Below are 129277 nucleotides of genomic sequence, written 5' to 3'. Positions count from 1 at the left end.
TCCTTGTCCCTACGTCTACATCCCCAGCATCGACCCCATCAAGAAATTTGAACGAAATACAGGTTTCTCAATGGCTCGCAACCAGCCAAAGAAATACCGTCACTTTATATCCGCAAAACCATCTGGTTCTGCATCTGCGTCCAACTCGGTGGGCAGTTAATTCTTTCATAGGTGATCACAGTTACTTATCCTCAACGAAACAATTGTAGAGGCCGTCTCAAGCTCTGGCGCGTAACGCAGCTTCGATCGCTGGAACGTCAGGCCGTATCACTGGTTTCTTTCATGAGGTGTTTGCAAAAACGAGGCGCATCTTCCGTCGGTCGAACCAAGGTCACGTCACAGCAAGGACCGTCGACACAGAGGTCTGTGGGGGTGCTCAGGGGCAACAAGAACCCATACAGGGGTCTCCAACTGAGGATGTGCGTAGTCTAGGTTATCTCGTGATAGTGGTGCATCCAAAGCCTGAGCAACAAATACCTCCAGCCTCTCAAGACCTTTCACTCTGTCGTTGCTACAATTGTCAAGGTATATGCTTTTTCCTCTCGTCATTCAGAAATTCTGATGTGAGCACGCAGGTTCATCCCTATGCCCAGATTGCGCTTGGCATCTTAACTGCTGCTGCTCAGGCATGTTCACCCCTCGTTGCATAAGCTTCTCACCTCAGACAGCCCTACATAGTCGCTTACCAATCAATCTAACCTGGACCATGACTTGTCCGACCTCATCGGTGCAGTCAGAACAGTCTACGTATTTCTCCTAGAAGACAACAGCATCCAGAATATCGAGAGTATGAGGGAAGTTTTAAGGAGGATTGCGCAGGTGACAAGTGATGCAGCCTGGTTTATGAAGAATTACTCGGAGACAAAAAAGCTATGTATGTTGATTGCATCTTCTGTTGAAGGTCTGATTCAAATTGTTCCTAGGGAAGCAACAGAGCAAGAATACAGTGTTTGAGACGCGGGTTAGGACTGATGGCTACACCAAGCTACTGAATAGCCTGGTTCAACAGTATCGGGACCGTGTGTTTCGGGATGTTCACACCAACATATATCATGTACTTGAAGACCTGAACCCGGTGCGCGGGGAACTGGACCTTGTACGCGGAGATCTGGGAGAGCTGAGTTTGGAAGGCATGGCTTACGCGGGAGGCGCAAGTGTCAATAAGACGAAGACGTGCTTAGATGGCACCAGAGCTGAGATCCTCTCAGAGATCATCAGCTGGATCTACAATACTGATGAAAATGTTCCACGCATTCTCTGGCTCTACGGGCAGGCTGGCAGAGGGAAGTCTGCTATTGCGCATACTATCGCTCTGTGGCTCAAGGATACCAGATGGTATGGGTCGTGCTTTTGCTTTGCTCGGGATAGCCAGGTCGAGCGTCGCGAGGAAAAAATATTTACCACCATTGCACGTGATCTGGCAGACCGCGACCCTGCATTCCGGCGAGCTCTGGCTGATGTGCTTGCGAAGGACGATTCGCTCAAGACTACTTCCGATGTCACGCTACAGTGGAAGAAGCTCATTTTGGAGCCGTTGTCGACAATGTCGAGTACTATGATTGGGACTGTGATTGTGGTGGTTGATGCACTGGACGAGAGTGGTCTGGAGGAATCACGGAGGCACATCCTATCGGTACTCGCGTCACAGGCGGGTGTCCTTCCTCGTAACTTCCGTATCTTCATAACATCCCGCCCATTGCCTGACATTGAACGTGTGTTGAGCGCCGCTCCGCATGTGAAGGCAATCTCCTTGGACGATGTTTCAACAGAGTGGACAGAACGTGATATCCGCCTGTATGTTTCCAATCAACTCCATCACCTTCGGGAAATCGGAGACACTGAAGTTCAGAGGATTGCCCGCAAGGCAGACTGCCTATTTGAATGGGCTCGTCTGGCCTGCGATTTCATCAAACCTAACAGAGCTGGAGCAACCGTGAAGGAACGGTATGATGACGTGATTTCATTGCAGGCGGAAGAGGGAGGAACACTTTTGGATGCAACTTATTTGGCAATCCTGGAAATTGCTATACCCCAATCCAGGGGAGCCCTTGAACAATACTACTCCGTCATGAATCAAGTTGTGATGACGCTTGAACCTCTTCCTATAGCAGCCTTGAATTACATGCGCAAATGCTTCCCAGACAGGCAGGATCACTATGATGTGACACTCGTCCTAGAGTTCATGTCCCCAGTACTGGCTGGCATTGTTGACCACTCCTCTCCTGTCCGACCCCTCCATGCATCTTTTTATGACTTCCTAGCTGATCACGAACGGAGTGGAGTCTACTTCATTGGCACCTCCTGTTCCTACGACCTAGCTATTGCCGCTTTGCGAATCCTTCGTTATGGACTTCAGTTCAACATCTGTGGACTGGAAAGCTCCTACTTGGGCAATGTGGAGGTAGCTGATTTACCAGAGAGAATCAGCAAGAACATTCCACCCCATCTATCCTACTCCTGTCGATTCTGGTCACAACATCTACAGAAAACCACATTTGACTTGGCTCTTGCACACTTGGTGAAGGCACTGGTGAAGAGTGAAAGAATTTTATTTTGGCTTGAGATGATGAGCCTTCTGGGTGCAGTGGGGAATGCTGCTGCTGCTCTTGACTCTGTTGCAAAGTGGTTTTTGGTGAGTGTGTCACAGTTATTTGCATTTGATGTTATCTAACTTGATATTAAAGGACCAAGACAACTGCAAGGATATATTAGGATTGGTAAAAGATGGGATCAGGTTCCTTCACAGCTTTAGTGGTGCAATCTCACACAGTGCACCACATTTGTACATCTCTGCATTGCCATTCATTCCAGTGGAGACAATGCTATCAATGATACTTATGCCTAATTTTTCTTCCCTGCCTGGAATTGTAGGAGGTCAAGAACTCTGGCCAGCCACTCAACTACTTGGCTTAGAGGGACACACAGATGCAGTCATTTCAGTTGCATTCTCCCCTGATGGCAGGAGGATTGTATCAGGCTCTATGGATGAGACTGTGAGAGTCTGGGATGCTGAAAGGGGTGCACAGATTGGTAGCCATCTTGAAGGGCACACAGATGCAGTCATTTCTGTTGCATTCTCTCCTGATGGCAAGAGAATTGTGTCAGGCTCAAGGGATGAAACTGTGAGGGTCTGGGATTCTGAAAGGGGTGTGCAGATAGGCAGCCATATTGAGGGGCATACAGATGCAGTGTATTCAGTTGCATTCTCCCCTAATGGTAAGAGAATTGTTTCAGGGTCTTTGGACAAGACTGTGCGGATCTGGGATGCTGGAAGAGGTGTCCAAATTGGCAGCCAACTTGAAGGCCATACAGATGCAGTCTGGTCAGCTGTATTCTCCCCTGATGGCAAGAGGATTGTGTCAGGTTCAAGGGACAAGACTGTGAGGGTGTGGGATGCTGAGAGAGGGCTACAGATTGGTAGTCAACTTGAAGGGCATACAAATGAAGTTGTTTCAGTATCATTATCCCCTGATGGGAGGAGGATTGCATCAGGCTCTGTGGACAAGACTGTGAGGATCTGGGATGCTGAAAGAGGTGTGCAGATTGGCAGTCATCTTGGGGGGCATACAGATACAGTCCTCTCTGTTGCATTTTCTCCTGATGGCATGAGGATTGTGTCAGGTTCAGGAGACAAAACTGTGAAGGTCTGGGATGCTGAAAGAGGTGTGCAGATTGGCAGCCATCTTGAGGGGCATTCATGGGCAGTCTTTTCAGTGGCATTCTCCCCTGATGGCAAGAGGATTGTGTCAGGTTCAAGGGACAAGACTGTGAGGGTCTGGGATGCTGACAGAACTATGCGGCTTGGTAATCATCTTGGGAGGCATGCAGGTGAAATCAGGTCTGTTGCATTCTCCCCTGATGGCAGGAGGATTGTATCAGGCTCTTTAGACAAGAATGTCAAGGTCTGGGATGCTGAAAGAGGTGTGCAGATTGGTAGCCATCTTGAGGGGCACCAGAGTGGAGTCTATTCTGTTGCATTCTCTCCTGATTGTAAGAGAATTGTGTCAGGCTCAGGGGACATGACTGTGAGGGTCTGGGATGCTGAGAGAGGTGTGCAGATTGGCCATGAACTTAAGGGGCATACAGATGGTGTTATTTCAGTTGCATTCTCCCCTGATGGAAAGAGAATTGTGTCTGGCTCAAGGGATGAGACTGTGAGGGTCTGGGATGTGGAAAGAGGGGTGCAGTTTGGCAGCCATTTTGAGGGGCATACAGATGTAGTCTGGTCAGTTGCATTCTCCCCTGATGGCAAGAGAATTGTGTCAGGTTCATGGGACAAGACTGTGAGGGTCTGGGATGCTGAAAGAGGTGTGCAGATTGGCAACCATATGGAGGGGCATACAGGTGAAATCCTTTCTGTTGCATTCTCCCCTGATGGCAAGAGAATTGTGTCAGGCTCATTAGACAAGACTGTGAGGGTCTGGGATGCAGAAAAGGGTGTGCAGATTGGAAGCCACCTTGGCAAGCATACAGATGCAGTCTGGTCAGTTGCATTCTCCCCTAATGGTGAGAGGGTTGTCTCAGGCTCAAGGGACCAGGCTGTGAGGGTCTGGGATGCTGAGAGAGGTGGTCAGATCAGCTGTCTTAAGGGGCATATAGATGCAGTCTGGTCAGTTGCATTCTCCCCTGATGGCAAGCACATTGTGTCAGGTTCAAGGGACAAGACAGTGAGGGTCTGGAATGCTAAGGGCTATGAGGATATGATCCACACCCATGACAGGTTGCAGTTATCCACATCCAATATGAGCAATGGTAAGCAAAATGTTCTCATAATGTATTCTGGTTTATTAATAATAATTTCAGTCATTAGATCATGTCACATTTGCTTTTCATCTGTCTCTTCTCATGCACTTTCTGATAGTGAGCAACTTCTTGGTGGATTTTCTCAGGGAGATGAGGAGCTGTCAGCTGAACCAGTCAAGCTTTACCCTGATGGCTGGATCAAAGGCCCAAAGGGTGAACTACTCTTGTGGATACCTGTAACATTAAGGCATCCATTGTACTCAATGTGGACCACAGCAGTCATCCCCAGAGGTTGTTCTATAGAGTTATACTTGAGCCAAATGGTTCATGGGCATAACTGGCATAAGTGTTACAGGCCAATTACTTAGTCTGGACATTTCTCATACAGTATGTAGAAAAGGTCAAGAATACTCAGGGGGTCAATTCACTTTTGATCAAGTTCATTCCCTGACCTTTGGGGGATGTGGAGACAGTCCACCTCACAATAGAATGCAATATTTTATGTGTTTGGTGCAGCCCTGAGTCACTGGTAACTGGTGTTGCAGTCAAAATTGTTGGAGTTTGACCACCATTCCTTAGTTATGTTCCAGCAAGCACAGTATTACATAAGCCAAAATGCATACACTTGGCAGCTTATTTTCTCTTTGTACCTCAGCTTCAACTAATTTTAAGTCTAGGAGTAATTTTATTCTCTCAGACTGGCACTTTGCAACTCATCAACCTTAAAAAGAAGTGAAGTGGCCCCAATGCACTTTAAAACATCTCACAATTCTTCATGACAGAACATGCTGAGAAATTTTCAAGGAAAAGATTCCATGATATTATGGATGATTCCACAGACAAGATCTGAAAATAATGTTTCATTTTTTTTGCCTGCTCAACCAGCATACATGGATAGGTGGTAATTCTCATCATAGTAGAAATAAATGGACATTACCATCAGCTAATGTTTATAGGTAGGCCATGCAAAGAAAATAAAACATTGGTTTTGGATTTTTTGTGTAAAAACATCCAAAATCATATTGTATCTCTTCCTTCAATTGTTTCAATATGTTCTGTCATGCAAAGGTTGTGTGCTCATGGGAAGTATGTCAAAATTTAGGATACATTCATTTACATTGTTCTTGACTGTTGAATTGCAACTCTTGTGTTTTCTTTTTTGTACATCATAAGATAACACTGCAAGCATTTCACAATTTTTCATGACAGAACATGTTGAAAAAAATTGAAAGAAGAGATACAATGTTATTTTGGATGTTTTCAAACAAAAAATCCAAAATTAAATAATTTTTTTTGCATTTCCCACCTATAAACATTAATTGATGGTAATGACCATTAGCTTCTAGTCTCATGACAATTACTGTCAATTTATGTTTGTTGGTGGAGAAAGCAAAGAAAATGAAATATTATTTTTGGATTTTGTCTCTGAAAACATCCATTACAACATGGTATCTCTTCCTTCAATTTTTTTCAACATGTTTGGTCATGAAAAATTTTGAAATGCTTGCAGTGTAGAAAGATGAAATATGAAATGCATGTCACAACCACACAAATGGTCTGTAACATTGATACCACTATTTCCCATGAACCATCTGGCTGAGGTCAAGCTCAATATAACTACATCTTTGGATAACAACATTGGTCCACATTGAATAAAATGGCCTCCAGAAAGTTGGATGTGTCCAAAGTAATGATCTCCCCTTTGGACCTCTGATCCAGCCATCAGTGCAAAAGTTGACTGGTTCACACTTGACATGCACATTTTCCTACAGGGGGCCATCAATGAGCTGCTGAGTGTCATGCAGTGCATGTGTAGACATTGATGAAAAGCAAATTAGGCATACTGTGATGAATTGAATTGGCAGAGTGGAGTCAAGTCACATTACAATCAAATTACAACTGGATGTCACTTACCATTGATGAGATGGGATAGGTCAGTTATGCCCTCTGGATTGCAGGCAGCCCATTTTGACAACCCATTCTCAAAGCCATGAGCCCCCCAAACCATCACAGTCTGGTCTCTTGAGCCTGAGACAGTCCTCTTTCCATCAACAGAGAATCCAACTGAATAGACTGTTTCATTATGCCCCTCAAGAGGACTGCTGATCTGAACATCTCTCTGGACATCCCAGACCCTGATTAGGTTGTCCCCTGAGCCTGACATGATCCTCTTGCCATCAGAAGAGTATCTAACTGAAGTGACCCAAGTAGTGTGCACCAGAAGAGGGCTGACCACCTGGACACCCTTCTCAACATCTCAGACCCTCACTGTTTTGTCATCTGAACCTGACATAATCCTCATTCCATCAGAAGAAAATGCCACTGAGCTGACCCCACTGCTATACCCCTCAAGAGGGCTGCCAATCTGAACACCTCTCTCAGCATCCCAGACCCTCACTTCATTATTGTTTGAGCCTGAGGCAATCCTCTTTCCATCAGAGGAGAATCCTACTGACTTGACCATATTAGTGTGCCCCTCAAATGGGCAACCATTCTGGATGCTTCTATCAAGGGCCCAGACTCTCACAGTTTGGTCAGGTGAACCTGACATAATCCTTTCACCATCAGAGGAAAATCCAACTGAGCTGACCCCATCAATATGCCCCTCCAGAGGGTCATCAATCTGGACACACCTCTCAGGATCCCAGGCCCTCACAGTCTTGTCATCTGAGCCCAACACAATTGTCATTTCACCAGGGAGAGAATTTAACTGAGTTGACTGGACCAGTATGCCCCTTGGGAGGGCTGCCAATCTGAATACCTCTGGGCATCCCAGACCCTCACTATGTTGTCCCCTGAGTCTGACACAACCCTCTTGTCACCAGGGGAGAATGCAACAGATCTGATATCATGAGTGTGCCCCTCAAGAGAGCTGCCAATCTGGACACCTCTCTCAGCATCTTAGACCCTCACTGTGTTGTCACTTGAGCCTGAGACAATCCTCTTGCCATCAAAGGAGAATCCAACTGACCAAACCCAAAGAGTATGCCCCTGCATTGCAAGCTGAGCAGTTGGCCATTCTTTAAGCCCACCAACAGAAATTTTAGCAAAGCAAGACAGTATTGACAGAAGCATTCTTGAAAGAATTGTATCTGAAGGAGTAAAGGGAAGTGCAGAAATGTAAAGGTGTGGTGTGCTGTGTGAAATTATGCCACCAAAATTCTGCACAAATGTAATCATGTCCTATGCCAATGCCAAAGTATCCTCAAAATCACATTGATCCTGGCTTGCCACATTAGACAAAAATAAGTATTAACGCAACTCACCCACCTGCAGCTATGTTAGAGTGGATTCAAGAGCACTTGTGGCATGTTAAAGTCTACTAAGAAGGGTCAAAATCTCCAGCCAGAGGAGAATCTTTTCAGTTGTGACAATGGACCTCACCAATGTTGCAAGTGCTAAGTCAAACACCATCTTCTGCAGATAATATGCCCAGTATTTGCATGAGCAGGATAGATTGAGTGAGATCTTGCTATAGATTCTCTCCTGCAAATCAGTGACCTCAGAGTTGGGCAAGTAGGAACTTTTCAATCCACAGGTGTTAAATTTTAGCTCATTGCAAAGAGTGTGCAACGAAGCATAGGCAAGGCTATTGTGCATGGTGGATACAGCCCACTCTGTGAGTGATCAGTGAGGAAGTAGTAGAATGATGCATGTAGTAACCAGACCATGGATAGATGGTCTGCTATGCCACCCCAAAATGATGGGTCTCAAGCAATTGTCATCAGAATTTTCTCTTTGCAGTGTTTGGCCTGCCAGTCATGAGCAAAACAGAAGCAGGATCTGAGTCTTCCTACATCCCTGATCCACCCCACAACTGTATGAGCAATTTCCAATTTCCCCCTTCCAGCCTGCCTGTGGAGCCACAAAATCTGAGATGCACTAACATCAGGATCCATAATTCAGTCAATGATATCCTGCATAGTCTCTTTCCTTGTGCCCTTGAGACATTTCTTCATCATCTTCAATCACATGCCAAGTGCACAAGCCATGCCTTCAAGATTCAGGTCTTCAAACATGCAGTGCATGTTAACCTGGAAGTCCTGAACCATGCAGTCACAGTACTTTGCATCAAGTTGATTATGATCTTGATGTGACCATCAATGATGATCCATGTTTCAGAAAAAAAAGGTTTTTCATGTTCTTTTCCTTTGGAAGGCATCATCCCATTATCTCAGAATTGAGAAGGGATATGACATACAAAGAGACAAGACTCTGAGGGTGTGTGATGCTGAAAAAGGGCTTCAGATTGGTAGTCAACTTGAAGGGCATACAAATCAAGTCATTTCAGTATCAGTATCCTCTGATGGGAGGAGGATTGTATCAGGCTCTTTGAACAAGATGGTGAGGATCTGGGATGCTGAAAGAGGTGTGCAGATTGGCAGCCATCTTGGAGGGCATACAGATGCAGTCCTTTCTGTTGCATTTTCTCCTGATGGCAAGAGAATTGTGTCAGGCTCAGGAGACAAAATTATGAAGATCTGGGATGTTGAAAGAGGTGTGCAGATTAGTGGCCAGCTTGAAGGACATTCATGGGCAGTCTTTTCAGTGGCATTCTCCCCTGATGGCAAAAGGATTGTGTCAGGTTCAAGGGACAAGACTGTGAGGGTGTGGGATGTTGACAAAACTATCCAGTTTGGAAATCATCTTGGGGGGTATGCAGATGAAATCAGGTCAGTTGCATTCTCCCCTGATGGCAGGAGGATTGTATCAGGCTCTTTAGACAAGAATGTCAAGGTCTGGGATGCTGAAAGAGGTGTGCAGATTGGTAGCCATCTTGAGGGACACCAAAGTGGAGTCTATTCAGTTGCATTCTCCCCTGATTGCAAGAGCATTGTGTCAGGCTCAGGAGACATGACTGTGAGGATGTGGGATGTTGAGAGAGAGGTGTGCAGATTGGCCACAAACTCAAGGGGCATACAGATGGTGTTATTTCAGTTGCATTCTCCCCTGATGGAAAGAGAATTGTGTCTGGCTCAAGGGATGAGACAGTGAGGCTCTGGGATGTGGAAAGAGATGTACAGGTTGGTAGCCACTTTGAGGGGCATACAGATGTAGTCTGGTCAGTTGCATTCTCCCCTGATGGCAAGAGAATTGTGTCAGGTTCATGGGACAAGACTGTGAGGGTCTGGGATGCTGAAAGAGGTGTGCAGATTGGCAACTATATGAAGGGGCATACAGGTGAAATCCTCTCTGTTGCATTCTCCCCTGATGGCAAGAGAATTGTGTCAGGCCCATTGGACAAGACTGTGAGGGTCTGGGATGATAAGAAAAGATACATCCATTAAACTCAAGAGGGCTTCTGATCTGAACACCTCTCTCAGCATCCCAGATCCTCACAGTCTTGTCACATGACCATGAGACAATCCTCTTGCCATCTAAGGGGAATCCAACTGAGGTAACTCAATTGGTATGCCCCTCCAGAGGGCTGCCAATCTGGATACCTCTCTCAGCATCCCAGACCTGCACAGTCTTGTCCCAAGAGCCTGACATGATCCTCTTGCCATCAGAGGAGAACCCAGCTGAGGTAACTTGATCAGTATACCCCTTAAGAGCACTTCCAATCTGAACACCTCTCTCAACATCCCAGACCCACACAGTCCCATCCACATCCCCTGACACAATCTTCTTGCCATTAGCAGAGAACCCTACTGAGGTGACTTACCAGTATGCCCCTGCAATGCAAGCTGAGCAACTGGCCATTCATCACAACCTCCTATGGATACTCTAGCCAAGGTGAGAATTTTGACTTAAGCTTCCTTGACAACACTGTATTTGAAGGTGTAAAGGGAAGTGCAGAAATGTAAAGGTGTGGTGTGCTGTGTGAGAGGACACACCCTAAATGTTGCAGAAATTCAACTCCATCCTCTGCTAATGCCAGGGTATCATCAACACCATCTTATCCCTTGGATGTCATATCAGACTACATTATGTATGACTATCATTCACTCACCTGTAGCCATGCTATAGTGGAGGTAAGAGCACCTTTACCATGTCCAAGACCACTGAGAAGGCTCAGAGCCTCAAGCCAGGAGAGTATCTTTTCACTCCCAATAATGGCTTTGACAAATTGTCCAAGTGATAAGTCAAACCCAGTGCTCTGCAGAAGGTAGGCCCAGTATTGACATGAGTAGGACAGATTGAGTGAGATCTTGATGTGGATTCTCTCCTGCAAATCAGTGATCCCAGAGTTGAGCAAGTAGGAACTTTCCAATCCACAGATGTCGAATTTCAGCACATTGCAAAGAGTGTGCAATGAGGCATAGGCAAGGCTATTGTGCATGGTGGATACACCAAGGAAATAAACCCCACTCTGCGAGTGACCAGTGAGGAAGTTGTAGAATGATGCATGCAGTGGCCAGACCACGGGTAGACGGTCTGCTATGCCACCCAGCATCGGATCCATGAATTCGAGAATGACGATGTCGAAATGATCCTCCCCAGAGGGGAAATGTGCGTGCATTTCGTTCGGTACGTCTAACTGCTGAGTTTCAAATGTCAACATGACCTGCTGCATCACGGAGCAGAATCGCACAAGCATGATCTCCTCCTGCGGTGCAGTGTCCTCCAGGATTGTTGTGTACATGACGTCCAATAGTGTGCTCCCACCTCCGGAACTAGGGGACACAATCTCCTTGTAACGCTCCATGACCTTCCGACCAGGCCTATTCAGCTGAATGAACCTGCAGGATAGACATCCCACTCAAATAGACCATCCGACTTTTGAGCAATGCTCTGGACTTCCGTGGTTCCAATCTGCGGAAGCCAGCACAGCTCTGTGGAAACATAGTTGGATGTCACGTTCCGCCAATTTCGAAGGGACGTCGTCCAAGGAGCTCACCTTCACATGCACGGCAGTACTCAGGGCACGTTTGATATCCGACAGTGATGCGCTGTCTTGAAGTGTCTGAGCCGCTTTCGTCCAAGGCATCGATCACCGCGACCACATTCCCAATTACCACCCCATCAACCTTGGACAACGGCTCCAAAATGAGCTTCTGCCACTGCTGCACAACGTCCGGTGTGATCTTGAGCGAGTGGTCCTGTGACACGGCGTCTGCCAACGCTCGCCGAAACGACGGGTCTCGAGCAATTGTCGTCAGAATTTTCTCTTCGCAGTGTTCGGCCTGCCGGTCGCGAGCAAAATAGAAGCAGGATCCGAGTCTTCCTACATCCCTGATCCACCCCGCAACTGTATGAGCAATTGCCGATTTTCCTCTTCCGGTCTGCCTGTGGAGCCACAAAATCTGAGATGCACTGACGTCAGGATCCTTAATCCAGTCAATGATCTCCTGCAAAGTCTCTTTCCTCGTGCCTTCGAGACATTTCTTCGTCGTGTTCAACCCTGCGCCACGTGCGCAAGCCATGCCTTCGAGATTCAGGTCTTCAAATATGCGGCATGTGTTAACCTGGAAGTCCCGAACCTCGCGGTCGCGATACTGTTGCATCAATTTGATTATGATCTCGACGTGGCCATCGACGACGATTCGCGTTTCGGAGAAAATGTTCTCTCCTGTTCTTTTCCCTAGGAAGACATCGTCCCACGATCTCAGAATCGAGAAGGGGATGTGACATACAAAAGCTTTTCGTTGCGGAATAGTCTTTGATGAACAGCGCAGAGTCGCTCATTGCTCGTGCGAGCTTCGCGAGATTATCTCGTGTGTTGTCGATATTCTTTAATATATTATCTTCCTCCGTAAGAAATTCGTAGATGCTTCGCACGGTGACAAAGAGGTCAGACACTGCCTCGTCAAGACTCGATTGGTTGATGAGCACCTACGGGTGACTGTGAGATGAATGATGCCAATAGTAATCAGAAACATACTTGAGCAGCAGAAGTTAAGATTCCTAGCGCAATCTGGGCGTACGGGTGGACGTGGCGCGTGCGTAAGATCACTCTATGGATGCAAAAACTCCAGTACTTACATGAGCAAGTGGTCACGACTTGATTGAAGACTTTGAAAGGTTTGAGACACCTATCGCTGCAGTCTTCACTCTCGATGAACAAACCATCCGTCCATGGCCAATAGGCAAGATGGGATTCAAGCCGTCGAATCCTATGACCTGTAGCTTCGGCAACTTTGCCAGCCGATCCCAGTGTGGATTCTGGTTCTCCTTTGTCGGCTACCTGTTTGGCCTGTGCAACAGAATCGTTCAGACATCATAGCATGTCGAGGTCACGCACGCCTCCTGGGTTGGAGCTTGTTGGGTAAACATGGAAGACCACATACCTCTTGAGCTGAAGTCGCAATAGGTCCGACCCTTTGTTCGAATCCCGCGCTGCTCCATCAGCAGCTGTAGCTGTACTAGTTCCTGTTGCGGCGTTGGTCAACGCAGCTTTCTTCAACCGGCACAAGAAGCGCCTCGTTGTGGCGAGCATTCTTTGAGAAGGCGGGCCCGCTGTTTCAGTTGTGGAGGGTAAATTACTTGCTCGAGCCTGAGATTGCCCAGGTGACCACATAGTTTTTTGGCAGATCGATCGATACGTGTGTATGTTTCAAGAGAGGGATGACTACATACGAAGGCAGCCCCAGGCGTGGAGTTGTACGAGGGCTTCAGAAGTCCCAAGAGACGACGTTTCTTTAACTGCATTTTGGCCATTGAAAAAATGAGTACTGCGTTCGAAGTTCGCGGATTTGTTTCGAGGTTGAGGGCGGGAGGTGTTGACATTAGGCGCCATATCCACGTCGCAGCTTGGACACGGTCGACTGCTGCATGATTTAGTGTGCGTCGCGCCTGCTGTCTGTGCAATGCACAGTGCACAGGGAACGAGTAAAGAATCAAGATGAACCCATTGTTTCCCTCGACTTCCGATGGACCATGCCCTCGCTTTCCCGCGAACGTGTTCTTGTCAAGTGCGACCGTAAACAGGCAGCCCATTCGCTAATTTCGTACCTGTCACTCATTTGGTCATACCCCCGATAAAGAGAGGAGAAGTACAAAAGATAATCGTATTTTCCACGACGCGGAGCAGTCACTGGTCTGTTCTCATCTTTTGTTATGAGGGTCCACGGTCCGAAATCCGAATGCCCATAAACAGTCTGATTATTTGCTTCATGTAGGTATTAGTACTATGCTGTTACATGCTTGCTCTGTCACGACCTTATGTTTTGGGTGGGGCCGATGGGATGTTGCGATTTACAGTGCTGGCCATCCACTGTGAGTGTGTACTTCGAGGCGTCAGCAGAGCACAGAAGTAGTGGAACCTAACCAAGTCAGAGACAAATACACTATGCGTCAGCTGTTATTCATCGCAGCTGTTCCGAGGTATGCATGACATGTTTTGGTGTCTCATGAGATGTTTCCAGCACCGAGTAACGTGTAAGTGGACAACGTGCAATTACATGAGTTGAGATCAGCAGAAACATGGAAAGTAGTTCAGATTCTATTCAGTGTTTTGAATGGAAGCGAATCTATCCAATACACGAACGAATACAAAAGGAAGGATGGGTAGATAGGCTGCATAGAGATGGAAGAGCACGACGGATATGGATACGATAAAACGGAGAGAAAGGGGGAAACACGGGTTGCAATACAAATTATCCTTGCAAATAAGCGCGAGATTAAAGGCAAGCATATGAGGTTAGCTTGACGGGTGGGTGGTACAGGTATCCATCCGTTGTGTCGAGACAATGGCAACTTACACAAGTACATGCTGGTCGCCGTTATTTTGGTTGTAACATGTGCCTGAGGGTATGAATGTGGTCCTCCTCGTTGACAAGATCTTTGCGACCAGCTTCCCATGGGTAACAGTGATGTCGTGTCCGGCGCCATCGACGGTGTGGAGATATGCATGTGGAACGAGTGCGAGGATCTTGCAGGTGTATTTGTATGGAACGGTTTTGTCAGCTGTACCCTGTGCGAAAGGATCGCAAGTTTTCACATGACGAGAGAAGGGTTACGTACATGAATGAGAACAACTTGTATAGATGAATTGGAAAGCGCTGCAAATGAGCTTTCAAGTCCTCGCACTGGGCCATCACGTAGGCTAGATGCAACGGCGGCATTGTAGTATGGAAGATGAGCGGACTGCAACCTGACAATCTTGGCATGGCACAAGTCAGGGGCTGACGTGGGCAAATGGATGCATACACACATACCTCTTGGATGGGATCAATGTTTGTCTGCGATAAGCTGGACGAGTTGGCAAGACGACGCATGTAATACTGTTGATTTATCAGCATCAGCAGTCATGATACGCCGGGCACTGGCTTACCTGAAAAGGTGGGAGAGATGAGAAGATCTGTGTGAGCGGTGATGACATGATTTTAGCCGTTCTAGAAATATCGTTCGACTGTTGTAATCCATCAGATATGACGTTTGGGAAAAAGAGGACGTGAGTGACCTCGATGATGCCCGCCGAAGCTATCAGAGAAACCTTCCCGTTCACCAACTGAGGGAATTGAGTGGCAAATGCAGCTGCGATGCCGCCTCCCTGGACAAGTCCATGAGTCGTATTGGCACGTATGTGGAATGAAGGTTACCATCGAGAGTCCGACTATGTGGGCGTTGTCCCAGTGGACATGTTGCATTAACAGAGCGAGCTGGGTCGTGTATAGGGATACGTCGTAGGTGACTTGTGGCGCGTCGGAGTATCCTCTTCCGTATAAATCTGAGGGGAGTTGAGAACGTACTCGACGAGAATTTCTAGCACTTACCATAGAGAAGAACACGATAGCCGTGTGATGCCAGGACAGGAGCGACAGTTCTTCCATATGATAGCTGGAATGGAGAGTCCGTGTATGAGGACCACCTTATCGCCATCTTCTGGACCCATCAACCAATATCGCACCTGCACCATGCCAAGTGTCAGTGTGTGAGATCACCGCAGTGAATGGGGCGTAGTACCCTTGCCATGAGGAAGGGTGGCATAATCCCCGCCCGGATAGAAGTCCTCCGAGTAGACAGCCCAGGCCTGTGGCACGGTCGACAGCGATGCATGCACTGCGGGCGGGGTGGGTGGATATGGAAAGCTAATCAGCAGATATGCCACACACGCAGACAACACCCCCGCCGTGAGCAGAGACACCGACAGCCGACGCATGCCAGGGTGACGAGAATACAAACGGGGACCACGTGACTCCCATTGACAAGTCCATATCACGTGACCAAAGTCACGCGTTGGCGTTGTTTGCTTTGGGGGCTGACGGCGACTGTTTTTGGGTTTTTGATTTCCTGGGACAGAGGGTCATCGACAACGACGAGGACAGCGACGAGCAACTCGGTGGAACCGGTGAGATGAGCCGGGCCGACTCTCCGCCGGGGTTGGACGACATCCTCGCGTCGCCGGCGCCACACTCGCTGCCAGAGAACACACATATGAGGGCACCCACCCACGCCGACTCGGCGTCCCCACAGCCCATCCACGACTCTGACAGATCTAACATCCGGACCACGGTCACAGATATGCTACATGACGACCAACACTCGCAGCTGACACCCAGAGAGAAACAGCTGACAGACATGGTGCGTTCATGCCGCCCTCCGTCATGCAATATCACATCATTTCACCTCAACATACCTCTCGCAGGTCCTCCGATTAACAGACACGCCCATCCCAGACACAGACCAGCTCACTCGACAAGCAGATACGATCGTCTCACTCACATTCCACCGGGACCTGCTACTCCATCAGGCAGAGGAACAGAGACTCAGGTGGGCAGCGGAGCGTGACGGATGGACCAGGATGGCAGAGGCACTCATAGCCCGACAATCCAAACATCGCACTACTAACCCAGACAGAGAAGACGTAAGTCACCCTACATCCCAGTTGGGATGCCCGCTGGTGCGTGCCATCTCGATTCTCACGTTTGGTACAGGACATCGAACATCTCAATACTTCACTCGAATCGGAAAACAAAACCCTACGTCAGAAGGTAAACCAAATACCTCCCATCCGAAAAATGACCCCTGACCCCACACCAGCTCACCGAAACACAATCTCGACTACAACTTCTCGAAGCTGAACTGACCCGTCTACGCCCCCTACTCCTCATGCAACCGCTCCAATCCAGTATCATCGTCCCCCCTTCTTCCTTGACGGCCACACCGCAACGACCCAAACACCCACAGCGGAAACGGAGAAAAGACCAGCTACAGAGTATCCCTGAAGATGAGACGGCATTAGACATAAGCGACGACGACACCGTAACCGCAACGGCCCCTCCATCCGGCGGATTAGACACCGTCACCACGCCAACACCTTCCCTCCCCTCCCAATCCACCCCGACCCCTAAATCCAAGTCGCGTAGACAAGACTCCTCGACAAGCATATTCCTCCAACAACAACTAACAAAACGTCGATCTTCTCTCAAATCAGCGTCCCGCGGTCTCAGCGCAGATGCCCGCGTCGAACATCTCCTCCTTGCAGCGCGCAAAGTAGGCAAGGAACGCGCGACGGCTTTATCAGGTATGTTGCAACAGTTGGAAGAACGCGAGAAGGAAAGAGAACAGGAGAAAAGACGGGAAGAGTTTATCGCCTCCACAGCGGCTGGTGTGACACCCAAAACGCCGAAACGAGGTTCTGCCGCCACCGCCAGCGCAGGAGGTGGTGGCGGTGTAACCGCTAACACGGGCACAGGTGTTGCGTTCCCAGGGTACCCGCTGCCCACTGAAGGAGGATATATATATGTCAGTACTCCATCCTTTAGACCTCCAACCACCCAAATGCATAGCACAACGACGGCCCCGTCTGCGACTCCCGCAGGTTCATCAAAGGGATCAGGAGGGACAGCCGCTCACCCAATCCCAGTATTCGTCCCTGCGTATCCACATCCCATCTTTCAAACTCCCACCTCCTCATCTACGGCAAGGACGAGGGTAGCCGGCACCTCTGCTGCGTCCGGTACGTCGGGTCCATCTGGTGCGTCTGGTGCATCGTCGAAGCAGCAGCAGCAGCAGCAACGCGATACGAGAATTCAAAACCCCCACACCCCTCTTGATTCGTTGTTGAGCGCTGCGAGGTCGATGATGCAGGGCGGTGACACCAGTGCCGGAGGTGGAGGTGGTAGAGGAGATGGAGAACACGATACTTCTACCGACGATCAGCCCTTCCAAATGGCTGGCTCGCGCAGATCAGCACTTGTACTCCACGACGACGACATGGTCGTACCTGACAGTCCTGTCCCGAAACGGAGAAAATTGACGTCGAGGGAAGATATGGGTAGCCTTATCCCAGCTAGCAATGCAACGACCGCGGGTGCCAGTAATGCTGCAACAGGAAGGGTGAGATCGGCACTGGACGTTCTTGCTGATCAAGCTGCCGCTTTTAGCCCGCAGGAGGTGGGCTCTCGGACGACAACCACCACGGGAACGGGCACATACACTTCCAACCCGAGGAAGGGGAAAGGAAAGGAGAGGGAGACTAAGGATAAGACGGCCCGTGTGTCGGGTTTCTCGAATTCGAGGAAGAAAAAGGGTAAAGAGCGGGAGAAAGTGAGAGGCGACGAATCGGAGTCGGAGGAGCACACGGGAAGCGAATCCACCAGCTCAGAGAAAGACAGCGGAGGGACGAGAAGTGGCAAGGCAAAGAGTCGAAAACGGGGCAGTGAGACGGAGAAACCGCCCCCGACTCGATCTCGGACGCCCGAGTCGGTGAGGGAGGAAACTCCCGGGCCGCGTGGTGGCATGAAGGATAATGGGTCGATAGGAGATGTCTCAGCGGAGGTATCAAAGGGAGCATCGCAAGACGGGTCGAGGGCCATAACGGATGGATCGAGGACGGATGTACCTGGGGATCCTGGGGGTGGAGAAGACGCGACGACACCCAAACCTAAACCTAACCCTTCTCCACTGGTTCGAGGTGAACAGGCAGAAGTATATTCTGCTACAACTTCAACGAACCGTACTTCGCCGGCAGCACCCATTCCGAGACCCGTACCATCACCAATCGCATTGACCTCGCAAACCCTGTCACAGACGCAGTCACACATGCTATCATCTATTCCGCTCCCTTCCCTACATACGCATATACCTCCTTCATCCGCTGCAACACCTTCGACGTCGGCATCGAGTCGCGAGAGTTCACCGCTGGACATGTACACAAGACAACGTGAGAGTCAGCGATCGGAGAGCTGGGACCGCATCCGTCGGTGACTGGGCTGGTGCCACCAGTCTCGGTGCTGGGTGGTACTTCAAGTGGATCTTTGATACACACAGAGGGTGGCGATACATCGACCCAGAGTCAACCTGCAACCGATCCTTCCACTCAGCCTGCGAGCGGTGCCCGTGCTTTGAGCCAGACAAGGGATGGTACACCATCGACTCAAACAACGACAACCGGTACACCGATCCAAACAGCACGTAACAAGACAGTCGCTCGTGTAGCCAACCAAGACACTACCGCTGCCACCTCCAAACGACAGCGCAGTCCATACATGAAATGGAGCAAGGAAGAGGACGAATTGTTAACGCAGGCTGTTGCCAAGTACGGACAGAAATGGGATCTGGTGCAGAAAGCGTTACCGTCGAGAGGGTATCATCAAGTAAGGCAGAGATGGTTGCGTAAGTTGGGTGAGTTGTTTTTTTCTTCTTCTTCCTCCCCTCTCATCGGTTTCCTAAAATATATTATGACAGGTGTATTTGACTCCAAACCAGACCTCTCATCTTTCCAGACGGGTTCATTGACCTCCCCGTTAACGTCTTCTATGGCATCCTGGTCCTGGCGTCGGAAATGGACCGACGACAGGCCCATCGGAGCCTCCTCCCAATCCCAAATTGGGCCTTGCACCGCTGAGCAGCGAGCTAATGTTTTCGTCATCGTCTTTGCCAACGAGAGGTGGTGGTGGTGGTGGTGCAGCCGGGTCTAGGGTACCATGAGGTGAGGTACGCCCGTCCGCTTTACCCGTTGGCATCCCACATGCATATGGGGCTCCGCTTCGTCATTCGTTCCTCCCCCCACATGCCGCACGGTAACGTCTAGAATGGGTTGTCCTCCTTTTTTTACACACCTTATCCCGAGTGGTGGGATTTTATCTGAGAATTGTTGCTGCGCTGCTGCTGTATTTTTTTTTTTTCTTTGTTAGATCTCGAAGTTAATTGAAAGGGGATGTATGTATGTGCCGCATATGTCATGTATGAGAATCGTTGAATCATTACTAGATACGCGTGTATTTTATATATATATATACATATACATATATGTTAGTTGGAAATGGGTGCTCTCGTGTTGGCGTGTACTTAGATACTTGCTCGACGCCGGAATTTGGCGGTCGGTGCATGTTCAGCGGAGTGACAGTGGTCATAGGTAGTCGCTGTGGAAGCAAGGTATGTTGATCAGCGACTTAGTTGTGCTCACTAATTGTCACTGATTTCTCGTCATATGCGCATCCACGTACTATATACTTAATCCTCTCTCATTCGAGAACGCACCTGGCCATTCAGTCTAGGGCACTCCCAAGTCTTTCCGGACTCGTAGGTCGCTGACACCACGCATTGGGGAGAGATGTCCCGAAACTGGGATAAACTTGTCGGTAGAACTATGACAGGTCAGTCAGGACAGAGAGAAATATTCTTGAATATTAGACGGCGAGTCCTGGTATTTGTGCTTCGGCGGCTGGATATGATATAAGTATCTCTGAGAACGCAGTGTCACGTTTCGATCAAAGAAATCAGTTTCACGATTACAAGCAAGTCCAGGTCCAGTTGTGTACAGTATCGACCGTACACGGTCACTCGCGGTATCATCGAGTCTAGGGCTATCCGCCTACCTCTCAAGCCTTCGTACAATGACAATCTCGGCAATTTGCCAGGGCTGCAAAAAAGATCATCAACTTCGTTCAGTTTCTCGAGATGCAAACCGGTAAAAAAACATCACTGACCCCCTCTATGATGACCAGAACCTATGCGTTGTTTGAGCTCCTGTAAATCTTCCTGTAAGTCCTCAACGTCCGCAGCACCATTATTTATGGCGCCCTCGGTGATCTGAAAAATGTGCAATGAGTAAACAATAAGCCGGACTAGTGTTTTGTATTTGCACAGCCACGCTTCGGCACGAGAATAATAGTAGTCGGCGGAGCACCGCGCTAGTACTCACATGTTCCGCTGCACCAAGCACTGGTGCAAGCTTCGCCTCAATTGCCTCTCCCTTGTTCGACAACAATTTTTCGGCCATCTCTTTGATGCCCTGTAAAATCATTGACGTCAGGAAAACGTCCAGGGACTTCAACTTGATCACGCCATCATGGAGCGTCGCGGCTTACTTCGACAGCTTTCTCCTCTGACTCAGCGACGTGTTGTTGCTCAAGTTGCCGACGGACGTCTTTTTCCGAGTCCTTTCTCAGCTTCTCCTCTTCCAAAGCGATCTGAACACTTGAAAGTCAGGACCACCGAGTACATAGTTGAAAACTGAGCTCGTGACCGTACCTCTTCTGCTGTTTCTCTTTGAGCCCCATTATTTGCTCCGTTTTCAAGCACAAGACCGTCCTGCGTGTGAGCCATATATAGCGGATGATGTGGGAAGGGTGGTGTTGGTGAAAGGTGAGTGCTTGAGTATGTACGTACCGAATGCGCAGGGACCCACAAGGCCTTTTATTGTCCACTAACCCCGCCCTTATTCATCAATGCATAGCTCCGGTAAGGAACAAACTACTAGGCGGTGTACACACGGGCATAGCCCGCGGATAGACAAGCTCGGCGCTTGTTATGGGCCTTCTTCACGTGCTCTCCAGGTGCCGACGCGTATAATACAATAAAAGGTTCGTGGGGAAATGCATCTTCAAGGTCGGACCTGATGTCGTCCAGTGTTGACACTGACAAGTACTCAGGGGAACGAAAGGAGTGACGTTGCCATTACTTGCAGGGATATATATGTGTCATCACAAGTCATCACTCAGAACACATACTGCGGTTCGAGAAATCGACCAGCAGCTGCCATTGAGTCACCAGGCGCGAAAGAAATATGAGGAGTGATTCTTTCAGAGGAAGATCGTGACTGATAAATGCAGCAAAAGGAAGTGACTTATGTAGGAGTGTTATGAGAACGGCGTGATACGCCACAGAGGTTAGTTTCAGCGATGCATGTACTCACGTCTTGGCAGGCAACTATACAACTCACCTTTGGCGCTGATTATTACCTGAAATAGTCCATGTTTGACGAGCACGGACGAACGGACGAACGCTCTACACCCTGTCCACCAGTAGCTTTTTAAACCCACAGACGACCATCCGCAAGGTCAATACTTAGGTGACCCCAATGATCTCACGACACCTACCATCTTCCAATGGGGCGGCTTTGGTGGTGACAAGAATTGGTTCGGGGGGAGAGCGATCAGAGCTGCTTGGTTGATGCCTCGGAAATTGTCCTCGTGTGCTATCTTGATCCCCAGAGGAGGACGTGCCACTAACCGATGGACAGGAGGAGGTCCTGACAATCAAACGTACAAGTGGAAAATTCGCAGCTACAGAAACCCCTGAGTGCGTCTGAGCTTTGTAGCATCGGAGCGATCGTACGACGAACGACAGTAGCCGAAACAATTATTAGGAAGCCGTCGTATCCCCCATACCTCGAGATTTCCGAGTCATTTCATTACATGCTGGACCACATCGTCGTAACTTTCATTTAGGCGGAAAAGCTCGATCGATCGATGTAGGTGCAAGTAATGATTTCGCCTTCGGGCCTGTGTGAATGTACATAGTGTGAGACGATTTCGTACATGTGAGCACGCAGAAGCAGTAAAAGTTTTTGTAGACTTCATTTGCTCGGGTGCATCAGCGGGCACATCCCCGCTTTCCTTCGAGGCCCATCGGAAGTAAAGTACATAGGTGCCTTGCTATTGTTAACTGTATGATTGAAAATATACCAAGTCGCCTACGTATGCGTTCCGCGGGGATAGGGATGCTATCCACGAAGGCATGATACGTACATATAGTGATATTGCAGGCAGAGTGGATTTCAATGGAATTCCACAATATGTAGCGATGATGTCAGTTACGCTAGAGTTGTAGTCCCAGTACTAATGTGCGAGAAGCTAGGAAACTTGGCTGATTCTATCATTCGGTAGTCAGTCGCATCGACGCACAAAGGCAGTTCCCCCGATTATCATAATTAGAAGCGGAGCGCTGAGTCGGTCCTTGGGTGGCCCTCTCATCGTTATCGCCAACCCGGACAGTCGTTGGGGTTTTCCCGTGATTCAATGTTGACGTCGTTGCTATCAGTATGTACGAGAGACACCTCGCTTCGCTTCGCTCTAGCGGTAGAGATGTATATGTAGCGCTAGAAGCTAAGAGCTAAGAATAGTCTGTGAATTGTCTGTACAAATTCGTTTAGTCTTAAGTAGCTATGCTATCAAAGCAGGAACTCTTCCCACGTGATGTTAGTGGTCACTTTAACTCCAGGATGGAGCAGGATTCGGGGGTGTTCAGATGCAGTCGAACTGCCCGAGGTAGGTATCTCGGCCGCTTCGCTGAGAAAAAATGTATTAAAAAAAAGAGCAGTGATAGAAACAAACGCACCCAATTGCGGGTGACAACTTCTCCGGGGGGACAATTCCAGTGGTTTCTCCGCTATTTCCGTTCAGACTAACAACATTAAGAAATGATGAAGCGTACTCTTGAGATAACGTTGACATGAACTTGCGCTTCTTCGATCCTGAAGCTGCAGTCATGTTTGTACCATTATTCCGGCCGCCAACATAGAGGGTGATATTCTTCAACCCCACGGTGATCCTACCCCCAGCTGCCGCGCCACTGAAGTGGCCTGAATAAAGGACCATCGAGTTCTGGTTGGGAATGGGCATCCTTCTCCACCGAGGATGAGAACTATCAATTGTACAACTAAACAACAGACTAATCTCAGAAGTTGTCAAGTCATAATACGTGAAAAGACTCACACAACTGTGGATGTCATATTGGCATCCCGAACATAATCAGATGACCCACTAAAAAAGCCTTCGAGACACCATCTGGGAGAGTTACCGCGCGAGAGGATACAGTTCCCAGACCAAAAACATATGGCCAAGGGCTATCCGGAACCCTCGACTCATACTCCTCACTGGATGGATCACCCGGGACGGAGACCACATTCGATGCTTCCAGTAAGATGGCGTCCTTTGGAATTGATGGAGGAATATATGCCCTTGCAAGTACAAACGCAATAGTATCATCCGCAAGTGGGGTGTCGTTGGATGGACTGTAAATGCGAAGCTAAGCAGGGAAGATCGCCCCCGAAGGACACTGTATCGCAGTGTCGTACAAACAATGATAAGTCTTCGACGATCCATCCGGTTTCGTAGTCTGGACACGCTGACCGCCGGATAACGTAAAGAAACCAAAGACTATGGTCGCTGACATCGCTGCCAATGAAACAAAACCCAGAACGGCTGTTATAAGTAACATGAGACGGATAGTGACGACTTACCCACACAGGTACCCCAACCCCAACGACTCGGGAAAATCCCAACAGACATCCCTGCGCAAGAAGCTAATATACGAGTAACATGGCGGAATAGTAAAACCCACATGTCTCGTATCTACCGTTGTGACAAACCTTTTCCGATCTATTGGTCCGAGAAAAGTTGGTCTCTTCCCCAAAAGAATGGTGTATGGTGTGCGCGGGCCAAGGAATCCGTATATATACAGTCTACGTGTTCGCACTGAGCGCATCCATGCGGCTCACCTTCAGCACTGATTATTATCTGAATACGTCCATGGCTGACGAGCGTGGACGAACGCGTTATATCGTGTCCACCTGTGGCTTTTTGAATCGGAAGACGACCGTCCACAAGGCCGGCGTTTCCGGCCGTTCCAGTCATCCCATAATACTTGCCATCATCAAACGGGGCTTCTTCCGTAGTGACAAGATTTGGTTCAGGGGGAGAGAGTTTCGAGCAGATCAGTTGATGACGACCAGGCGCGCGTTATCTTCGTGTGTTGTCTTGATCGCTTCCAGGGAGCATGGACGTTTCTTAACCAATAGACAGGAGTCGATTTTTTGTGGGTCCCGACAATCGAACATACAAGTGGAAGGTATACCGCACAAATTGCTGGGTGCGTCCGAGTTCGTAGTATTGCAGAAAATAGTGTGATGAATGAGACTACGACGTAGCTCAAACGAGATAACATGCGTGGCCGACTCGCCAAATATCATAAACGCAATCTGGGAATTAGAAAGCCGTCGCATCCCCCGTACCTCGAGATTTCTGAGTCGCTTCGTCACATGCTGGACCACGTCGTCGTGACCTTCATTTATGCCGAAATGCTGAGCGAATCCGAGTAGGCTTTGGTCATGCGTTGAAGACTGGTATGGCGCTTAGTGTTGATGAAACCTCTTGAATCGTCCTAGAAGGCGCCGTGGACGCTGAAGATACTATATGAGTACGACAGGATAGTAGCGGACCAGGTGGGTCGCAGGGACGATCGGCTTGTATGATAGCTTCGCTTTGGATGAAATGCTACTGCGACTACTGTGGCTGAAGAGTCAAGAGTTAAGATACGCAACCAAGTTAATGAACGGCTCGGGCGGGCGGTCGAATCAAGCAGGCGCACATTGTCAAGCACCCCATTACATATGAACTTAAAGCTACGCAAACGCGAACGTAGCATATATAATAATGGACGATGTAGATGTCCAATGAGGTTACAAAATAGTACTGCCAAGAGTACAGTCGTAAGTGCAAGGATGTGGCTCATGACAAGATGTTAGTATCTAGATAGCCATAAGATCAGTCCAAGTACTAAATGAGGGGATAAGGATGGGGTCTTGAGAACAGATGGAGGGTGACAAGTATACTACATACTGTTGTAAAATCCATGGGTGATGCAAAAGAAGAGCGAATAAAGAAGCGAAGCGTCCCACGGCGCGGCAGCAAGATGTCCCAATGTACGTGTTCGCAGTTCGGGGGTAATCATTCACCGCTCGGGCAGTGAGATTAGTTCTGAACTTGACTTATCGGGAGAGTCCGGCTCCGAGGAAGCGATAATGGTACCATCAGGGTCGAGGCTGGGATCCGGATCCACTTGCAAGCGCGATGAGTTGTACTCGATACTCTCCTGGTCCCCATCATTCGGAGGCCGTGGAGACGGAGGAACAAGAAGCTCTAACAGATCATATGCCATTGAATTTTCGGGATGACGATCTCTAGACGAACTTCCCCGGTAACCAGAATGAGAGGTCACCGAATCGGCGAAGAACGTATAGAAGTAGCGTGACGAAGATCTCGCTGGAACACCGTGCCAGTACCTTGGACCCTCGGGGCACAGGGGAGGCGCGGATGCATTATTTGAAGAAAAAAATCCTGACGAAGCGGCTTCACATGGTTTATGTCGTGTGCCAAGCGGATTCCCGCTGGAGAAGATCATATCAGCCCTGAACACATCAATAACGGAATGGTGAATGATTTACCATATCGCACAACCGACCGGTTCCCTGACGCACCCGCAGGGACTGCGTGTTAGCTTGACAATCGAGGGGCGCTCAAGATAGCAAGGATCTATGGGTATGACTGCGGAAGTAGCTTCGTGTTTGCCCATCCATACGCTGGTGCGCTCGTGCTGCCAAGCGCGAAGATGAACGACGGCTCCGCAACCGTTCGTGAGACGAGCGTCTCGCCGCCGAGGCGCTCGTATAGCGGGAGAAGAAGGTAAAGGGGAGGGTGGTTCATAAGGGCCACGTCCCACTGTCAACTCCAGCGTCGGATCTTCTCCACCGCAGTATAGGACGTGGTCAGAGGAATCTGGGCCTGAAGTAAGCCTAATTTCCGCAGAGAGCGATACGGTATTGTCTGCTTGCTCCCACGCCTGAGTGTAATCATCATCGCCATCGTCGTCATCTCGGGGGTCCATCCAAGATGGAGAGGCCGGTGTTATGATAGTTGGAGGCGTTGTACGACCGCTTTCGTGACGCTGAGAGTGTATGGCATTATGGTCGAGTCTCATTGCGCCCCTCCTTCTCAGACGAGATGCTTCGCCGGTACGTAGCAAGTCTGAAAGAACTATAGAGTCATCGACATCTGTCAGCTGAACAGAATCCAATGGTTCTGGCTGTGGAGATGATGGTGGGTCTGGTCTGTAGAGAAGAGGCATCGTGTGATGGTGAGTGTCGCAGTGCAAAGAATGACCCGGCGTCCTTGCAAAGGGATGTCATACTGCTGATTACGTCAGCCCACCGACGAATAAGGATAACCACGCCCTAAAACCAGGCTTTGCAGAGGATGTTCTCCAGTCTCCTCACCAAGAGTCCTCCAGAGGTGTCCGGCATGCAAGTGGTCATAGTACGAACACAGTATTCGCTTGTGACATGGAGGCAGGCGCACATCAAACGCTTAAGCTTGAAATCGTTTAGACCCGAGTATCCTTGGTGACATCATCGCCCCAAAGTCGTGTTTATGTAACCAGTCAGCTGAACAGCTGGTCAACCTCAGCCAGCCCTATCGTGAGAGGCCTTCTGGTATAGTGCACCACTCGATGAACTTCTCGACCCACAGTCAGTACATGTTCAACCTGCAGTGCACAGCCTGACAGGCGCTCTGAGAATGGTCTTGCTAAACTTGGCAGCAACGTGCGAGATGCCAGGCTCCATCGTTATGGCATAGCGAACGTGTCCGAGCACTGCTCGGCCAGCATCTCTTCCAGCAACCACATCCTTCTCATTGCAATAATGCACGTCAAGGACAGTCGGCTACCCGATTTCCTCCCTTTGATCGATGAATCCGTCCTGGATAGGACGAATTATGACAGCTACAGAGTTAGACGGCGCTTTCTGCAGTGTGCCTCTCTTGTAGTGCTGGGGGTCATCTTATCGGTCAGTTACTTCCAGTACGGGCGCTGGCATTCCTGTCGTAGCCCGCATCTTGTCTTCAAAGATGTCGCTCCGATGCCTCCGGAAGCTTTTCAGCGCACCTGGGCTGCTTACTCACCCTATTATCCCGCCGCACGTTACACGTCTCCTCCAGACAATTGTGTTATCACACAGGTGCGCTCTCCGTCTCTGTGACCACTCAGAGTGCTTCAACGTATAATCATCCTTTACAAAAGGTCAATCTGGTGTGTCGCTATCATTGTTATCCCTACACGGCATCGTACCCATAACCGTCATCCAGCTCCAAAGACATGGTGCCAGATACCCCACCGGAGGCCAGACGACTAGAATTCAAGCACCCCTCGAGAAACTACGTGCGGTCCGTACTTACGCGAACGCGTCCTTTGACTTTCTGCGCTACTTCGAATGGGATCTTGGCGTAAGCGACGTGATATCCTTGGGGACTCAACAGTACGACTATTTCGCTGGGCCCGCTGTTGTCGTTTATCCCTCTGAGTGATCAACCCGTTGCAGGATGTTCGAGTCCGGTATAGAACACTACACCAGATACCGACACCTATTTTCGAGTGAGCATTTACCATTTGTAAGGGCTTCGGACAGCGACCGCGTTGTCAAGTCTGCCGTGGTGTGGGCCGATGGTACGTATTTTCTCTCAATTGTTTTCCTAACTCTCACGCGATCCGCAAGGTATTTCTTATGCCAGTGATGACGTATACCATCCGGAAACTTCCGTGATCCTTCCCGAGGTAGATGGCGTAAGTGATCTCTCGTGCAAAAACAACTGTCATCCTCCGAACCTTAGTTTTCATGCATTCCAGGCGAACAACACACTGGATGATTCCATGTGCCCCAACGCAAGCAGCCTAAAAGAAGTGCCAGACGCGTGGCGCGACACCTTTGCCCCTCTCATTGCGGCCCGTTTCAACGAGGCGGCTCCAGGTGCAGACTTTGATGCCGAGGATGTCGTCGAACTCATGCCCCTCTGCGCGTTCGAGACACTTTTCCATAGGACAACTAGCCCATTCTGCGACCTCTTCACTTTCGAGGAATTCAAAGCACATGAATATTATACCGATTTGTCAAGATATTACAAGACGGGGTGCGTATCTTGACTTTTCCCATCTTCATTCCATGACTTATCGCTTACTATTTTACCTAAAAAAAGGCCCGGGAACCCTCTCGGCCCCATCCAAGGCGTTGGCTACGTCAATGAACTCCTCGCACGTCTAACCTCCAAACCCGTCGAGGACCACACCCAGACTAATTCTACACTGGACTCTTCACCTGACACATTCCCTCTGAACAAGACGTTTTATGCAGATTTTTCGCACGACAATCAGATGGTTGCAATTTACAGTGCATTGGGCTTGTTCCAAGACGGGAATGGGAGAGCACCGAGTGCGGAAGAAATGAATCCGAGGAGAAGCTGGAGGATTTCAAACATGACACCATTCTCAGCTAGGATGATTGTCGAGAAGTTGATGTGTGACGGCAGAGGCGTTGAGAAGAGGGAGTATGTCAGGATCCTCGTCAATGATGCGGTGCAACCGTTGACGTTTTGTGAGGCTGGAGAGGATGGGGTATGTGCTCTCGAAGATTTTGTGGAAAGTCAGGCGTACGCAAGAGGAAATGGAAACGGGGACTGGGAGAAATGCTTTGAATCCGATTAACGCACGATAATTCTACCGGTAGACGGCTCGCGGAACGATCAAGTACAGAAGTTACTGTCATGTTCTCAGAATATTCACGCAATCAACATCCACAGTGCTCTCTGTAATTTCGGCGGATATGTAATGGCGCTCGATTGTAGCGACAATCGTTAATGCCGATGATTCACAGGATGTTCGAGCCACGTATGGATATCGTACAAAGGCCCCGCATGACCTTCAACTTCTCCCTCTGACCCAACGAAGGCACGACGATAATGGTTCCCGGTCCATTTCTGGTAGATAGTCGATACCTGTTTCTGGGTATGGTTCATTAGTTACTACCATGGACTGGGATTTCTCGGGACGAACTGAATCGAGTGCCACATCGCTCCACGGACGATCTGTATGCTTGTTAGCATTGCGAAGCGATGTGAGGTTATGCTTACAGTGAGGTAAACACACAACCGTCCCAGCGTGGATTTTCTCCATCTTCACCCTGATTTACGCATTTTGGACCTGGCAAAATTCAGTGAAGGAAATTCATCTACAACTGACGACACGGAAGTATGTTGCGGTCATCAGACGCAAAAGTGGAAATTAGAGCCGAAATCTTTGCTTGATCAATATTGACATAAAGGTGCGCCTGGTGTTACTCAACGTTTTGAACGAAAGATACGACAAATGGTCATTGTGCCCCAATGCTTACGGAGCTTTCGGGGGGTATGGCCAAGTAACTAACTACCACTGGTGTACGTGGCTTTTACAGGATCCGTGCTCGGCAGTGCTAAATGGTGCTGAGAACAGTTTTGGTGATCAAGGCCAGTGCCTCATTTCCCTTTTTGCACGACCGTGCTCGGTGTCCATAGGCATGAACTGCATGCCAATGGATGAGGTTCTACGAATGTGGCTTGCGCGCCCTTCCCTAGACCTTCGCGTTCCGATGACGATAACTTGATGCCTGGCATTGGACACCCCGCCGTTCCGATAGAAACAATAGGTTCCGAGCGATCTGACAATTTTTGCAACTAGTTCCATCCATCTGCGTCGGGCATGCACCTCAGCGAACCTCTCATTCATTCCAATGTTATCTGGTTCACCACCTCAGGCAGTTGAAGGTCCCTCGATGGACTTCCAGAGACTTATCCTAGGTTATACCATTTGTCTAGATGAGCTCTTCGACGAACGTACCGGCCGCTTGCTTTGGCGCCCAACTCTATGAAGAAAAGTCTACGAAGTTGTCGTTACGAACGCCAAACAGACTGACCTCACGCTGTGCCTCTCTAACTCGCTCGATAAGAAAGCAAGTCTCCTTGACATTCAGGCGAGCTTCTTCCTCGATGCCCGTGGCGGTATCGTCAAGGTTGAAGGATCTACATCCTACCTAAACGATGCCAAGAGAAACAGTCAAGCGCGGCCATGGATCCTGGCGCTCAAGGTGCGGACGAAGGAATGTCGATTATTACTTTCCGAGAAGGGGATGGTTACAAGCGTCCTCGACATGGTAAAAAGGTAAGTACATTTCTGAGAAGCGTGCAACGCATTTCGTGCCCTCTATCGTCTATGGAGGTTACGAATGAAGAGAGCTATTGAAGGGAAACTCGGACTCGAACCCGATCAGCTCAAGGGGGCAGTTTCCCTCAGTGTCAAAGCTGATGTGAAGATCAAAGCAGAGTTTGAGGGTATGAACTCTAAGTTTGACTTAGTCGTAAGTGATCATCCCGTCAAATCCGCAGATGTGCTCGATATCATTCCTTAGATGAACGAGCTTCTCTTTGGCGATCCAGGCAACGGTGCGCCTAAAGGTGTACCCTCCAGGCTATTCCGAAAACCATCCTTGACAATGCTCAGGTCGCCGTCTCTGTGTACCGGACAAGACAGACACTCGTCAACGAGGCTCTCGTAGTCTTTGCGGAGCTCGAAGACGTTCGCAATCGGTTCCATGTGTTCGTCGACAGGACGAGAGTGTAGAGAGCCTTCCTGGATTTTCGAACACTGTCCGTGACGTTCGTAGTGTACTGGCAGGCCAAGCCGTGAATGGGAAAGTGCCTCCCTCAAACTTGTTCACTTTCGCATGATGTCTCTAGGGCTCCTCGCCATCAGACAACTATTCATTTGTTCCTCATGACTTCATTTCAGCAAGTCCGGTGCCGATCTCGCTGTTCTTCGCTTTCTGGCCTTACTTGGGAAATATAAGGACGGGGACTCAGACTCGCTTCGCCTCCTCTACGTGCAAGACCCTTCTGAGCCTGCAACAAAATTGTCAGCGGGTACAGCATTTTCCCAGCTAACGAAGCGTTGATGACAAAGGTATATTGTCGTGGAAACTCATTTCTCCCAAAAACCTACTCTAGTGCTTTCAACGGTTTTTCAAGTCGTACGCATCAACTTGCCTTCAACTGATAGCTAGCTAACGTTTCACTTATGCGGCCGCATCTCTGTCATTTAGTCAATCACCGTGACGTGCGGAAGTCTCCTACCAGTCGTGTCTCGAATGCATCTCCAGTACCACGATACATTACCACGAGTGACTGTTGCGTATAACGTCGAGTCAGTGCTTCACCCTTCTCGAAAAGCTGAGCGCAACTGGAGGATCTTACAAAGTGGGGGTGTACCATTGGCCATGTACTACATAGACAACATGGAGATCTTTTCCAGACGACTACGTGGCGCTCGCGATTGATTTCTTGCCTACGAATGAATCCTTTGAACCTTGCAGCAACCAATCCAGACATCAACCCAACTAGCCGTTGCCTGATGCCCCGATAGCAGGTTGTGTGTAAACCAGGACAGCGATACGGAGAGTAGTGCCTGATAGTATGCACTTGTCTGACGTGGGTTCGTGCAATGTTAGAGAAGGAAACAGAGCCGACAATGCTAATAACTGGCTCTCGGACGCCGAAATTCTACACCTGGGCCTCCTGCAAGGGTTGATCCACAGGCGATAGGTACGCCGGCTACCGGACATCACACCTCTGAGTGCTTATCTCTCACGTAACCGTTCTAAAAACCCAAAACATGACCACACCCACATGTGGCATGCACGAGTTCGGAGAGTGCCCCAACATAACTTTGCCTCCTTGAACCAGCGACATGGGAAGAAGCGAGTTTGAAAGTAGTCGCGACGTAGAGCGCATTGAGCACATTAGAACCTGCATACAATTCCCGTACCGCAGAGACAAAGAACAGACCTGCACAAACCAGATTTCTCCATATATTTCGGCATTGACTTAAGTGTAATCAGCAGGCGCTTTGGTTATCAGAGACCATTGTGAATTCCTGGCCCACGTTACCTCCAGCCAATTCAATTACTGATTTTTGAACTGTATCTTGACATGGGATCGAGTTAGAGGGAGATGTGTGATGACCCGAAGTTGCGACAACCGCGAATTACTGTAATAATAAGTAATGTACGTTTATTCCGAGAAATTCGCAGTGGCGGTGAGGTTATTCAATCCCGTCGCCTTATCTCGTATCCAGTCTACGTCACACCTGCCACACCTGCCACACCTGCCACACTGCCTTACCGCTGGTGGTTGGCGCTCGGGCCAGCTCTCTGTCAATCATCGGATCCTTTGGTTAGATGCTATCCGCAGCTAGCAAATTCTGATGGAAATTCCCAAGCTAGACTGGTCGTTCAAGAGGAATCGGCATTCTAACATCTATAGGTCTTCTTTCTGCTCCCTCAGACGGTGCTTCGAGTCGCCAGCTTAAGGATTAGCGGCTTCTGTTTGTTGCCATTTTTTCTCTCGATAGCGTGAATGCGATGCCTGCATCAGTACCTGAGTCATACCATCACCACCGTCATATAGCGCAGTGATTCTGTGATGGGGAGTGTGGTAAGCTTTTCTTCAGTACGTGAACTGTCAACAGTTAAAGACTAGATCAATGTTATGTTGCCATTTCTCAGCCTCAGCTTCAAATTACCACCCTTTGGCCTTGCTGGGGTTAGTCATGGCCAACGAACCCACTCAAATTCTCAATCCCGTCGTATATCTGAACTACCTAAGTCCAGACGATGCAAGTACTTATGAATTCAGCAGAAACCTAAACCTGGCAACTTTGGCTGTACGTCGTACATACGCAAACTCATGGTTATGGCTTCTTTGATGTGCATCCGGGACAGGTGCTGCTCTGGGATATACTTTCGAGTGTCCCCGATGATTACAAGCTGATGCAGACCGGCAGAGTGTCGATTATTCTCTTCACCTACTTCCTGGCTCGGTGAGGCGTTTGACCCAATATTCATTATGACTCTGTTAACTTATCATCATAGACTGTCTGCGCTTGGCTTGGACGTCATTGCTGTACTGCAGAAAAGTGAGTTCTGTTTGATGTTCGCAATAAGTTAGGGTAATCAATGCATCCTGTGTATCTGCAGCTGGCCCAGTTTCGAACTGTACGCTTAGTGCCATGCTTTTAATGGCGTTTCAGGTCGTGTCGTCAGCAGCTGCTGCATACTTGTTCCTCAAACGTGTTCATGCTGTCTACTTCGGCAACAAAGTTGTCCGGCATTTTTTCAGCTTTCTATGGATTGTTGGAGTAGGCACTTCTTGCGCAACATTCCAGGATGCAATGGACGATCAGCATGAAATTGCCGACACTAAACACTGTATCCGATACCAAAGTCAGACACCTGTGTCTGTTGCTTTCATGGGCCCCGTTCTCTTCGACACCCTGGTCTATCTAGCCATTGCGTACAAGATCCTGACCTCTTACCGCATGCTGGGTTGGAAGGCTCTTTTATGTGGGAGTGGCCTCCCTGACTTCTCACGTGCCGTATTTCAGGGAGGACAGCAATACTATTTGTAGGTGGCCCCAGGTTTAATATGGACACCACACCTACAAACCACGCAGAGTCACCGCAGGCGTTAACATGACTCGGCTTGCATTTGCTTTACTACCGTCCGTATCTCCGTCGTTCGCAGTCATGGTTTCGGCATTTTCTGTAACACTGACAAGCATAATGGCCTGTCGAGTCCACCGAAACTTGATAATTAAAGATTTGGCCGAAGCTCAGACAAATGGGGCTGAGCTGACGACTGCAGTCCTTGGGAACGGATCATTAATGAATGTGGTACCTTTGCCAGGGAAGGCTACGGCGCTGGTTAGGTCTGGCGTTCAATCTGGATCCACTATAGATGACATTGCTTGATAGAACCTATGTTTATTTAACACTCATATGCACACCAGCTGGAGGAAACAATTGTCTTCTATCGAGGCTTTGGTTTGCATAGGGGAGACTACACCAGTTTGATTCATCCTGTCAATGTGTAGTAATTATTCTTAATGTGTCCAGTACTGGTACCACTGGGGTAGTCCTGAGGATCTGTTGTACTGTAGACTCTGCAGTTGTCTATGTCACACTTGTGTCTAACTCTATGTGCTCTGTCCATCTGACTAAGCCTCTAAGTGGCTTTGTCCTTGTCCCTGTCCATGGGCCTCCCTACTTCATGTACCTCCTTCAAAAAAATGATGATATCCTCATCATCTATGCACATTGCTACATCAGGAAAATAACACTTTACTATTTTTGACTTTTTGTGACTAATGTGACTTTTTGGGAAGGAATCTACTATCATTACCCATGTCCTGCAGGCATGGCTGCACTTTTCTTGCTGATTTTGGTCTTGTTCAAACCACCTAATTCCTAGCTTTCAGTAGATACCACATACATTCAAATTGATGGAGGTTCCAAAGAGATATTGTGATTTTTCTCTCAGACAGTGTGCATCACACCAATGGCTCAATATCTCTGAATTTTTGGACATTTTCTAGTCTTCTTGGCTTAGATATATCATCACTTAGTTGTCTCAATAGATTCTGTTCTCTTTTCATTCTTCGAAATGCTGTATATGGTCAAAAAAAAGTACAGATAGTAGGTTCCTTCCCAAAAAGTCACAAATAGTCACAAAAAGGTCAAAAATAGTAAAGTGTTAATTTCCTGATGTATGCTTGTCTGTGTCTCTCACCCTCCCTAGCCTTGCATCAGGAAAACATCAGATCAGTTACTTAGACTTTAGAATAGCTTGCAAGACTTATACATACTTTGATTGAGCTCAAAGACAAACACAAGAAAAGTAACTGAAAACTTGTTTAAATAGGTCCTACTCATGAAATCACACTTATTTACAACTTAAGCACTTATTTTGACTTAAATGGTAGAAACACTGGCACACACCATGGATTCAGTCACAAAAAAGCACACTGAAAGTAGGGATTAAGTAAAAAGTAAGCCTGCCATCCAGTTTTGGTAAGTACAGGCATAGGATCCAGCAGGTGGGAAAGCATATAAGTATAGAAAAAGGGTGCTGTAGGTGGCCTCAGTAGTGAACAATCTACTGATGGAACTGTGTAATGACTGCAGTATGTGCGCTCTAATGGCTTATGTAAGCAGCCAGACATCGCACCAAAAGAAGTGAGAAGTATCTCCAACAATAAGTGAGTGACAAAATGGTCATTAAAATGTGGCAAATTAAATCCACATCACTAAATCACTTTGAGCTGTGGAGCTCTCCACAGTGCTCCATAGTACACAGAGTCCCCTAGCTAGGTCCAGGCTGGACAGATGTACCCAACAACACTTTTTGCTATGTCAAGTATGGGGTTACCCTTGGGTGACTGGGCTTCAAGTCTGGGTGACAGGGGCTAAGTCTGGAGGTCCAGAGTAAAGGCTGGTGTAGGGAGCTGTATACTCCCTGAGGCTGAAACAGGAAACTGTCAGTAAATTCCACTGTCTTTGCAACAAGCCCCTGTTGTTCTATGCCTTCAGAATCCTCTCTGCTTGCTGCCTTGTGTTTTGCCCTACCCCCTTGTTGCTTTGGAGTTTCTCCAGACCTCCAACATGTACCCTGGTTGTCAATAAGCTGATCCAAAAAATTTTGCATTTGCCCAGAGTCATCAATAAGCTGATCTGGAATTCCACAACTGAGCCTCCACCTATCCACATCATCAGTCATCCATGCCAGTGTCTCTAAAAAACTCCAGTTCACCCTGTTGCCCCAAATTTCTGCATATTGTCCTTTGTACCTGCAGGCTCTTCCCTTCTGCAGTTCTGCCTTCCTGCCAACTCCACCTCTCACCTGTACATGTACCCTCATTCTGTTGGAAGATACCCCCCTTGCTGTTGTTCCTTTTACTCTCATCTACCACTTGCCAGTCTATTTCACATGCATCTGTACTTTGCTGATGTCTGTCATCCTTTCCTTTATTTTCTGGTCTTTTAGTTTTTCCACCCCACTTTACTCCAACTCATACCTATGTCCCATGTACTATATAATTCCACTGTAGTGACAGAAAAAGAACCACCCACTTTTGGAGCCACTATCTGTGTGTGTTTTGCAAGTTCAAGAGTCCCCAGAGTCTAAAAGCATCTATTGAGTCTACAGTGTCTACAGTGTCTTCAGTTTTCTCCATGCCCCCTGCATTTTCCAGCCTATTATGTCCTTCCTTGTGTCTCCCTCATCTCAGCTATGCTCTTCTCATCACATATCTGTCTCTCAGAATTCCATATACCCAACTTGCTGTTTCTCATGCATCAACAATCCTTTGGAATTAAATTCTGCAATCCTTGCATGTATACCCTATCCCATCTAGAGTAATCCTTGACTTCTCCTTCCACTGAGCACCCCTTGGGATGATCCTAGGGAAATTTCCCTTCAGCTTTCCTCTAGCTGCATGCTTCCCAGAAGTTGTTTCCCATACTGGGAGCATGGGAACAAGTCCAGTAGCATGGAAAAGTGACTGGTCTGAGAGCATGCACAGGGGGAAGCCAGTGTGGGGTTGGATCTACCTCCCTTGGTCTCAGCTTATGTGCTGTACCCTTATGCAAGCCAGGGAGAGGTCTGGGACAGAAACAGGGGATAGACTGAGGCTCAGCCTTAGCTATTGAGAAGACTTGAAGAGTAGTACAGAGTTGAGGGTAATACTTAGTTGATATTCTAACTGGAGTGCTATGAAGTACATACAGGGGTTAAATACACAAGGCTGGTCTGGAGTAATGAACATAGAGCCAGACTTGTTGGTAAGCTATTAGGAAGATGATTAGCAAGGTGTGGGCAGCCACAGAGGCTGTGCCAAGACTAATAGTCAAAGTCCAGGTGGCTGGCATAACTGGAGTTGGATGCGGGTTTTGTACAGTAAGCAGAGATCAGGCAAGAGGACCAAACTAAATATAGCACAAACATCAGAAAACAGACTGGAGTTATGTCCAGGTGACCTGAACATGGACCTGGGAGGACCAGGGTAGAGCAGCACAAGGCCAAGAGGCTGGAGTGGACCAGAGAGAAGGGTAAAGTTCCAGACTTGAATTATCTGGGTTGGAGTTGGGTTACCTAGGGCTGTAGTTGAGTTATTTAGGCTGTAGTAGGTCTGGACTTGACTGGAGATAGGGGCTAGGGTTCTGGACTGGACTGTGCTTGAGTCTGAGAGTCATGTATGTGACACTATGGCTGGTTGCCTATTATATAGAATGGTCACATTGTCATGGAATTTTATCCTATATCTTACTTACTATGATTGCTATAGAACTTTCATGCTTAGATATCAGTGTACAAAACTGGTCAGACTCTATTTTCCTTGGGGTGTTGTCCAGTACTCCTCATCTCAATGTTTACTTTGCAGACATGTGATCACTCCACAACTATGTATGTAACAACAGTCCACAGCAGGTATGACAGGGACAGGAGCAGTAGCATCAATTGTGTACTACATGTAATGACAGGAATGGCAGGATAGGTATTATGAAATCAATCGAGGACAGCCTGAATGTGCTGGTACCTCTCTACATTCATTTCAACCTCTTGCAGTGCAGCCCTGATGCAAGGAGTCAGTGCAAGTATGATGGCTGCCCCAGTACTTACCATCCTTCATCTGCCCACTGAGAAAGCTGATTGCACACCATAATAGGGATTATGAAGGATGTTGTTCAGCACCTTCATCATGCCATGGAAAATGGAATTGTAAGCATTGGTGGAGAATTAAGGCATTGCCTTTCCTGTGCTGTTCTTTGTAAATCTGTCCAACACACAATGATACTGTGAGAAGTGTTTGAGTGCAGCAACTCAGGATGTAAGATAACTTACCATGGCTGCAACAAGAGCTAGACAGGGAAGGGGAGCTGAAATGCTGAAGGACTCAGGACACTTATCCACAATTTGATAGGTACTGGTATAGTAGAATTGTATGACAGCTTCCTTGAGGGTGGGGTGAGCAAAATTCCTGGTTTTTCTTTGATAGACCAATGTCTTAGTATTGCAGATAACAAACCAGGTAAACATACATTCTTGTTGAAACCATCACACAAGAAAAGCAAGTTCTCAAGGAGCTTTGTGGCGGCAGTCTCTAGCCATTGTACATGATCCTGTGCTGCAACATCAGAAGGAGGGATAAGATTGAATGTGGATGGCATTGTTGCCAGTGTAACTGACTTCATTTCTGAATGCCAGGTAGATGTATCACCAAGGATCTACTAGTAGTATGTCAGTGGCTGTAACTGAAAGATGGGATTACTTACAAGGCACACCATATCTTGCTTGTGGTCAGGCCAGTAACCATTGTAGGGAGCCATATACTCCCTGAGGCTGGAACAGGAATCTGTCACTAAATTCTGCTGGCCCCTGTGACAAACCCCTATCACTCTATGCCTTCAGAAGCCTTCAGAATTCTTCCCACTCATAACCTTGTGTCTCCTCCAAACCCCTGTCACCTTTGGAGTTTCTCCTGACCTTCAGCATGTTGCCCAGTCATCAATAAGCTGATCCAGAAATTCCACATTCACCCAGAGTCATCTGGAATTCAGTAGCTGAGCCACCACCCAGCCATGTCACCACTCATCCATGCCAGTTGCCTCTAAAAAACTCCAGTTACCCCTGTTGCCCCAAATTTCTGCAAGCTGGACTTCATGCCAGTATGCTCTGCCCTCCTGCACTTTCCCCTCCCACCAGCTCCACCTCTCACTTGTACATGTACCCTTGCTCTGTTGGAAGATACCCCTTACCATTGTCCTGTTTTACTCTTGTCTACCACTTGCTGGACTATTTCACATGCATCTGTATTTCACTGATGTCTGTCATCCTTTCCTTTATTTTCCAGTCTTTTAGTTTTTCCACCCCACTTTACTCCAACTCGTACCTATGTCCCTTGTACTATAATTCCACTGTAATGTCAGAAATAGACACCCACTTTTGGAGTCACTATCTGTGTGTGTTTCACAAGTTTAAGAGTTCCTAGAGTCTAAGTGCATATATTGAGTCTACAGCATCTACAGTATCTCCAGTGGTCTTCATGCCTCCTGTGTCCTCCAATCCTATGCACCTTATCCCATTTCCCTCTCACCTCAAATGCACTCTCCTCATCACATAACTGCTTCCTGGAATTTTGTATACCCACCTCACTGTTCCTCATGCATCCACATCCCTCCAGAATTAAATTCTGTGACCCTCACATGAATACCTCTCCCTTTCTAGTTTTATTCTCAACTTCTCCTTCCACCCAGCACCCCTTGGGACATTCCTAGGGAATTCTCTCTACAGCCTTCCTCTAGTTGCACACTGTAGGGAATGTAATTTCTCTACTAGAGCATTTGTTTTATTTTGTCCATTTTATTTTGTTTTCATTTTAGGTGTTTTTCTGTTAGTGGTACTTAGATTTTCACTTTTGGGTTGCTTAGTCAGCCCTACCTAGTACTTGATGTACTTAGTTTTTTTAAAAACAATAGACAAGTTACCCCCAAAGATGAGAACAAGTTTAAGACTGCCCCAGACTGCCCCAGACAGTCTTCCACCCCCATCTTTACTTTGCTCAGGCTATAGGAGCCCCTTTGGTCTTACTCACTCCCTCTCAGATCCTACCCCATCCTCAATCCATACTTTTATATTTCCTCACAATGCTTCCCAGAAGCTGTGTTCCACACTGTGGTGATTCCACTCAACAATGACAGTGATGAGCACCTCTGTTATGGAGAGGTTGAGGTCATGGGATTTCAATGGGAATGGGCTAGAAAGTGCATGTGCAGCCCTGCATTCTTGCTTAGTGTCAAGTCTGAGATTCTAGGGTCAAGACTGGACCAGAGACCAGTAGTAGTGTGAGGCCAAGGGGGGGTCAGAGTACAGAGGGTAACAGGGAACAGGAGGTGGACTGATTGGACTTAGCAACTAAGAGTGCAATGCTATTCCCTTGCATGGGGTGCTGTCTGAGATTGAGACCAAGATGGAGGGTTTCAGGGTGAGACTTAGTTGATTTCAGACTGAGACTACAGGCTAAGTAGATACAAGTTTATATAATGACAATGAAGTATAGTACAGAGACCAGTAATGCTGGTCTTGTAAGGATTGGTAACACAACTGAATAGCAGGCTGTACTGGTGAACATGACAAAGACTGGGGGACTGGGACAGGGAAGAGAGCAGGTCAGGGATGAGGCTAGGGCAGGCTCTACTGAGTTAGTGCCTCAAATGCACACTGCTTTGTAGTGCCATCCATGCTAAACCAACTAGAGGTTAGACTGGGATGAGTAGACATGAGGCCAAGTCCAGCTGGGGTCAAGACATGGTTATGACACTTAGCATCTTCAAGACAGTTCTTCTGTACTACCTTGTAAAATCTCAGTTGTGAGGGCAATGGTGTCAAAATCACACAACACCCCTGACTTCCTCTTAGGGTGGAGTAGGAGTGGGTTGCACTGCAGAGTACAGCAGTCAAAGTGTGAAGCAAATCCAACCACTGGGTGGCAAGATATGCAATGAACAAGGAGTGGAGGAGTATGGAGGGAAGTTTCAGAGATAGGGGTTGGAGTCAGAGGTCAGAGGTCAGATGGGAGGGCATTGGGTTCAGCTAGTGCACTGCCCCCTTGTGAGCTCAGCCCTTGTATTTCAGAGGGAGAGTGGACTCAGAGGAGTGGAGATGAAACTCTGGAGGGAACTCAGAGGGAGTTGGAAGTGGGGACTCTATTGTTGATATTTGTACTGATTACATTGGAGTACTATGTGGCCTTATATACAATGTAGGTCAAGGGTGGTGCAGTGTAGAATGCAAACCAATAAACATATAAGAGGTTAGCAGTACCTTCAACCACAAGGGAGAGACAATAGGGATGATGGAGACCTGAACTGAGACGAGGGAACTACTACAACAAGGGAGAGAGGGTAAATACCAAAGGAGTGGAAGAATGGAGAAAAACTGACACAAGGGCAGAACCCTATCTAGAATGCAGGGTTGTAAGTCTGACATTCTGCTGAGCCAACCAAGGCCTCAGAGGAGGCACAGGTGAGCAGAGGCAGTCAGAATGTAGACAGGGGACCTTGGAGAGGTGCAGAGATGTGTCAGGAGGGTCAGAGGAGCATGGGAACACATCAGAAGAGGGCAGAGAAGCATGGGAACATGTCAGAAGAGGGCAGAGTAGGGGCTTATGCCAATGTCATGGTCATGTCAAATGGGTCCTCATCCTTAGCTTTCTTGGAGTTACAAGGAGCACTGGCATGCTGAGATACTTCATTGACCAAGTCATGTGCAAGGGTTGGATGATCATGATCAGGAACAGAAGGGTGGCTGTTAGTGTGATGGTGGCATTCAAGAATGTTGATGACACCACCACATTGGGAACCCTAGAATAACAGTCTGAATGAATCAAACTAGCAGGAATGGCCTTTCATCCCTCTGGCTGAGCCTTGTCCTTGGATTGCAAGCTTTGCAAAGCTGCATTGTCATCCTTGTTGTGTGAGCACTGAAACTCATGGTCAGGGGGTAAGAATTGTGGTGAATAGGATTGCTTGTCATCATTTCTTGGGAGAAGCCTAATAACAAAGAACATTGAGCTGATACCATAATAACCCCCAATGCATACCAGGGTGAGTTGATTGCCTAAGGTTTGTTGCACCCCATCCAAATGCATTGTCTTCATCTTTGTCAAACTCATTACTGGAGACTTCACCAGCCTCTTTGTCTGATAGGTTATTACTTGAGGACTCTCACTCCTCTTCTAAGGAGTGCTCTGATGATGGCTTCTCCAACTCTTGTGGTGAGTGTTGGCAGTTGCCAAAGTTTGCTTTGATGAGAGAGAGCTATCAAGGGAGGGGTTGATATGAGAGTCAGAGATGGTAGTAGGTGGCTGGTGGGGGATAAACCAAGACTGGTGGTTGGGCTGGGGTGTTGACAGACAAGATGTAACACTGGGAACTTGTGCTCCCTGAATTGTGGTGATATAAGGATTATTGAGCACTTGAAGGTCAGGTTCCATCCTGGGAGGCACAATATTACCTGACTGCTGAGCCAGAACACTGACCACAGCTCTGAATATGTCATGAAATCTGAGGCTGACAAGGCAGATGATAATGGCCACTGTGATAGCAATATCCATATATGCACACCAAAGGCCCCTGAGCATCACCACATGACTGTGATGGTACATCCTCCTACCCACTCAAGTGCCCTGCTAACTATGTGGAGTGACAGAGTAATATTGTAATTGACCAGCTGGCAAAGAAAGTGAAGACTAGTAACAATAGCAAGCAAAGAGCAAATACTGTGGGACCATCATCCTCAGCAGAGCCTAGAATTCCCAGTCAAGTCTCATCAAGTGGAACCAGTGGCACCAGGCACATACATTACATCAACCTAGTCTTGCCTGCTGCACTGCAAGCAGATAGAAAATGGACCAAGCAGATACTTCCTGTTCTTGTGATGTGGGCTGGAAGCCCAGTGGATCCATGGCTAATCCCTGACCAAGACTTGATGTGTGCTATTCAAATCATTACCACTATCTTTGACACAGATTTCCTGGACCTCAGTACAATATGACCTGGAATGCCTATGTTTTCCCTTGTACTAATAATAATTCCTTCATAGTTAATCAAATGTCTAACCTACATTTTCTTGGACAGGCAACTCATCAGCTTATGGTGTGGTGCAGCAACTTCAGCTCCACTGCTACCACAATCATAGCTCATTCCCTTGTGGCAGTCCTAGTAATGATGCAGATGCTGAGTCTATGGACTTGCCTGTGATTCAGGAGATGTACAATGACCTCCTGGAGAGGTTTTCATTCTTATATCAAGACCTCAATCATCAGAAGCCAGCAAATGCTTTCTGCTCACAGTTTGTACTGCAGCTCCTTGCCCACACCCATTTGTGATTGTGCATCAGATGCCCTGATATCCCTGCACTTGGAATGGATACCTTGAAAGTGTTTGGTATCCAAGGGGCCCTTTCCCTTTCTTGTGCTGCAGTGAGTAGCATATTTTGCCCATCAGATTGCTTCGTAAGAAGGGTTTTTAGCTCAAGCATGCCATTCAACTATTGCAAAGGGGTGATGTGGACATCAACAACCAGATCAGTAGCCAGGGAAAGGCCACTATGAAGACTCCCCCAAAACTCAACAGGACATCTGGGAAGGAATCATCAGCTGCTCTAGCAATCTTGGAGAAAAACTGGGGAATGTGTATCAGGCACTATTATCAGTTGCTAAACACAATCATTTGGCACTGACAGAAATCATCTCCATGGCAAATGCCCTTGTCCTTCCAGCCACAGATTCCCTGTTGGATGATGGTAGTTTCCAAGGTGATTCAGTGGTGGAAGACCTTGGCATGTCTGTTGGTCAGTGCATGAACATTTGTAGGACAAATACCTTATCTCTACATGATTTACTGACTTAGTTTGACAAAATCCTTGTCATGCATTGTTGGAAAAAGTAATTTCAAGTTCCCATGCCTTGTAAGCAATTGCAAGTCCTCAATTTCCTGCCAGCTTGTGATTCAATTCCAACACTACCCAAAAATCTGGCAATTGACTTGGAATGGGCCAGAAGACAGTCAAAATTTGCCTCAATTCAGTCTCAAGGGTACTAGGCACCCACCCTATAGGGGTATCAATTATGTAGATGAACTTGGAATCTGTGGTTAATTTGGTTGGAATGAGTCTAAATATGTCCCAATTTGGCAGCATTGGAAGGGGGGTTTAGAGGTCTCTGACAATCCACAGTATTTTTTTTTTCACATGTGCCCTCTCCCCCCACCACAGTAAATCAGTTTTGCTGTCCAGAGCTGTCAAGCACTGGACAGATTCCCTAGGACTGCCAGCACACAAAGTGGTTTACTGATGTATATGGTGTCACTCTTTACAATCTTCAGTCACCTTCCCTACAATGGTTGATTGAAGGATCTTCATTGCTCTCTGCTGCTCTTTTTTTTTGCATCTGCCTCTCCTTTCCACCACTCATTATCACCTCTGGCTAATCTGCATCAATTCATCTTCATAGCTGCTTTGCTCTCACCTTCTGTCAGCCACAACTTGTGACTGCAATTTCTACATTCATCTAATGTTTGGTACTCCTCTGCTCTCAATACCTATTGTGTTTCTAACCCAATAAGTGCATCACCAATTAAAATAACAAAAAAGGTAGGTATGTGTAATAAGAATGATGTGCAGTGGATAGCATGGATAGTAGAATAATGCAAATAAGTCAAAAAGGTCATTTAAGCAACAAGGCAATAAAAGCCCAGATGGGTAAAGGATCTACTTATATAAGTCCCAGCACTATCCATGCTTATTTGACAATCAGTGCTAAAGTAAGTACAGATAGTACTTTGTTAATTTCCTAACAAATACCTTATCAGACACACTACATGATGTAAGTGAGTGTACACATCCTCAGGGGGTTGCCATACTCACCTCAGCATCACAGACACAACAACTGAGGTGTAAACTAAAGTAAATAACTCTATAAGTACAGGCATGTCAAGCACATGACAGTTGACTCCAACAGGCATCACCTGGCTGAATGGGCCATACCAACTCGACCCAGACATGGTTGGTGCTGAGCGTCAGATTTTCGCGCTGGGTGGTTGTTCTGACATCGACATCAACTTGCGAACCCTTCACACAATATTCTCAGTGACACAAATATCTTCTCAACACCCAAAGACACATCTAACTAGCCGAAGATAGGTGCTGCTGGACCCGCAGTTGCACTTAAGGCAGTTCCAGTGGACGAAGACCGGGAGAGCTGGGAGTAAGACTGAAATTCACGCTATTCCACCCTGGTGAATTTAAGGCTACGAGTGGTGGAGAGTGAATTAGCTGGGTGGATCTGGACAAATTCCAAATTCCCGGTGCACTAGAAGAAAAGCATAGAAGTCGCAGAAGAAAAAGAGCTGATCTTTGACGTCGAGGTCGTTGTCGATGACAAGATCCCTAGGCGAGGACATCGAGGTGCACATTAGGGAATCCGTTCGCCTTAATGCGCTGGAGGAGCCACCAGAACGGCGTGGCATAAGTAATGTCGGAGGACTTGGTCTTGCCAGAACCACCCGTGAGTAACCCCCCGATACGGCCATGGAGGTCGGCGATGATGGAGCCGGAGTCGCCCGATCCCGAGAAGACGTCCGACTTGCTATCGTAATTGATGATGGCCCATTCCATCGAGGTTTGGTTGATAGTCATGTCCATGAAGTATTCACGGACGATGGAGAAGACACCGTTGGCACGGCCGATGGTGATGCCAGTGGCGTTACCGTTTCTGACGACCAACAAACACGGTTCGCCGTCCAAGTCCCACATGTCAGGAGCATGCATCAATTCATCGGTGATGGTGCCCACGAGCGAAAGCAGACGATCAAAAGGAAACTTGAACTCCCAGTCAATGGCTCCACGAGGGAAGCATTTCATCGTAAAGACCCCGGGCGGCATCTTCGTTCCTAGATATCAACAAAACAAATATTTAGGTAGATTAGTAGACGGTCTTGGCCGGATGGATGGTCAAAATGCACCAAGGTCCAACTTATTACCCTGGAAACCATCACCAAGTTTAGCCCGGTCGACCTGGAAGATTCCCCAATCTTCCGTAAAACGATGTTCACCGACACCGAGAGCGATGGCAGGGGACCAGAGGACGTGGCCAAGAACACGGACGTTGAGTTTTTTCCAATCAGTACCGACCCGCCTAAGCAGCGCCGCAAGCGCCCCCACTGCGGTCTTGGCCCTGTCCATCAATGCCTGAGTTGCAATCCGTGATGCCGCAGCCTTCTGGACATCGGCCTGGTCTGTGCCCCTCTCCCTCTCCAAGAACCCCTCGATCTGGCTGGTCCAGTACTCGATTGAGTAGCCGTGTCTTCTAATCCTATCTTTGATTGAATCTAACAGGTTCGTATATGCTCTCTTGCCGAGCAGGAGGATGTCCTTGGAAAACGCACCGGGGTGGTACCTGTAGTCAACGTTGGCTTCCTGCGGCCCAATAAGAACATGGCGGCACGAAAGCCCCAAAAGTCTGTTGCTGTCTCCACCTTCTGCGAGGTAGAGGGCCATCGTCCCCTGAATGTTGGGCATAGCCCTGGTGGAGATACGGAGACCAAGGGCCGGAGTAAGGGGGCTAACGACGTCGACGAGTGGGTCTAGATCCTCGACGGGTGGGAGAAGCTGAGGACCAGCCTCGCGCATGTAGAATGATTCGCGAAAGTCGACGTCGACATCGGTGATACCGTAGTCATTGAGAAGGGCTAGGACATCCTGAGCCGCGCTGTGAGCATCCGTAGGGGTGGTAGTCTCAGGGAAAACACCAATCCAGATAGTCACAGGACCGACGTTCCGTTTCTTGGTCTTGGTGGGTTCTTCTTCCTCATCATCTTCTTCAACCTCGACGTTTTCCTCGTCGTCACTCGGTTCGTCGACCTCAACCTTTTTGAAACGAACGACATCTATGGTTGTAAAGCGGATCCAGATATCCAGGTTAGCAAATTCTATGACATGATAGGATATCATAACTGGCTGTGTGAGTGTCCATGATGTCGACAACCTTCCAGCCCAAGTCCTTGTTCCAGAACTGGGTGATTGGATGATTGAAGACTTCACATAACTCCTTCATTCGGCGATAGGCCTCTGGTCCCCTTGGCGGAGACCACTTCTCCTTGCCTGTTCGGTATAGAAGCGTAGGCTCAGAAGGCAAGCCCGAATAGTACAACTGGGCTTCCGCAAAAGAGACAGCGTGTGGATCAGGAGCGAAGGAAGTAGCTTTGGGCGGGGTGTCGTGGGCCAGAGTGAAAAAGGTCGTGGAGAGAGCATCGTCCTCATCGATAGATCTCTGAACCTCGTAGGACTCTGCAAATTGGATGTATTTTTCGACCTCTTCGTCAGAGAGCACTACATGAAGAGACGGAAAACGAGATAGAAATGGTCAGTATGAGGATAATCATAAGGAAACTAAACGACAGACTATTGTTTGAATCCAGAGATGGAATGAAAAGCGAGCTGAGATATACGATTGTGTCGTGTAGATGGAGAGAGACTCGACGAGGGACTCAGGAGAGGCGAAAGAGCTCCATTTAAGTAATGTTGGAGGTTTCCAATGGCAATAACAGGGTTTTGATTCCTGGCCTCGTGTGCCATTCCCTCGATCCAGGTGTCCCAATAGAAATAAGAGGTTCCGATGGAGCCCGACAATGTAGACAAACCGTCCCATCCATCTACGTCAGGCATCCACCTCAGCGAATCTCTCACCCATTCCAATGTCATCCAATTTACCCCCTGCAGTTGAACATCCTCCAACGGACTTCCAGAGACCTACCCTCGGTTATGCCGCTCGCCTTGGCGAGCTCTTCGACGAACACACCAGTCGGTGTCCAGCTCTACGAGGAAAAGTCCACTGAAGTCGCCGTTACGAACGTCAAACACACTGATCTCACACAGGCCCTCTCTAACTCGCTCGAGAAGAAAGCGAGTCTCCTTGACATTCAGGCAAGCCTTTCCCTCAAAGTCCTTGGCGGTCTCGTCAAGGCTGAAGGGTCTGCGTCCTACCTCAATGATGCCAAGTGCAACAGTCAGGCGCAGTCGTGGACCCTGGTGCTCAAGGTCCGGACAGAGGAACGTCGGCTGTTGTTCGCCGAGAAGGGGATGGCTACTAACGTCCTGCACATGGTGAAGAAAGATTACATTGCCCAGAAGCGCACAACGCATTTCGTGTCCTCTATCATCTATGGAGGCAATCTTATCATCAACATGACGGAGAGGGCTACGGAGGTGACGAATGAAGAGAGTATCGAAGGAAAACTCGGGCTGGAACTCAATCAGCTCAAAGGGGCGGTCTCTCTCAATGCCAAAGCCGATGCAAAGATCAAAGCACAGTTTGAAGGTATGAACTCTAAGTTTGACTTGGTCGTAAGTGATCATCCTCGAATTCCCCGCTGCGGATGGACCGTCAATAAACTTTCAGGTGCACGGCGACGTCGAACTCGAGAGTGTTCCCGTCAAACCTGCCGACGCGCTAGACGTCATTCCTCAGGTAGCCAAGCCTCTCCTGGGCGATCCCGGCAATGATGCACCTAAAGGTGTCCCCATTTTGGTCACCCTCCAGCCCATTCCGAAGACCATCCTTGACGATGCCCAGGTCACCGTCTCTGTATACGGGATACGCCAGTCACTTATCAATGAGGCTCTTGAGACCTTCGCGCAGCTCGAAGACGTTCGCAATCGGTTCCGCGTCCTAACCGACGGGGCCAGGGTATGCAAGGATTTTATTCCCAAGCTTGCGCAACGCGCCTTTAGCGCTTCAGATGCATTCATTGCGAGCTATGTCGTGCTTATGCAGAAGCTCGGCCAGTTCCTCAGAGACATGATGACGAAGGGGAAGTCAGACACGACTATGTCCTCCTATGACACTTCCAATCCCAAATCTGGGGAGGACAAACAACGAGCTGTCAATGTAGATTTCATGGAGGACAGGGAGGAACAGCTCACTGATTTAGGGCTCGAGGAATTCAAGGACGGACAATTCACTGTTTTCGAATCGGAGTCGATAGAAGGCAATGTTTACCGTTCCAGTTTTATGCCATCCGGCAAGGACCACTCGATGTTGGACCAGGCCAGGTACCTGTACCAGGCACATACCACAGTTTCGCACCAAACTCTAGCCAAAGATTCGAACCAGGGCCAGGATAGAAGCCTCGCTCCGGCCCACGTCACAGGTATGCAGGTCGTGGGAGGCTACGATGAGCAGCTTTCTTTTGAGACACCGCTCGTATTTCTGGAGCGAGCCCTCCTGGATTTCCAGCACTTTGTCCATGATGTTCGTGATATACCGGCAGGCCAAGCCGTGAATGGAAAAGTGCCTCCTTCAAACCTGTCCACTTTCGCAGATGTCTCTAGGGCTCCTCGTTATCAGACAACCATTCATCTGTTCCTCATGACTTCACTTGAGCAAGCTAGTGCCAACCTCGCTGTTTTTCGCTTTCTGGCGTTACTTCGGAAATATAAAGACGGGGACTCAAACTCGCGTCACCTCCTCTACGTGGAAGATCCTTCTGAGCTTGCAACGAAATTGCCAGCGGGTACAGCGTTTTCCCAGCTAACTTCGCCCTCTTATTATGTTGGAAACGTTGACGACAAAGGCGTATTGTCGTGGAAACTCATTTCTCCCAAAACCTAGTCTAATGCTTTCAACGGTTTTCCGAGTCGTACGCATCAATTTACTCTCAACTGGTAGCTGCTAACATCTCACTTATGTGGCTGCATCTCTATTATCGCCGCGATATGCCGAAGCCTCCTACCAGCCGTGTCTTGAATGCAGCCGACAGTTGGTGAGCGAGCCGAGAGAACCAGTCATACAATGCACAATACTTCTTATGTGTAAAATACTACCTCGTCGCAAAGCTTTTGCTGTTCACCGTCCAATGTTCACTATTAATCATTCCCCAGATACGCCTGCCTTCACTGTATTCGACTCCTGATAATCAGGATAGCATACTGTCCGTGGTACTGAAGATCTGCTCGTTAGTACTGCTACTTTTTAGTGTAGCGAGTGGTTTGCATTCGCTTCAGAGGTGATGATACATCTGAGAACAATTCAGTGGATGCAGTAACGAAATACACCCAGGTGCAGGTACCTAGTTCACTGTATGGATCACACGGGAGGTTCTGCAGAAAATAGCAAGTAGCATCCTTCCGCTCGCAGCACCACACGATACATTACTACAAGTGATTCTTGAATATAACGTCAGTGCGTCACCCTTCTCGAAAAGCTGAGTCCAACTCGAGGATCTTAAAAGTGGGGGTGTGCCTTTAGTCATATACTAGTTAACATGGAGATCTTTTCGAGACGGCTACGTGACGCTCGCGATTGATTCCTTGCCTACGAATGTATCCTTTGAACCTTGTAGCAACCGATCCGGGCATCGCCTCAACTGGCCGTTGCCCGATGCCCTAGTAGCAGGTCGTGTGTAAATCAGGACTGTGATATGTAGAGTACCCTCAAAGCCACAACCATGAGGAATTCCTCACAGAGAAGATGGTTCTGCGACCACAGCTGACGGCCACGAATTTAAAAGCGACAATAACGCGGCTGATGTGTTCTACGCGACATGGATGACCTGGTCCTGATATATGCACTTCTCTGACGTGGGTTCGTGTAATGTTAGATAAGGCGACAGAGCCTATGATGCTAATAACTGGCTCTCGGACGCAGAAATTCTACGCAAGGGCCTCTAGCAAGGATTGATTCACAGGCGATAGGCATGCGGCCACCGGTCATCGCACCTCTGAGTGATTACCCATACACTTACCAGAACTGTGTTCATCTCTCACGTAGTCGTTCTAAAAACGCAAGACATGACCACACCCACACAGGGCACGCACGAGTTTGGAGAGCGCTCCAACATAACTTGCCTTCTTAACCAGCGACACGAGAAGAAGCGAGTTTAGGGGTAGTCGCGACGTAGAGCGCGTTGAGCATATTAGAACCTGTATATTATTCCCACACCGCCGAAGCAAAGAACACACCCACACAGACCAGATTTCGGCATTGACTTAAGTGTGATCAGCAGGTGATAAGCCTAAAAATCAGCGAAACAATTCAAGCTGACTGGTGATTATGATGATTAGATAATCTCTCCATCTTGGAACTCCGATCAACGAAGATTTGAGAAGGAGCACACACCGATCTCGGATGTATCTGCTTTTCATCGATCATCCACTATGGCACCCTCGGCTTCAAAACAGAAACGATTGGCAGAGAAAGCCGCAAAGCAAGCCGCGAAACAATCTGGGACGACAACGTCGGGATCAACCCCCACACCATCCGTCACCGGCAGCACCGCCAACACCCCGCTCACCAGCCTGTCGGCATCCAACAGCACGGATGACTTGACCTCGATGGCGAAATTACAGATTGCCACGGAACGGTGCGTACACAAAATAAAGCTGCATTAAGTCACTCATCCATGTTGAAGGAGCGCTGCTGGAGTGCTGGTGTCCGACGTAAAGGGTCGAGACATCAAAATTGACCAGTATACCCTATCATTCCATGGCCGTCTGCTCATTGAGGGTGCAGAGAATATCGCTGAATTACGGACAACGATATGGCCTTCTTGGTGAAAATGGATCTGGAAAGGTATGTATACATCCGTTCCCACCGACCGGAGTGCTTATTGACATTATTTCAGTCGACTTTCCTCCAATCGATATCGGAACGTGACATTGAAATCCCGCCACATATTGACATCTATCTCGTACGAGGAGAGGCGGAACCTTCCGATATCAATGCTGTAGACTTTATCATCGCCTCTGCCAGGGAGAAAGTGGCGAAACTTGAAAAGCGCATCGAAGAGTTGTCAGTAGCTGATGACGTCGACGAAACCGCGCTCGACCAGGCATACGAAGAACTAGAAGAGATGGACCCAAGCACGTTTGAGGCGAAAGCGGCAAGTATCTTGCATGGTCTTGGCTTTGGCCAAGAGATGATGCAGAGACCAACCAAAGATATGAGTGGTGGTTGGCGGATGCGAGTCTCACTGGCCCGTGCTCTGTTTGTTAAACCGCACCTTTTGTTACTAGACGAGCCTACGAACCACCTTGATTTGGGTGCCGTCGTATGGCTGGAGGCTTACTTGTCAACGTACAATCATATCCTCGTTATCACGTCGCATTCTCAGGACTTCCTTGACTCCGTTTGCACAAATATCATGGATCTGACGATGAAGAAGAAACTCGTATACTACACCGGTAACTATACGACCTACGTTCGCACAAAGGGGGAAAATGAGGTCAACCAGATGAAGGCATACCACAAGCAACAAGAGGAAATCGCTCATATTAAAAAGTGAGCATACTTGTTCACCCTGCATTACGCGCACTGACGTAAGCTCGCCAGGTTCATAGCATCAGCTGGAACGTATGCCAACCTTGTGAAACAGGCGAAATCAAAGCAGAAGATCATAGACAAGATGGAGGCTGCAGGCCTCATCGAAAAGATTGAAACGCCAAGACCACTCCGCTTCCACTTTGAAGACATTCGGAAGCTCCCTCCTCCGATCATTGCCTTCAATGAGGTTGCATTCTCGTACTCCGGAAAGCGGGAGGATTACTTGTACAAAAAATTGTCATTCGGTATCGAGTAAGTCTAATCTTGATGTCACGTGAGACGTCGCTGACACAGAATGGGTGTGCACCAGCATGGACTCCCGCGTGGCTATCCTCGGCGCAAACGGTGCTGGCAAATCGACACTTCTCCACCTCATCACAGGTGCCCTACAACCATGTGAAGGGACGATCTCTAAACACGCTGCTCTGAAACTAGCGAAATACTCGCAACACTCAGCCGACCAACTTCCATATGACAAATCGCCAATAGAGTACTTCCAATCACTCTTTTATGAAAAGTATCCTGAGAAGGATGTTCAAGTAAGGTTTACTTCCCTCCGCTTTACCATGGTCATGATCTTATGACGCCTCTCCGATGTACCGATTTAGGCTTGGCGTCAGCAACTCGGGAGGTTCGGTCTTTCCGGTTCACATCAGACCTCTCCGATCAGGCAGCTGTCGGACGGCTTGCGGAATCGGTGAGAAAGAGATCAGTCCAATTGAAATCAGTAGCATTGCTCATGGATTATTATGTCGTAGTGTCGTATTCGCGCAGCTTGCGATGGAGCACCCACACATTCTCCTCTTGGGTGCGTCTGTCCAATTCCGTCGCATTGACAAATTTTCATTCCTGATTGGGTCAGATGAGCCAACCAACCACTTGGACATGGCTTCTATAGATGCCCTGGCCTTAGCTATCAAGGAGTTTGAGGGCGGCGTTGTGATCGTTTCCCACGACTTCCGTGCGTACCAGTCGCGCCCTGCCAACCTCATGTTCTTGACCTGTGTGAAACAGGTCTTATCTCGCAGGTAGCTGAGGAACTATGGGAGGTAAAGGACAAGACGATCAAAAACCTCACCCGTGAGGACATCACCATCGTCGATTACAAGAAAAATCTCGTCAAGCAGAGTAAGTATTCGCTGCCTCATTGCCTCAGCGGCCCGGTCGGAATATAATTAATTCAATTTTATACATCCACAGGTCAGGCTGCCCTCGAGAAAGCGAAGCTTATTAGCAAGAGTGCTCAGAAGGGAAAAACCTAAACGGAGATCTTCACTATTTTCCGGCGTTCGGCACGTATCCATATCACCAATTTTGTAGACCGGAGCGTGTCCTACTGCATGCCCACACCTTGCGTAGCCCCACCCATTCCCGGGATTTCATACATGTACTATCATGATCTTGGAAGGAGGGTTCACATGGTTAGCTGTGGATAATCGGTGGTTTGATCTGCTGATTGATGGCAACGCCGCTTCCGCGAGGCACGGCGAGAGATATCGATAACCGGTATGATGAGCAAGTCAGCCAGGAAACGAGAGTAGCTGTGATCAAGACGGGCAAAGTGTGAATACTTCACTGATCGGAAATGATGGGGACTCGGTGGGCTCGCTGTGCATGTCAAATACTGAGTTGTGTTCCGACGACAAGAATTATGTACAGCAGGATGAGTCCCGCCTTGATCGTGCATAAAACCCCCGGATGGTCCACTGGTCCGCTGACCAAAGTTAAGTTATGCATATGAAATGGATACTTCTGGGGCAAAGGGGAACATCCTTGTGCTTTCCATAGGTTTACCCTTGGTACACGGAGTTCCGACAGACCCCCGCGAACGGCTCGCCAATCAACCTGGGACAGAAAATTGCAAATGGCTGAACGTTGAGCCGTTGCAACGCCTTTTGCAGGATATTACACAGGGTTCACTCTGTACCGGCGGCCCCTCAAGGGGAACTGTTTTGACGTCAGGATAAATCACCGGGGTCAACGCTAGCCAATGTTGGGCCAATGGCTTAAGATGTAGCAAGCCTTGACAGCGAAAGGGCCGTTCCACCAACCGGGGATGGCTTACGTGAAGACGTTCCCAAGGACAAACTCGCAACATGTATATTTCCCTTTGTCGTATTCGGCGGGTGTTGTTGTATAGGAGATGATCTTGCTTCCTCGTAATTCGAATCTCTGACTCCACATATCAATCTGTGGAGCGGCGCACACCAGCCGCACGCTCTTCTATTTCATGGCGGCGCCCGAAGCGCCTTCAATTGGTACCGGAGCCACATATCCGCTCGCATCGCTAGGAACTAGACTTGCTCGATTGTCATGATCAGCACTGGTGTTGCAACGGGGGACCTATAATTTTTGAAATTCTAATTCTCCTTGCCTGCTGTTTGGTCCGCGGTTAAACCAAGCAAGATCACCGGCGGTCTCAGGCAAGTCTATCCTTCTGTGATTATTTCCAGTAAGCAGAATTCTGGCGCCGCCCGAGTATCATATGCAATGGGATGCGCTAAGATTCTCCCGAGAGGATCCACCTGGTGAGGCATCACATATTTACTTGGTGCATTGGTGCGGAGGCAGTGGGGACCAATATTGACTAGGACCATCAGTCAATTGTGTAGCTGAGCATCTGAAGAATTTATGGGCGACCAGCCTCTAGTTCGACGACAGATAACATTAGCGGGGCCTCGACACGCAACACGGGGACGGATGTCCGTAACAAGATTTGGAACAATGGCATTTGAAATGAAAGAACCATGCTCTGGTTTTCGGGACCGCGAAGAACGAGGATGCCACCTTGGTTTCACAGGATTTATCCCCACCTATGTATCCAACAGAGAAAAGAGCCACAGGCACTAGACGTCATTCCAATCCATGGGTGATGTAAACATGCGGGCGTTCGTAACTCCCGGAACATAATTACATTTTTCACTGTCAGCGAAATCAGCCACATCGGCCAACTGCGAGGAAGAATCCTTATTCTAGAACATATCTCAACCGCAGAAGCCCAAAGTGCTGATAAGTCCCATTCTATGGTATTGCCTAAGAAGGGGTTACGGCTGGGGATAAGATCCGGGGTAAGAGTTGTAGTGAGGTTGGGGGGGAAGCGGGCTGTTCCCTATCGACGGTGCATTCGGAGAGTAGCTACTTTGAACTGGATTGAAATGGTCCGATTGTGAACCACCGGAATACTGCTGGTGAGGGGCACCAGGATACTGCTGTTGCTGAGTACCAGGATATTGTTGTTGAGGAGCAACAGGATATTGTTGTTGAGGAGCACCAGGATATTGTTGAGGAGCCCCTGGATACTGTTGTTGAAGAGAGTATGGTTGGCCTTGGCCCACAGGGGGGGCGGTTTGCTGCGGATACGCGTTGTATGGTTGCGGGGTTCCATTTGGAGAATAGCCGTTCGCTGGCGGCATGTTCTGATATCCGGGATATTGGGGGTATTGCGGTGCTGACTGTTGTGGGTATTGCGGTTGCGTCATAGCTACCACAGGATTGTAGGGACCACTGTTAGCGGCGTCTCGAACCGAGATGGTCCAAATTCCTTTTCCGCGGATAGCACAGATGATGGCATACAGAACCAATACATCGTAGTAGAAGAACACTAGGAAGAGATCATCAGTTTAGTCGTTGGCAGGAGTAAAATAAAGCCAACCAGCAAAGAAGTTGAGGAAAGAAATGCCTCTACCGCAGTAACCTCGTAGCAGATCTGGTTGACGGAGGCTAAGGAGCAGTGAGCTGTATTTCTCCAGAGAAAAGAATTGTGACTTGCGATTATTGAGAACACAACCCTCAGGGAAGAAGTAGGCCCTGTCGACGACAGTGTCCCCCGCGGTCGCGACCCACAAGACCCAGAGAACGACTAAGTTATGCAAGGTTCAGACAGAATAAACTCTCCGTTATCCAGCAAGTGTTTTGGCACGCACGAAACCAGACTATCTCAAAAATAACCATCGAAGTGAACACGCCGCGTCTAGCGTGTCCCAGAATAAAGCTATAGAACCAACGGCGTGAAGAAGAAGCAATGCCCGTGATGACCGCATCACTCACAACAATGGCAGGGTCACCGCAGTTACGCATGCTGAAGCAAGACCGAACGCCGCAAAGGATAGATAAGAATTTGTATTCCCACTGGTCAAGTATTCGAGATGTGCACAGATGCCGAGGACCACCACAGAAAACAAGGTTGCAAGTGCTGCAACGAAGACATTTATGTAAGTTAAAAAAAAGAACAGCACTCAGATCCACACACGGTCACAACTCACCGAAAATGATAGCACGGATTAAAGGAATGATTGCCATTCTGCCCAAGGGGACACGAACGGGAAACTTGGGTATAGGTTGAAAAGTTACAGTGACAGACGGAAAAACTAAATTAACTTCTGCTGCTTGGACTAAATACGCTGCACGTGGAATGTGGCAGTGAGTCAGCTGAAGCGGAGTTGCTTGGGCCAATGAATATTCTCCTGCAGCCGAGTAGGCATTGCTTGGCAGGCAACTGGCAGCTTTGATGTGCATTGTTGTAAGGTTAGCGTGGGTGCGGGCGTTGACATAAGTAAAGCAACCGACAGAACGACGACGATCGCACTGGCGCAGCTTGGGATGCAACTGTTCCAGTACCCACCAGTTTGTGCAACTTTGTAATATATCCTTCAGTCAGGCCTATGGTAAGGGCCTCTGACATTGGGCTCCAAAGATCGCATTGCAGATATACAACCTAAAGGCGACTTGGGCCGGCGAGAACGTGTATTACGTAATAAACAAAGCATGGCTCCGCGACCCCCAGTCACTCCAAGTTGACCATGAAGCTGTTGACTTGATCCTCCAATCTTGTGTCTCGGACAAAATGGCGACCACTCGGTGATTCGTCTATGGTTGTCCTTGTCTCGTGTGTAAAAGCTGTTTTGAAGAGGACAGAGTACCTCGTCTAAACCCATATCAGCAAATCTTCACTTGGACATGTCCTTTCATGTCGTGCGACTCGTGCTATCGAACTGAGCGTCTAACGCAAACACATGCCGGACGTCCGGCGACGGCAGCCAGTTATTAGATTCACTCTCACCTTTTCTGTTGTGACAACGAAAAATGAACACAGCATTTAAGATATGTCAGACAAGTGATGGGGCACCTACATTCATTCGCCACAAGTGGATGCTGCATGTTCTTGCACGCCATTATGAGTCGATCGGCCGTGGTGATTCATTGACTTCAAGCCCTCAGTCAGTAATTTCGCCACTACCACTGATACATATATTCGACTTGACATGTGTAGCTTGGCGCGTCTCACACTGATCTCGGACTTTTTGACACAATAATTTTTAGGGTACCAATTATTTTCAGACATTGGCTGAAAGCCTTCATCCAGCTGTTTCTCCCGCCTTTCCAATTCCGCACGGCTCCGCTGTTGTGCTCTCGCAACACCGATTGTCAATCCGCGGCGGATTACCCGATATTTGTCCCTTTATTCGAGCGATTTCTGTTCTTCCTCGCAGTTACAGAGCATACGGTGCAAAATCGCAAGATCCGAGTCAGATATTGGATGGACTGTATGTAATTCCTTGACGCTCCGACGGTAGCTAGTTGTAGCATCTGATGTTATTGATTTATGCCGCCTCTCCTTCTCAGAATCGACCTTCTTCCCCCCACATGGCGTCGGGACCGAGACGCATATTGTCCCTTTCAACCCACTCTAGATCTATTCTTCCTTTCGCCATGTGGAATTCTACCGACCGCCGTGACGACCCGCAAATTTACCGCCTGCCCCAGTGCAGGGCCCTTACTTTGGAGGTTTGAAAGGGCCGCACTTCTTCCCAGGCTAATACCGCAGACCCGCCCAATTTGGGTACTTACACTATTTCAGGGGTTGCTTCCTGCATTGCGCACGTGCAAATATTGTCCCTGGGTTTAGCACGTGTGTTACCAAGGACACTTTAAGGTTGGTCAGTCTTCGATATCAAGGGTCTTGCTGTGAGGGAACATAGACGCGGAGTTGATAACGTTGCGACTCGAAGGACAACAAACTTCCACCGCCCACTCGCCCGCAATCAGCCACGTCTACTTACTGTAAGCGTCGTCCTGCATCATCCTTTATCATATCGCAGGTGCCTGAGGAGCGTGTGAGAAGCATCAATCACATGGCACGACCCACAACACCGTGAGATAACAAAGTATTCCGCATCTCAGCGCTCCAAAGCTTAGCCTCATTTCAGACACCTTATCATCACTAGCCCACCAAAGGTTATTCTTATTTCCAGTATCAGGGGGGAACGAGAAGGAAGGAGATAGCGCCTTCACCCACACTCGCTTCCTATCAACGAAGTCCGCACAGAATTTCCAATTGGCCCCGCCATTTTGTGCCCTAGAATCAGCATGGATGGCGCATGGAAGAGGCACCACAGTCCATGCGTATCATAGTACCAGCCCCTGGAACTTGCGAGCGAACCTCGTGTAAGCCCCTGTCCGAGTTGCACGAATATCTGAGAACCCCACATCTTCGCGTGCACAGCTTGTCTATCACGACACTGATCAACACAACGACCCTTGCATGCGACGTCGAAAGACCCTTCTTCGGCCCCGTCGATCTTGCCATTTCGATGTGGCCCTTGCGATGGGGTACCTCACATGCCATGGTTACAATTGTATGAATGTACGTAGAAAGAAAATTTATAGAAAGGCGTCAACCCTTCCCCACCATAATCATGTAAGATGGGGGATAGACTCGAGTGAGCACATGGTTAGACATGGAAACAAAGACAGTTAAGCGCCAAAAGGCGGTGTTTCCGGCTTGCCGGGAGAGACTTGTCCGTTTTGTCTGTCTGCATTATGTCGCTCATCATACGCCCGTAACGTATGTTACGACATGTATTGAATGTTGGATCCGGCAATAGCAGAGGAGGCTTATCACGACACCCAGACCTACCCAGACACGCCAGATACATGCAGTAGGCAGGTCCCCGTTGATACTAATACCAACCATTGAAAATGAGCGGACTGATGGGCGGACGCGATTGGCTACAGAGACGATCGGATTCATGAGTCAACTGCGGTGGAGAGATGGGAGTTACTAAAGGACACAAATTCCAATACATCGAACGTTGGAGAGTAAGTCAAGGCACAAACTAACTAGACAGCCGTCAAAAGGAACCCACCAAGCCAATCCAGATCAAAGCAGATATGCCGCCACAATCTCATTAAAGGAAGTAATCCGCAAGAGGCCGCTTTGCTGGTATGGATCGCACGTCCTGTTTGACATAACCTTCAGAATCCACGTATTATATCACGAAACGAATGAAAGTGGTAAAAAGGGGAAAAACTTAAAAACTCGAACGCTACCCAACGATATGAAATATAAGCTGTTAAGTGCTGCGCCACTGGCCGGCAAGCCGCGTAACACCGTTTGGAAGAAGCGAGGAAGAAATAAGTATTAAAAAAAGCGGCGACTGTGTCGCGGAAGACTAGAGAAAACCAAGACGAGCAGAACTTTAAAAAAACTGACCAACGGGATGAACTTACCGAAGGTGCATGCGAGAAAACTTTGTACTCTTGCGCGAGGTGTTCGTCCAGTTCGAGTATAGAGGCTACGTTTCCACACCTATTCATTTCAAATGAACACCGCCCAATTCAAGCCCAGGAAATTATTCAGTGAGCACTCCGAGAAGACACTCCCCTAATCCACGCAAGACCCACCGATAACAATAATTCGGGGCACTCCAAACAGTCACGATTGTCCCATCAAACATGAGCTTGTACCCCTCCATAGCTAGCTGGTGCGCGCGCGCAATGAGGTCGATCGCATTGTGATGCGCAAACGTCTTGGTAATGTCCGACCCGAACAAAAAACCAGCACCCCGTGGTGATATTCCCCATCCCGATATTTCTAGTTTTGCAGACGCGTACAAGCGAGGGTCAGGCATCAGGGTCTAACGGGAAAGGGGACCCTACCGTCTGGATCAGACCACAGTAAGTCACACATCGGTCCGTCGTGCGGGACCTCCTGTTTTCGATCAATTGCTCGAATCTAGAATGCGATAGCCGATTAGCATGTTGCACGTCCAACCCACATTGCCCGTCTCCCGTTACCATCACCGATGGTCACAACATCCGCGACGCTTCACACCTCAAGTCTCAGGACCCGCAACCGCAAAAGAAAGAGAGAGAGAGAGAGAGAGAGAGAAGCACGTCCCGTACCGTCCACACACCTACTCACCTGATCGATCGATTGCAAGTTCGGGCTTAATCCACCATGCACACAAAACACCCTCCCGTCCACAATCGCAGCAAGTGCAAGATAATCAAACACCTCACAACACCATCTCCACACGTTTGTGCTCCCGTACTTGCGCATGCACTCGTCGTAAAATCCATACACCTGGGTGATCTGCCGCGATTCGTGGTTCCCACGGATTAGCGTGATGCGGTCAGGATAACGAACTTTGAGGGCGAGCAGTAAAAGGAAAGTTTCGACGCTGTAGAAACCACGGTCCACAAAGTCACCTGATGAGGTGACACAATAGGTTAATAAGCTGCCTCGTGATCCGATATCATGGGGCACAAGGCGTGCTAGTACAGACGACCGGACCGGGCTGACCTACCCATGAAGAGATAATTCGTCTCCGGACAAAACCCGCCTACTTTAAAGAGTTCCATGAGGTCATAAAACTGGCCGTGTATATCGCCACATATCTGCGCGCGTGTGAGGGAAGGGAAAGGGCGATAGAGAGGACATTTGCGTGTGAACAAAGTTGTTGGTGCGGCGATGTAAGGAAAGTGTGAAGAAACTAGCGATGCTCACTGTCACGGGAGAATCCACGACTTGAACATTAGCCTCCTCGATGAGAATTTCGCGCGCTTTGAAGCATAGCCGCTTGACCTGTTCCTCGGAGATGGGTTCGCATCGCGTCAGTTGGTCGATTTGCCTGCGTTGCCGAGCGGAAGTTACCGCCGTCCGTCGTCGTTCATCGTGTTTGTGTTTGGAATCAAAAAATAAACCGGGGTTCCACGTGATTATTAGATGTTGGGTGGAACCGGAGGACCGCGGAATTCAGAAAGAGAAAATCATCAGGGTAGAGTTTTAGAGCCGTCATCGGAACGGCAGGATACATCACCGTTGAATAGGGAATTCATACATTCCGAGGGCACCGGACAATGAGGACGCACCGACACGGCACACAGCAGTGGCACCACGGGATGATTGAATATACGAACGGGATCGGCAAGTCGCGAGATGGGCCGAACGTCGCATTTGAAGGCAACGACGCATAGTCATCCCGAAGTCCGGACATGTCGGTGTCGATTGAAGTTAGTTGAGTTGAAATTTTAGTGTGGGCGTTTGCATGAAACAAAGAGTAGGCGGTTACGCCACACCGCGAAGGACGAAACCAATCCCGAGGGTTTGGCAAGAAATGTCAGGTGTGTGAATGGGGTGTGTGCGTGTGCGGGTACGAGTGGATCCCCATGTTTGTGTACGCAATTCGAGGCGATGTCGGACGGGCCGGAATTTAACAATGCGCATACGAGCAAGACACAGAGAGAAGCACAAGATGAGATGTGGGTGTAAAGGCATTGGTTAGTGTCGCCCTTTCTCCCTCACACACCCGGAAAAACCAAAATGCAAAGTACAAAGCATGTTGGTAAGACATACCTATCCAAATCGCTCTCACCCATCTTTCAATATTTTCTTTTTTTTCTAGAACCAGCGTCTATGGAAACGTGGGCGTTGCGCCGCTTTTGCTGTCCTACCTCGTTTTCAGTCAAAGTGGTAGCAGATAGACGCGTGAGTGCCATACAAAAGTGGATAGTAAGGACACTGTTGGATTACTTGATGCTTTACCAGTCAGGAGCTTAATTATACCTTGATAAATCGAAACGAGGCTGACGGTCGCACTTGCTGAACCACTGAAGGAAGGATGGGACACAGCGGAGCTGGCCGTCGTCGGTGGAACGGAGCGGTTCCATCGTTACCATCTTCGGAGTATCCTTCTCACGGTAACTTTCCCCCTATTTCCAGTTGAAGTGCAAAATTGGATGTCTCCTGCCTGCCCTCGTTAAAAAAACGATGTTCATCACATTGCACATGACGGAAGGCTACTAAGTAGTCATGCAAGTAAATGTATAGGAGGATCGTCCGGCTAAGCCAGCCGAAGAACTCGTTTCAAATTCAGCATGATCCGGCGTGTTCAACGCCAATCCTCAGTGGGGCAAGAACTGGCTTACTAGAGTTATTCCCGTCGAAACTCCTCGAGGAATGGGTTAACGTCAAGACGGGTCATCAATCGTCAAGCAAGGCAGTGTGCTATTAACACGGTGAATAATACACGCCACGACACGATTTTGGAGCTGGGAAGCTCGGACCTGGACGCCTGGCAGCACTTGGCCACAACCGGACAGGTCCCAAAGCACTCCGAAGCTTCTACCACGGAACTCGGAAACATAAATATCCATCACGAGCACAAGACCAGTGGCGAACGTGCATCGTTGTCGTCGTATCGCCCTGCATCTAGAAGTTAGCGTGTGTATCGACCAGCATAATGTCATAATACGTGCCCAGTACATGACGGACGTGGATGGAGACGGCGTGCCTTGGAGCGTTGCTGTGGAAGCAGTGGAACATTGTATGGATGGAAAGAAGCAATATTGTATTGGAGGCGTATGACCTCCACACCTCAAGCTGTGCAGTGATTTGTGAACTCCCCCAACAGCCTGGATCTCAACCCAGTTCCAATTAACGGCCTACCAATCAGACTATCCCATATATCGACAATGGCCACGCCTTCACAACCCTTACTTTGACTCGGTATTGGCCGGTGGTCGATTAATCCCTTCGGGCAATCCCACATGGTGAACGCGAAGAACCAAGCGTGTTTTGTTTTTCTATGAACAATACTGTACAGTATTGAGGTGAGACTATAGGGTACGTGTACTTGCAAAGGATATGTAGCGATGCAATTGGCTTGGTTCGCAACGGCGGCAGTAAAGGGGACAATTTTAGTGATACAGCGGGGGGTCGGTGGACACCAGAACAGACAGACAAAGACAGGTCAGATGAGCGACAGGAGGTGTGCAGGAAAAGCGGATAGCAGTGAGCGTCGAAGACTGGAAGCGGTGAGCCTAGAGTACAAATAACCGGCTCACATCAAAACTGAGAGAAAAAAAATAAAACGATGCGAAACACGAGGAAGAGGAAAGAGAAAAGCAAAGACGCATCTAATCTTTGAAAGTGCGGTAGTCGACGGTCTACGACCGCCCCCTGAGCAGCTCGGACTTCCATCCCTGCCCCATAGACAGTGGGGATGCGTGGTACGAATACCCACCGATAGACGAGTGGGCATGTGGATGATGAGACATCGTATACGCTGACGCTCCCAAAGTCGCCGAAGTAGACAAACTGGGAACCTGAATGTGCTGCGCCAAACGTCCCATGTCACCCCTTACGACACGCTCATCCTGGATGGGCGCCAGAATGGGAGGCGGAGAATCGTATCTAGGGAGATTTTGTTGGGGGATTCCCATGGGATGATGGGTAGCATGATACGATGGTGGCAGGCCGATATGAGTAGAAGAACCGGGTATGTACCCGTTCGACATACCATCCAAGGAAGAATAAGACGTCGTAGTGTCATGGTTGCCCTCGTTGCGGTATGCCGAGTAGTTTGGTGGGGAGGGTTCAGACGCTTGGGAATGTGGGGAGACTGAAACAGAGTGGGAAGAATCTGGTGAGGGCGTGCTGTAGTGTACTGGATAGGATTGTGGGTGGGACAAGTGGGAAATAGATAAGCGAGACGAATGGGAAGGCACGTGCGCTGAGGAGGGTGGCGAGTGGTCGTGCATACTGTCCATCGACGACTGATGCAGAGCGGATTGGAGGCGAGCTGTAGACGGTTTCTCATCGTAATATGAGTAGCTATGATCCTGTACGGAGGCCCCTGTACTAGGTGCGTGATATCCATACCCGGATGAATGGGCGGGCTCGAAGCCTGGAGGACTATCAGCGAAGTGGGTTTGCAATGGAGAATGTTGAGCGACGTGTCCATTGGAGAGAGACTGGGAATGTGAAGGTATAATTGGATACGAATTCTCCAAGGGTGTCGAGGATCGGCTGGACACGCTGCCGGATTGAATTGTATCAGGATATATGGGGTATGCAGGGACGAGTGCGGGAGGGGAATCCGGTGGAGGAGGGATGGCGTGCTCCAGTGGAGGAGGGGTGGTAAGACCATCGTGTGAGGAGCGGTCCGACATGGTCAAGAGACCACTCGAGCGGCTGCGGCCGGTTGCGGCACCGACCGCACGAGCGATTGCAGCCCGGGTAGCAGAACTGGAGCTCCTTCTCGATCCCGGAGACAAGTGGATACGATAACTACATGGAATATACAGCTCAGCACAGGAAAACAGCAAGAGAGGAAACAAAGAGGCACGCCATCGGGGGAGTAAGATAAATAGGACGGGCACTCACTGTTGTTGGAGGTTGTCTTGTCTGGAGCATCTGGTCTCGCAACCAGGGAAGGGACATTTGTGGTTGCGCTCACCGGTGTGCACGCGGATGTGGCGCGCTAGGTGGCCGCTGGTAGTGAAACCACGGTCGCAAGTTTGACAAACATGTTTTTTCTTGGCGACCGAGTGAGATACCAGGTTTTGTGGCGAGGGATGAGGAAGCGACCCTGGCGCGGTAGGGGACTGTGGGGATACGGACGAGGGGCTCATGTCGGAGTAATGACGAGGCATGAACTTGTTATGCAGGGACGCGGACGGACAGACCGAGGAAGGAGGCACTGATACTGGGCTGGAGCCAGCGTTGGACTGTCCTCCTTTATGAATGAAAACGTCTACAGTACCTGCGAGGCAGTGAGGCCGAAAAAAACAATATACGTAATTGCATCTGTTACGGAAGAAAAAATATACATTTAAACCCATTTCATACTTGATATGGAGCTTTTTTTACAATCTCAGATCTTCCAATTGGGGTCTAGCAGAGTTTTGGCTTTGAATCTGAATCTGGATCTTCCGCGGAACTTGCCGGTATGCTTCTCCGCAGGTTGGTTGGCATACGGAGGCTTTTCCCCCCGAAACCGGACTCATGGGTACGTCTGCCCGTCGGTACCTAGTGGCGACGATTTGCATCGACCGTTACTCAAAATCTCTTGCACACCAGTTGTACTACAGCGGCAGTGCTTTGAGCCCATCCTGAATAACAGTGTCAAGGTTGAGTTCAACGCATGACACGTGCAATACCATCTTACTCGTCCACGTGACTTGGCCTGATCGACAAAACAACCATTCCATTCAAATCCCCCCAAACCGTAGTGGCAGACGCGCCGCAAGGTTGTCTGTGGACTCACCTCAGTATACTTTTCCCACAATTCAATTCAATTGCCAACTGGACCAACCAGGCACCCCCCTTCCCGTTTTCGGGACCGTCACCAGTAGTAGACACCCACACTAACACACACCTTCTGATCGAACTCATCCACTAATCCACTCTGCCAACCGCTAATAAAGAGATCTACCTAGACACCTCCATGGATACACTCCCCACTACATACTATTTCCTCCGTGCAATGCATCCCTCCGGTATTATTCCTCCGCTCTTCTAAACGGTTGCCCCTGCCCACCTTTCTTCTCGAGCGCATCACGTATACGCACTTGTCGGCACCCCGCTGCATCATAACCATCTAGTCATCGGCGCAGATCGCCGTCAGTCGCCACGTCGCTCGCAGACTCCCGTCGTCGTTGCTCCCAAGAACAGTAAACAATCAACAACAAATGGATAAGGAATAAAAATAAAAAAACATCATTCCTCCCAATTCAGTTCTAGTTCGTCGTGATGGTATCAACTCTCACGCGTACCGGCAGTTCTCTTCCCACGTCTACCCCTCCCCCCTCGATCATATCTTAGAAATCCTCCTGTATGCTGACCATATGTACACACGCTTGTGCGTCTGTGCTCGAACTCAATCAATCTTCCATCGTCCTCGATTACTTCCACCCACACACGGTCGTTGTGTAGGTGTGATTGCTCATCCAGCCATCCAATTGATGATCGACGCAAAGCTCAATCTAGACCCCTCCCTCCCCCCGTCCTCGCCAATGCCTCCTGTCCGCGGCAATCCCAAGTCCGCCACGATGAACTCAGTCTAGCCCAACGTGCACACCATCGGCCATGCTTGAACCACTCAGTGGCACCGGCACGAACGGATCAGTTATCCGTGCTTGCCGTCCCCCTCATTAGCCGTAACAGCATTTCACGTGCAGCTTTGGTGAAACAGGTTTGGACACGCTTTCACCCTCTTTCATATACATATCCTATGGCTCCCAACTCCATAGCATCAGATTTGGAGATCTTACATGTCAGACGTATACGTACATGGTCCTGTATAACATACGCATGTATTCATCTCATCGCGTGGTTGGTCCTTTTATCTATTTTCTGCTACTTCGACTCCCACCGACCGCCACGCCACCCGGAAGGTGAAAACAATGTGACAGTTGGCGTTGTGCTAGTGTCAATTCTTCCAAATCCACTGCGAAATAACAAGAAATACCACCCGCTCCACAATATGTGTACCTCGCGCTGTTTACCGATCCACGTTCGTGGTACTTAACACAGATAGTAACCTCTAGTAACATGTCACTCTGATATTGCTTAGCGACGAATATATACAGTCTTGGCTAGCTGAACACTGGAATGACAGGTCGCAAGGATGTCGGTTATGTATTTGAGCCAGTGCGTGAGGAACAATCTAAAGATATGATGTGGGCCACTGGGCCTCGATTATCAGCGCCAGGACCTGGTTGGTCACAAGCCAACAGGTTGAATGATCGTTCACACTTCCAAGTCAAACAGGTTACGTCGCAGTACGTACAGGATCCCATCAGAGCAGCCCTGAAAAAGTCAAACTAATGGGACCTAAAATCCCCGGTTCCTCTGGAGGGTGTCAATCGTTCCTTCATCGTTTCGGTTTCGGTATCCTTTCGTCCAGAGGGGCTAATCACGCATCTGTCAAGTGGTGGTGTGTCAAAATGGTCGTAAAGTCACCAGACTGTCAGCAAAAAGATAACTTAGCTCTGGCCAGAGCGGTACTACGTGCCGTGCCTTGAACTTACTGTACTAGGAAGGAACGAGCCACCGGAGGTCATGGGCGTCAAAACTTCAGATATGTACATATGCACCATGGTAGTCGGTGGCATCGGCATCACGCATGCAAAGCGAGTAGGTGCTTGGTCCAAATCCTAGCCTCGACTCACGACCACCACGATGCCCGATCGGGACGGCCACCCAATCACATAGTCGTCTGACCCGAACAAGATGATCATTCGACCCCTATCAGGTGAGCTATATGGCCGGACAAACGAGGTCAGTGTACCCACTGTAGAAGTTCGCGGCCCACGTGTACATGTGGGCCAAGCCTAATTATTAGGAACATATGTATTGTGAGCTGCTCAGATGACCTCCCTAACAAGGCTTCACGTTCTCTCCATAATGCATCCCTACTCACAAAGCACTCTATCTGGATTATGGGGGCCCTTTGTTCGGAAATAGGGACCGGATCTACCCGGTAAACGTCTTTGCCGCAGCAATGGACTAAACGTTGCACCATCGAAGAGTGGCAACGCTTTAGGGTATGGGCAACAACGAGATGAGGTCGTCATGGGTATGCATGGGCCGAGAGCATGGCGTGCATTTTTCTCTGTGCGCCAAGATACACATCGATCGTCGGTGCAAGTCGGACCTGTCCTTTCCATGGTATCTTGCTCCATGTTTGATAAGGACTATGAGTCCGACCTCTAGATTGAACATGAACACACCCTTATAGCCTCGCGGGTACCGTGCGTATGATCGTCCAATGGCGTCACCCACACCACACCATCATGGCGCAGCTGCATTAGAGTAATCAAGGCGATCAGCCTTCCCTAGCATCTCGGCAGCCATCGAGAACTCGGCCCATCGGATCCGATATTAGTAACTCTGCACCCATGCATGCTTAACGGTGACATGACTGCAGTGTCCGAGTGGCAGAGAAAACACCAAATGAAAAGGCGGCTGTATCCGAGCGAATGGTAACGTCGCTCGATCATGCGACCTAGATGGCAGATGCGCGGCCAGAGCTACAAGGTTTGGTGGACTCGATCCTCGGATGGTGAGCACTGTGGCTGCATCACCGAATGGTTCACAGCTGTGCAGCGCAGTCTGCTGTTGGCTTTGCTAAGCGCGGGTAGCAACCTGAATAACGTATGTTTTACCCACTTGCACCATGAACGTTACAACATCGTTTGTTCGGACGCGACTGGTGAGTACATCATGATAGACTTCACCCCCTCTGACAAAGCGTATCTTGGAGTTTAGTGTCATCCTTACGGATGCAAAGTTTGGCAGGTACCTAGAAACTCCGGTGGCCTTGGCCTTCCCCACGAAACATAGCCTAAATTCCGCGCCTTGTAAATTGGATTCCCTTACCTGTTACGCTGGCTGTGGTTGCCAAATGCGAGTTACGGGTTTTAGACGTGTTCTTTTGAACTTCAAGTTCAAAAGACAACGTGTAGAATGTAATAATACTCTAAGGAGTGCCTGTCACTTATCGGGCCAAACGAAGTCATAACTGCGCCATCTTCACGGTAGAATTTGGTCTGATCGGTTTAGCACGTGTTTGGTTGAATTTGGATTTTCCAGCTGGGGTGCTGTGGATACAGTGGTACGCTAGTACACGCCCTTCCAAGATGAAACTGTCCTGGAAGTCACTCTGCGTTCTGTCAGCGGTGGGAATCTCTGCGATTACTAGGCGAGTCTTCGTAGGCGCGTGACGGCGCGTCAGCGGCGTTGCTAGGTACGAAGGCGTGCTAAGCTCTGTACGTTCACTCTGCTTGAGTACATAGACCATGTGTGTGAATGCGTACGTACAGGTTAGGTCAGAGGCTTTTAAGGTCAGGTTCAGGGACGGCGCCAGTGCTTCAGTCGTTACGGATGTCAGCAATTGATCACTGAGACTGGGTACTCACAGGAGGCTATTGTGAGACACTGACTTTCGGTTCTTGCATACGACTTGCTAACTGCTTCAGTACGCATCTGCGTAGGTTAGTGGATGTGCGTGTAGGAACTTGTCGCCTGCGACGATGCCATCAGATGGTGGAGGTAAACTCTATTGACATGGGATTCGCTCCCCAAGTTCGCAGCTCCAGTCAGAATGATAAAATCACAAGAAGTACAAGCATGAAGGCGTGTTCATGGTGATGACGCAGACTTTCAGTGCACCTGCCCCTCGGTAGTTTCCCCATGATTTTTTTTTTCTCTTCTCGAATCGGGTCCCGATCCGCTCTCCGAGGCGTCTACGAGATAGCGGGACGCATCTGCCCTAATAGGCAGAGAACCAAGATGTGGCACACACAGTCGTGGGATCCCACGATACTGGTGAACGGTAAACGAAGTAGAAGGGCCGAGAATTTGTAGTGTCGTGTAACTGACTATGGCATTGGCGTGTCAAAGCCTGGGCACCGACCTCGAGCAGAGTCGTAAGGACACAGCCGATCCCCACGGGTTGCTGCATAGAATATACCAAAAGAACATCCACTTACATCTTTCGACAAGCCTTTCCATTGTGGCATGTAAAGTACTTACCGAGCCACTCGGGTGACGAGACTATATCCGATAACCCAAAGCCAAGCGCTACGCACTATGTACGCACCTGCAGCTGTGATGGCATGCCTGCGTTAGAAGTTCAGTAACGGTAATATAAGGCTGTGCAGACTCGCCACGACGTACGAAGACTTAGGGTGGAAGGGAAATGCAAAGAGAGTGTGAGAGATCCATACCCACCATATCTCCATAGATTCGAGGTGCAGCAGGCTAAGTCCGTCAGTGTTGTTACAACTATCCCATCTCGCAAACGACGGCCGACAGTGTGGCACTTACAAGACCGACGCCACGTTTCTTGACACTATGTATGACAGACTGAGAACTGTACTTACCGTATCCATACATCATACGTTGGAGCTTGGGGCCATATGTTGTGAGGTGTGGAGTAATAATGGAGCGTCGAGTGTCCGTTTGCTGCCTAAGGTGGCATTGGGTTTTGCAGCTGCAAAAAATAAAATAAAATAATTGAAAAGCTGGGGCCTGGAATGAAGAGCGCAGAGGTAGCGGTACATCATCTTTCTGCTGATTAACTGGTGACAGTGGCTTGGCGCCCCGCAGTACTGATGCCATTAGACACGAAGGTACAGTAATGGATGGCGTCGGACGGAGTGATATCGAAAGTTCACTGAGAATGTTCTCAAATCAAACAAGAACAAAGCAGCCGAGGGGCGCATCCATAACCCGAGCCGCGGTTAAGCTCAAAAAGTCCGCAGGGCTGGGCGTGCATCGCCCCCATCGTCGATACCTAACACTAGTGATGTCTAACACCAGCTAACACCGCACGCGGGGCGAATGTTCTGCCCCGGGCACATGGGCATGCCCGAGGATCCGAAATGAGTAAAGCCAGCGCTCCACCAAACGCGAAACCGCGAGGACTCCGATCCCGGTGGACTTGGACCTACAAGTACGTGATGGGTGCATCGATGATACTTACCCTTACTTACCTCCAGCTGTACGTGATGAAGTTAATGTAGTGCAAGCTGAACTGGGCTGATCCAGAAGGCTTCTAGTTATCTTCTATGTCCTGTCCTAAGATACCTCTGTTATTCCTGTATTTTGGGGCTGACTCAGCCGTTACGGTTCGGCGACGCCTCCCCGCAGCACCGTAAAATTCAAGTGAGTCCAGAGGGGATACAGACTGATCGCACCCTCCCTCTTTCCCGTGGATATGTCAATGATACTTGTCGAGTTAGGTTTTCTCCTGCCCCATGCGGCCTTACCGTAATGTACGTTCAAATTCAAACTCTTTGCCATCCAAGTCATGGTGTGTGTACTAACGACTGAAAAGCTTCCGTCGCTTGTAATTACCAACAGTGACCATGCGGTTGATTTTCTCGCTGGCAAAGACAAAGTATGGATCTCCTGATTTAGTGGCTGATGGAGAGATTTTTGATCAGATGGAAGTAAAAACGATCAATTGATGATGTGATGACACCGACAGCGGATTCCATTAACAGAACAAAGCGCTTTAGGTAACTCGGAGCTTACATAAACCACCGCCCCTCTCCTAACCCAGATGTTTTGTAGGTGCATGGCTTAAAAACTTGTCCGCTCTAAGTACGTCGTATCCGAGAGTGCGGGATTAGACGAGCCCCGTTCACTGCCCTGTTTCTCTCCTTCAAGCTTATTTTCACAGGGACGATTTAACCTACCGGAATGTTCGTAACGAAGGATGTTGATATTGGTAGGGCCAAAGTGTTGAGGAAGGTTACAAGAATGGGAACGGTCAGACATAACCAGGGCCTAAGACCACATCATGTGTTCCGACCACACGACGTAGATCTGTATTTCTAGACTCATACCATCATCGTGCCAGCCCAGATTGGTTTGGCGGCGGATCCCGCGTCACGGTGAGTATTCTAGAGTTTGCGGATCGCAACAAAGTTTTTACAGCTGGTACAGCAATCCCAGTGCTAGAGGCGGTGGGGCAATAAGCTATGTATATCCGTGGGGCGCTGTCTCGGCATTCCAAAGAAGGTTTGGGAACTGGGTTAGGCGCGGGTAATCGGGCGGAAGCTCGGAGACGTGTTGACCGTCGTCATTCGAAACGTTGAACGTGCGAGATAGGTCCACACGCTGGCCGGGGGCCTATCAGAGTGGACTGACATACGTGGCGCACTCACATCTGTTAAACTTGGCGCACAGGTACTACATTTCGCCCCTGCCGTGCCGAGGGTGGCTACGCCAATCGTTTAGTACGGGTTTGGCAGAACGAACTCACAGCGAACTTGAAGAGTCCCATGGCTTGCCAGCGGGGACTGTGAGAACGCAGTTTTGAAGTAGATCTTCCGCCGAGAAGACTGATAGAGGTGCTATAATCCCGGAGTTCCCGGGAGCTCCATTAGGTTTGCCTTCGCCAGCATGCAGTCAGGGAGGCAGGTCCTGTGGGAGTGGCACACCCCGGACATGGTGTGTATGTACTATCCGAATCAGTGGTAACTGTTGCGAGTTAGATAGTGATAGAGGGACGGTCAGAGGGTTATGTGCTCTCCGTGATAGTGCACAGCAATGAGTTAACAATAGTTTGAGTTCGCATATCATGACCATGTGTTTCGAATACAATTATAAGGGGCCGTTACATGAGGATTGTGCGATGAGTGATAGACGAGGAAGGTGCGGAAATCGAGGTATCATCGTGTCAGCTCCCAATCGGCTTCCCCACCTCAAAAGCCGTTGGTCCAAGCGTGCGGGGCTTCATGTTTTGCATTACGATGCCACTGGGTCTCCTCCCGGCCTCAAGTCTACCATCGGATGAGGCCGTCCACAAACACGTCACACGACACAGACTTATGCTGTTTTTTTAGAATAACCGGACAGGTTTGCCCATCGTGCTCTTGATGTGGAGCGACTTGACGTTCTGCCAGTTCTTCTTGAGCAGGGAGACCAAGAAGTTAATGCCTGGGTGGTGTGAGAACGCCGCAGTGAGGGGGCAAGATAAGAGTTGGCACGCACTCAACATGACATTGCCCAACACTTGGTCGTCCGTCATCTGGACGTGGCCGACTGCCACACCTAAGCACAGCACCTTCTTGAGTTGGAATTTGATCGTGGAACGGACTTCGACAAGCTTGTTAGAGAGATCCTCGGAGTGAGATACGGGGGTAGGGAACTTTCCGGCTGGGTGTAATCGTGAATGAAGAATATTTAGCAAAGTTACAAAGGGTTATGGGTACCTTTTGAAAGACCGGGACCAAGGAGACGAGGGATCTGCTTGATAAGGGCTTCGGATGCTAAGAAAGCATCGTATTTCTTTGCCAGCTTCTTGACGAGTTTCTTGTTCTTGTTGAGTCTGGTGGACTGTGGTTAGCGGTGGATCACATTGCTACTTTCCCAACGCGTACTTCTTCAAGTCGTCGACGGACATGTACTCGAGGTCAATTTGCTTTGCACGGTCAATGTCAGCGGCATCGGCAAGAATGCAGATGGACATGCGTGGACGGGGGACATTGGGGAGTCTGTGCAATACGGTCAGGGAAACATTAGAAACAAAAGTTGCAGTTTTGCTAACTTGACGGTGCCAGAGAAACGCTTGTCTCTCTGGGGGTCATAGTTTTTGAGACCGATCTGAAGCTCGATTGTCTCCACAAAGTTACGCTTCTTCTCGCCATTGGCTTCCGCCAGGATTTCCTTGACGGAGCTCCGCACGCTTGACACTGAGAGCTTACCGCTGACACCAGTTCTCAGTCAGTAACGGGCTTGAGTTGAACGGGACGCTGTACCTCATGCTTTACTTTGTCGATCGGAATGGGGAGGGGGATTGATGAGAAATTTAAGGTTCAGTGTGGCGGACATACGATATACAGCGTGACATGACTAATCGACGTCACGCACCGCCATGATCACATGACTCTGTCACGCTTGCCCTGGTCTTTGAAGGGTGTCCGCCGTCGCTGGCGGGTGGACGACATGCCAGTGCTGTCGTTGTGATACACCGACTGTCCATAGACCTTACGGTTGTATTTTCTGTACATCTTGTCTGTTGCATTGTCGCTGGTTTAGAAGGTCAGTGTGTTTTGTCGCTTATTTTACCCCCCTACTAATCGGCAGACCCACCGCTCCTCAGATAGCCGAGTATGTCCCACCCGTGGCATGGCGAAGACCCGGGCCCATCAGTGCCAATGTAAGTTTCACTCTTACGCTTATTGAAGTTGATATAACACCCCCTCCCCCCTAGGCCTCAGCCTGACACCCCGGAATCTGACCTTGGGTCGGATTCACCAAGGACGGCGCTTCTCTCCCTCCCTGAGCACCATGACTCACCAAGGCAGCATGTTCGCGGCCCAAGTCAAAAGTTTCGCAAGCGACGCGAACGCGTACATTCTTCTGAGACTCCGCGCGAGCTTCTTCGTCTCTTAATTAATGAGGAATATGAAAGCCGGCAGACACGCAAAGTCCTCTACACTGTATTCACTCGACTCGAACAGGAAACCCAGCGTGCGCTAGATGCACAAAGGCGTTTAGAGGCATCACTCGCGCGGGCCAGGTCTATCGACAATGCGCGGGTTTCGGCTCAGCAAGATGCTGCCCGCTCAAAGGAAGAACTGAGGTTGTATAAGATACAGTTCGAGAACGCACAAGAGGAGATTTTGCGTGCGCAGCAAGTAGTTCGTGCCGTAGAGGCTCAACGTGATGAAGCCGAGGAGCTTGCAGCATCCGCACGCTCGAAGGCACGGCGCTTACGTCAGGAGCGGCTTATCGACCTTGCCCGTGAGGAAGGTCGGAGGCTAGGTTTCGAGGAAGGTATTCGTCGTGGCCGGAAGATAAGGTATAGAGAAGACCTCGCCGTGGGTATTGGTGATGGCCGCCTCCAGATGGAGGATGTTGCTGCCAACACAGTTGACAGGCTTCTTGCAGCTCGCGATGAGTTCGAGGAGGAAAGCGAGCCAACCGACCCACCTCCGCATAGAGAAGTTCACCCACCCCCAGACCTTGATAGAGCTCAGACCCCCACATTGGAACAGCGTCCTGGCGGCTCACGCAGACGTCGCAATCCAGAGCCAGAAATAGTGCGGCCCATTCCGCATGTTTCCCAACCTATCGTGATTCCTGCCTCACCGGTAGAACCACCGCCGGGCGCAGTCACGTCTGTACCTTCGGTTACCTCTGTTCCGAGCAATCCGTCACGTCCTCCCTCGTCGTTTTCCCGCGCACCATCCATCCCTGACGGATATATTCCTACTGCTAACCCGGATTCAGGCATTGTTCTCCCCCCTCCCCACGAACTACAACGTAACATTCCCTCTCCAACGCCATCTCAGCGAACAATGGTACCGGGTCCCGATAATGAGGGTATCAAGAGGAGAGATTTTGCCTATGAATCATATCGGCGCCAGCAGCGGCGGTCGTCTATTGACTCAATGACCTCTACCAAGCTCTCTGCGTCCACTATATCTCAGCTTGGCGACCTTGTAGGGTTGCCTGGTTCTACTGCCGTCCCTCAGCGGCGAAATAGACGTGATCGTGATCGTGATCGCAGCCAGGGGTTGGATGTCATCCACGAGGTTTCTAGCAGTTATTCGATGGATTACACTCCATCCGGGGCAGGTCCATCACACAACGGGGGACAATCCCACAGGGGTGATCGAGAAGCTGTCGATAGCGAGGCAACACTGCGGCGACAAGACGGTCGGAAGTTGAAACAGCAATTCGCTGACGAGCTTCGCTATTCAGATCCGACAGCAGTCGAAGAATGGAGACGTCAAGGAGCCAATGTTCGCATCTACCGTTTGAATTGTATTATAAATGTTTCGATTGCTGATATGTCGTGTGCCATCTTAGGTCCAATCACAGGCCTCCAGCAGTACATTGAATAGGCACCGACCCTCTCAAGTGACAATACCTGCACCGCTTTCGCCTTTACAAACCCCGCAACCTATGAATCAGCGAGGGCATCCACCAAACGTTCAACCCCATTTTCAGGGGGCCCCGTCTCCTTACTACAGCGAAGCAGGACAACGTCGTTTATCCTCGGATAGTTCCGTACCCGAGATCAACATTGAACCCCCGGTAAGAACATCCTAGTCCTTTTCATCCGCCCTATCTGCGAGCTGATTCACTTCTGGTTTGACTGGCGCTTCTTTCCGTGTTTGTCTCTTCGCTACGTGTTGTTCCTCGAAAAAATTGTAATTACTATCCAAACCAATAGTCGGGTCCCTCGTCGGATGCACCGTCCCGCGGAACCGCCGGCCGTAACCAAATGTCAGGTTTCCTAAGTCCTGACCACGCCAATATACCTCTGCCCATTCCCCCGCCTGCGGGGTACCAGGAACATCAGCGGAGACCATCGTCTCCTGCCTCCTTAGCCCCGACCGTTCCGAACTCACCAGTAGTACCTATCTTAGACCCTGGTCAGGCGTTCAACGGGTTGCCGGGTGGACAGCTTCCTACCCGTTACGCCCCCACGAGATCGAACGTCAATAACGCTGGCGATGGACCTGTGATTCCACAGAACTTGCGTGCGGCCCCTCAGCGATACTCTCAGACACCATCTGCATCGTCGCAACCTGGGGAAAGAGAGAGACAAAGGGAGAGCACTAGGAACCATTATGCGCCACCAGAACGTGAAAGAGAAAGGGATCGGCGCCAGAGGACTTTTTCTTACCCAACGTCGCCAACACCTGCTGGGTTGGCATATCCTGCTCCGCCGATTTCGCGCGAATCCGCCGGGCCGGGGAGTCCCTCCCAATCTACACTGGACGAGCGACGGCGGAGCGCAGCTGGGATGACACCCCGCCATACCCCCACACCCGGTCCAGGCTCTACTGGGCGATACAGTGTCCCACCTGAGGCCGTTGCTCCTGGTGGACCAGGCAAGCGGTACAGCATCCCCGGCGAAGCGACGAGCAATGCTAGCTCAACCACCACCACACGATATGCGGTACCAGGACAAACATCTTCTCAAGGCTCACAGTCTCGAGGCGGATATGGGCGATACGATCCCCGCTTGTACAATGATCCCGCGAATTTTAGCAGAGACTCCTTGGATACGGTGACAGGTACGAATACAGCCACGAACGCGGGGCGGGGAGGAAGGATACCCGGCTCCCCGACACGTGCATATGACAGGTTGCGGTGAATTAGAGATGAGTGCAGTTTCCATTCCTAGGTTTTGAGTGCGTTATGTATTGGGAAGACGTTGGAATGTGTCAGGCCTTCGGATGGATGGGGGTTCAGCTGGTGTCGCTTCCATCCAGTCCACTTGGCTAGATTTGTGTAGATCTATACCCGGACATTAAGTAACTGGAGCGTGTTCGAACTCATTGTCCAACAGCTCATCTCCAAAAAACGATCCATACAATTGTTTCTTTAACCACTTATTGTTATGAGCATAAACGAACAGCATCCTCGACACTGTTGAACCAGTCCACCCGCGGCAGAGGAGTGGCAGAGGGGGAGCAACATACATTTAGAGTTTATGTAAAGCATAAATTTCCCCATCATGAGCTTGTTTGCAAGCTGCGGGGGGCGAGTGCGAAACTGACTAGCCACCAGATTTGCACCAGGCTGTGTAATCCTCATCATGGCAACCGAACCACCCCAGGATCTTGGACCGCTGAGCTCATCTTTCGGAGCAGCTGAAGCTGCTCAAGCAGTTTGAACGCTCAGACCTCGAGATTCCTGATGTCCAACAGCACTGGAAGCAGGACCGCGAGACCAGAATTACTGCCCGCCTTCTGGACACCATTGCAGTTGCATTGACGACCGGCAAGCCTGGAGAGGTGTTCGCTGCAACATTCGACACCCGTAATGGTCTCAGGCTTGTCTTAGCAAAGAATGAGGATGTCACCGATGAAGACGATCGGGCTGCCCGTGAGTTCTTCCAGGCAATTGTCGCTCCCGAGACTTCAGAGGCATACGATGTTTTTCCTTTCCTGTTTTCTCGTTGCGCGGAGAATGTCGCGAAGCGGATCGAGATGATGGGTAGAGCCGTGTTCGGATTCTCGTATGTCCTCGACGAAGCCTATAGGGACTACTACCCCTCGGCATCCATCGAGGAAGAGTTTCCTCACTCTACGGCTTACCGCAACATCAAGTATGGTGGCTATCTACTCCCATCTCTACAAACAGTGCTTCGTGATCTTCTGACGGATATCATGAAGCTCGTTCAAAAATTCAACTTGCAAAATCTCTCAGCGACGCCAAACCTCTATGTCGTCTTCGCACGACTTGTGGTCACCGCTGCCACGTTCAATAGTTCCCGTTTTCTACGTCGGCTCACTGACTTCCCCGGTTCCATGAATCTCGACTGGAGCTTGCAAACGGGGCCGCTGAAACGCCATCTCGCTGAGGTGCTTCAGTGTACTCTTGGTGTCGACAAGCTGATCAAGCATGCAAAACTCCATTTCCCGAATGGCATTGAGCATCGTTGGGTCGATGCTTTTCAAGGCATTGGCGAGACCATGCTTAATCTAGACGACGGCTACGTGAAGCCCGTATCACGGGCACTTGGTTGCAGTGACGTCTCAGAGGAAACTTTAGCCAAGTTGTGCAGAGAGTCCCCAAACATGGGGGAGATGTGGCGCAGGAGTCGTTCCATCACGATTCGGCTACACGCGGAAGTTCGCATCCTGCTTTATCTCAGTAACCCGGTCGATGCTTCGGATCATTACCAGCAAAAGCCTATCGGATGTAGCGAACAGACTTGCTTATGCTGCACTTTGTGGATCCGGGCGTACAATCAGGAATTCGGGACAAATTGGTTGGCATCTGCGTCCAATGGCAAGCCTTGTGCCACTTGGGCTTTGCCAGGTTGTTCATTCGCACACGCTTTGGAAAAAGGAGGGAGGAGTGTTGTTGATGAAGCTGTCGTGGAAGGAATCGAGGAGCGCCTTACTCGCGCCCTTCAATCGCTGTTATCAGAAGAATGTGAGTCGAGTGATTCGGACAGTGATTGGGGTTTGGAATGTGAGTACATGATGTCAGAGGAAATGAAAGCTCTGGTTGCCAAGCGTCATCAGGATGCTATTCAGGTGTAGCATCTCTACCGAATGCAAATGCAAAATGCAGTGAAGTAGTCTTGACGACAACCACGAAAATGGTGTCGAGGGTCTCCGGGCTCTTGTTTTATGCTCTCCGCCTATTGCAACAATAAGTGGTTGAGCAAACATTTTACAGGATGTTTTTTGGAGATGACAGGTGGAGCAATAGACAACTTGGGCTGGCGGAGTACGCTCCGGTTACTTAAAGTTCTGGTATAGATCTACACGAGCTTGCTAAGGAGACCACGTAAAAACAACCCCATTCTTTTCCAGCTGAACTATCCGTCTGGGCGCCTGACACATTCCAACGTCATCCCGAATACAACTCCGAGTGGAATCTACACTCAGTCGGGGAGCCGGGTATCCTTCCTCCCCGCCTCGCATTCGTAACCGTATTCGCACCTGTCACCATATCCAAGGATTCTCTACTAACATTTGCCGAATCACTGTACAAGCGCATGTCGTATCACGCATATCCACCCTGAGACTGCGAGCCTTACGAGGATGTTTGTTCCGGTACGGCGTGTCGTGTAATGGTGGTTGAGCTAGCATTGTTCGTCGCTTCGCCGGAAATACTGTATCGCTTGCTAGGTCCACCAGGGGCTCCGGCCTCGGGGTGTGTGGCGGGGTGTCATCCCAGCTGCGCTCCGTCGCCGTTCATCCAGTGTAGATTAGGAGGAATCCGCTGGCCAGGCAGATGTGCACGAGACCGGCGGAGTTGGGTATGCCAACCCAGCATGTGTTGGCGACGTCAGCGAAGAATAAGTCCTGGAGCGCCGATCCCTTTCTCTCACGTCCGTGTTCCGGCGGTGCATACTGGTTCCTTGTGCTCTCCATTTCACTCTCTTTCTCGGTCGACAGGCTGCAACAACGCAAACGTGCACAAGGAATATCACTGAGGAGCCGCAGGTAAATTCTGTGGAATCACAGGTCCGTCGCCAGCATTACTACCGATCGATCTCGTGTGACGGGTATCAAGTTGTCCATCCGGCAACCTATTGAACATGTGGCCAGGGTCTAAGATAGGTGCCACCGGTGACTTCGGGACGGTTGGGGTTAAGGAAGCCGGCGATGATGGTCTCTGCTGATGTGCCTGTTCCGACCGTATTATTGGTCACGTTGTTCATGCTCGAAGTTTCCAAGTGTAAAGAGATCCTCATGACACCCAGACTTTTGCAGGTAAAGCTCCAACTCGAGAATCTCGTAGTCGCTGTAGACGCTATCGTGCGCAATGGTAAAGTTGTAGTTACAGAGGAGTTCGCGGGCAATCGCCCTCAAACTGAGAAATATCCTCCGGTGTGGTGAGCGCAGACAAGACAAGTTCAGCAGTGAAGCGAGAACGGTCTTTGGTACGTGCGCAGTGTTCGCTCCGCTTTGTTCCAAAGAGTGGGGGCTGACAGCTTCAGTGTCTCCCCACATGTGAGCAGAAAGTGGGGACGACGACGCAAAGCGAGACATCGTCGGAGTAGTTTGCTTACTTTCGAGCGAGGGGGACGGCCCTCCTATCCCGCCGATCCTACCGCCAATGCTCATAGTCGTCGTATGATAACGTAAGATGCCTGGGTGGTGGCTCGCCTAAACTTAGTCCGCCGTAACTTGGCGTAAGGGTAGCAATAAGCATAGGACGGTTGGGGTGTTGCATCGGGATTCTAAAGTCCGGAGCTGGCAAAAGAGGATCTTTCGTCTCTGATGAGGTCTCGCCAATTGCTTTAACAAACTGGCGTGTTGTAGACGGGGTGAGATCGTGACGGATCCAAACGTCGGAGCGCGCTGGTTTGAACTAGGTGGACTGAGAGATGCATCTAGTAGACCAGCAGTCCAAGAACTCCATCCTCCTTTCGCATTATCTTCAGCGCCATGTCTCTAGACTCGTGAGTATCTGTAAAAGGTGGGACATCATGCATGGCACGTTTAAGAACCTCAAGACCCTGTTGCAACATCCTCCCAACTTCCTTCCGAAGCTCGCTACTGCTTTCCGAACCGCATCATCCGTCTCCATCTCGCCACACTAGTCGCTGTCTATCAACCCGGACGGATAACACCATCTCCAAACCTTTGCAATTAGCCATACATCGATGATTTGGATTTCTAATCTGATACATGCATCTTCCGTGTAGTCGACTACACAGGCGAACGCGGTGACTGGACGTTCATGAGTACGCCGGGATGATGAAAAGGAGGAAGGTGTTGAGGAGGTGAGTGTGCACTTGAGATGTTTGAGAGCCAAAGAACAGTCGTGGAGGGCGTGTTGGAGGGTATCGTATCTATATTTCACCTCGTTCAAGGAGCGGAGGTGAGATGTGATGCGGAGGCATGTCGGCTGAGGATTCGAGAGTTTGAGTACTTGGAGAAGAGGGTTTGTGGGTGGTGTGGAGTCGTCATGCTGAGAACTAGTAGTAAGAGAATCTTCAGTTGGTTTGTGTGCAATCAGTATTTAGTATAGACGGCAATGGGACGTCTACGCATTCCCTTGATGGGGTGTTGGAGGGGAAGTATGCAGCATAGGCTGGGGCTCGAGTACAGATATGGTTGGTGATTCCGCCTGCTTCGGAGAGGGCAGCCGACCTGCAGCGAACAAAGACGGGGGCACCAGACATCGGTCGCCCTGAACGATGGATTCTGCCTGCCTGGCAGGTTGTCTGGGAGCATCTGGTATACTTAGAGGGGTACCATCTACAGCACTACGGTAAACATTCACGGCCAAAGCACGACAAAACTGGCTTACATGCACCTTGAACGGGTTATCGTTCTTAATTTCCTTCGAGGTGCGTAATGTAGGTACTACACACCTCGTCGTCGCTCGGTGGCGGATTGTTCGACAATGCACGACGGCCACGGTGTTCGCGTCTCGGAGGCTTCATTCTGCTCGGTATTCGAACTCAGCAGCCGAGGTGCTCCAGTGGCCCGCAAAACACATGCTGGGGGTTTCCTCACCCTAAATAAACCTACTGAGGCCGAGCCCAATTGAACAGACTTCAAAGATGAGCATGAAGAGGAAGCTAGAAGAAGATATGACAGGTGAGCCTACTGTGGCACTACCCAATCTTTCCGAAACGAACATCGTGCATGCGTCTCATTATTATTGTCATGTACAGTGTTGCCGGAAGATGTGCGTGTCGAGAAGAAACAAGCTATCTGCCCCAACTCTCTGGAGGATAGCGGAGTAAACACTGCGCACATGCCGACGACTGCCCTCGCTTCACTGCTGGACTTGTCTGCACTCACCACACGGGAGGATATTTCTTCTCGGTTTGGCGCGATTGCCCATGAGCTCCTCTGCAACTACGTCCTTACCATCGTGCGCAATGGCGTCTACAGTAACTGCGAGATTCTCGAGGTGGAGTTCTATCTGCAAAAGTCTGGGTGTCATGAAGATCCTTTCACGCATGGAAGCTTCGAGCAGGAGAAAAGCGGCCAATGGTAACGTGAAACAGTGGCAAAATTTACCTGGAGGTCGTGATGTGTACTCAGAAACGTCGGAACAGGTATTTTCATCGCACCCCTTGTCGTGCCGATGGGACGTCGTCCGGCCTCCAGGTCAGAGCGGCTGGGGGCTATAGAGGTGGTACTCGCAAGGGCCTGGACCTCACACTAGGCCCATCATCTTTTAATACTGAACGGTCACGCATCGTCACTATACGCGGAGGCGCACTTTTTCGTACCCTTCGACGATACCCTGAGCAGAAGATCATATGCGGTCCTTCCCTTCTTGTCGACGAGGTTCTTCGTGCCAGTGGAGTTTCGTCCATTTCTGACTTGGTCACTGATGTATGGAACAATGATATTAAGGCTCTCGGCGCCCCTGCACACCTACGATCCACTTATATGTATCTTCGACCTCGTGGAAAGAGTCCAGTTCCGCCATCGAAGACCCTGCAAATAGTGTACAACTCTCCTCGCATTGGTCTCGACCTGTCTTCCCCAGAAACGAAAGTTTCCCTTGAGCACCCACGCGTGGTCTTCGTCGGTGCGCCGTACCGATACTTCACACACCCGGAGCTTCTCTCAACGAAGGGTCGTCTTCAAACCTTCTGCGGTTTGTACATGGCACTGCGAGAATCCAACCAATACTCCCATGATTCTGCTAAGCTGAAGCAGGAGCTGTGCAGGTTAATGGGGCTCAAGGAGGCCAGTGTCGCCAAGCTTCTCAGTGACTTCCGAGCGGGTTACGAGACAGGAATGCTGAAGTCCTTTGTAGGTGTAGCGGGTAAGGGAGTGTGTCGATCGTCGGCGGCATACCTGAAGATGATAGGTACTTTGCAGAGAGCCAAGGAGCAGGCGTCAGCGTCTTAAAGGTAGCTTTTCCAGTGTATCATATTTCTGGGTATCCCTGGTTTGCAACCAGCCGTCGCTCACAGATATTCAAAGTGTGGTTGGTGATCCTCACCTACAACGACAGTCCACTTAGTACCACCTTTTCCAAACCAGCGACGGGGGGAGCCTCGAAACCTCATGGCCTGACCAACCCAGGGAATCTGGTAGAGGAAAACATCGCTGCGTTCCTCAGGATGAGCTAGCAAACTCTGGCCGGGCAATGACTACCAAGCTTCCCAAGACAGGGTCCTCTGATCTCTAACTGGATACCGTAATCGGTGCACAGTCAGCGCAGCGAACAATACGACAAGGCTTGCAGTGCGTACATCGGATTTCCCAAAAATCAAGGGACACCTTCCGTGACAGGGAGAATTTGGTACCGCACTTGAACTCCAATAGATCTAACGCCGCTGCTGCCACCCCAACCCATTCGACCGACGTTCATTTGGAAACGGTGTATAAAAGAGTGCGAATCAAGCGCGTCTCACCTCCCTTCAGGACAACTGCATCAATCCTACTCTTCTGGCGCTTCTTCCGAGCATGTGCGTACGAGCAACCAGGCAAAGCCCAAGCGGCGCAAGGCTTGCCAGATGTCAGCCGTCTCATGCCGAATTTTTTATTGTGCGCCTGGATCCACAAAGCGCAGTATAAACGAATCCGTTGGCTACATCCAATGGGCTGTTATTGGAAGTGGCTGAAGTGTCCTCTGAGACACCATTTGCCTTCGAGTGCCCGTAACATGGCCTCCAAGTAATCATCGTCCAGATCAAGTGTAGTCTCGCCAGTGCCCTGAATAGCATCGACTCAACGATGCTCTACGCAACCGAGAAATAAAGCTTTACATGCTTGATCAGGTTCCGGATACCGCAAACATATTGGAGAACTTTAGCGAAGCGGCGTTTCAGCTTTTCGGCCTGTCGGATTCGGTTGACATGCATAGAATTTTTGGCGTTACAGAGCGGACATAGAGGACGAAAACTATTGAGATCGGTGACGTGACCGCAAGTTGCGAGTAGACGGCGTAGAGGTCTGGTGTTGCTGAGAGATTCTGCAAGTTGAAGTCTTGAACAATCTTCGTAATTTCGGTCAAAAGATCATGATGCGTTTGCACAGATGATATTGTTTGCCATCATACTTGGAATTATGGTCATCTGTAGAGTGGGGAAACTCTTCCTCAATGGAGGATGAAGGGAAGGGGGGGAATCTTCAGCTTTATCCATCTTCGTAACCCGCTTCACGATGTTGCAGCAGAGAGAGGGAGCCGTTACATAAACCACAGAAGGTCAACGTTGCGAAGACCAACATCCCACCGCAGGATGAGAAACCGCGACGATCGAGCACTGTTATTGCGCTTTCCACAGATTGTGCAGACCTGTACGCAACCAAGAACAGGAGACGAGCCTCGATCCTGAGTTCAGCGGGTGACCCTCGAGCTCATGCCAACCATCAGCAGCTATCCGCCCAGGTTCGTCAAGCATTTCTCAACCGTGCGTCTCGTTTCCATTCGGATATTCGTGCTAGATTTTCTCTCAACTATTGTCGGTTCCACCTCCAGCTCACTGGCGTATTGCCGACGTGTCCCTGCTAGACGCCTGCCCTCACGCCTTACAAGACGGAAATGCCTTCCCATCAAATATCAGTGCTCGTTCGTTTGTACTTTTGCTCCCACATTGTGTTCATGTTGCATAGAAGAACACGATGTTGTCCGTTATCCTCTCTGCACTCAGTCTTGGACAAGGTCAGTATATTTCAAGTTTCGCACCACATTTAAGGTCTGTTTAAATACTGACTACCGCGTTGTGTCGCTTACCATTCATCGACGCAAGTCGGAACGGGCGTTGCATATGGACTCAAGCACTTGACCGCGTATTACAATGCTGAGCATGCACTGAGGCTGACGTTCATCTGAATAGGCTGCTTAACAGATAAACACGAAGAGGAAGCTAAAGTTAGATACAATAGGTGAGCCTGCTGTGGTACTAGGCCATCTTTCCAAAATGAGTATCATGGTGTACCTCTCATTATCATTGTTATGCTTGGCGGATGTCCGTGTCGGGAAGAAACAAGCGATCTGCCTTCATGTACCGAAGGTCGTAATACTCAAAAGTAGGCCCAGATTTTTTCACCGCACACCTTCTGCCAATGAGAGGTCTTTCGGCCTCCCGGTCAGAGTGGCTGAGGGGTATAGCGGCGGTGCCCGCGAGGGTCTGGTCCTGGCACTAGATCCGTGATATTTTAATACTGGAGGGCCATTGATCATCACTATACGCAGAGGTGCACTTTGGATACTCTTCAACGACACCTCGAGCAGAAGATCGTATGCGGTCCCTCTCCACAGAATTTGTGTGGCTCCTCAGTGATATACTCTGTACACGTCTGCGTTGTCGCAGCCTGTCGACCGGGAAAGAGAGAGAAAAGGAGAGCACGAAGAACCAGTACTTGCCGCCAGCACATGAACGAGAGAGAGGAAGAGATCGGCGCTCCAGGACTTATCCTCACCCGACGTCACCAATACCTGCTGAGCTGGCGTACTCTGCTCTGTCGATCTCGCGTGAATCCGACCGGCCAACAAGCCCCTCCCAATCTATACGGGATGAGCGACGGCGGAGCATAGCTGCGGTAACACCCCACCATACACCCACGCGCGGTCCAGGCTCTACCAGGCGATGCAGTGTCGCACCCGAGGCCGCTGATCCTGATGGACCAGGCAAGCGGTACAGCATTCCCGAGAAGCGACGATTAATGCCAGCCTAACCACCACCACGCGATACGTGGTACCCGGACAAGCCTAGCATCTTCTCAAGGCTCACAGTTTCGGGGTGGATATAGGCGATACGACCACCGCTCGCGCAATGATTAGGTGATTTCAGTAAAGAATCCTTGGATATCGTGACAGGTGCGAATACAGATGCGAGGCAAGATACCCGACTCGTTTATATGAAAGGTTGCGGTGAATGGAGCTTACATTCGGAAGGTTTGTGCGTTATGTGGGATGACACTGAAATGTGACAAGGTTCAGCTGGAAAGAATGGCGTTGATTTCCTCTACTCACTTTAGCAAGCTTGTGTAGATCTATTCCCCAATAATAAGTTCGAACCCTCTCTGTCGCCAGCCCTCGGCGGCCCAAGTGGTCCGTTGTCCCATCGTTTCATCTCCGCAAATAGACCCGTATAATCGTTTACTCGATCACCTATTGTTACAGCGGACAGAGAGCATAATACAATACTCGGAGGTCCTCGACACCGTTTTCGTGGTTTTCGTCAACCAGCATGCCTGTTCCAATTTCGTACATATACTACACTTGAAGCTCCTATCCCAGCATTGCTGCCAGAGCTGAAACTCACTTCCTGACATCTCCTTGGGATCGGAACCACTGTCTGACTCACTCAACTCACTTGATAACAGCGGGGGATTCTTTGAAGTATCATCGACATCGACAACAATTTACACAACACTCGATGCTTTCTTACACTGAAAAAGCATGCTAATCATTCACTTGCCGTTTCCCCGTTCACAACTCATGGTCAAGAAATTGGAAGTTGAATAGCTCCCGGGGAGGGTAACCAGGTGGGGCTGTATCGATCTGCCCGAGGGGACCGATGTGGATCTGAAAGACCAGCATGTCTCAGTCCTCTAGGATATCTTCATAATCGATGTCCCAAAGTTACCTGCTTGCTTTCGCCTTTGACCGGAGCGATCCATCCAATTTCTTCCCGGCTATCAAGTCTCTTGGTGATCCTGTCCATCCATCCATCCACATGGACCCACGACAAGTTATATGAAGTTGTCAGAATCCAGTGGACCAGAACAAAAGGAGTGAATGCGACGTACGTATAGGCATCGTGAAATTGTCTGTATTTAATCACCCACTCTTGAGCGGGTCTCTCCAGCGCCGCAAACAACCTCCTTTCCAGCTCGATGACTTGCATTCCGTTGATGCTGAGTGTGTATATATCACCTTCGACTCGCCGGAAGACGAACTGCAGCAAGCAGGAGCGTTAGATGATGAAGTATTAGCATTCATCATGCACGTGGGGGGAGGAGGGACGACGATACCTACCACTGGGGGCCGGACACCGGGAGCCCTTTCAATCAAGTTGACTGGTAGGATAGTAGGTAGGAGCAAGGAAATGCCGACGTAGGGGTCGCCTGGGAGAGCTGAGGAGATGATGACCTCGAAATCTGCTTTGATATTGCTGGGCATGCTGACAGTGATGCGTTTGCTCGCAAGATTAGGTGTGGGGAATTGGGGACCCAACAGTCTCAACTCTGGGAGATAGATGATTGCCTCTGGTCAGCGCCCTTTTATTCCGCACGACACGACGCAAAGCACATCACGGCTAGGTGAGAAGTCTTCGAGTTGACGCAATGCCGTGCTTGATTTGGGTGGGCTTCTATTCGGCCTGTCAAGGATCAGGGGAATGCTAACGTAGCAGTTACTCCTGATGCCGCTGAGAGCTAAGAAGGTAACGACCTCGGTATCTGCTTTGATACTGTCGGGCATGCTGACAGTGATGTGTTCACCAGTGGAAAGATTAGGTATGGGGATTTTGGGACCCGACGGCGTCAACTCTGCCAGACGGATGCAGGTCGTTGGTCAACGTCCTGTTATTCTCCATAGCGAGCTGGCGAAATACCACACAGCTAATTGCCTCATTCGAGTGGACTTCTATTCGACATCAGACCACAGGGGGATAACTTGTCAACATCGAGAAGGCCTGGAACCCATTCTTGCAGTTGACTAATCCTGAGGGGCCAAGTTCATTAAACTTTCCCTGTGGCCAGGAATACAACATAGATCATCTGATCTCACGTTTACTCATATGCATCAGGTTCTCTCCTGGATTGTTCGGTACACCGTTTAGGACTGTCCTGGGAATTGACCACTGCCTTGTGTGTAGCACGCAACAGTTGTGCACTTTTTTTTTTTCCCAAATGGAGCGCCATATCAATCGATCAGCGTAATCAGCACAATGAACAAGCAAGTGTATATGTGTGTCATGGGGATTCTCTAAAATAAGCCTTCCGTCGCATAAAATCAATAGATGTACCTTCCCGCACTCACCAACCAGACCTTCCATCGTGGCCGTTCACTCTTATCCTCCTCCCGTGCCTTCCGCTCCAGCATATCACGTTGGCGAACTTGCAAACCCTCCCCCCGTTGCCACACCGCATCCGTGTCCAGGTCGACTTTCAAGAGAGGAATGATGTGCTCGCGTTTTCCGAGTATGAACCGTTCGTATACGATGTATCCGACATACAGAACAAGATAAAGTGCAACGCCGATGTACGCCGCGACCACGTTCTGCAGATAATTCGCAAGGGTTAGCGACAACCTCCGCCACGAGGTAATTCATGATAAGTAACTCACCCTAGGACTGAACGGCTGTTCTTTCACAGCAGCATACCCTTCCGCAATGAACATCAGAACTGCAAGGAGGACCACACCAACAGGGAGAACCGGGAAGAGAGGTTGGACGTAGGGCAAGTCAGCCAATGAGCGTCCTTGTGCGTGGTACGCTGCGCGGAAACGCAACGAGATGACACCGATTGAACCCCACACTAATAGTGCGGATATACCCGTCAAGTTCAGCAACCAAGTAAACACCACGCCCTCTCCCCATATAGTCGTTAAAAATGTTAGACAGGCTACACCAAGCGAAATCCTTGATTTATGGCGTAAGAGACCCGCGCCTTATAGTATACACGACTTACAGCAATGCAGGTATAGGAACACCTCGTTTGCTCACCCAACCGAAAACCTTGGGTGCTTGGCCCGACCTGGCCAGTGAGAGTAGCATGCGGGAACTCCCGTAGAATGCAGAGTTCGTCGCAGAGAGAACTGCAGTGAGGAGTACGGCATTGACGATATGAACTGCAGCGCCGAAGCCTGCGCGTTGAAACACGACGGTGATTGGAGACGCCGTAACGTCGGAGTCTGATCAAAGATGAGGTGAGGACCATAACTGTCTGAAGAAACTTAGAAAGCATCGTACTGTAAGCAGATGTTAGAAGAGTAGGATCCTTCCAGTTGATGCAGAGCCCGATAGTCAGAATAGCCAGGATATAAAACAGCACGATTCGAAAGAACGTTGCCTTGATGGCACGCGGGACGGACTTATAGGGTCGATCGGACTCGCCAGCGGCAACAGCGACCAATTCTACACCACCGAACGAATAAAATGCGTACACAAATGTCTGGGCAAAGTTCGAAAACCCCCCGACGAAGGCCTGAGAGTTGTGGAAGTTCGAGAGGCCCTACAAGGTCTGGTCAGACTTCTACCTTGCCTCGCTAGAAGAAAAGAAACAGTATTCACGGGACCTGGATGACCGTTAATTCCACCCCAGTCATAGATCAGACCGACGAGGATGAAAATCACGATCATCAAAACTTTGATCAGAGCGAACCAGTACTCAGATTCCCCTAGTTGCATATTAATTCCGCCTTCCTTGGGTGGCTATCACTGGACCTCACCATAAACACGGACGTGGATCAGTTGCAACGGAAATATAGGAACAATGATTATCAGTGCCCACTGCCAGGGCTGAATTTGAGGCGCCCAAAACTACAGAACTCATCGTGTCGTTAGTATTGGTCACATTTCATGCAAATTCGGTCTCGGAAAACCGAAAACCGGATCAACTTGCTTACCTCCAAGATAATGGCGGCAGCAGTCAATTCGCTCGCTATTAAGTCAAGTGACCCGTAGTTGCATCACTGAGGTGATGTGAGTAGTGGCAATGTACCCACGTATAGACAATGCCCTGTCATGCATCGAAGAGGAAGAAAAGGCCAAACGTCATGGGATTTCTACTACATGCAGGAAAAAAGAGAGGCCACGAACCACTGAAACCAGTAATTCCAGCCTGATTCGCATGTAGTTAAATATTGGATAACGTCGATGAAAAAAGCAGTCTTACCGAGAGTAAATCCAAGAGCAGGAGAGACAAATCTACTGCCAAAAACCGAAAAGGCACCAGAAACCGGGTACATCGCTGCCATCTCACCGCTGGAGAGAAACATGAAGACCTTCCTTCTTCCTAAGTGACAGAGTGGGAGACATACAGAGAGATGACGACAGTGTAAACAAAGAGACCGACCACCACGTATGAAAGCAGGGCACTCCCTGGACCTGCAAGCGCGATAGCCTTGACATAGCTGCTGTGAGTCTCGAATGAAAATCGCGGAGATGGCGGCTTTCACTCACCGACCCAGCGCTCAGGAATATACCTGTACCGATAGTCCCTCCGATGGCTGACTTCCACTTTGTCAGATGGAAGCGTAGTGCTCGAAGAGTACGAACGACTTGATTGAGAAGACATACGCACCCAGCATCATTAGATGCCTACTCTGCATCGCTCGTTTCGTGTCATTGGCGGGGCCTGTATTGGTCAGGCGCCTCCACAATGTAGCAGTGCGCCGACCCGCTGAGCTCTCCACATGGACCCCGCTCTCATCGTCTGCAGCCCTTTCCTTAAATAACTCAGTAGGAGAGGAGATGTTCGTGGCACTTGTCATTGCAGCTTCCGTAGTTGCAGCGACAATTTGGTCCCCCGTTAGTCGGGCACGGGACAAGAGGAAAGTATTACCGGTGGTATCGGCATCTGCGGTTCGAGCAAGCGGGCCGCTTGGATTACTGGCGCCTAATCATTTACGATACTTACGTTCCATGTGAGAAACGCATCTGATTGGTCGAAAGTCCGTCTGGAGGACGGAGATCGTCTACCTAACATGATAATGGTACTAGTGATAACAATTACTATGATTATGACAGTGATCTTATCCAGATGCAGTCAAACTGATCATGGTTTGTAGGATTCTAATACATCATAGTGTACCTACTATGCTACCCCATCAGAATTACTAGCAAAATGAGCCCCCCCCTGTGGAATGTGTTGAATATCTCTTTGTCTGTGAAGTGATTGAGGAAAAGATGGTGGTAAAGCTCTTGTGATGTAGTGGATGATATGCTAGGCGGCACCTTTTCAGAACCAAAAACAGGGACAAGCTCTGGCGCATGTGAGATCCAAGTAATGGGCACAACCAGTCCCTCTCGCATCTCTCTGCCTTCCTCTGTATGGGAGAAGCACCTTTCCAGGGTCCACATCTGAAGCTCAGGTTGCTGCTGCAGGGTGGCAATGACACAGAAGGGCTGTAGATAAACAAGGGGATGGTTGAGATATGGAGGGGTTTCAACCTTGGAGCGTGGATGTGCACAAGGCTGGAAAATAGTGTGAACTTGTGCAACATAACTGGCAGCTGTACATGGTACATGTATTAATACAGATCAATGCACATGTGAAAGCTATGCACTGCCATTTGAGGGGCTGATTAAAACAATGTCATAGCATCCATACAGGAAATCCTGAGAGGGGTGCAATGCCTGAACAACTTGACTCGGAAGAATCATAGAATCATGGAATGTGGAGTGCAGCTGAACATGGAGCTTATGCCACACAGCAATATGATTGAAAGTACAAATGTCAAACTGGAGGTCAAGGGAATGTGATTGAAGAAATTCTAAATAATGGTCTTGAGAGTAGGGGAGCTGATATTGTTCAGTGATGTTGTTCAGTGACAGATTAGTTTCATCCAAATGTGATGTGACATGGAGGGCGGTTTGAGTATGATTGGCAAGAATGCCATCAGCAAAGTAATTGTGGACTGGGTGGGGACCATGGAGTTGCCATTGCTCCTCAGGTAGGACATGCTCTACCCATGTGAATGTTGGATCTGTTGCAGTGATTTCTTCCTCTTCCATGGAAACAGCATTGATGAGGGGTATGTTACTCAAGCATATCAACGAGTATACATCAAACTGCTGCATAGATTCTTTGTGATTGAGTAATCAGATGACTTGTTCTGCAAAGTCTTTATTCTTATTAGTACATTTGAATGGATGCTTGCAGTGGGTGATAAGAAGGCATTCACTGATGTCTGCAGTATATTGTATTAGTCCACCATTATTACGAATTGCTGCTGCAAAGCTGTGAAAAAGCTCCAACTTCAGAATGTGGAAGTCATTTTTGGTACCAGTTGATCTTGTCTTTCTGGCATTTGCCTCAATAATGGCATCCTTGTGCACATGGAACTCCTGCAGTGATGATTCCATTTCCTTCATGGAAAGATCTGTGTGTATGGGACTCTGTGCCTGGTATATGAAACTGATAATAGCACATATGGCATGGAGGAACTGTGGAGGTACACAACCAGTGATCATGGGAACAATGGTACACTGGATGTTGTGGTGTTCTCTGCCCATCATTTGCTTGATGTGTGAAACACCACCTGCAAAGTGCCTCACCACAACGCATTTGTGGTGACACTTGAATCGCACATTGAGGTCATCCTCAAGTAACTCTCTACACCATGAGAGGACATGGTTGAAGAAAAACTTGTGGCATGTATGAAGGATTTTGGGCAGAAGGAAGATGGAGGGGTCTGCAAACAACCAGTTTCTCCAAAATGGAAGGTGGACACTGCTAAGCTGTATTGTCTTTGCCTCTCTTTGAAAGTGGTTCAGATTATTCCATGGGTGAGTACCCCGAGTGACTTGTTCGATGCACTGGAGAGTGAGATCACCTGTACAAGATGAATGGGAGTGACTGTCACTGAACTGCTTATGGGTTACTTCCATGACAGGGGAAGCACTTTTTAGAGACACATACGATCATTAGCTGTTCAGGGAGGTCAGCGGTCCATGCCACTAGTGGTGTGAAACAATAGTGTCAGTATCCATGGGGGTCCAGCATCATGGTTCCAATCTCTGCAACACGTTTCAGGCCCATGGTGACAATATCAACACATTTGTGCCAGATGTGCATTTGCAGGATTGTTTGGATTCCCTTAGGGACATCAAACTTTGGTATTGGCATGAGCATGACACATTGCCATGAATGTGAGGTGGCTGCCATGTGGATGTTCCCTGGAATATTGCTGATACTGATTAAGAGGGGATGCATTTCTAGTCCTCTGGTCATCCTTGTCACAGGAGTCTTGTCAGATGTGGCAAGAATGGGTATGATTGTGGCACCCTCCAGAAGGGAATCCTAACAGAAGACCATTGTTAGTTTCTGTAGTGAAGTTGTGTTGCTCTATGAACATACTTGGATGTGATGGGCTTCACATGCTGAGAACCATTCACCATACTCCCATCCAAGAGCATTGGTGATCAGAATAGGGTCAAACATCATATCAGCACCAAAGATAGGGTTTCCAGACAAGGACCTTGCAACCTCCTCTGCATCATGCCAAATCAGCTGTATAGAATCAGTTGTTTTGTAACCTTCAACTTCTAGAACAGTACTCTGCCACTTTGGCCCTGAGGGAAGGGTATCCATCCACCCAAGCAATTCTTCTACTGAAGTAAAGGATGGCTGGGGATTATCATGGGACTAAGGAAAATAAGTGAGATATGGTTTGATTGAGGTAAAACTGGTAGTACCCAGGGCAAAGTGAGGAATCTCTTGATCTGAGTTTGTGTGAGGTTCTCCATGAGAAACTTGGCTAAAGACCATTCTGCCTGAGACTGAAATGGATAGTACACATTGATCTCTCGCTCTTGCTTTAAAGGACCATCGTGAAACTGCTCAAATGTATTTGGTTTGTTCCTGAAAGTATACCCTGATTGTTTGTGGTACCTAGCCCTTGAGTGCAAAGATCGACCAAATGAAGCTAGATGAGCATCTTGTGCTATTGAGGAATGAAATGGAATGAGTGGATAACACATCCTGATATGCTGGATCAACATATCATGGGTCTTGAAGAACACTTCACAAGCTACATTTGGACACTGATATCTAGAACTCTTGTAAGTAGAAACTGAGTTGATATCGTTGATATGAACCTTCCAGGATTCAGAACTTCTGATATATGAGCCAGTTCTGGCAGTATGTATCCTGTCTCTGCCATTGTAACTCAAAGACAGACAGACTCTGTGACCAGTCTGTGGCTCATGAGTGTAGAAATTTTGCTAAGTCCTTCAAACTCTGACTGACTTGCACCTCTGCAATTGCCCACCAGAGCCAGCTGCAGATCGAGGAAGTACTGCCTCTTATGATTCAAGCTGAACCCCCCATGACTCCTGTATCAATGCGATCCAGTTTTCACAAACCCCTTGGGTCCTCCCCATGTAGCACTCAGCCCTCATCACCTCTTTCATGCAGCACTTATCTGGCCCCACTCAGCAGTCAGCTTTCCTCCCCCCTGCCCTCAAGTGTTGCTCCATCATCACCTGGCAGCCCTGAGGACACTCCCAACACCACTATGGCTCCAGAGAGAACCACAGGGAGGGTTCTGCAGACTGCAAAGATTGCTTGCATAAAGTTTTCACCTTATCCCAAGCCAGACATTGGGGAGGCTTTGGAGCTCTGCTTTGCGAGGAAGTCTCTGAGAGGGGGAGCAGGAGTTATTCACCTGAACGATGCTAGAGATGTATTACTCCCTTGCTCTTTCTAACATTGTGGAATCCTAATTCATTGCATCACAGGGGAAATTCCTTTTTTGCAATGGTATCAAGGACCTTCCAGATGTGGTGATAAAAGAGGCAGTCTTGATGAAACATGCAGGCTGTGAGACTAGGCACTATTGAGCACTGTCCTCAGCCTGGGAGCTCAGGGAAGCTGAGCACTACAGCAATTTTATGAAATATATCTATCAAGCCAACCATAAGAAGTATGGGGAGTATCTGGGGGATGGACAAGGTGATGTGGATCTGGATCATGCAGCAGAAATAGACAATGTGGAGAACTTCCTAGCCTTTGGCTGTGAGGCATACAATGAGGATATTATGACATTTCAGACTATGAACACCCAGCTCAATCAACTTGAAGAGGAAGTGCAATGCCATGTTCATGACTCATCAAGTGAATTTGATGGCTCATCAGATTGCAATGCCAGTGACAGATATGTGGAGTTGGGTGTGAATGACAGCAAGGATGGCCTTATGGGTCCAGTAGATAGCACATAACTGATGACTCAGAAATGAAAGGTGAGGCCTGCACATTTTATTTATGAACATTAGCTGATTGCCTTGCAGTAGCTCTGCTGTTCACACATTCGAAAATGTGGCTATGTAGTGCCTCAAATGTACTATTTACCCTCCATTTGATATATGATGATCAAACAATATCTTGTGTGCCTCAATCCAGTTTCTTCCCTCTTCCATTGCTCCCACCACCATGGATTGGCCAATTTTCAGAGATGAGGTAAGCTTTGATAGACCCACCAATTCACTAACTAACAAACATTCTATCACAGGGATACTTGGAATTGACTGGCCAAGGTGAAGGAAGTTGCAATGGTCTTGACATCAGCCACCATGTTCCCCCAGAGCTTGACACTTGAATTGATTGTTACAACATTAGCATGATAAATACCACATATCATCCCCCATCAGCAAACATCTATCACCTGCCATCTATGGATATCAGCTATCCTCCTGCATCTCTGTTTGATCCATCATTGATCTTTGCACCTCATGAGATCGAACAACTTACCGAAAATACATGTCACCCGGAACTGGTGATTTCCACCCACAGCACACAGTCATGGATGCCACATGACAGAGTATTTTCTGATCACATTGCGATGGCAGGGGACAGGCCAAACCAGTGGGGGGAAGTTGCCAGAGGTGAGGAATTTGACCATATTCACATTGTTCTGGATAGGGAATGACCAGTTCAAAACTCAACCCAGCCAACCAAGCATGTCCATTTACCTGTCCTCCCTACTGGCGATCCCCCTGCAGCCAATGCCCCAGCATTAGTCCCTGTCAATCTCCAGCCAACTGCAACTATGTGTATCCCTGACTACATTGTGAAGTACTTCAAGGATGAAGCCAAGAAAGAACTTTGTTGATACTTCATGATGGAGCAACCAATATGGATGACTGCTGATTCCAAGTATATCGAAGACTTAGCAATTCGTCTTGCAGAAGGCATATTCGGGTCCTCAGGCAGTGAGTACCAGATACCAGGAATGACTCATTACTGACATGGAGTAGAAACTTGGTTGGATTCAAAGAAAAATATGAAGACATTCCATGATATGCAAAACACACACTTCATGAGGTCACCAGTACATTCAAGACCATCGCTCAATTAACTCTCAAGGATTCATATAACTTGTGCATGCCCATTAATGCACCACATACGGCTCAGATCACTGAGACATGGAGAACCAGTGTGGAACCCCTCCTCGTCGGATGGGATTTTGTCAACAAAGAGGTTCTGGTACATCTTTCCCCATGTGCAACTTTATGGTGGATTATTGTTTTTGGTAGCTTCCAACAGGACAAACAGTGACCAGCTTCTTCAACTGCCATGCTGTGAGCACCATCATTCACGAAGCTGTATTCTTGCCTTGTCACAAACTGTCCTCCATCATCCCCCCTGACACAGAAAATCTCGATCATCTTATTGCCTTCACCATCACCATCATTCGGTGGGGGCTCACAAACCTCATCAGGGGCTGTGAGGCCGAGTTTGAGGCAGATGTATATGAACCTCACTACAATAATGCCCTTCGACATATTCAGGACCTTAGGAGCGAGGGACCTATTACTACACTAGACTGTTTCTCGGAATTTACTGCTAGCATTTTGGTGCATGGAAGGGAACTCATAGAACACTACTCCCAGTGTACATAAGCTCATAATGATCTATGATGACTGGTACTACACATGATAATCAGTGTTCTTGTCTCCAATGACAACACTGATAAGATGACATCGGTGCTAGGATCTTGATAAGGCCATGATAAATAAGCCATACACTTCTCATAATTCACAAGTGAGCTAAATGGAGAAATTCTAAATGGGGAGTGGTATAACCTGCTCACTTGCTCACATAGTTTTGCAGATGGGGACCCGAGTAAGACTTACATACTCAATAGGGCTGCTCAAAGTCTGAGGAGGTTTGCATGTTTCTCACATATTTTTTGGTGAGTTTCTGGCTGAGAACCCAGAGGTTGAAACTCTGATTGAACTTTGGCTGAGTTTTGTAAGCTTTGAACCACTCACTTCTCACTGCTCACTCAATGTAGCAATGGCCCCAGCAACCAGGCCAGGCTCTCCTAGTCTCCCATCATCACATTCTGCCAGATCAGTCGCAAAGCAGCCAAACATTTGAATTCAGTGGGAAAAGGTGCACACTGCATGAACTGATTGCCTTATTGAATGGTGTAAAACTCACAAAGCAGCTTGCAAGAAGCTCTTTTCTGATTCTATGCAGGATGCTTGGGAGGAAGGTAAAAGTAAGAAGCAGTTGTGCCATGGGAAGAATGACATATATGTGGAGATTGCAAAGGTAATTTTTTCAGTGGGTGATGAGTCTGTTGAGATCTGTGCCCTTGCTCAGGACAATCTGGGTATATTTGCTGGTCCAATTTGAAGTCATCTTGATGTGTACATTTCTCCCCTCCCTCTCCCCCTTTCTTTTCTGTTTTCACTTACACAGTTTGCAGCTTGAAGCAGAAATATTGGAAATATATTGTGTTGCTCTGTCAAGTCTGGGCCTACTCCGACCAACTCTGACGCTTGTTGAGGTCTGGGGAGAGGTTTGGGAGCAAGTCTGACAGAAAGAGTAGAACTCCGACTGGCAGAGTGTTGGCAGGAACAAAATCTGCTGAGGTAAGGGTGGAGCAAAGTGAGGGCATCGGGTTTAGCTCATGTGCTACCCCCTTGCATGATCTCAGCCCTTGTATTTCAGAGGGGGAGTACAGAGGGACAGTCGGAGGTAACTCTGATAGGTGGAAGATGGAGGCAGAGGGAGTAGGAACTATGTCAATATTTGTACTGAGGAATGATGGAGTATGATACATGCTTTTATACTACCATGGAGGTACAGTAACTGGCACTGGAACTAACATATGGGGACCCAGCAATTTTCAAGTAAAACTTCCTAGACGATGAATGAAGGGTAGATGGAGGGCATATGAATGGGTAACATAGAACATCCAGAAAAGGAAACAGTCCAGGTGCTGGACCATGCCATGCATGTGCTGTGGAGTACCTGACTGTGACCTGTCAGGGAGGAGTCCGAAGGTAGTCACATGACTCCTCAGAGAACAGTCTGCTTGGTCTGGTAGGGGAGCAGTGCAACTCCGACAGCAGCTGGAGTGGAGAATGGCTCACAACCAACAGAAGTTGGGTGGAGTTGGTGCATTAGTGAGTGAACGACCAGCAGAAAGGGGTATGGAGTGAGTGAGGACCTAGGATGAATGCATGACCATGACAGTGCCCCCCTCCTAGGGCCTGAACCCCTGAAGGCTGCATGTATGAGGCAAGATCAACACAAGTCGATCATTTGAAACCACCTTGATGCCTCAAGGACAATGGCTTTAGCCACAGCAGAGCTCTGTCAGAGTCTGAAGAACTGCTTAAAAACACGTGTTAGGGTACCAAACCTTCATCCTTTCTCCACATCATCATGTCCTCCCAGTGCCAGAGCAAAACCCCCCAGCCAACCCCCAGTCATGTCTGCAACTACTCCCAAGTTGTGGATGATGAACTGGTCATCCTTACCAATGACTCCACTGACACTGAATGGGAGAAGTCTGTGGAGAAGGTGCACCGATGAGAGGAGACTGAGCAGAGAGAGTGTGTGTGTGAGGCAGAGTGCAAGGCCAAGTGTGAGGAGGCCAAAAGGCAGAAGGCAGAGGAGGAGAGGTTGGAGGCAGAGCAGAGGAAGAGAGCAGGGGAGGAAGAGGAGGCCTGGAGGAAGAAGGAGGCAGAGAAGGAGGCAGAAAAGCAGAGGCAGAGGGCCTCTGAGGAGAGGGCATGGGCCAGATGGGATGAGGCCACACAAAGGTGAGTGGTGGAGCACTACGAGTCAGGTGGAGCTGACTCACAGTTCCTCCTTCATTAGACTATGTGGCATGGTGTATGATGTCAACACCACCCAGAGGGTCCCTGGGACCTCTGTGGTGGTCACTGCAACCAGGCGGCCCCCCTGTACTTGCTGTGTAGCGAGTTTGACAGTGGGGCAGTGTGAGCTGGGACAAGGCAAGACCAGGGCCTGTGTGCCCTGCCAAAACAAGAAAAAGGTGTGTAGTTGGACAAAAGAGGACGTGGTGGTGGGGCCCTTGTGGAAGAGGGCGGGGACAGGAAGTTCCTGAGGGGAGAAGAAGAAAAGGTCACAAGGGAAGGGGAAGGAGAGAGCAACAGAGACGGAGGAAGTGGATGACGAGTGGGAGGTAGGTGGTGTGGATGAGGAGGAGCCAGAGACACCACACGAGGGACCCTCAGGAGCAGGGGCCCCTTCCTGGTGGGCGGAGTAGGAGTGGGAGCAGCAGCTGCAGGCTGCAGAGAGGTATGCAGAGGAGCACAAGAAGGCTGTGACAGCCTTTGAGAGGATGGCAAGAGCAGCGGAGCAGATGGCAGAGGCCATGGAGCAGACAGCCAACAAGTGGGGGCTGTACTGCAAGTGGGCAGAATGGGCGGAGATGAGGAGGAGGGAGGATGTGCATGAGGCCAGGATGGCTGAGTTCGAGTGCACAGGAGGAGGATGTGCATGAGGCCAGGATGGCTGAGTTCGAGTGCACAGGAGGAGGATGGAAGCAACCTCAGTCGGAGGTGCTGGAGGACAGGGACGAAGGTGCGGAGGGGGACAACGAGGAAGAGGAAGAAGTTGGAGGAGAGCCAGAAGATGGAGAAGGACAGGAGGGTGGTGGAGGGCAAGTGATGGAAGAGTAGAGTAGACTTTTTTTTTTGTATATTTTGTACTACCACAAAATAGACCTATGACCTTGTTTGTGATTCTGAGAAGTGAAACAGATAATTGGAGAAAATTCTAAAGTACTTAAGGTAGTCTGATAAGGGGCAGAGCCGACCCGCAGAGGAGGGTTATGTGGGTGGAGTGCTATGGCAGAGGTTGACATGGGCCAGGTTTGTGCAGATAGTGTTTGTGGAAAGCAGAGACTATGTTGGAAGTGTGGTCCAGCTCGGTTGCAAGCAACCAAGAGGTTTCCTTGTCAGTGTTCTCGTAACCAGCCCAGTGGACTAGATACAAGAGTTGACAGTGGCAGTGTCACACACCAAAGGTGTTTGGTGAGGTGGACATGGATGTAGCTGATGAATGGAGGTGAAGACCATAGCCCTCATGTGAAGAAGGACAGCCAGCAATGTCGGCAGTCATCCCTTGCACAAGAACAAGTTGTCAATGCCAAAAGAAAAAGGAGGAGGCAAGTTAAGTGCCAATAAAATTCTTAAGCGCCCATGTACAGCATTCCAGTTTTCGACGTATCTCCAGCAATTCTGCAGACACCGAAACCATTCCCACACTCGCTTGTAGTGCTCAGCCACATGATCCTACCTTCCAAGATTGGAAAGGATTTGCACACTCCACACATTTCTACAGCACTCCCTCCACAAGACGCTCATTTTGCTAATTCTTCTGATATGGCTGCCTCCACATCAGTCATTTCACTTGTCCCCTTTGCTAGGGACCATGGCTACATATATCTACCAGGAGTTCCTACCAGCTTCTGTCCTGAAGCGTCCTGGTACATCCCACCCTCATCTGCCCCCTCTCAGCCCATCCAGCTTGGACAGTGTGTTCTTTTTGTCAGTATGACCTCCAGGAGGATGTTCTTTGGTTGCCTCAGGTCTGTCATTCACTTGGAAAGGTCTTATGTGGTCATTTCAGTCTCTCCAGTCCAAGAAGCATATGGATCCTTCCTCCCTGCCCCCTGCAATGTCTTCATACCAGTCTCGTCCATCATTCTTCCAAAATTGCGACAGTGACAGTATGATCTACTGTTCTCCACTCTCCCTGATCGCATCCATGATGAGTATGATGCACATCTTGCCTCCTTGTTGCAAGATACAGCAGAAGATGCTCCCCCTTCATCCTCTCTTCCAACAGAGCCTCATTCATGAAGTTTTTTATTTGCTTCACTGAGAGGATGGTTTGGGGGGGAAAGTTGTGATCCCCTATGCTCCTGTCACCCCACAGACCCCCAAAGCTTGACCCCTGTTGACATCTGACTCACCCTGTCCACTTTTGGATGTACTATATCGGCATCAGATCAGTGCTGCCTCTCTGTCATCCCACTTTGGCTTAGAAGTGATCTCTTTGAGATGTGATGTGCACAGCCTCCCCCTAATGTGATTCCAGTGCGCTTTCTTGGTTCCTGACATTGCTTGACTCATACTTTGACATTCTGGCTGTCTTTGACTCACCTATTGCCAATACTTACCAACCTTTTGACTTTGCTTACTGATTCTTTGCTTTTTGGCTTACTTATGCGTACCAATGCTTACCAATGCTTTCCAAGATGATTACCCATTGCTTACATTCCTTACTCATCAGTTACCAGTCACTTACCAAGTGTTTGCACCTTGTTTTCCATGGGCAATACCCCTGTACTGTATATAAATCACTGTACTTAGATAGAAAAAAAAAAGAAAAGACATCAGAGAGCCCCTCTTGCTCGCAATTTATCATCTCTCAGTAAATCATTCATCAGCTTCGATAGTTGAGACTTTATTAAAGGTCTAGCTATCATCTACTTCGCTTATCATCATCTATCATCCATATACTTCGCTCCAAGCCCTCCCTGAGCTCAGTACAGCTTAGGACATTGAATTAAGTCACCATCCATCCTTCTGTAGGCTGACAGCAGTCTACCCTATCGCTTTCTATCACATTCTTGCTCCCTCTTCGTCAGGAGCACCCCCAACCCTCAGCACTCATCTTTGAGTGTTGTAGCTCACAAAAACCCTCCCAAAGAACAGGTTCTACCATCTAGGTACCGCATAGGCACACCACCACTCGCTTTCATTGTCTTTTGTGTTGGTTTTGGTTGGTTTTCACCACTGAACCTCACTTTGACTCACAGCGGTGATGGCAGTCCACCTTGGAGTTGAGTATCTCTGACACCTCATACTCAAGGTCGCCATTGACATCCACCAGCAGAGGTGGAGGTTGTTGTCGGTTTGGGAAGGGGTTAACCACTGTGGCTTCCAGTTGTGAGACATGGAAGACCAGATGTACCAAGTGCATAGAATCAGGGAGCTTAAGGGTGATGGAGTGCATACCCAGCCTGGCCAAGATGGTGAATGGACCTAAGTACCTTTCAGAGAGTTTTTCTGAAGGATGAGTGGAGCGGAAGTACTTGGCTTTGATGTAGGCCTGTTCTCCAACCTTAAACCCAGGTGGAGGTATGTGTCTGGCATCTGCTGGACCCTGGTAGCGCTGCTGAGTGGTGGACATTTCAGAGCAGAGGAAGTCATGAAGGGCAGAGAGCTCAATGACATAGTCATGAGCCCTTGGAGAGGTGAAGTCTTGGTCAGGGACCACAGACAGGTTTGGGTGGTATCCCTTGTTAGCAAAGAAGGGAGAAACTCCAGTAGTCGCACTTGGTGCATTGTTGAAAGTGAACTCCACTAGAGGTAACAACTCAGCCCAGTTGTCTTGTTGGTAGTTGCAGTAGACACGAAGGTACTGCTTGAGGGTCTGGTTCATTTGCTCAGTCTGGCCATCACCTTCTGGGTGGTAACCCGAAGTGAAGTGAAGATGCATATCAAGGGCCTTTCCTAGAGAGCAGAAGAAGTGTGAGACAAACTCAGGACCTCTGTCAGAGGTGACATTAGCTGGCACTCTGTGCTTGGAGAAGACATGGGTAAGGAAGAGCTTAGCGAGTTCGGCAGAGGTGATGGTGTCATGGGTGGGGACAAACACCACTTGCTTTGAGAGGCAGTCCACCACCATGAGTATGGTGGAGTAGCCATTGGAGTTGGGGAGGTGTTCGATGAAGTCCATGGAGACAGAGTTCCAAGGTCTCTCTGGGATGGGGAGTTGCTTTAGTAGGCCATAAGGGCGGTGATGCAGAGTTTTACTCCATCCACAGGTGGTGCAGGACCTGACATATTCTTTCACATCAGAGCAGAGGTTAGGCCACATGTATTCCCTGCGGACAAGTGCCAGGGTGCGGTTTTGCCCGAAATGGCCTGCTAGAGGATGGTCATGCTTGAACTGAAGCACTTGAAGGCGGAGGTCATCAATGTCAGGGACAAAGATGCAACCATCAAGGTGGAGTAGACCATTGGAGTCCAGGGACCACTGAGGCTTAGTTGGGGTTGGAAGATGGCTGGCAGAGACAGGGTCAGACAGTAGGGCAAAGATGATGTTGGAGTGCAAGCACTCAACATCAAAGACCATGGTAGTGCAGAGCATGGGTGCCACGAGGGTAGTGGTATGGAGGGACGATGCAAGTTGCTCCTGTGTAAACATAGGGCAGAGATTGTGAGGATTTACCTGTGTGTAGTCCCTATCCCCCCCTTTTGGGTAGATGTCCCAGTGTTGCGTAAGTGTGTCAGGTTTGGCTCCCAGGTGGCCAGGTCAGAAGAGGATGGAAAGGTTAAACTGTGAAAGGTACTCTGACCAGCAGGCCTGTCAATGAGTGAGGACCTTAGAGGTGGAGAAATACTCAAGGTTTTTGTGGTCTGTCACCACGTCGACAGGCAAGGTGGAACCTTCCAGGTAATGTTGCCAATGGCAGAAAGCCTCAAAGATAGCCAACAGTTCCTTGTCATGGGTATCATAGTTGAGTTCTGGCATGGCCATGGTATGGGAGTAGAAAGCAACTGGGCAGAGTTCACCATTGGAGCAGGTGATTGACAAAATGCCGGCAATGGCATAGTCAGAGGTGTTGGTTTCAACTGTGAGTGGAGTGTCAGGAACCCAGTGTGTGAGGGCAGGAGCGGAGCTGAAGGCATCCTTCAGGCAGAGGAAGGCAGAGTGACACTCCTCAGAAAAGTTCCAAGGAGCCCCTTTTCACATGAGGCAAGTGAGCAGAACAATGATGTCAGAGTAGTTGTTAATGAATCATCTGTAGAAGTTTGCGAAGCCAAGGAAAGACTGGATGTCTCGCACCTTCCACAGCTCAGGCCAGTCACAGACCGCCTGAACCTTCTCAGCAGACATGGTGAGACCAGAGGGAGAAAGAACATAACCAAGGTACTCAACAGAGTCAGAGTGAAACTCACACTTCTCCAGCTTGGCATAAAGACCATGCTTTCGAAGGCAGTGGAGTACCTCCTTTACATGTTCGTGGTGTAACTCTATGTTCTGCAAATAAACCAGGATGTCATCGAGGTATACCATGATGCAGACATTGAGCATGTCTGCAAAGATGCTATTAACGAATTGCTGGAAAGCCACAGGTGCATTAGTCAGACCGAATGGCATTACCTGCCACTCATAAGAACCATAGCAAGTGCAGAAAGCCATTTTCCATTCATCTCCATCTGCGATGCGGACCAGATGATAGGTGTGGTGGAGATCGATCTTGGTATAGACCTTAGCGTGGCTTGGGGAGTCAAGTAGGTCAGAGATGAGTGGCAGTGGATAGCAATCTTTTTTTGTGATTTTATTGAGTCCTCGATAGTCTACACAGAGGCAGAGTGAACTGTCCTTCTTCTTCATGAAGAGGACAGGGGCACCGTGAGCAGAGGTGGACTGCTTGATGAAACTGTAGCCAAGGTGCTTGTCAATGAAGGTGTGGAGAGCTTCAAGCTCTGGCAGAGACAGAGAGTAGATCATGCCAATGGGCAGAGAAGCTCCTTCCTTGAGGTCGATCTTGAGATCGAATGAATGGTATGGCAGAAGTTCAGTAGCCTTGTCTTTACTAAAGACATCAGCAAACTTGTGATACTCAGGAGGGACTGAGGAGAGGTCAGGAGGCAGAGAGGAAGTGGCAGACACACAAAGCTTCACATCATCAGCAGAGAGCTGTAAGCAGAACTGTCTAGAGCCAGGGAGAGCACAGGCTCTGACATACACAGCAGCATTGATGAGTGAGATGAGCAGAGCAGAGAATGGTGAGTCTGTCAGAGGTGCAGATGGAGCGGGGGGTGTCAGATCCAGAGCGGAGGTCACAGCAGAAGGTGACAAAGGTGCCTGGGGTGTCAGCATTCCCTGTAACGATGGTTTGAATGATATACTGCCCAGTACCCAGTCAATCGACAGATTGAAGCAGGTGAGCCAGTTGTGTCCTAATACCAGAGAACAAGAAGAATCCAATGGAGTAACATAAAATGAAACAGAGTTGACATCGCCAGAAGGAAAGCAGAGGGATAGATCTGCCTCTTGGGAAATGACAGCACTTGCACTACCATCAAACAAGTGGAGTGGAACTGGTGGGGAAATGGAGGAAACAGGAACAGCATATTTTTTGATTATGGATGGGTCTACAAAACAATGAGAAGAGCCAGAGTCAATCAATGCAGAAACAGCATCAACAGAGTAACCAAGAAGAGTTACAGACAGAAGCAAGGAACTGGGACTAGAGAGAGCAGATGTGTTGAATTGGATGTCTGGTTGCACACAGTTAGGGTCAACACTTCCTCCAGGCTGTGTGAGCTCCCTGGAGGAGCAGACTAATTTTTTGGCTCTGCCTTCTCCACAGGTGGAGGAGGTGGAGTCCCAGCCATAGCTGCATGGGCTTTGGCCATGCAAGAGGTAGACCTGGGACAGTCATTAGCAGAGTGGCCTGCCTCTCCACAGAAGAGGCAGAGGTTGTTCTTCATCCTATGCTGGCGTTCAGTGGAGGTGAGTTTGCCATCCTTGCCCAGAAGATGGGCAATATTGGACTTGGGCAGATCCTTTTGCCTGCCCTTGCCCTTGGCATCAGACCTTGGAGTGGAGGTGGAGGACAATGATTTATACTTGTTGTCAGAGCTGGAAGGCTGCAACCTGTCAGTGGCAGACTTGGTGGTGCATGAGATCTCTGCTTTACACTCCCAGTAGTGCACATCAATGGTCTGAGCAAGTTTGCAGAGTTGTGTGAGGGTAGAAGGTTTTCCTATGCAAGCGATTTCATCCTTGATGCAGTCTGGAAGTCCACTATAAAAGCGGTGGCAGAGTGCACTGACACCATAGTCCTTGACCTGTGAAGCCCAGCAATTGAACTCCACAACATACTTGGTAATTTGAGAGCCATCCTTCATACTAAGGTTCTCGAGTTGTTGGATGGCATCCACTATGGCATCATGCAGACCGAAATTAGTTGTGAGCTCTTGTAAGAACTCATGATAGTCATCCATCCAGAGTGGGTGGTCATAACTGTTGGGGTTTAGTAGGTCTGGCTTGAACCAAGCCAGGGCTATACCCTTAAGATAAGACTGAGCGAAGGTAACCTTCGCTCTGTCAGAGCAGAATGTGTGGGGGTGGTCCTGGAAGTTCAGCTCACATTGTATGAGGAACTCGCAGAGTTTCTTAGGGTTGGAGCCATCGAAAGTGTCAGGCTCATGGACTTTGGTTTTTGGAGCAGAGTCCCCAGTGCATGAACTAGACTGCACAAGTGCATGGACAGCTCTAGCAAGAGCCACGAGGGGATCCTCCAGTGGCTCAGCCAGGTCTTCAGGGATATCCCTGTCACCACTACCCCCACCATTGGGATCACCATCAGGGTCATCAGGGTCGGGTCCATCATCTCAGTCTCAAGGAGATGGAGTATGGAAAGTGGTTGGATGGAGGTCAGAGCAACCAGCCTGCGAAGCATTTTCACCTTTGGTGTGAGAACAGCATCGAGCAGAGAATGACTGGAACTGTTTGATGATGGAAGGGAGTTGACATGGATTAGCTAGTGCAACAGCAAGGTTCTCAGTGACCTCTCTTTGGGACTGAGCTTGAGTTCTCATAATGGTGTAAGTTTTTTGGAAGACAGAAAATGAGATCGTACAAGTGCGAGTACAAATATACTGTCAAGTCCAGGCCTACTCCAACCAACTCTGATGCTTGTTGAGGTCTGGGGAGAGGTTCGGGAGCAAGTCCGATGGAAAGAGTAGAACTCTGACTGGCAGAGTGTTGGCAGGAATGAAATCTGCCAAGGTAAGGGCAGAGTGAAGTGAGGGTGTTGGGTTTAGCTTGTGTGCTACCCCCTTGCATGATCTCAGCCCTCGTATTTCAGAGGGGGAGTACAGACGGACAGTCGGAGGAAACTCTGATAGGCAGAAGATGGAGGCAGAGGGAGTAGGAACTATGTTGATATTCATACTGAGGAACGACAGAGTATGATACATGCTTTTATACTACCACAGAGGTACAGTAACTGGCACTGGAACTAACATATGGGGACCCAGCAATTTTCAAGTAAAACTTCCTAGATGATGAATGAAGGGTAGATGGAGGGCATACGAACAGGTAACATAGAACATCCAGAAAAGGAAACAGTCCAGGCGCTGGACCATGTGGTGTGCATGCTACAGAGTACCTGACTGTGACCTGTCAGGGAGGAGTCCGAAGGTAGTCACATGACTCCTCAGAGAACAGTCTGCTCGGTCCAGTAGGGGAGCAGTGCAACTCCGACAGCAGCTGGAGCAGAGAACAGCTCACAACTGACAGAAGTTGGGTGGAGTTGGTGTGTTAGTGAGTGAATGACCAGCAGAAAGGGGTGTGGAGTGAGTGAGGACCTAGGATGAATGCATGACCATGACATGCTCAGGCAAACAGGTGCTGGATGGACTTATGATGATCTTGCGAGCAACACAAGCACAAAAAATATTATAGGTATGTTGCCACACCTTTATCACCTGCTATCAGTGTACTGATTGCTTCCAGATGGTATTCAGAAGGAATTCCTGTGGTGGGGAGACCTGCATGGCTGGTGGCACACAAACCCTGCATACAACAGCATGTGGAGTGGTGCTGATAGTGGCCAAAATTTTGCCACTCATGCAGTCAGACTCTTCAAATTGCAGTTGAACCCTCATGCCATTTCAGATGGCCTTCCTGTACCTGGCTCTCCAGTACCATTGGAATTGGAAGAGGGTGAAATAGGGGAGAGTTCTAACTTAATCTTTGCAGACAATTCTCTGGAAATGACTGTAGACTATGTTGGCAAGCCTCCCATCCCATTGCCTTCCTTTGCCATTTCACATTCATCATTGTTCCCCTCATTTGATCAACAGTTGTCACCTGCTGTCCTGTCTCCTCCCCCAATCCTTTCTGATTCATCATCACATGCCACCCCCCCATTCAGATCTGAATGGCCATTGCTTGCTATCCCTTCACCCTCCCTATTCAGAAACCAACTCAGCATTCCATCTGTCCCCCCTTTTGTCTCTGACAGGGGGGATCTTTCATCATTTGCTCTCCCATCACCCCTGCTGTTTGGAATTAAACATCCATTGCTTGGCATTCCATCTCCCCCCCCTCTCATTGTTGACAAGGGGGATCCCATCAGTCTGAATGATGACCCCACCCCCTTTGTATCCTGCCACCCAAAAATTCAGCCAATGCACCCATCTCTTGAGCACAACTCCCCTCTTCTGAAACCCAGGTTGGCTTCCACTCCAAACACAGATGAGTCATCTGACTCAGACATGTCATCATCAAATCTTTTTTTGGGGCTTCGTATGTCTTCATCCTCCACTGTGCTGTCTGATGATAGCAACTGCAAGCCATCATCATCCAAGCTGTCCTGTAAGCATGGGAATGAGGCCCCTGCTGACCAGCTCTCAGTGAGCCTCACTTTAACATCAATGTCATTTATTCAGCAATTTCAACAGGTGCAGCAAGATCAGTTGGAGCACAAGTGCTCCCAAATGGACTTCAACTACTGGAAGGTGAAGGAGAGGAAGTCTGCTCATGTGCATCAGTAAATCACTTGCTGGCCAGAGCTGTCCAGAGCTGTCCAGCACTGGACAGATTCCCTAGGACTACCAGCTCACAAAATGGTCTACTGATGTGGAGGATCATGAGCACCAGTTGCAAATGCAATGCAAGCTGCATGCACATGAGCAAGCAATGGTGGCTCAGGAGGTTGAGAAGATGAAGCTTGCAGTTCAGCTGGAGCAGCTGTGTGTTCAGAATCTCACATTGCAGAAAGGCATTGCAGGTGGTGAGGACCAAGGTACTTCATCTGATAGTCAGAATATTCACCTCACCTTCTGAATACAGTACATGGTCATTTTCTCATAATCATCTAGCATCCTAGCATTCCCCCCCCTATATACAGTTGCCTTCCCCCCCCCATATATGATTGCCTCCCCCCCTAGTATATACAATGTAGACCATGGTATATACTAAATATGAATGAATTTTGTGAACCTGTCTGTGTCATACTTGCCCAGAATAAAGTCCCAGAGCACCAGAACAAAGTAAAGTAAAAACAAAATATATTTACATGCTCAAGAATGTGTTACACCTCCAAGTGCTGAAGTAACTTGATAAGAAGTGCATCCCTAAATATTTGCCCCTCTGATCCAATGTAGTTTCCCTGACCACCTGCATCCTCACCTTCCTCATCCTCATCAGAGGGAGGAAATGCCCCAGCAAACTCTTCAGCTGATGATGCCAAACCAAGGTCCTCCTCAATTTCTATGATCATGTTATGGAGAACCAGACAACTTCACACCCATGCATTACAATACTCCAAGTCTTCGGGAGTCTGTATTTGGATTCAAAGCTCTCATAGGGATTGGAAGCACCCTTTAAGGGAGCCATAAAGATGTTCAGATCAAACATGTATCTTGCCATGATGGATGAGTATGGACTAAATATGTAAAAAGAGCTGTTACATACTTTAGACAGATGATAATTGAATGTCTTCTGCACCCTAGTCAACTGACCTGAAGCAGGTCTTTTGAATGGAACAATACACCACTTCTGGCATCCATATGCAGAGTCAGCCCAGAGCCATTCATTCTCACCAAAAAACCTTTCAGGTGACTGGGCACATTGAGTGTGTTGGAAGGCACTGGTGTCATGGAGGCTACCTGGAACACCAATGACATAATCCACAATGCATCAGTAAACCACTTTGTGTGCTGGCAGTCCTAGGGAATCTGTCCAGTGCTGGACAGCTCTGGACAGCTCTGGCCAGCAAAAGTGATTTACTGATGTGCAAAGATTGTGGGGGAAGATGATGATCTTGAATGCAGGTGAGTGAATACATGTAATCACCAAATTGTGAGTGCTCACCTGGTTGGAAAGTGAATAATTGGATTTCCTGTCAAAAAATCCCTCCCCATGCAACCCAGGCTTCTGAAATAGATTGAAGGGTGTCCCATCCACACATAAAAATCCCCCCTTCCACTGAGGACATGTTCTCTCCTCCACATATCTCTTTGCCCTGTCCTTTTCCCTCCTGTCCTGTGGTTCCTCAGGGTTAAAGTGAATCACCTCATCATGATGGTGCAGAATGGCAACCATCACCCTCTTGTAGCAATTGTGGACAGTCCCAACAGGTACACCAGCCCACTCTGCCATATCCCAGGAGGTGGCAGCATCAAGGAAAATTGCCAATTGTATGGGGACAGGGAACTGGGGGTTATTGGAGTTGTTGTGGAAGATAGGGTGGGTCTCAATCTTGTCCACTATAGCAGAAAAAACAGCTGGGGGGACTCTGAGTTTGTGCTGAAAGAGGTGAGGGTGGTCAATTTTCCACTCATTGAGGAGGTGGAGCTGGGGAGAGTGGCTTGGTCTTGGTCAATTGTTGAGAACATGTGTTTTTTCAACTTCATCCTGGAGTGCCACAATAGCATCCTGGAAGCCAAAGAAAGCAGCAGTACTGAATAACAACTGCTCCATCAAGCCAGAGGATGAGGATGAGGAGTCAGAAGTTGCAGCACCAGAAGATGGGGAAGAGGGAACATCAGAAGATTGGGTTGTCATGGTGTTGTCAGATTGGGGTAGGCCTTCATTTGAGTCATCAGAGTCAGTAGCCTCAGCCTCCTGCAGTGCTACATGTAGTATATCTAAGTACTGTAGCAGACCAAAATGTTCCCTGGCTTGTTGAAGGATGGCTAGGAGTTCCTGGCACTCAGTAACCCTAAGCATGGTGTTGGTAGGTGGTTATCACTTGCTAGATCTCTCTATTGATAAGCATGCACACTTTTCAGTGGAGTTTGGCTTTTAAATTGGAGCATTAATAGCAATATCTACACATCTACCATTTCTGGGTGGCACACTTTTTCTGTGGAGTTTGAATATCCAGTCAGAGCTTTAATAATGGCCCACAAACTCACAACTCAACTGCACTTGAGTTTGCTCACGTGCTTTTTCCACATTTAACTTTGAGCGGCCCTATAAGTAGTTACACATTTAGTGAAGAAGATCAGCACGCAGCTAAGTCGATAACGTTCCCTTAAACTTGGGTAGAAACCTGGCCTTGTTGAGCTTGACGACGCAAACCTCCTTGGTGAAGCTATGCGGAGCTGTACCGACAGTGATAGCAGGCGACCAGACAACGTGGCCGATCATACGCTGGCTCCGCTCACCGAATTCCTTCTTTGTCTGCTCATAAAGCTCGTGAAGCTCATTGATCGTCTCCCCCAGCAGCTCTCGAGTCTTCGTCAGCTCCTTCTTCGCCTTCTTAGCGACAGGGCTATCGCCTGCCGCCCTCCCAAACTCCTGATCAACTCTCTGTGGATCTCCGCTGCAGTGCCAAGGTATCCGATCCGAATCTGAACGGACTTGAGGTAGTCATCCCATGCCTCGGTGCCCATGAGGAGGACTTCCTCAAGAGGCCTCCTGGGACCGTAGGTGTAGTCGGAAATGACCTCATCCGCCGGAAAGAGAACGTGGCGGGTCGTAACCCCACAGAGGTCGTCGCCGCTCTTGAAGTAGAAGCCCATAGTGCCCTGGAAGTGGGGCATCTTCGCGGCAGCGATAGGAAGTCCAGGCGCAGTAGTGAGAGAATCAATGACATGCCTAATTGCATCCAGGTCCGAGGCCGGTTCGTAGAGCTTTCCACCAGCTGAGTGCCTGAACACCGATTCACGGAATTCGATGTCGACGGCTGTCCTTGTCCTCGAGGAGTACGAGTATGGCGTTGGCTGAGTTGAACGCATCTTCACCGGTGAGACTATCAGGAAGAGCGCCAACCCAGATCACGACGGGACTGATAACAGCAGGTGTTCGTTGGTCGGGGACCATGCGGAAATGGACGAGGTCGATGGTTGAAAAGCGGACCTACTGGTGCTTCAAGCGACGATATGCGTCTGGCCCCTTGTGTATGAGGAAGGGATCCTTCGAGGTGCGGTAGACCAGCTTGGGAGGGGAATTGGAGATCCCCGAATAATAGAAGGTGGTCTAGACCTTGGATACAGCGTTGGGAGGGGAGCCAGAAGAGACCCTCGAGACATATCCGTTGTAGAAAAGACTGGGTCGGTGAAGTCCATACCAGTGAGGGAGAGGGTACGGCCCTGGCTAGGGCGATGCACTCTTGAAGGAATGCCGAAGAATTCACTAGACGAGTATCAGTATAAAAGACTGGTACTAGTAACACGTTAAATAACCTGCTTGCTCTGGCCGAATACAACTCGACAATGGAGTCAATCAATGGCTGACGTAAGAGGACATCATGTCGTCAGTACTTGTCAGTATCAAACGAGCCGGTCTCAGGTGCGTATCACCGGGTGTCCACGAGCGCTAAGATCGCTCCCAGTTACTGCTATCGATCGTCACAGGCTATTGGCGTGTTTCCAAGTTGTGGCGACACCGATCAGCCTGCCCATAACAGTAGATTGTGAATCACCCCGTCGACGACATGGCAGCTCAACAAGATCACCAGAACGTGTTAATGAGCGACCAACACCGTCTTTCTGAACAGCTTCAGCTGCTCTATCACTTCGGGTACTCAGATATTGATATGCGTTATCAAGATGTCGGTCATTTTAGCAACAGGCGTAGGCGGAAATGGAATTACACCAAATCCACCATTCGCATTCTCGACACCATCGCGGTCGCACTGACCACCGGCCTGGCCGGAGATGCCTACGCTACTGCATTCGACACTAGTGGGGGTCTCACGCTTGTATTGGCAAAAAACGAACCTGTCACGCATGACGACGATCGCGCTGTTCGTGATTTGTTCATGGTGGTCACCGCTCCCCAGACTTCAGAGCCACGGGACGTTTACCCTTTCCTATTTACTCGTTGCGGGGCAAACATTGCGAAGCGGATCGCGAAGATAGATGACGCTGTGCGCGATATCTCCCCTGCCATCGAGGAAGTCTTAAAGCACTACACACCCGAGCACTCCATCGACAAAGAGTTTCCCCACTCTGCGCTTTATCTCGATCTCCAGTATGGTGGTTAACAAGTCCCATTTGCGCAAATTATGCGTGATCTGTTGAAGGATATCAGGGGTAGGGTTAAAGATATCAACTTAGAGAATCTATCAGCAACGCCAGATCTCTGCATCAAGTACACACACCTTGTGCTCGTCGCCCTCGTTCTCAAAAGGTCCCTTCTGCTACATTCGCTCTGCGAACCCACCGGGGCCATGGATCGCAACCGCAAACTGCAAGCGGAACAGCTGAAACGCCGCCTTGCTAAGGTCTGCCAGTATTATGACGGTATTGCAGACCTCATCACGTATACGAGGCGCTATTTCCCACAAGGCATTGCACATCGCTGGGTCGATCCGATTCGTGACACGGGCGAGACTACAGTTAATCTAGAAGGGAACTACTTGGGGGCCATCGAACGGGCACTCGGCGGTGTTTCTCCCTCGACGGATACTCTAACCACGCTGCGCAGGAAGTTCCCGAACATGGGAGGGTCGTGGAGCGCGAGTCGTTCCATCACGACTCGACTCCACGCCGAAATCCGCATCCTACTTCATCTCAGCAAACCTTTCGATGCTTTGGACCACTCTCAGCAGCAGCCTATCGGATGTAGCAAATGGAGTTGCTTATGCTGCACTTTGTGTATCTGGGCATATAATGACAGGTACAGGACAAATTGGCTGACGTCTGGGTCGCATGGAAAGCCTTACTCCGCTTGAGCTTTGCCTGGTCGTTCCTATGCACATGCTCGGGTGGCAGACGGGCGGAGCGATGTTGATATAGCTGTCATGAACGGGATCCAGCAACGCCTGACTCGGACTATTGCTCAGCTATTTCCAAACCAGAGGAGGCTCTCGGATGAACATCGGTCGAGCGGGTCGGAATCAGAGGGAAGTGACTCGGGAGAGGAGATGACGAAGGAACAGGAACTGAACTCTGGAGTGTCCTGTCAGAACTGGAAACGTTATTTTTAGTACGTGTACACAATGACCATGTAGGTTAGTTTTTGTTTATGTAAACATCTGTTGACGACCCCCACGAAGACCGTCAGTAGCATCGAGGATCTTCGGGCTGTTGTTTTATGTTCTCTGCGCCTATCGTAACAATAAATACCTCTCCCATCAGTCGTTAAGAAAACCATTTTACGTAGGTCTCCTACTTTCCATTATAATGCGTCACTTTATTTGTTGACTTATAAGCGCGTTCGTGAATGAACGGGGTCGCTAGATATTCATTAATTAGCGCACAGGGCAGGATCACCTCGGGTGGAGCTCTCCTATCGGATTGCTCACTTCTTCTGGTATGGGGACATGCGGACGGCTCGCCGCACACACAACTAACGCATTACATGTCTTCGTCAAGCTCAGCCCATTGATTATCCCCTTTCCTCGCCTCTCCGGGTACTCCCTTCCACTTCTACAAGACTGCACCCATGCTAAATGAAACCCACGCTGAGCTGGTTCATCTATCCCCCCCTCCTCTTGTATACGACTGGCGAAGTGTGTGGGTGGCACTAGCTTGAGCCCGCGATCGAACTAATGACGAGTCAACCTTACAACATTATCGTGAGTACCACCATATGTGCGTCTACCAAGTCACCTCGACGGTTTGCTGCACTCGAGAGACCTTCAGATGATGAGTGGTGCCGATTGCTATGTCCCAAATCCGCTCTTCTAGTCGTGAGGGTGAGTGGTTTTGGGTAGATCTCGAACGCGAACATGACTTGACCCCACCACCTCGTGGGTGGACTCCGACACCTCAAGAGCCGCCACAACACGGGATCAAGCTGTACAGTTTGTGTTCGACCCGTGTGCATCCGCTACCGCCCATCACTTCTTCGAATGAGAAATTACACGTCAAACACTACGATGGAAGCAAAACCGGGAACTCGGCCTCGGTGGACACTAGCACGCTGCATTGGAAGTTCCAAAAACATGGGAGAGATGTGGCGCAAGAGTCGTTCCTCGCATACGAAACGCAAATGTGGTATGTATCGTGTGGTAGTTTGCTTCTCTTCGTTTTATCACTGCGGTTTCTCGTGTTTGCTACAGGCATGCTTGTTGACGACCACCACGAAGACACCGTCGAGGATCTCCTGGCTCTCGTTTGCTTCTCTCTGCCTATCGTCATCCCCCATTAGTTATCGTGCAAATTATGATTTATGCTTTCTATTCCGATACATCTCTCTACTGCTCGTGAATTTTTCACTCCATCTAGCCTAGCAATGACGTGTGGACAGTACCGTATTTATAGCCCATACATTCTACGGCTTCGTGATGGTCAGTACTTCCCTCTCCTTTCCTCCACGCACTCCCTCTCATCTCTCCACCCATACAATACCTCTCCCCCACGGCACTCATCGAACGTACCCTCCGTCTCATATACTGCTTGCGATCGTATGCAGGTGGTATCAGCTTGAACCCACAATTGTGATATCGACGAGTCGGGCTTGTAACATTGTCGTAGGTACGTACCATATACAAGCATCCGCCCAGTCACCTCAGGGTGCATGTTGCATTCCACTTTTGTTTATCAACTACTTCCGCAGCATAGTAATAGGATCGATACCACAGCCTGCGGTCGAAGGGTGCGTTGGCGTGTGAACCGTGCTTCGCCTGGCGGGCTTTCCAACGATAAGTGGATCCAATTGGTATATTCCAGCTTTGCTCTTCCAATATGTGTACGATCTTCTATCAACACCCAGAACAGGCATGCGGTACGTCTCACCGCATCATGACAAAAATACGCTCAATATGAGAAAGATTTAGGACTCCTCGATCGTGCACAGATATATCGCTTAGGTAAACCGGCAGGTGCCTTTTGCCGCTATGGGCATAACATGCAAGCTATCTGCAGCCACAAACACTCGGAGCGACACAGAAAAGTGACTTATCCCCATCTCTGATCATGAAATTCATCACGGCAGACATGCATCTGGTTATTGTATTAGCTTTGTTCCCATACCTCGTTCTCTGTCGTACAGTATGAGATAATAACTGGGAACAACTGCCACAGATGACAACATATTCAATATCCAAACCTGTTTGCTATCACATCACCTCTTCTCTTGTCTTTCCAGTTGGTATCCTGATTCGAGGGGAAAAGAATGGTTTCTTCGTTGCATCTACTATCACGGTCCCGTTTTGGCCATTTATTTACATCATCATGTCCAACAGTATACATGAATATTGCTTCACATTGGCATATAAATGGATTTCAAGCGATTACAAAGCTGAACTCAAAACAACACCAATGTAATATCAAGGTACGAGGCCGGTGGTGATGATGCACATACACATCGACGATGCTCGCCCTGGTCCGAATGTGCTCTCTCTTTCGGTTTGCGAGATAAATTCGGGTACTGGGATCAGGGCGGCGTTTCAGGTGCCTATTCTGGTGCAGTCGGTGATGTATGACAACCCAGATGCAGGTATAGACGGACTGAGCGGATGGACACTTGTTAGGGTCGCGCAACTATAATAGGATTTGCACTGCCTACCCCTCCTGACTTCGTTGACGCCCCCTTCCAGATCCGGTCTCCGGCGCCTCTGTTCCCTGCCCAGTCCCGCACGCCATTGTCTCGGTTTTGGTTCGCTTGGTCATGCTCATCCCAGAACTAGTAGTTCCGTGACGCCCTTCGCGCCTTCCTTGGTCTGCTTCATGTCTTCCACAGACGTTCCGATCCCATCAGTTGCTTGGTGGTCTCATTTCTGCCTGTACTTCCCTATTCCTTCGTTTTCTACCTCACCGTAAACTTGGACGCGGATCACTCGCAGCGCGACTCTAGGAACGAAGATTACGAGCGCCTACTGCTGCGGCTGAATATGATCCAGGCTAAGCCGGGGTGAATGTACCAGCCCTCCGGTTAGTACGATTGTCACTCGCGTCGTACTTGTCCATTCCACATTCAGCCATCAGATTTCTCCAGACTTCTGGTGCCTTTGTTGTCCTGCCGGCGTACGGACCACTGGCAGCCCTTGTTGTTATTCTTGTGTTCTTACCAGAAGTGTATTGCAGAATCTGTTCGAGAACGCGCCCACACCCGGAGTTTAAAATATGAGGACCTACATATGAGCCATACTTATTGAGGTGCGCACTGCTGGGTGCACTCTCCCAGCTATTGCTATCGACCATCGCAGGTTATTGGTGTGTTTCTGGGTTGTGGCGACGCTGACCAGCCTGCCAATAACAGCAGATTGTGAAACATTCCATCTGCGACATGGCACCTCAACAAAATCACCAGGACGTGTTGATGAGCGACTAACGCCGTCTTTCCGAACAGCTTCAGCTGCTCTATCACTTCGGGTACTCAGATATTGATATGCGTTATCAGGATGTCGACCGTCTTAGTAACAGGCATAGGCGGAAATGGTATGGCACCAAATCCACCATTCGCATTCTCGACACCATCGCGGTCGCACTGACCACCGGTAGGCCCGGAGATGTCTTCGCTGCTGCATTCGACACCCATGGAGGTGTCACGCTTGTCTTGGCAAAGAACGACTCTCCCACCGCTGAAGACGACCGGGCTGTTCGTGACTTGTTCAGGTGGATCACCACTCCTGAGACTACGGGGGCATATGACGTCTTGCCTTTCCTATTTACTCGTTGCGGGGCAAACATTGCGAAGCGGATCGCGGAGATGGGTGATGCTGTGCGCGGTTTCTCCCATGGCCTCGAGGAAGTCTTAAGGAACTACACACGCGAGCCCTCCGTCGACAAAGAGTTTCCCCTCTCTACGGATTATCTCGATATCCGAGCCCATGTACCTAGTTAGGCCGTGTGACACGGCCAGCGGAGGTTGACAATTGGTCGTGTGACATGGGCCAGCGGAGGTCGAGCCGACCTACGAGTTGTCACCGTAACATAGGGATCGGCTGTGATTATGTTGTCATGTGTCATTCAGGATTGGCTACAATTGTATTGTCATGCATGACACCAGAATTGGCTACAATTATATTTTTAGGTGTCACATGGAGAGGCTTCAAATAGAATATCATCATGTCATAGGGACATATATAGCATAACCCAGACTAGATCTGCATTGTGTACATAGGGCAGCCCAACATGACAACACAGTATGTCTGGGGATTTGCCAACATCTTCCCTGGCAGTCTCATCCCCACCTAGATCATTGCTGGCATCTGCACAAATTCCACAAACTGTGCCATCTCCTGTGGTTCATGCATATATGGATGAGTGGTTAGATGGTGCAGCAGCCTCTGAGCCACAGCTCATCCCAGCTATATCACAGCAACCATCCCCCCAGCCTATGGCCACCAATGCTGCTGCTGGTGAGTGCCATGTCATCTCTTGTTGCCACCAGTATTAAGTGTATTAGCTCACTTTTTGGTGCTGCAATGTTTCTCCAGTGACTTGGGTATACAAGGACTTCATGATGAAGGGCCAATTACAACATGTAAGTTGTTTTATGATATCCCTCACATATATATCAATCATCCAGCAGTGGAAAAAGCATGGCAGCTTGTGGTTCAGTAGGAACATTGTCATCAGGCCACTTTGGTGCCTTCCACACCTGTTTTGATTGCTGCATACCCCTCGCACTGTCTATGCTGGTCTGGTGCATGGGTACTAGGATTGAGAGATAAATTGAATCCACAATTCAGTGACTGCAGCACAAGTACTGACTCATTGATGGAATGGGCAACTTGCATTTTGAATCTTCCTGTTTATGGTCTCTCCTGATAGTTGTTGGCACTGCCAAAGGATCTGCCAGGTGGACTGAATCAGGTGAATCAATGTGGCAGGTGTCAGGCACAGGTTGCACAGGGCTTGTGATGCTGCCCTCAACCTGCTGCAAGGCATTTGATGGTTCCTTGCTGATGGCTGAAACATGTCAGCCATTAATGTTAACAATATTTGGCTGTTGTGATCCTGCTGGCTTACCAATTGGCTGGCAGGTGTTACCCTCAGCCACTTGGCATCCAGCAATCCACTGCTGGGAATACAGCAATGGTACTGCCTCTGCAGCATCTTCATCCACCATGCTTGTGCCTGTACTGTCATTTCTGTTTGATGGCAATGTTGGTGGAATTTGACAGAGATTGGATTCATTGTCAGAATCAGACCCTACAACTTTGTTCCCCATTAGATAATATTGCTGCACATTTAAGTTCCAGTTGCATTCCTTCATACCTGTTTGCCATTGCAGCTTCCTCCTACCCCACATCATTTTATCCATTGTCCTTTTGCCTGCTGAGTGTTCTGGTCTCCCATCCAAATCCTGCTTTGCACACATCCTTGCTCCACTGCTGTTGGCTTCTGCCACCAGCATTTGGAGGGACCCTCCAGCATCTCTCCACTTCTTGAAGCTGAATATATTGTTGGGATGCCACTCTTTTCTCTCTTGCCACCATTCTAAGATCACTGTCAACTCATCCTGGGTAAGTCAACTCAGCTCTTTGAAGGGAACCTCAGGTGGTAGAAACTGTGGTGCAATATAAAGTGCAGTGTTGGTCATTATCACACTCCATGGAACAGTCACCTGTGAATTCCTGCAGGCCTTTCCTGTAATGCATTTCAATGAACAGTATTTCCCCTATTGTTATACATATGATAGTGAAATGTCACAAACATCTGCATGATATCCTTCAACTTTGGTGCCTGCATGTCCAATATGTTCAGGATGTATGGTGTGCTGTTTTTGCTGACTGGCAGGATGGTTTTAGGTTTCCCATTGCTCTTTCTCTGCCTTAACCATGGAGCAGCATCTTCATCTGGTGACTCAGCATCAGTGCCACCATTCCCAAATGCCATTTATGCTTACTTTACAAATTTATCCTGGCACTTGTCCAACTCCTCAAGTAATTTGCCATTACCCAATTCATTGTTGAAATCATGTCTGGATGAGTTGGTCAAAATCTGGCAGTACTCATCTGCACAAAGAACAAATTCCTCACACTCCAACTATCACCTCTCCATCGGCATCTTCCCATACTGCCATCACTACCACCCTGGCACCACACTGCTTCCACATTTCCTTAGCAAATTCCTTGGCATATTTATGGCCTTTCTTCTCTGCAGTTCTGTTTCTTGTGAGTGATGGGCAGCATTGCCAAATGGTATGTACTCTGACTGAACATCCTGAGGTGGCTGCTGCTCATTCCATTCTTTGGCCAATGTCTCAGCCTCCTGTATCTCCTTGGCAGTAAGGGACTTCATGATGGTGTTGACAGCCTTCTGATAAGACTTGATCATTTCTGCAGATCCCTGCTTGATACTGGCTTCTTCCAACACTTTGTTGATTGATTTCTTTTGATGGTGCATGACCACCTTCCTCAGTGTCCAACTACCACCATATTTGATCAGAGCCTGTTGACTACAGCTCTGGCCATGGTTGTACAACCAAGTCTGAATTGCCTGGAAATGGTAAGGACATGCCAGGTAATCAATCACAGGTGTGGCACACCTGCTTCTGAAGAACCCATTCATGCATTTTCAGCATCACATTTGCATCAAGGTTCTTTATCTTGTTTCTGAGGGTTAACATGATGGAGCTCCTCTTGTTTCAGTCAGCATTTTTCCATGACTCTAGCTTGGCCTCAAGAATCTCAATTTCAGCCTGCTGAAGACTGGTTCCCTTTTGCAGCAGGGAGGGTTCAGTGTTGTTGGAGAAAGAGTCATTTTTGTAGTCACTGGATGTCATTGATGATGGAGGTGCTTGTGTGCAAATTTTCTGGGGACAGCTAGTACAATGTCTGTTGAAGAGAACAGACTTCTCTGGCATTCTCCCATGTCAATGAAGGTTACATTTCCATGTCTAGTCCATTCTTGCATGCCAGTTGATTGGACAGTTTCCAAAGATGGCTAAGGTTGTTAGTCAATCATGAGATTTCCATCCCTGAGCCATGTGCAAAGGTGGTGTCTCTCAGACTGCATGGATATGAGATCTTTGGTAATTGGGCAATGTGCATTGAGAAACTGGATGGTATAGTCACTATGGGCATGATGTAGGACAAGGCTTTTTGCAAGTGCTCATTCATTTCATTGATCTCTAGGCAATGTGCAGGTGCCAGCGCTGGAATCATGTGCCAGATCCTAAGACAGCATTACCATAGTTGGTGGTCAGACCTTGCTAGCACATGTTGGCTGCATGTATTTGTTGTGATCAAAACCCTTCTGCATTGCAACATTCATCATGGGGAAGTCAAAGATTGCACCAGTGGGACCTGCTACAAGAGTGACCCAGGTGACCTGGAAATGAGTGAATACCACCTGAGGATATAGGGATAAGACGGTAAAAGTAGCACCCAGAAAGCAGGTGCCAGGCCATGCAACTCAGCTGCCTGTGTGGCCTGGCTCTGTTATCCTGGATCACCTGGACTGCCTGTTGGATGATGTGGGTGAACAACTGCCTTCCAATAATGATGTATTGCCTGCAACACCTTCTAAACCTTGGAAAAGTCAGGTGTGTGGAATGCTGAATTGCCCCACAAACCTGCAATGACAGTGTCACACAATTGTAGAATAATTATCTGCAGCAGTGGTTGCCACACCAATGGCACTATCTAGCCATCCTGTTGGACATGGAGGCCCCACCTGAGCCAAGGGATTGTGTCCTGTGTGGAGCAGATGGAATCTTCCAGTGCATTGAGTGTGCCCATTGGCTGGTCTTCTGCACCATGTGTTTCCAGGCAGAACACAAGCACTGGCCATTCCACAGGGTGGAACAATGGAATGGCACATTCTTTGAGGAATAATCCCTGTGGCTGGTAAGCAGCTGAATCATGATGGTTGTTCCTGTATTTACCATTCAGGCCAGTTTGGTACTGCATGTTGGGCATGGTGGGAAGCACTGCCCGGCCAGTGGTTGTTCAAATGATGAAGTCACAGCTGAGGAGGAAGATGATTGGGAGGATGTGGATCAAGATGGTTGTCCACCAAATCTGCAGGCCCTGAAGAACCAAAGCTGTCTAATTGTCATGCACACCAACAGAATACACTACTGCAATGTGCAGTATTGTAGACGCCCTGGGGCAGAGGATTCACACATACAGCTGATGTGGGCTGGGATGTTTCCTGCTACCACAAAGGCTGCAAGGACTGCATTTACCTTCCAAGTACTCCCTGACTTTGTTCAGGACAATGTGGAATGTGGTACCTCAGTGATGAATTTCTACAGCAAACTTCGCTGCATAACCTCCAATGCCTTTCCTCATCTGGTGCCAGTGCATCTTATTTGTTGAATTGTATCACTGCAACACAACTCTTAGCTGGATGATAGGATAGGTACAGGGAACTGCTGAGAGTTGCTAGGATGTGGCAGCTCCTGAAACTACTGAAATGGCAGGGATCCCACACAAGTGCAGAAGATGCTGGCCCTGGGGAATTAGTGTTATTCTGTCCAGCATGTCCTCAGCCTGGCATCAACATTCCTGAAGATGAAACAGATTATTCCCAGTGAGTGATAACATGAACACTGCTAGCCATTTATACAATGTGTAATCCAGTTGGACACTGGCAAGAAGCTTGGTCATGGATGGGAATTTCAAGGCAGAGCATATGCATCCAAAGGATGCTGGCAGTGAAGCCTGGTTGATAGATGGAAAGGGGTACATGGTCACATCACAGCCATACAAGGAATATTTGAGCAGCACTAAAAATGTGGTTGAGGTGGGTGATGTGTAGGAATGTATTATCTGATGGACTGATCACACTACAAGATCTTGGATTGCAGCAATCATCAGGCAGTTAATCAAGCAAATGCCAACTGGCAGCAGCTCGCATCTACAGGGATAGGTGGATGTGCCTGTGTGTGGCATGGCTGTTTTGTGCCACATGCAATGGTTGACTTCCAGAAGGGCAAACAGTATGAATAACCTTGTAACAATGTATGACAATATTGACATTGACATCACAGGCAGGTTAACATGGACTATGCACTTGTGCATGCCATCAGGCATGGCACAGTCCCTGGCCAGCAAGTGATACATTTCTATGATATTAACTGCCAGTATAGCAAAGGTTTAGAATGATGGCTACATGCCAATGCCTATATATCCATGCCAGATGGCATGTGGATCTGCCCTGGCATTGGGTTGTGGCATGTTCATGGCCACCACACAGAATGCTCTGCACAATATGCTCCCAATTTCATTGTGGGTGCTGGCTGGGTGGATGGGGAGATCATGGAAACATTGTGGTCCTCCCTGAATATCATTTCCCCATCTGCTAGAGGCATGGCCACTCCCCATCGGCAGGAGGTACTTGATTTCCAAATGAATGATAGCAATTTCCTGAAAATGGTCAGAATGCATAAGTCTAGTGCTTGTATCAGACATGGTTGCATGGCTAACAGGCTACAGCAATGAGACTCAAGTGGAAACTCAAGGTTGCTGAGGAATCTTATTTAGTGGTTGAAGGCAGGTTTGCTGATTTGAATGGTAATGTCCCACTGGCAATCAGCCAATCATGGGGGGAAGAAGTGGCAGTGGCATTAGAAAACCAGCTATCAAGGCCACAGGCCATGAATATATATGAGGTCAGGCTGCAGAAAGGTAGGTAATGAAGGTTAACCTGGACAGGATTTGTGCTGAGTGGTATTGAAGCTCCCTCTGCAAAGGCAATCAAGATAGATTTACTGGCCATCCCCCAGCCAGGGCATTCACAGGGTATGGTGACCTGGATTGTGAAGGCATTGAGGATAGAGGAAGCACAAATCCAGCTTACAGTGGCATGACAGCACATCACCTCAAGAATGACAGAAGCTCAAAATCTCACCATTGCATGTTGCCATGATCATCTCCAGTCCCATATACATGGCATTTTTGACACTGCCAAAATACTATTTGGGGACAGATTCAAGGATGCTGAGCTGTGCCAGTCATCTAACCCACATGATCCAGAAACTGAATGATCTGACCTGGGGTATGTGACAATAATGGAGCTGCAACTGCAGCAAGGACAGGCCAATGATTGTCTTCATGAACTGCAGCTTGTGCTTGCAGAGAAGGCAGTCATCTTTTGAACTGACATTCACCATGGAAGTAATTACCACATGGCCATGCGTGCCTGGGGAAGGGTGGCCAATGCTGAAGCAGCAGTGCAATGTCATGCTGCTGTGTACTGCCAGTGCTGCATTCAAATGGGCAGGTTAGGGGCCAGGCTGGATATCCTGGAGTGATACAAAGAGTTGAATGACTCCAACCTAACTATCAGCATGGCAGTATCTGACCCAAATGCCAGAGGTCACAGAGATGATACCCTACCTTGGATCTGGACAATGGATGTACCAAGGGACACAGCCGCTAATGATTGGATGTCAGAATGTGAGAGGAGCAATCACATGGCAGCAGCATCTGAGATTTACTTATCATTTTTTCTAGTCTACAGGGTCAATTGGCTCTGGATGAGGGCACTGTGGGACAGATGGAAGGAGGAGGTTCAGCTGTTGAAATGCAAGCAGGAGTGGACTAAAAACTTCTTTGAAAACAAGGTAAGATTTTGGACTGGCAGAAAGGCTGCCATGTTGGAAAAGGGACAGGCTGGGCTGGCATGCTATGCCAGATGTATGGCGGATTAGCATGTCTTCTGTGAACCATTTCCATCTAGAGACCACTAGCTATCTGCAATGACATCATTTTTGAGATCTCCCAAATGATGCTGGGGTTATGGATCACATATTGGTTGGTGTAGTTGAATGCAAGCTGAGCATTTGCTAATGAGTGCTGCCTTAACAGCAGACACATGCCACCACACAAAGCCATGGGAAAGTTGGCCAATGCTTATATAGTATGACATCTCATCTTTCATGCTGGTAAGTCATGTCATCACCATTCACCATGGCTGAACTCTCCATGGCCATACAGTACTTGGGAATAAGGTTTTGTTGCCTTGTTGCCACCATGAAGAAGCTGGATTGGTCTGAATACTGGCACACTAGTTTGTATCAACATTTCCTGGCAGAAGCAGTAAGCCACTGTTCCTGTGGTGGTGCAATGGTTGATAGTGGTACAGGGTACAATGGAGCATCTGATGGGCATGGCATCTTGCCATCCCATTACCCTGATCATGCTGCTCACAGCTGACAGGCTGTTAACACACCTGAATGATGGCAATCAGAGTCCCCATGACATTTTAGCTTTCATCAGAAGCTTGAATCCCCACCTGACTAGGATTAAGGAGTGCCATGTCAAACTGGCCACTACCATGTCCCATGCATGGTGGCAGAACAACAGTGGCAAAGTGGAATTGGAATATGAGAGGAGACCTCTGCAGAATGTAATTACAGAAGCTGTGGAATTTTTCACAGGAGTATTGGTAAGTGGCAGCACACCTTTGCTCACTTCCAACTCACCTGTTGTATCAGAATGGTGGCATCTCACTACCACTGCTTATTAATTCACATCCATCACCCACTGCCAAACATGCTGCACTACAGGTGATGTGCACAGAAGGCTTGAAGGATATTGATCAAGAGTTATTGTATCTTTCCAAGTTAATCTTACATTCACAGGAGTGGATGTCATCACTGGAAGCTGTTACCCAATCTAAACTTGCTTTACAGGTTGCATGGGTGGAGTCAGTGTTGAACATGCAGGAATGAATATACAGCCTCTGTACATATTATCAACCATCTATAATGAGTTTACTTTGGGGCTGGTAGCTTTACCTTATCAGAATCTATGGCAGTAAATGAATAGGGGCATTCCCTTGATCAATGGGTCTTTTGTGTACTCTTCTCCCTGTGGCCCCAATCATGTCAACATCATTCTTGGGCTGGCAGTCTATAAAGCTATCCACCAGGTTCACAGTCAGAGATCTGTGATGTGCCAGCACCATTGAACCATCTCCAGCATGGTGCTCAAAAACTGCCCATTCAAAGATGCCACTAGCAAAACTGGCTGGTCATCTGGACCTTGATTCATGTTGCCAGCAGTATCAGAAATGTGCAACCCCCAATTGGAACATGTGGAAGGGGCTAATATCTTCTGTAATGTATACTTCAGTGGCATTCATGGTTGTTCAAGGTTGTGTTCCAGCCAGGCTGCATTCCAAAATGCTGATGATGCTGTGTTCTTGTTGCTGCAGAGAGCTTCTATGCCACATTTAGTTCAATGTTACCACATTAGTCACTACCATTGCTGGCAACATTGGCCACACAATTGTTGCAGCCAGAGGGATCCATGCCATGTGTATTCCTCACATCTCTGGACGATATCCTCCTTGTTGCCAGTGGATTCCCTTAACTTCCCCAACCTGATTGCATTAGAAATGTCTGGTACCAGCACATTCCCATCCAACTATCTACTTTCTGACCAGCTTGCAGAGTACATGCACTGCTGAGTTCTCCATGAGACACATCCTTGCACTGCCACTGTCCCACCACAACCTCTCGAACTCAAGATTCAGACATGTATTGTGCTCAATCAAATGGTGGCAACACTGGCCCAGGCCTATCATAATCCCCATATGCCATTTTAAGAGAGCTGCCACATGTCCCACTAACATTTATTGCAGTTCCCTCTGGCATTGAATTAATCAGGCTGTTGGAAAGCTTATTGCCTTGAGAAACAGGTTTCAATTTGAACTGGGAGGCCCGCATCCTTTCCACTCACCCACTGTATCTGAGTGGGTATTTGGATGTTCCTGCAATCATTCTGGGTGAAGGGGATGCAATTGCTTTGTGGTATCTACCCAGTGCAATGTCACAATCAATGCAGGTAGGCATTGTGATGTATCCTGCTGTCCTCAGTTCACAACCCTATCAAGGACCAGATGATGGGAGCTATTCCCCCACTTTCCAATATGTTGACTCAAAGCATATCCCATGGTTCCTGGTGAACATCACCCAATTACTTTCTGGTGGATCACTGTTTGCTGGTGGGCTGCTTAGAGCTTTCACCAGCCTGGCATCAACTTGGTCATGCTGTGAGAGTCATCCTTGTGTTTCATCTCAAAATACTCATTGCTAATGCTGTAGACACTGGCACACCAGCCTTCCATATCTGCTGACCTTGTGGCTCCAGCCACTTGGCAATGGATCCATGCTGTCCAAATGCCATTGGCAATTCTCTCTGCTACACTTTCAATTATGCACCCTCCTTTGTACAATGCCGGTTGCCAAGCCATGTGGCAGCTGACTGAGTGGTCTTCCATGAATGATCCCAAAATGTCAGCAGTCCTCCGACACTGGCCAACAGTTTACACCAACATCTCCATGATTGCTAACTGGTTGGCTCCCCTCCATTGTGACCCACAATCCTGTGCCGACTGGTATGCCATGCTCATTAGTGTCAGCAATTATTCTGAATGCATTCTTGACATTCCCTCTCTTGGTCTTCAATTCAATTACTGGCCTGGCACTGTTGTAGCCTTTTCTGGCTGGCTTTTGTGGCATAGTGTGAATGATGTGAGTGGCAACCGTTGCTCACTAGCATTTTACATGTGGGACAATATTCACAACTGGCTTGGAGTCCCTTGAAGTGATTGGATGTGCATTCCATTGGTGTGGCAGGCTCTCACAGGCATGTAATGCACCCATGGCACCCTGTATTGTATTGTATTGGTCCTTATTTAATGCCCTGGGAGTCCAGTATTTGATTGGCACAATCCCAGTTTGAATGAAATCTATGAAATCAATGCAATATTACTAGCCACCCTTCTGTGATCATATGAAGTATAGGTTATGATCTTATACTGGTGGTAAGATATGCAGTATACTGACAATTCATGCTATGCTTCATGTCCATATCTATAGCACCCTAGCTGTGTGCTGCTGTATACAGAACTATCCATGCTGGATGCCATGTGCTGACATGAATCCTACTCAATCGGGATGTGTGCTGTGGTATGTTGGGTCAATGCCATTGGCTGCTGAGAACTGCCAGTTTATTCTTCTGCATCTAACTGTGTGCTGCTGTATGCAGAACCATCCATGCCACACATCAAACCTTGATGTGGATCCTAAGGCAGTCAGGTGTTTACCACTGTTTGCCATGCCCATGCCGCCAGCTGCCACCACATTGCCAGCATGTGCTGAGCAATATCTGCTGGCCACCATGACCCTCCAGAGACTCCTGGAGCAGGTGCCACCAGGTGCCATGGTACATGTTGCCACAACTTCCCCATGAATTATGCTGCATGCTGCAATGTGCCATAATGTGGAATGCCATATCTGTCAGATGCTACTGCTTCCAAATACAAGGTGCTGCACTGCTGAGCTATCCTGAAGCATGCCGAGGTCTTGTGCCAACTTCCAGTGCTGATCTACACATGCTGCAGCATGCCACTGGATAGGTGACATCTCACACTAGGCTACTCCAGGTACTACAGGGACAATTTGATTATGGCCTACTCATGTGTTATTTGATAATAGAAGCTGGGCTGGTCCATACAGCAGGGGGATGACTCAATGTAGGGCTCGACCTCCACTGGCCCATGGGACACAGCCAATTGTCAGCCTCTGCTGGCCCTGTCATATGGTACAATGTAGGTACATTATGTGGATCTCCAGTATGGTGGCCAACAAGTCCCATTTGTGCAAATCATGCATGATCTGTTGGGGGGTATCATGTGTTGGAGATATATTCTCCCCTGTGTTCTGCTCACCTGGGTGCGATGTTTGGGTGCTTACATAATCACCTTAGAGCGCACATTTTACAGTAGTTTATTCACTGTTCCCTCAGTAGCTTGTTGCACTACTGAGGGTAAGCTCACTTTCACTACCAGTATTATACTTACTGATATCCTGTAGATACCTACAGGTTGGTCTAATACATTAGTAGCTTGTTGCACTACTGAGGATACCTACAGCATCCTTCAAAATCATGGACAGGGTTGGAGATTTCACCCTACAGAATATATCAGCAATGCCAGACCTCTACCCCTGCTACATAATGCTTGTGTTCATTGCCTTTGTTCTCAAAAGATCCCATCTTCTACATTCACTCCATGAATCCACCAGTCCTATGGATTGCAACCACAAACTACAGGTGGAATGACTTAAATGCTGCATTGCTAAGGTCTGCCAGTATTACAATGGTATTGCAGAGCTTGTTGGTCTTACAAGGCACCATTTCCTGCAAGGAATTGCACATCGCTGGGTCGACCTGATTTGTGACACA

General features: G+C 48.9%; 33 protein-coding genes across 33 annotated transcripts; 16 read left to right on the top strand and 17 right to left on the bottom strand.

Annotated features, from left to right (window-relative positions):
• Window positions 1–14383: 14383 nt before the first annotated feature.
• Window positions 14384–15787, bottom strand: F5J12DRAFT_906686 (Alpha/Beta hydrolase protein; the record flags this gene model as incomplete). Its single annotated transcript, XM_051748812.1, has 8 exons — window positions 14384–14599; window positions 14650–14787; window positions 14844–14909; window positions 14960–15037; window positions 15089–15178; window positions 15228–15355; window positions 15448–15510; window positions 15592–15787. 8 exons carry the CDS (start codon window positions 15785–15787, stop codon window positions 14384–14386), a joined length of 975 nt encoding a protein of 324 aa, XP_051597687.1.
• Window positions 15788–15893: 106 nt separating this feature from the next.
• On the top strand, window positions 15894–20037 carry F5J12DRAFT_846789 (uncharacterized protein). Its single transcript, XM_051746363.1, has 8 exons — window positions 15894–16209; window positions 16274–16492; window positions 16563–16619; window positions 16669–17041; window positions 17063–18793; window positions 18814–19254; window positions 19318–19407; window positions 19430–20037. The coding sequence occupies exons 1-8, from the start codon at window positions 15982–15984 to the stop codon at window positions 19558–19560; spliced, it is 3270 nt and encodes a 1089-aa protein (XP_051597686.1). The 5' UTR covers window positions 15894–15981; the 3' UTR covers window positions 19561–20037.
• A 3358-nt stretch (window positions 20038–23395) lies between these two features.
• Window positions 23396–24499, bottom strand: F5J12DRAFT_268138 (uncharacterized protein). Its single transcript, XM_051738664.1, has 4 exons — window positions 24098–24499; window positions 23933–24032; window positions 23571–23869; window positions 23396–23514 (listed from the first exon to the last, which is right to left on the bottom strand). The coding sequence occupies exons 1-3, from the start codon at window positions 24198–24200 to the stop codon at window positions 23584–23586; spliced, it is 489 nt and encodes a 162-aa protein (XP_051597685.1). The 5' UTR covers window positions 24201–24499; the 3' UTR covers window positions 23396–23514; window positions 23571–23583.
• Window positions 24500–24881: 382 nt separating this feature from the next.
• Window positions 24882–25478, bottom strand: F5J12DRAFT_268143 (uncharacterized protein). Its single transcript, XM_051738665.1, has one exon. It carries the CDS (start codon window positions 25366–25368, stop codon window positions 25018–25020), a length of 351 nt encoding a protein of 116 aa, XP_051597684.1. The 5' UTR covers window positions 25369–25478; the 3' UTR covers window positions 24882–25017.
• On the bottom strand, window positions 25223–26992 carry F5J12DRAFT_846769 (uncharacterized protein). Its single transcript, XM_051746362.1, has 2 exons — window positions 26081–26992; window positions 25223–26023 (listed from the first exon to the last, which is right to left on the bottom strand). Exons 1-2 carry the CDS (start codon window positions 26758–26760, stop codon window positions 25588–25590), a joined length of 1116 nt encoding a protein of 371 aa, XP_051597683.1. The 5' UTR covers window positions 26761–26992; the 3' UTR covers window positions 25223–25587.
• F5J12DRAFT_846758 (phytase) lies at window positions 26993–29222 on the top strand. Its single transcript, XM_051746361.1, has 7 exons — window positions 26993–27649; window positions 27712–27720; window positions 27777–27946; window positions 28010–28134; window positions 28184–28251; window positions 28315–28595; window positions 28662–29222. The coding sequence occupies exons 1-7, from the start codon at window positions 27335–27337 to the stop codon at window positions 29164–29166; spliced, it is 1473 nt and encodes a 490-aa protein (XP_051597682.1). The 5' UTR covers window positions 26993–27334; the 3' UTR covers window positions 29167–29222.
• A 3378-nt stretch (window positions 29223–32600) lies between these two features.
• On the top strand, window positions 32601–34555 carry F5J12DRAFT_846744 (uncharacterized protein). Its single transcript, XM_051746360.1, has 6 exons — window positions 32601–32981; window positions 33053–33210; window positions 33269–33366; window positions 33419–33462; window positions 33524–33950; window positions 34000–34555. Exons 2-6 carry the CDS (start codon window positions 33097–33099, stop codon window positions 34295–34297), a joined length of 981 nt encoding a protein of 326 aa, XP_051597681.1. The 5' UTR covers window positions 32601–32981; window positions 33053–33096; the 3' UTR covers window positions 34298–34555.
• Window positions 34556–37889: 3334 nt separating this feature from the next.
• On the bottom strand, window positions 37890–39142 carry F5J12DRAFT_784577 (uncharacterized protein; the record flags this gene model as incomplete). The annotated part of the gene is made up of 7 exons (XM_051743071.1): window positions 37890–37956; window positions 38004–38029; window positions 38226–38336; window positions 38423–38608; window positions 38657–38723; window positions 38849–38896; window positions 38970–39142. 7 exons carry the CDS (start codon window positions 39140–39142, stop codon window positions 37890–37892), a joined length of 678 nt encoding a protein of 225 aa, XP_051597680.1.
• Window positions 39143–42528: 3386 nt separating this feature from the next.
• On the top strand, window positions 42529–44039 carry F5J12DRAFT_784576 (uncharacterized protein; the record flags this gene model as incomplete). Its single annotated transcript, XM_051743070.1, has 8 exons — window positions 42529–42540; window positions 42612–42871; window positions 43019–43036; window positions 43098–43232; window positions 43281–43362; window positions 43413–43573; window positions 43829–43850; window positions 43884–44039. The coding sequence occupies 8 exons, from the start codon at window positions 42529–42531 to the stop codon at window positions 44037–44039; spliced, it is 846 nt and encodes a 281-aa protein (XP_051597679.1).
• A 1097-nt stretch (window positions 44040–45136) lies between these two features.
• Window positions 45137–47645, bottom strand: F5J12DRAFT_267962 (uncharacterized protein). The gene is made up of 4 exons (XM_051738663.1): window positions 47344–47645; window positions 46900–47270; window positions 45905–46847; window positions 45137–45832 (listed from the first exon to the last, which is right to left on the bottom strand). Coding segments are annotated over exons 1-4 (1818 nt in total). The 5' UTR covers window positions 47345–47645; the 3' UTR covers window positions 45137–45329.
• A 57-nt stretch (window positions 47646–47702) lies between these two features.
• On the top strand, window positions 47703–49551 carry F5J12DRAFT_895045 (uncharacterized protein; the record flags this gene model as incomplete). Its single annotated transcript, XM_051747797.1, has 2 exons — window positions 47703–48284; window positions 48340–49551. The coding sequence occupies 2 exons, from the start codon at window positions 47703–47705 to the stop codon at window positions 49549–49551; spliced, it is 1794 nt and encodes a 597-aa protein (XP_051597677.1).
• A 1322-nt stretch (window positions 49552–50873) lies between these two features.
• On the top strand, window positions 50874–53847 carry F5J12DRAFT_846723 (P-loop containing nucleoside triphosphate hydrolase protein). Its single transcript, XM_051746359.1, has 12 exons — window positions 50874–50944; window positions 51003–51301; window positions 51350–51406; window positions 51453–51510; window positions 51563–52218; window positions 52270–52512; window positions 52571–52799; window positions 52869–52957; window positions 53019–53068; window positions 53123–53221; window positions 53275–53388; window positions 53461–53847. Exons 2-12 carry the CDS (start codon window positions 51096–51098, stop codon window positions 53520–53522), a joined length of 1863 nt encoding a protein of 620 aa, XP_051597676.1. The 5' UTR covers window positions 50874–50944; window positions 51003–51095; the 3' UTR covers window positions 53523–53847.
• Window positions 53848–55304: 1457 nt separating this feature from the next.
• On the bottom strand, window positions 55305–56775 carry F5J12DRAFT_784572 (uncharacterized protein; the record flags this gene model as incomplete). Its single annotated transcript, XM_051743069.1, has 5 exons — window positions 55305–55861; window positions 55913–56119; window positions 56184–56251; window positions 56308–56452; window positions 56523–56775. The coding sequence occupies 5 exons, from the start codon at window positions 56773–56775 to the stop codon at window positions 55305–55307; spliced, it is 1230 nt and encodes a 409-aa protein (XP_051597675.1).
• A 2672-nt stretch (window positions 56776–59447) lies between these two features.
• Window positions 59448–61538, bottom strand: F5J12DRAFT_906682 (Metallo-dependent phosphatase-like protein; the record flags this gene model as incomplete). The annotated part of the gene is made up of 8 exons (XM_051748811.1): window positions 59448–59498; window positions 59770–59848; window positions 59944–60133; window positions 60199–60274; window positions 60464–60750; window positions 60849–60939; window positions 61049–61172; window positions 61414–61538. The coding sequence occupies 8 exons, from the start codon at window positions 61536–61538 to the stop codon at window positions 59448–59450; spliced, it is 1023 nt and encodes a 340-aa protein (XP_051597674.1).
• Window positions 61539–63489: 1951 nt separating this feature from the next.
• On the bottom strand, window positions 63490–64083 carry F5J12DRAFT_724344 (uncharacterized protein; the record flags this gene model as incomplete). The annotated part of the gene is made up of 1 exon (XM_051741531.1): window positions 63490–64083. One exon carries the CDS (start codon window positions 64081–64083, stop codon window positions 63490–63492), a length of 594 nt encoding a protein of 197 aa, XP_051597673.1.
• Window positions 64084–69599: 5516 nt separating this feature from the next.
• On the bottom strand, window positions 69600–71304 carry F5J12DRAFT_951766 (uncharacterized protein; the record flags this gene model as incomplete). The annotated part of the gene is made up of 10 exons (XM_051749815.1): window positions 70959–71304; window positions 70825–70830; window positions 70664–70778; window positions 70213–70298; window positions 70157–70181; window positions 70057–70090; window positions 69930–69949; window positions 69863–69883; window positions 69710–69785; window positions 69600–69652 (listed from the first exon to the last, which is right to left on the bottom strand). Exons 1-10 carry the CDS (start codon window positions 71141–71143, stop codon window positions 69600–69602), a joined length of 621 nt encoding a protein of 206 aa, XP_051597672.1. The 5' UTR covers window positions 71144–71304.
• Window positions 71305–72680: 1376 nt separating this feature from the next.
• Window positions 72681–73604, bottom strand: F5J12DRAFT_895040 (60S ribosomal protein L10A; the record flags this gene model as incomplete). Its single annotated transcript, XM_051747796.1, has 6 exons — window positions 72681–72778; window positions 72833–72997; window positions 73054–73169; window positions 73222–73335; window positions 73389–73547; window positions 73600–73604. 6 exons carry the CDS (start codon window positions 73602–73604, stop codon window positions 72681–72683), a joined length of 657 nt encoding a protein of 218 aa, XP_051597671.1.
• Window positions 73605–73663: 59 nt separating this feature from the next.
• Window positions 73664–75989, top strand: F5J12DRAFT_267595 (uncharacterized protein). The gene is made up of 4 exons (XM_051738662.1): window positions 73664–73882; window positions 73944–74000; window positions 74055–75591; window positions 75659–75989. Exons 2-4 carry the CDS (start codon window positions 73954–73956, stop codon window positions 75899–75901), a joined length of 1827 nt encoding a protein of 608 aa, XP_051597670.1. The 5' UTR covers window positions 73664–73882; window positions 73944–73953; the 3' UTR covers window positions 75902–75989.
• A 3872-nt stretch (window positions 75990–79861) lies between these two features.
• Window positions 79862–80702, bottom strand: F5J12DRAFT_267496 (uncharacterized protein). The gene has a single exon (XM_051738661.1). The coding sequence runs from the start codon at window positions 80389–80391 to the stop codon at window positions 79966–79968; it is 426 nt and encodes a 141-aa protein (XP_051597669.1). The 5' UTR covers window positions 80392–80702; the 3' UTR covers window positions 79862–79965.
• A 1020-nt stretch (window positions 80703–81722) lies between these two features.
• Window positions 81723–83298, top strand: F5J12DRAFT_846664 (uncharacterized protein). Its single transcript, XM_051746358.1, has 3 exons — window positions 81723–81876; window positions 81954–82278; window positions 82344–83298. The coding sequence occupies exons 1-3, from the start codon at window positions 81840–81842 to the stop codon at window positions 83149–83151; spliced, it is 1170 nt and encodes a 389-aa protein (XP_051597668.1). The 5' UTR covers window positions 81723–81839; the 3' UTR covers window positions 83152–83298.
• Window positions 83299–84349: 1051 nt separating this feature from the next.
• F5J12DRAFT_928628 (uncharacterized protein) lies at window positions 84350–86027 on the top strand (the record flags this gene model as incomplete). Its single annotated transcript, XM_051749456.1, has 5 exons — window positions 84350–84396; window positions 84421–84637; window positions 84862–84910; window positions 85086–85134; window positions 85563–86027. The coding sequence occupies 5 exons, from the start codon at window positions 84350–84352 to the stop codon at window positions 85924–85926; spliced, it is 726 nt and encodes a 241-aa protein (XP_051597667.1). The 3' UTR covers window positions 85927–86027.
• A 559-nt stretch (window positions 86028–86586) lies between these two features.
• Window positions 86587–87496, bottom strand: F5J12DRAFT_267388 (uncharacterized protein). Its single transcript, XM_051738660.1, has 4 exons — window positions 87233–87496; window positions 87004–87152; window positions 86841–86910; window positions 86587–86779 (listed from the first exon to the last, which is right to left on the bottom strand). The coding sequence occupies exons 1-4, from the start codon at window positions 87374–87376 to the stop codon at window positions 86684–86686; spliced, it is 459 nt and encodes a 152-aa protein (XP_051597666.1). The 5' UTR covers window positions 87377–87496; the 3' UTR covers window positions 86587–86683.
• A 486-nt stretch (window positions 87497–87982) lies between these two features.
• Window positions 87983–90904, bottom strand: F5J12DRAFT_846655 (amino acid permease-domain-containing protein). The gene is made up of 13 exons (XM_051746357.1): window positions 90502–90904; window positions 90381–90427; window positions 90239–90321; window positions 90094–90182; window positions 90018–90039; window positions 89924–89937; window positions 89825–89859; window positions 89648–89738; window positions 89490–89596; window positions 89169–89430; window positions 88888–89110; window positions 88544–88838; window positions 87983–88477 (listed from the first exon to the last, which is right to left on the bottom strand). The coding sequence occupies exons 1-13, from the start codon at window positions 90689–90691 to the stop codon at window positions 88211–88213; spliced, it is 1725 nt and encodes a 574-aa protein (XP_051597665.1). The 5' UTR covers window positions 90692–90904; the 3' UTR covers window positions 87983–88210.
• A 115-nt stretch (window positions 90905–91019) lies between these two features.
• F5J12DRAFT_906677 (uncharacterized protein) lies at window positions 91020–94084 on the bottom strand (the record flags this gene model as incomplete). The annotated part of the gene is made up of 17 exons (XM_051748810.1): window positions 91020–91370; window positions 91470–91478; window positions 91512–91994; window positions 92031–92110; window positions 92135–92234; window positions 92259–92337; window positions 92368–92425; window positions 92459–92472; window positions 92500–92531; window positions 92553–92614; window positions 92654–92677; window positions 92717–92725; window positions 92756–92803; window positions 92949–93222; window positions 93280–93567; window positions 93618–93783; window positions 94020–94084. The coding sequence occupies 17 exons, from the start codon at window positions 94082–94084 to the stop codon at window positions 91020–91022; spliced, it is 2142 nt and encodes a 713-aa protein (XP_051597664.1).
• Window positions 94085–94438: 354 nt separating this feature from the next.
• On the top strand, window positions 94439–96872 carry F5J12DRAFT_951727 (uncharacterized protein; the record flags this gene model as incomplete). The annotated part of the gene is made up of 10 exons (XM_051749814.1): window positions 94439–94606; window positions 94662–94743; window positions 94777–95126; window positions 95323–95379; window positions 95432–95456; window positions 95571–95804; window positions 95853–95994; window positions 96108–96131; window positions 96252–96405; window positions 96456–96872. The coding sequence occupies 10 exons, from the start codon at window positions 94439–94441 to the stop codon at window positions 96819–96821; spliced, it is 1602 nt and encodes a 533-aa protein (XP_051597663.1). The 3' UTR covers window positions 96822–96872.
• A 10740-nt stretch (window positions 96873–107612) lies between these two features.
• F5J12DRAFT_895030 (uncharacterized protein) lies at window positions 107613–109071 on the top strand (the record flags this gene model as incomplete). The annotated part of the gene is made up of 4 exons (XM_051747795.1): window positions 107613–107685; window positions 107737–108638; window positions 108687–108767; window positions 108835–109071. 4 exons carry the CDS (start codon window positions 107613–107615, stop codon window positions 109069–109071), a joined length of 1293 nt encoding a protein of 430 aa, XP_051597662.1.
• A 2175-nt stretch (window positions 109072–111246) lies between these two features.
• Window positions 111247–111971, bottom strand: F5J12DRAFT_928625 (uncharacterized protein; the record flags this gene model as incomplete). The annotated part of the gene is made up of 2 exons (XM_051749455.1): window positions 111247–111556; window positions 111595–111971. 2 exons carry the CDS (start codon window positions 111969–111971, stop codon window positions 111247–111249), a joined length of 687 nt encoding a protein of 228 aa, XP_051597661.1.
• A 512-nt stretch (window positions 111972–112483) lies between these two features.
• On the top strand, window positions 112484–114166 carry F5J12DRAFT_784558 (uncharacterized protein; the record flags this gene model as incomplete). Its single annotated transcript, XM_051743068.1, has 5 exons — window positions 112484–112524; window positions 112590–112648; window positions 112677–113208; window positions 113269–113801; window positions 113952–114166. 5 exons carry the CDS (start codon window positions 112484–112486, stop codon window positions 114164–114166), a joined length of 1380 nt encoding a protein of 459 aa, XP_051597660.1.
• A 3347-nt stretch (window positions 114167–117513) lies between these two features.
• On the top strand, window positions 117514–117969 carry F5J12DRAFT_895025 (uncharacterized protein; the record flags this gene model as incomplete). Its single annotated transcript, XM_051747794.1, has 1 exon — window positions 117514–117969. The coding sequence occupies one exon, from the start codon at window positions 117514–117516 to the stop codon at window positions 117967–117969; it is 456 nt and encodes a 151-aa protein (XP_051597659.1).
• A 303-nt stretch (window positions 117970–118272) lies between these two features.
• On the top strand, window positions 118273–118737 carry F5J12DRAFT_784556 (uncharacterized protein; the record flags this gene model as incomplete). The annotated part of the gene is made up of 3 exons (XM_051743067.1): window positions 118273–118486; window positions 118565–118611; window positions 118657–118737. 3 exons carry the CDS (start codon window positions 118273–118275, stop codon window positions 118735–118737), a joined length of 342 nt encoding a protein of 113 aa, XP_051597658.1.
• Window positions 118738–118815: 78 nt separating this feature from the next.
• F5J12DRAFT_784555 (uncharacterized protein) lies at window positions 118816–120702 on the bottom strand (the record flags this gene model as incomplete). The annotated part of the gene is made up of 9 exons (XM_051743066.1): window positions 118816–119039; window positions 119100–119207; window positions 119349–119579; window positions 119698–119720; window positions 119788–119904; window positions 119980–120054; window positions 120113–120238; window positions 120283–120572; window positions 120622–120702. 9 exons carry the CDS (start codon window positions 120700–120702, stop codon window positions 118816–118818), a joined length of 1275 nt encoding a protein of 424 aa, XP_051597657.1.
• Window positions 120703–121483: 781 nt separating this feature from the next.
• Window positions 121484–123891, top strand: F5J12DRAFT_784554 (uncharacterized protein; the record flags this gene model as incomplete). Its single annotated transcript, XM_051743065.1, has 10 exons — window positions 121484–121620; window positions 121847–121924; window positions 121975–122380; window positions 122437–122612; window positions 122663–122825; window positions 122876–123021; window positions 123073–123176; window positions 123222–123415; window positions 123511–123709; window positions 123737–123891. 10 exons carry the CDS (start codon window positions 121484–121486, stop codon window positions 123889–123891), a joined length of 1758 nt encoding a protein of 585 aa, XP_051597656.1.
• Window positions 123892–124497: 606 nt separating this feature from the next.
• F5J12DRAFT_724287 (uncharacterized protein) lies at window positions 124498–124734 on the top strand (the record flags this gene model as incomplete). The annotated part of the gene is made up of 1 exon (XM_051741526.1): window positions 124498–124734. The coding sequence occupies one exon, from the start codon at window positions 124498–124500 to the stop codon at window positions 124732–124734; it is 237 nt and encodes a 78-aa protein (XP_051597655.1).
• Between the last annotated feature and the right edge of the window lie 4543 nt (window positions 124735–129277).

This window comes from Pisolithus orientalis (assembly GCF_024613125.1).
Source record: "Pisolithus orientalis strain OTSU chromosome Unknown F5J12scaffold_27, whole genome shotgun sequence".
NCBI classification, from domain to species: Eukaryota; Fungi; Basidiomycota; class Agaricomycetes; order Boletales; family Pisolithaceae; genus Pisolithus; species Pisolithus orientalis.
Note: the sequence above shows the minus strand (reverse complement) of the source record. Positions and strands in the feature narration are given on the sequence as shown.

Excerpts from the sequence above, each read along its gene's own strand:
- F5J12DRAFT_846664 (XM_051746358.1), top strand. The coding sequence starts at position 81,840 with ATGAGCATGAAGAGGAAGCTAGAAGAAGATATGACAG. Across the intron at positions 81,877-81,953 it reads GCTAGAAGAAGATATGACAG|TGTTGCCGGAAGATGTGCGT; the intron begins GTGAGCCTACTG and ends TGTCATGTACAG. Across the intron at positions 82,279-82,343 it reads CAGGAGAAAAGCGGCCAATG|GTATTTTCATCGCACCCCTT; the intron begins GTAACGTGAAAC and ends ACGTCGGAACAG.
- F5J12DRAFT_846723 (XM_051746359.1), top strand. The coding sequence starts at position 51,096 with ATGGCACCCTCGGCTTCAAAACAGAAACGATTGGCAGAGAAAGCCGCA. Across the intron at positions 51,407-51,452 it reads CGAGACATCAAAATTGACCA|AATATCGCTGAATTACGGAC; the intron begins GTATACCCTATC and ends GAGGGTGCAGAG. Across the intron at positions 53,389-53,460 it reads GAAAAATCTCGTCAAGCAGA|GTCAGGCTGCCCTCGAGAAA; the intron begins GTAAGTATTCGC and ends ATACATCCACAG.
- F5J12DRAFT_267496 (XM_051738661.1), bottom strand. The coding sequence starts at position 80,391 with ATGAGCATTGGCGGTAGGATCGGCGGGATAGGAGGGCCGTCCCCCTCG.
- F5J12DRAFT_846655 (XM_051746357.1), bottom strand. The coding sequence starts at position 90,691 with ATGACAAGTGCCACGAACATCTCCTCTCCTACTGAGTTATTTAAGGAA. Across the intron at positions 90,428-90,501 it reads TAGGCATCTAATGATGCTGG|CCATCGGAGGGACTATCGGT; the intron begins GTGCGTATGTCT and ends AGTGGAAGTCAG. Across the intron at positions 89,111-89,168 it reads TCTTCTAACATCTGCTTACA|ACTCCGACGTTACGGCGTCT; the intron begins GTACGATGCTTT and ends ATCTTTGATCAG.
- F5J12DRAFT_268138 (XM_051738664.1), bottom strand. The coding sequence starts at position 24,200 with ATGTGGGTTTTACTATTCCGCCATGTTACTCGTATATTAGCTTCTTGC. Across the intron at positions 24,033-24,097 it reads GGGTTGGGGTACCTGTGTGG|CGATGTCAGCGACCATAGTC; the intron begins GTAAGTCGTCAC and ends TTTCATTGGCAG. Across the intron at positions 23,870-23,932 it reads TCGAAGACTTATCATTGTTT|TCCATCCAACGACACCCCAC; the intron begins GTACGACACTGC and ends TCGCATTTACAG.
- F5J12DRAFT_268143 (XM_051738665.1), bottom strand. The coding sequence starts at position 25,368 with ATGAGCCACATCCTTGCACTTACGACTGTACTCTTGGCAGTACTATTT.
- F5J12DRAFT_846789 (XM_051746363.1), top strand. The coding sequence starts at position 15,982 with ATGAGCCGGGCCGACTCTCCGCCGGGGTTGGACGACATCCTCGCGTCG. Across the intron at positions 16,210-16,273 it reads AGAAACAGCTGACAGACATG|GTCCTCCGATTAACAGACAC; the intron begins GTGCGTTCATGC and ends TACCTCTCGCAG. Across the intron at positions 16,620-16,668 it reads ACAAAACCCTACGTCAGAAG|CTCACCGAAACACAATCTCG; the intron begins GTAAACCAAATA and ends ACCCCACACCAG.
- F5J12DRAFT_267962 (XM_051738663.1), bottom strand. Across the intron at positions 46,848-46,899 it reads ACATCATGGACACTCACACA|ATCCGCTTTACAACCATAGA; the intron begins GCCAGTTATGAT and ends CTGGATATCTGG. Across the intron at positions 45,833-45,904 it reads GGGTAATAAGTTGGACCTTG|GAACGAAGATGCCGCCCGGG; the intron begins GTGCATTTTGAC and ends GTTGATATCTAG.
- F5J12DRAFT_846758 (XM_051746361.1), top strand. The coding sequence starts at position 27,335 with ATGCACGTCAAGGACAGTCGGCTACCCGATTTCCTCCCTTTGATCGAT. Across the intron at positions 28,252-28,314 it reads TCCTTCCCGAGGTAGATGGC|GCGAACAACACACTGGATGA; the intron begins GTAAGTGATCTC and ends CATGCATTCCAG. Across the intron at positions 28,596-28,661 it reads TCAAGATATTACAAGACGGG|GCCCGGGAACCCTCTCGGCC; the intron begins GTGCGTATCTTG and ends ACCTAAAAAAAG.
- F5J12DRAFT_846769 (XM_051746362.1), bottom strand. The coding sequence starts at position 26,760 with ATGCCTCTTCTCTACAGACCAGACCCACCATCATCTCCACAGCCAGAA. Across the intron at positions 26,024-26,080 it reads CCGGTCGGTTGTGCGATATG|CGGGAATCCGCTTGGCACAC; the intron begins GTAAATCATTCA and ends GATCTTCTCCAG.
- F5J12DRAFT_846744 (XM_051746360.1), top strand. The coding sequence starts at position 33,097 with ATGGCCAACGAACCCACTCAAATTCTCAATCCCGTCGTATATCTGAAC. Across the intron at positions 33,367-33,418 it reads TTCACCTACTTCCTGGCTCG|ACTGTCTGCGCTTGGCTTGG; the intron begins GTGAGGCGTTTG and ends TTATCATCATAG. Across the intron at positions 33,951-33,999 it reads GGAGGACAGCAATACTATTT|AGTCACCGCAGGCGTTAACA; the intron begins GTAGGTGGCCCC and ends CAAACCACGCAG.
- F5J12DRAFT_267388 (XM_051738660.1), bottom strand. The coding sequence starts at position 87,376 with ATGCCCAGCAATATCAAAGCAGATTTCGAGGTCATCATCTCCTCAGCT. Across the intron at positions 86,911-87,003 it reads CAATTTCACGATGCCTATAC|GATCACCAAGAGACTTGATA; the intron begins GTACGTCGCATT and ends ATGGATGGACAG. Across the intron at positions 86,780-86,840 it reads TCAAAGGCGAAAGCAAGCAG|ATCCACATCGGTCCCCTCGG; the intron begins GTAACTTTGGGA and ends CTGGTCTTTCAG.
- F5J12DRAFT_267595 (XM_051738662.1), top strand. The coding sequence starts at position 73,954 with ATGTCCCACCCGTGGCATGGCGAAGACCCGGGCCCATCAGTGCCAAT. Across the intron at positions 74,001-74,054 it reads CCGGGCCCATCAGTGCCAAT|GCCTCAGCCTGACACCCCGG; the intron begins GTAAGTTTCACT and ends CCTCCCCCCTAG. Across the intron at positions 75,592-75,658 it reads GGAGACGTCAAGGAGCCAAT|GTCCAATCACAGGCCTCCAG; the intron begins GTTCGCATCTAC and ends GTGCCATCTTAG.